Raw genomic sequence first — 144,179 nt, 5'->3', positions numbered from 1 at the left:
AAAAATCCACAAATGACAAATGCTGGAGAGGCTGTGGAGAAAAGGGAACCGTCCTTCACTGCTGGGGGCAATGCAGTTTGGTGCAGCCACTGTGGAAAACAGGATGGAGATTCCTCAATAAGCCTTGGAATAGACTTACCATATGACCGAGGAATCCCGCTCCTGGCCATAAATCATGAAGGAACTCTACTTTAGGATGACACCTGCACCGCAATATTCATAGCCAGCACTATTTACAATAGCCAAGACATGGAAACAGCCTAAATGGCCATCAAAAGTTAACTGGATAAAGAAGAGGTCATATATTTTTACAATGGAGTACTGGTCAGCCATATAAACCAACAACATAATGCCATTTTCAGCAACATGGATGCTCCTGGAGAAAATAAGTCTAAGAGAAGTAAGCCAGAAAGAGGAAGAAAAATACCATAAGAGATTGCTCATATATTGAATCCAAAACAAAACAAAACAAAACAAGAAAACTCAAATAGAAAACAGAAATAGACTCACAGACATAGAATACAAAGTTTTGGTGGCCTAGTTGGCAGGGGGTGGGAATAGATAGACTGGGAGTTATTTGTTGTAGAATAGATAAACAGGATTGAATTATATAGCACAGGGAAATATATAAAAGATCTTACGGCCACCCACAGAGGAAAAAATGGGACAACAAATGTATATATGTTCATTGCAACTGCAAAATTGTGCTGTACGCTGGAATTGGAGACAACTTTGTAAAATGACTGTAAATCAATAAAAAAACTTAAAAACAGAAAAAAACATGATCCTAAATATTACAGGTGTAAATATAAAATAGAGAGAAAAATAAAACTATGCATAAGAGCAGTAAAATCAAAGATTTTTTATTTTTTTAAGATAAGCAAAATCAAAAAATCTCTAGCCAGGTGCATCATGAAGAAAAGAGAGATGATCCAAAGAAATAAAGGAAGATAAAAAAGAAAAGAAATAACAACTATTCCCACAGATATACAAAAAGAAGGATCATTTGTCAACAACATGCCAATAAACTGGACAACTTAGAAGAAATAGACAAGTGTCTAGAAAGAGACAGAGATAAGGAGAATCAAGTAATTTGAACAAACTATTTACTAGAAGAAAGATAGAATCTGCATTTTAAAAAATCTTTAAATAGAAGTGCAGATTTAAACAACTCCCATGGAGAACTGTACAAAAATACAAAGCAGAACTTATACTCTTCAAACTATTCAAAAATACTGAAGATGTGGGAAACTACAAAATTCTATGTAACTTTCATCACCCTGATAGCAAAGTCAGCAAACAAAGTAGAGGCAAAGGGAACTTCAAGCCAGTAAATTTGATAGATTTAGAAGCAAAAATTCTACAAAATATTATTAGCAAACTATATTCAGCAATACCTAAAATGAATCATACACCATGGTCAACTTGGATTCATTGCAGGGTCACAAGAGATTTTCAACATACACAAATCAATCTGTTTGATACACCACATTAACAAAAGGAAAAGAGAAAATGATGTGGTCATCTCAATAAATCCATAAAAAGTATTTCACAAAATTCAACATTTGTTCATTAAAACAGTAACAACAGCAACAACAACAAAAACAACAACAACAGAAACAAAAACAGAAACTTTTCACATGAGTAGGATTCAGGAAATATATCTCAACATAACTACAGTCATTAATTACAATCCCACAGACAACATAATATGCAAGAATGAAAAACTGAAAGCCAAATTGAGGAATAAGACAAGGATGCCCAATCTCACCAGTTCTATTAAACACAGTATGGGAAGTCCTAGCAACAGCAGTCGGACAAGAAAAAAATTTATTCAAGTTGAAATGAATGAAGTAAAACTGTTATTATTTTAGATGACATGATAATATATATAGAGATCCCTAAAGATTCTCCAAACCAAAACAACTAAATCTAATAAAGAGATTTAGCAAAGTAGCATGATTCATGATTAATATACAAAAACTGTCATATTTCTTTACACTAACAATGAAATATTCCAATTTTAAAAAATCCATATGAAATCAGATCATAAAATGAAAACTCTATGGAAAATCCAAGATAATAAAATCTATAGGGCACTGATAAAAAATTTGAAGATGATTCAAAGAAATGGAAAGAAATCTCAAAGTCTTAGATTAGAGGAAATAATAATGTTAACATATACATACTACAATATGTCTACAGATATAATGTGATTCAGATCGAACTATATGATATTTTCCACAGAAGTATAAACAGTCCTATGGTTTGTATGGAACTGCAAAAGAACCAGAACTGCAAAAGAAAGAATGAGGAAAAAGAACAAATTTGGAGGCATAACCCATAACCCTCCAAGATCTCTGACTATATTACAAAAATACAGTAATCAAAACAGCACAATATTGGATAACAAACAAACATCTACATCAATGGAACAGAACACAGAGGCAGAAATATAACATCACACCTATGGTCAACTAAACTATGACAAAGGAAACAAAAATAAACAATGCCTTAAAGACAGTCTTCAGCAAGTGATGTTGAGAAAGCTAGACAGCTACATGTAAATCAATGAAATTAGAACACTCCCTCACACTGTATAAAGATAAACTCAAAATGTTTTAAATATCTGAATCTAATACATGACAGAATAAAACTCCTGGAAACTAACATAGGCAAAACAAGACAAAAATTGTAGCAAAATTTTCTCATCTCACAATCCCAAGCTGAAAACAATAAAGGCAAACTAAACAAATAGGTCCTAATTAAACTTAAAAGCTTCTACACAGCAAAATAAATAGAATGAAAGTTGAAGTTCCAAATGGAAGAAAACATTAGGAAACAATGCAATCAAAAATTGGCTAATTTTTAAAATATTCAAACCGTTCATTCAACTCCATTTCAAAAATCTACAAACATCTCAGCCAGAAAATGAGCAGAAGACAATTCTCTAAAAGACACAAAGATGAAAAACAGGAACATAAAAATATGCACACATTGCTTATCATTATACAAAGGGAAGACAAAAATAAAATAATGTTATACGTCACACTAGTGAGAAGGGCTGTCATTCAAATATCTACAAATAATAAATACTGGGGAGTTTGTGGAGAAAAAGGTACTCTCCAACGCTGCTGGTGGGAATGAAAATTTGTGCAACCACTTTGGAAACAGTATGGAAGTTCCTATAAATAATAAAAATAGACCTATCTTATGACCCAGCAATCCCCCTCCTGGACATATAAAATATAAATCTGAAAACAAAGAATCCTAGGGTAAAACGTTAGAAGTACACTCTGACATTGGACTTAATTTGATTCTACATATGTCTCCTCTGGCAAGGGAAGTAGAAGCAAAACTAACAAAATATGATTGTATCACTCTAAACAGATTTACACTGCAGAAGAAATGATCAATAAAATGAAAAGTCAACCAACACAATGGGAGAATATATTTTCAAGTGATATTTTCCAATCAAGTTTTAATATCCAAAATATATGGCAAACTCTTACCCCAAACAAAAACAAACAGACCTAAGAATCCAAATAAAAAAAAAGTCCCTAAGGAACTGAATAGATAGATCTGAATCAATTAGCTGTAGAAAACATACAGTTGGCTAAATGACACATGAAAATATGTTCAGAGTTATAAATTATTAGGAAAGTCATAAACCAAAAATGAGACAAGACCTCACAATTGTCAGAAAGCTCTCAACAAAAAGATAATATATATATGTTGGTGAAATTGTGGAGAAAAAGGAACACCATGCACACTGTTGATAGGAATGCAAAATATTGATACCATTGCATATATACATCAAATTTGCATCAGCCATTTTTCTGTCAAGGGATGTCGAATTTGTAGGCCCCTGTCTGAAGGCTGTAGAGAATAAGCCCATGGGCTGAACTGATAAACAATCTTTGAGGAATTCACATATCTAAGCTGGATAAGAAATGGCCTACACAATATATCCAGTATGGATGACTGGATAGCCAATGCTGGGTAAGATCCTCAGAGGAGGACAACCTGACAAGCAAAGCCGGCTGGATAAGAGTTGGCCTACTTAATGAAGTTCCATGATGAACTTTAAAACAATCCTTGATCATTTACCATCCTGCGCTTACTGCAGGAGCATGGGGACATAAATAGCTTAAGATTATTATCATTGTTATAACTTAGATGATATGTGAGTCATTGTGCAAGTCCTATATAAACCCTTCTTCTAAGAATCAATAAACAGAGAAATGCTTCACTTCTCTCCACACAGTGTTTGTGTGTAAATGATATCGTGCCAGTGACAAGGTTAATTTAATTTGTTAGGAGTACCGTAAAAGGATGTTGCATTGTATACAATACTCTTTCTGCATCTTTTGAGACAATTGTGAGTTTTATTTCTCATTCTATTAGTGTGGCATGTCACCTTTATTGATTTGAATATTTTGAAGTATTGTTAAACCAAGGGATAAACCCCTTTACTTATGTATGTGTATGATACATTAAATGTGTTGTTGAATTCATTTTGCTTGTTTTTTGTTGAGAATTTTGGCACATATGTTCATCAGGGATAATATTGTATATATTACATCTAATGTCCTTTGTAGCATTTTAGTGCAAATAAAGCTCGCATCATAAAACATGTTTGGAATCTTTCACACCCTTCAAATTCTGGGAAGATTTGGGGAAGAATTGGTGAAAATTTGATTTCAAATATATGACAGAATTCACCAGTAAATTAGTCTTGTAAATTTTTTCTGGTTTGGGAAGTTTGGATTATTGATTTACTCAAACACACTTTTGCTCTATTTTACTATCTAATTTCTTCTTGATTCAGGATTGGAAGACATATGTTTCTGGGAATTTGTCTTTTGTTCTATGTCATTCAAATCGTTGACTAGTGGTAATTCTTATGATGCTTTGCATCTCTACAACATCAGTGGTAATAACTTCTCTTTAATTTCTAATTTTATTTGAGTCTTTATTTTCTTAACCAACTTAAAATTTGTCCAGTTTATGTTGAAAAGAATCAGACTTAGGTATTTTCTTTTTCATCTTTTCAGTTGTTTCTGTTGTTATTTGCCTTACTCCCATTCATTCAATTCTCTTCTTTATCCTTTCTGATGTTTTCTAGATTCTTGTGTTGTAAAGTTAAGTATTGTGTAGATTTGTATTTCATTTATTATTATATATTTTTTATTTAGTTATTATTTATTTATTTATTTATTTACATATTTTTTCATTTATTTATCATTGAATTACTGCCATTTACAATGTGTCAATCTGTGGTGTATCACACAGTGTCCCGTACACGCATATTATTGAGTGCCTATTAAACTTTACCTCACGATATTTAACTTATTGCCCTGTGTCTTACAAGAGAAAATTGGAAAAATCTATTTTTATATATAGTGGATAACATTTATAAATCTACAGCTCCCAAATATATCCTCTCACAGCCCCTTTACACAGTAATCAAAAAATTGTTTAGTAGATCTGCAAGTGTGTTTCAGTTTTGTAGATGAAATCATAGTGTTCTCATCCAAATAGTTTCTAAGATTCCACATATGTCATGTCTTGTATTATTTTTCTTTCTCTTTCTGTCTAACTTCAATTAGAATGACACTTTTTGGGAATATCCATTTTGCTGCAAATGTCATTGTTTTATCATTTTTCATGGCAGAATATTATTCCATTGTATAAATATGACATAATTTCTGAATACTGTCATTTGTTTTTGGGAATTATGTTGTTTCCATGCCGTGGCTGTTGTTTATAGCACTGTGAAGAACATTGCGGTGCAGGTATCTTTTTGAATTAGGGTTCCCTTTGATATATACCCAGAAGTGGAATTGCTAGATCATATATTAAGTCTATTTTCATTCTTTTGAGGAATCCCCATCCTGGTTTCCACAATGACTGCACCAAACTACATTCCTTCCAAAAGTGTAGGAGGGTTCACTTTCTCCACAGCTACCCCAGCATTTAATGTTTGTGGACTTTTGAATGATGGCCATTGTGACTATTGTGAGGTGATACTTCATTATAGTTTTGAATAACCCTTCTCTGATAATGATAGTGAGCAATTTTCTTTTTCATATTTGTATGTGGCATTTGTGTGTCTCTATTGGAGAATGGCTTTTTTAGGGCTTCTGCCCATTTTCAGATTGGGTTTCTTTTTTTTTTTTATTACTATTAGGATGTATGAAGTCTTTATATTTTAGAAATTAAGACTTTGTCAGTTGCATCACTTCTAAATATTTTCTTTAATCCTGTTGTTTGTCATTTTGCATTGTTTATGGTTCCCTTTGCTGTGCAAAAGCTTATAAGTTTAATTAGGTCCCATTTATTAATTTTGCTCTTACATCCATTACATAGGTAGATTCTTCAAGGAGATCATTGCTGAGATTTATCTCAGAGTGTTTTGCCTATGTTTTCTTCCAGGAGATTAACTGTGTCTTGCCTTTCATTTAAGTCTTCAAGCCATTTTCAGTTTATTCTTGTGTATGGAGTGGTGGAGTGTTCTAACTCCATTGCTCTGCATGCTGCTATCCAGTTTTCCCAACGCCAGTTGGTGGAGGGATCGTCTTTCTTTGTCATATTCCTTTCTACTCTGTCAAAGATTAATTGAACATAAGCCTGTAGATTTATTCCTAGGCCCTCGATTCTGTTCCATTGGTCCATATGCCTATTTCTGTACCAATATCATGTCATTTTGATTATTGTAAATCTGCAATACTCTATGGAGAACTGGTGGTTTATTCTTCCAGCCTCTTTCTTTTTCTTTAATATTGCTTTGGAAATTATGGATCATTTATGACTCTATGTAAATCTTAGCATCATTTGTTTCAGTCCTTAAAAGAAATATTTTGCATAATTTGATAGGAAATCAAATTAAGTCTGTGGATTGCCTTGGGCATTGTGACCATTTTAACCATACTGTTTATTCCATTACAAGACCATTGGGTATCTTTTCAATTCTTCAAATGTTTTTTGATTTCCTCAATCAATGTTTTCTAGTTCTCCATGTATAACTCATTCACCTCTCTGGTCATATTTATTCTTAACATTTTATTATTTTCATTGCAGTTATTAAAGCGGTTGTTTCTACAGTTTGTTTTCCTGTTGATTCAATGATAGTGTAAAGAAATGCAATTGGTATTTGTACCTTACTCTGGGTACATTGCCCAGTTCATTTTTTAGCCTAAGTAATTTTTTGTGAAGCTTTTATATTTTTCTATATATAGTGTCATGTGTGCATATTGTGAAAATTTACCTCTTCTTTTCCAGTCTGAACATTTAATTTCTTTTTCTTGCCTGATTGTTGTGGCTAGGAATTCCAAGACAATATTGAATTGAAATTGTGAGAATGGGCAACCTTGTCTTGTCTAAGGATTTTGTGGGAAGGTTTCAGTTTTTCACAATTGAGTATTTTGCTGGCTATATATTTGTCATAATTAGATTTTATTATGTTGAGATATGGTCCCTCTATTCCCACTGTGATAAGAACTTTTATTGCAAATAGGTGTTAAATTTTATCAAATGCTTTCTCTGCATCTACTGAGATGATCATGTGGTTTTTTGTCCTCTCTGTTGTGGATAAGGTCTATCACAATTGATTGATTGATTAACGTATGATAAACCATCCTTTTGTTCCTGGGATGAACCTAACATGACTATGGTGTATAATCTTTTTTTACATGCTGTTGGATTCTGTTTGTAATAATTTCTTAAGGACATTTACATTTATGTTTATCAATGCTATTTGCCTATAGATTTCCCTTGGAGTAATGTCTTTGTCTGGTTTTGGTATCAGATAGAAGTTGGCCTTACAGTGTGAGTTTGGGTGTACTATCTCTATATCAATCTTTTGGAAGAGTTTGAGGAGGACTGATATGTATTATTCTTTGTATGTTTCATCAAATTCTGAAGTGAAGCTATTTGGGCCTGAATTTGTATGCAGAGATTTTTATTTTATTGATAATTCTAATCAATTTCCGGTGATCGGTCTGTTCAAATGGTTAATTCTTGATGCAATATAGTTGGGCTGAATATTTCCAAAAACTTCTCCATTATTACCTGGTTATCCAGTTTGTTTCCATACATTTGCTCATGGTATTCACTTATGATATTATGCAAATTTGTTGTACACGTTTAAGTTTCTCCATTTACATTACTTATGTTAATTGTGTTCCCTCTCTTTTCTTGTTGGTGAGTCTGTTCAGAGTTTTGTCAAATTTGTTTGCTATGTTAACAAACAGTTTGATTGATTTTTTCTATTTTTTAATCTGTATTTCAATTCTTTCTTCCTTGATCTTTCTTAGTCCCCACTTTCTGCTGACTTTTGGCTTTTTTACTAATCTTTACATGATTAGTTTACATAGAACGTAAGATTATTTATTTGTAATTGCTTTTCTAAATTGAAGAGGGCCGTGTCATTTTGAAATTCCCTATTAAGCCGGATTTAACTGTATTCCATAGACTTTGTGTAGTGCTTTGTCATATTTGTAAACATATTTTATAATTTCTTCTTTTACTTCATCACCATCCCCCCTTGGTATAGAATCACATTTTCTAATCTACATGCTTTCATATTTTCTCACTGTTATTCGGTGATTAAATTCAAGTTTCATGGTATTATACTCAGAAAAGTTGCTTAAAATAATTTTTAATTTCTTAAATTAGTAGAGGCTTCCTCATTGCCTGAGTAGATAATCATTCTTAGAAAATGTTCCATGTGCACAGGAAAAGAATGTATATTCTCTTTTGGAGAGAAGTACTGCTACATACATAACCTGGGCTGGGATTATGGTTTGGTTTCAGGCACAGGTTGCGCAACAGCTTTGTGGTTGCCTTCGTGCACATGGGCAACAAGGATGAGAGGACAAGGAATAGTGGTCCAAGTCCACAGCATGAGAACAGGAAGCATTTCCTTCAGCACTATCTCCCAAAAGCAGATGCTACATTTTGGATGGCACCGGCAAGGTACGCCACCGAGGACACCAAGGTTGGTCTGCAGGATCATTCCAGCAGGCCCTGATGTATGATATCCATAGATATGTTTCCACTGGTGTTTCTGTAGACAGAGAAGCTCTTAGAAGAACTGGATCCATTGGGACATACCCATGGCACAAGAAAGCACAAACGCACTCGTAGTTTGCAGTTTTGGAAACACTCCAAAATGAAATAGAGCCGAATGCAGACCTGAGAACCTTTAGAAGCTTCATTTCCACCAGAGTAAGTGTCCTGTGCACTTTCAGAATTGGGAGATAAGTGTAATCAAAATGAGGTTATGCTAATCGAAATAGTAAGGGGTGTTCATCACAACAAAGGCAACACCAGCAAGTGGAGATAGACCAGACAACACACAAAGGAAAAGGACATGGCATCAATGTCTAGGAGAAATTGTCCTCACAGAAATCCCATAGAATTTTGTAGAGACAAGAGTCTAAAGTTTTCACATAACAAAGCCAAAGAATTCTACATTAGATACCTGATATTACCTGACCAGTAGAGGTGAAGAAGTATAGTAAAAGAAACAGGAAGTACCATTTTCAGTTCCAAAGAGATTGAAGGCCCAAAAGATAAGCTTTCAAACAACAAAACTTCAAAACGCTACCCAGAGCAAGTATTGAAAACAGATGTGAGGGAAACACTGAAGAACAACAGTGTCTCACAATCACAAAAGGCAGAATACCAACAAAAGGGGAAGAGAAAGCCTAAAGATGAGCCAAATAATATCACAAAACTAAATGGACGAGATATTATCATAGCAAAAATACAGTAAAAAGCAGACTAGATAATGCAGAGGGACACGTGAATTTCTGTGAATACAGGGGAACAGAAATCTCTCGGGCAGAAGCAGACATAGGAAAGCAAGTGCAAACCTATGAAAACATTGCTGTTGAATCCTCGGTTAAGACAGGGCATAAAAGTCTAGAATTCATAAGAGTCCCAGATGGAAAAGCAAGAGAAAAAGAAACAAAAAAGTCTGAAATGTTATCTGTAGAACAATCAGACTGAAACTTGCTGAAAGCCAAGAGAGAATCATCTATGCAAATTCAGGAAGTGCACAGCGTTCAAAGGAGGTGGAATCCCAATAGACTTACCAGGAGCTGTATGATTCAATACAAGAAAGTTCATAAGCATCACAGTGATTTAAAATGCGCCTCAAGGAAAGCAATATAGTCAAAAGAGAACCACCAGAGTGGTTTCAGCTGATATCTCCACAGCAATATTGCAGGACAGGGAGGAGTGCCAGGACAAAGACCATATCCTGAATGGCAAAATGCTGCCATCTAGGGTAGACTATGACTCATGACTACTATTTCTAATAACGGCAGAGCTAGAGAATTTCACACACCTGCAAATCTTAAAAGAAATCAGCAGTTCAAAACTTATTTTAAATAAAGTTTGAGAATTCTCTACTGAATAGAAAAGCAGCAAGATGAAATTGAAAGAAGAAAACCATTATTGGAAATGCAAGAAGAGCATGAGTGGAAAAGAAGAAACAAGAAGAAGGCAAGGAGGACATCAAAAGCCTAAAGAAGGGAGAGGGAAGCAGGAAATCATAGGTGATTTTAAGCACTATCGCAAGTGAGTCAGCTGATATGACTATCTGTTTGAAGCGAACGGATAGATGCATGGCCTGAAGTGTTTGCAAAACAAACGAGAAGCAGACCAACAAAGATTCAAACCAACAAACAAGCACAAAAAGGGTACGGTTGGCAGACATATACCAAGGGAACCATGATTATTCACAAGAAAATACAAAAGGTGATGTCAAGGATCATTCAGCACGCATCGACCCAGTATCGCGGCTTGCATGTATCAGCACACTTGTATTCGGAAATCAGAGGCGTGCATTTATATTCGTAAATATAGATTCATAAGAGCATATCGTGACCTAAAATAAATGCCGCTTTGGAATCCAATGGATTACAAGTCCGTGATAAACACTTGCATGTCTTCCAACAGGATGAATAAATGCCATATTTTACCCGACGTAGAGAAGAAATGGCATAAGCCAATAACAAATATAGGAAGCTCTGCAAAAGTGTACTAACAGCAAAAGAGACAGACAGTAAAGTGCACATTGGGGATTGTATCATTCCTAGGAATTTCAGCCCCCTTGAAACAAAGGGATAGATGTCCCGTGAATGCGGGTGTTTCAGCAGAAATCAACCGACGGCTATGTATTGCGGGTGTGCCCATATTACAGGAACAATAGTTTCCCTTAGTGGGTCTCTGTGTACTGTGAACTGTTAGAAAGTTTAAAGACGTGTGAAACATTCAACTGAAAATGGACACACTTCCCTCCGTTGCTACAGTGCATACAGATCTGAACAAAAGGAAAGAGGGAAGAACAAAGGCCCATGGGACGCTAGTGGGTAGAATCACATTTACCTTAGGAACCTCTCGTCGGATGCAGCCCCTCCCCCAACACTGACAAGATGCAGTAGCCACTGGGGATGGCAGTTAGCGGTTGGATTCCAGGTGGAATGTTGGTGTGTACCGCGAGGCTTGTTGTGGCTGGTGGATCCTAGGTAACCGGGCAGAGTTCTGTGGGTGGATCAGTGCGATGGAGGGGCTGCCGCCCTCTGTGGAGCTTGGCTTAGGTCTTTGGTCCGGGAAGCTGTGTCAGTTGGAGATACTGCTGCTGCCCAAAGACCTGAGTTCACGGGTCAGTTTCCAGAACCTGAAAGGGCAGACAGTGGAAGATCTGCCTGTCTTCAGCTTACTGGAGAGGCTCCGAGGTCCTTTCAGACTTGCCCAGTCCTGTTGAAGTCGACTTTATGGGAGACACGAAGAGAAGCTGGCCGAAAATATGGCTGCACGGATTGAGGAGAGATGCGAACACATTGATGAGAGATGTTCTGCTACAAAAGAGAATACTGGCCTGGAGACAGCTGTAGAGGATAGCAGGCTCGAAAGGCATTCATGAGACATATTGAACCTCGCTGATACTAGCAGAAACCTACGGAGGGCCACCGTGGACTGGAGGAAGTTCCTCAATTCTCTGCTCCAAGAACGGGTCCAAGATACCTGACGTCTAAAAAGAAGAGATGGCAGAGATGATAAAAACGCTCATGTTCTTGAAAGAGGTCAGATAATCCACACGACCCAAGGGGCAATTCCAAGCCATTCAGATCAAAGTGCACCAAGCCCAGGTAAGCCTTTTCCCAGGTTTGGGCCTAGCTATCAAGCACTTGCTCTTCCCTCCCCTCCACTCAGGCATCCATTTTGAGGGATCAGTCCCTGAGCTGCAATGAAGCCAGTAAGAGAAGAGCAAGCCCCTCCTAGAATCAGAGTTCCTCTAGCTTCATCCTCTGTGAACAACAGGGAACCCCATAAAGGTCAAATACTCTCGTATGAAATAGATAGGTATTCAATACTTAGCTCCCACAAAGAAACGATGGCCTTCCACTAGATTCAGCAAATGCTGGGTTTATGTCTTCTCTGGGGTGAAGGGAGTGTGGTAAGTGAGGGGAATCCTTGACTGAACTTGAATATGTATTAGGCCTCCGTTTTTCAAGACAGTCTAGGTAAATATTAGAAGTCAGATAGTGAACTGAACTGTAAAAGTCGCCAATGACATGAAAGACACAGCTTATGTGGACCGTCTTTCAATTGAGTCAAGCCCCCGGGGGCAATCTATCATGGGGGTGCAGACTTGGTTGCATTCAAGTGCTTTACCCAACATGATCGGATGATTAAGCGTTCTCATCACTGATAGAAGAACACCTGGTTCTCAGTAGCCTAGCAGAGCTGCAGCAGAGTTTTCATAGCTATAATGCCTCTAGGTTCTTTGGATTCAAAGCGAAATGTATATATTTAGTTCGTTTTCTCTTGTATTTTCCTTGAGAGGGATGTTACACCTTGAAATGCCAACATTGACCAGTAGGTGTCATCGGGAGTAAAGGGCACCACATGCACAAGTGAATCCAAGCTTGGGGGTTATTTCATGTTTCCATTAGTTATTTCAAGGGTCCTGTTGGTTTCGGAGGCTTCCACAGTAAAGAGTTGACATGACCCCTTTAACAGTTCGGACTGCTAGTTTGCATTCTATCTGTCTATGTTTTCCTTAGAGCTGACAAAATGTTACCGAAATTGACAAGTCTGGCTTCTAGGTCGATTTAGCATGTTTCAGAAACTAAGATCATTTTCGTATAACTCCCAAAACATTTATATAAATTCTATTAAATTTTTAAAGACTGCAAATGAGAGATCAACACAATGTCAAAACTGGAGTCTTCGGACAATCCCTCCCACCACGGCTGTATAGAAACAAAGAGATAAAAAAAAATCACATTTCTGTGAAATGTATCTGGAAAGTGTTGATTCATCGATGCCCAGTTGACAGAGAATCAGTGCAACCTGCGCTCACTCGCTCCCATGAACACAGCAATGGAAACATCCACTCACCCAGCCCTTGGCACAGGACACTTGCCGAAGAGAGGTCTGTTACTTCCAAAGACAGGATGAGGCCTCAGAACACCTGGAAGCAGGAGAAGGAAAAGCAGGGATTGGATACCAGTGCATGGTCTGAGCCCTGTTGATGGAGCAGTAAAGGTGAAACTCTCTTTAACTTGGACGCACACTCTCAAGCGGACAGGAGACATGGGATTGAAGGTGATGCGCTGAGTGTTAGAAGAGTGCACAGCAGATGCTTGGCTGACAGAACTCAAAGAATCCAGTGCAAAATATCCCCACAGTTGATTCTGAGACCGAGATCCGAGCTGCCAAATTTGAGGTAGCAGAGGCAGCGTTCAGGGAGGGATAGGGCTCCGGATGATGGCACACGCTGAGTCTCAGGGATCTGGAGTGCGTTGTGGGATGTGGTGGGTCCTATCAAGAGAGCAAACCGACCTGGGACCCCAATGAGCAAGCAACCACCCTGGCGCGCGCAGTTGAAATTATCGATATGTCCCATGGCCACACCCAGTGCATCTGCAGGACCAGAGACCAATTTGGCATTTTGCCAATAGAGCATGTGTGGGGCTGAATGAGAGATATTGTGCATCGGGTCTGAGGGATCCAGGGGGCCTTGGGTTTGAATTCAGAATGAAAAGCCTTAGGATCTGCTACATTCATAACCTGGGCTGTGATTATGGTTTGGTTTGAGGCACAGGATGTGCAACAGCTCTGTGGTTGCCTTCGTGCACCCGTGCCACAAGGATGAGAGGACAAGGAAGTGTGGTCCAAGACCACAGCGTGAGAAGAGGAAGGATTTCCTTCAGTTTATCTCTCAAAAGTGGATGCTACATTTTGGATGGCACCGGCACGGTTCGGCAGCGAGGACACCAAGTTCGGGCTGCGGGATCATTCCAGCAGGCCCTGATGTGTGACATCCATAGATATGCTTCCACTGGTGTTTCTGTAGACAGAGAAGCTCTTGGAAGAACTGGTTTCAGTGGGACATTCCCGTGGCACTACAAAGCACAAGCGCACTCACACTCTGCTCTTCTGGAAACACTCCAAAATAACATAGAGTAGAATGCAGAGCTGAGAACCTTTAGAAGCTCCATTTCCACCAGAGGAAGTGTCCTGTGCTCTTTCAGATTTGTGAGATAAGCGTAATCAAAATGAGGTTATCCTGATCGAAATAGTATGGGGTGTTCATCACAACAAGGCAACACCAGCAATTGGAGATAGACCAGACAACACACACAGGAACAGGACATGGCATCAATGTCTAGGAAAATTTGTCCTCACAGAAATCCCATGCAATTGTGTAGAGCCAAGAGTCTAAAGTTTTCACTTAACCAAGCCCTAGAAGTCTACATTAGATACCTGAAATTACCTGACCAGTAGAGATGAAGAAATACAGTAAAAGGAAAAGGAAGTACCATTTTCAGTTCCCAAGAGATTGAAGGCCCTAAAGATAAGCTTTCAGACAACTAGACTGCAAAACGCTCTCCAGAGCAAGTATTGAAAATGGAGGTGAGGGAAACACTGAAGAACAACAGTGTCTCAGAATCACAAAAGGCAGAATACCAGAAAAGGGGAAGAGAAAGCCTAAAGACGAGCCAAATAATATCGGAAAACTCAGTGGATGAGAAAATATCAGGGCTAACATTCCGTCCTAAGCAGACTAGATATTGCAGAGGGATGCGTGAATGACTTTGAAGACAGGGGAACACAAATCCCTCGTTCAGAAGCACACATAGGAAAGCAAGTGCAAACCAATGAAAACATTGCTGTTGAATCCTGGTTGAAGACAAGGCATGAAAGACTATAATTCGCATGAGTCCTTGATGGAAAATCAAGAGATAAAGAAACAAACAATGTTTGAAAAGTTATGTGTAGAAAAATCAGACTGAAACTTGCTGAAAGCCAAGATAGAATCATCTAGGCGAATTCAGGAAGTACACAGCGTCCAAAAGAGGTGGAATCCCAATAGACTTAGCAGCAGCTGTATGATCCAAATCAACAAAGTTCATGAGCATCCCAGTGATTTAAAATGCACCTGGAGGAAAGCAACAGAGTCACAAGGGAACCTCCAGAGGGGTTTCAGCTGCTATCTCAGCAGCAATATTGCAGGACAGGGAGGAGTGCCAGGACATAGACCATAGCTTGAATGGCAAAATGCTGCCATCTAGGGTAGCCTAAGCCACATGACCACCATTTCTAATAACAGCAGAGCTAGAGAATGCCACAGACCTGCAAATCTTAAACGAATTCAGCAGTTCGAAACTTATCCTAAAAGAAAGGTTGAGAATTCTCCCCTGAAGGGATAAGCAGCAAGATGAAATGGAAAGAAGAAAACCCTTATTGGAAATGCAAGAAGAGCATGAGTGGAAAAGAAGAAACAAGAAGAAGGCAAGGAGGACATCAAAACCCTAAAGATGGGAGAGGGAAGCAGGAAATCATAGGGGATTGGAAGCACTATCTTAAGGGAGTCAGCTTATATGACTCTCTGTTGGAAGCAAACGGAGAGATGCATGGCCTGACGTGTTTGCGAAACAAACGAGAAGCAGACCAAGAAAGAATCAAACAAACAAACAACACAAAAAGGGTAGGGTAACATGAATATTCAAAAGAAATTACTCAAGGTGATGTCAAGGATCATTCAGTACGCATCGACCCAGTATCGCGGCTTGAATGTACTCAGCACACCTGTATTCGGAAATCAGAGGCGTGCATTTATATTCGTAAATATTGATTCATAGGAGCATATCGTGACCTAACCCAAATGCCGATTTGGAATACAATGGATTCCTAGTCCGTGATATAGACTTGCAAGTCTTCCAACAGAATGAATGAATGCCATATTCTACACTACGTCGAGAAGAAATGGCACAAGCCTATAACAAGGAAAAGTAGCTCCGCAAAAGTGTACTAAGATCAAAAGAGACAGGCAGTAAAGTGCACATTGGGGATTGTATCATTCCTAGGAATTTCAGCCCCCTTGAAACAAAGGGATAGATGTCCCGTGAATGCGGGTGTTTCAGCAGAAATCAACCGACGGCTATGTATTGCGGGTGTGCCCATATTACAGGAACAATAGTTTCCCTTAGTGGGTCTCTGTGTACTGTGAACTGTTAGAAAGTTTAAAGACGTGTGAAACATTCAACTGAAAATGGACACACTTCCCTCCGTTGCTACAGTGCATACAGATCTGAACAAAAGGAAAGAGGGAAGAACAAAGGCCCATGGGACGCTAGTGGGTAGAATCACATTTACCTTAGGAACCTCTCGTCGGATGCAGCCCCTCCCCCAACACTGACAAGATGCAGCAGCCACTGGGGATGGCAGTTAGCGGTTGGATTCCAGGTGGAATGTTGGTGTGTACCGCGAGGCTTGTTGTGGCTGGTGGATCCTAGGTAACCGGGCAGAGTTCTGTGGGTGGATCAGTGCGATGGAGGGGCTGCCGCCCTCTGTGGAGCTTGGCTTAGTTCTTTGGTCCGGGAAGCTGTGTCAGTTCGAGATACTGCTGCTGCCCAAAGACCTGAGTTCACGGGTCAGTTTCCAGAACCTGAAAGGGCAGACAGTGGAAGATCTGCCTGTCTTCAGCTTACTGGAGAGGCTCCGAGGTCCTTTCAGACTTGCCCAGTCCTGTTGAAGTCGACTTTATGGGAGACACGAAGAAAGCTGGCCAAAAATATGGCTGCACGGATTGAGGAGAGATGCGAACACATTGATGAGAGATGTTCTGCTACAATAGAGAATACTGGCCTGGAGACAGCTGTAGAGGATAGCAGGCTCGAAAGGCATTCATGAGACATATTGAACCTCGCTGATACTAGCAGAAACCTACGGAGGGCCACCGTGGACTGGAGGAAGTTCCTCAATTCTCTGCTCCAAGAACGGGTCCAAGATCCCTGACGTCTAAAGAGAAGAGATGGCAGAGATGATAAAAACGCTCATGTTCTTGAAAGAGGTCAGATAATCCACACGACCCAAGGGGCAATTCCAAGCCATTCAGATCAAAGTGCACCAAGCCCAGGTAAGCCTTTTCCCAGGTTTGGGCCTAGCTATCAAGCACTTGCTCTTCCCTCCCCTCCACTCAGGCATCCATTTTGAGGGATCAGTACCTGAGCTGCAATGAAGCCAGTAAGAGAAAAGCAAGCCCCTCCTAGAATCAGAGTTCCTCTAGCTTCATCCTCTGTGAACAACAGGGAACCCCATAAAGGTCAAATACTCTCGTATGAAATAGATAGGAATTGAATACTTAGCTCCCACAAAGAAACGATGGCCTTCCGCTAGATTCAGCAAATGCTGGGTTTATGTCTTCTCTGGGGTGAAGGGAGTGTGGTAAGTGAGGGGAATCCTTGACTGAACTTGAATATGTATTAGGCCTCCGTTTTTCAAGACAGTCTAGGTAAATATTAGAAGTCAGATAGTGAACTGAACTGTAAAAGTCGCCAATGACATGAAAGACACAGCTTATGTGGACCGTCTTTCAATTGAGTCAAGCCCCCGGGGGCAATCTATCACGGGGGTGCAGACTTGGTTGCATTCAAATGCTTTACCCAACATGATCGGATGTTTAAGCGTTCTCATCACTGATAGAAGAACACCTGGTTCTCAGTAGCCTAGCAGAGCTGCAGCAGGGTTCTCATAGCTATAATGCCTCTAGGTTCTTTGGATTCAAAGTGAAATGTATATATTTACTTCGTTTCCTCTTGTATTTTCCTTGAGAGGGATGTTACACCTTGAAATAACAACATTGACCAGTAGGTGTCATTGGGAGTAAAGGGCACCACATGCACAAGTGAATCCAAGCTTGGGGGTTATTTCATGTTTCCATTAGTTATTTCAAGGGTCCTGTTGGTTTCGGAGGCTTCCACAGTAAAGAGTTGACATGACCCCTTTAACAGTTCGGACTGCTAGTTTGCATTCTATCTGTCTATGTTTTCCTTAGAGCTGACAAAATGTTACCGAAATTGACAAGTCTGGCTTCTAGGTCGATTTAGCATGTTTCAGAAACTAAGATCATTTTCGTATAACTCCCAAAACATTTATATAAATTCTATTAAATTTTTAAAGACTGCAAATGAGAGATCAACACAATGTCAAAACTGGAGTCTTCGGACAATCCCTCCCACCACGGCTGTATAGAAACAAAGAGATAAAAAAAAATCACATTTCTGTGAAATGTATCTGGAAAGTGTTGATTCATCGATGCCCAGTTGACAGAGAATCAGTGCAACCTGCGCTCACTCGCTCCCATGAACACAGCAATGGAAACATCCACTCACCCAGCCCTTGGCACAGGACACTTGCCGAAGAGAGGTCTGTTACTTCCAAAGACAGGATGAGGCCTCAGAACACCTGGAAGCAGGAGAAGGAAAAGCAGGGATTGGATACCAGTGCATGGTCTGAGCCCTGTTGATGGAGCAGTAAAGGTGAAACTCTCTTTAACTTGGACGCACACTCTCAAGCGGACAGGAGACATGGGATTGAAGGTGATGCGCTGAGTGTTAGAAGAGTGCACAGCAGATGCTTGGCTGACAGAACTCAAAGAATCCAGTGCAAAATATCCCCACAGTTGATTCTGAGACCGAGATCCGAGCTGCCAAATTTGAGGTAGCAGAGGCAGCGTTCAGGGAGGGATAGGGCTCCGGATGATGGCACACGCTGAGTCTCAGGGATCTGGAGTGCGTTGTGGGATGTGGTGGGTCCTATCAAGAGAGCAAACCGACCTGGGACCCCAATGAGCAAGCAACCACCCTGGCGCGCGCAGTTGAAATTATCGATATGTCCCATGGCCACACCCAGTGCATCTGCAGGACCAGAGACCAATTTGGCATTTTGCCAATAGAGCATGTGTGGGGCTGAATCAGAGATATTGTGCATCGGGTCTGAGGGATCCAGGGGGCCTTGGGTTTGAATTCAGAATGAAAAGCCTTAGGATCTGCTACATTCATAACCTGGGCTGTGATTATGGTTTGGTTTGAGGCACAGGATGTGCAACAGCTCTGTGGTTGCCTTCGTGCACCCGTGCCACAAGGATGAGAGGACAAGGAAGTGTGGTCCAAGACCACAGCGTGAGAAGAGGAAGGATTTCCTTCAGTTTATCTCTCAAAAGTGGATGCTACATTTTGGATGGCACCGGCACGGTTCGGCAGCGAGGACACCAAGTTCGGGCTGCGGGATCATTCCAGCAGGCCCTGATGTGTGACATCCATAGATATGCTTCCACTGGTGTTTCTGTAGACAGAGAAGCTCTTGGAAGAACTGGTTTCAGTGGGACATTCCCGTGGCACTACAAAGCACAAGCGCACTCACACTCTGCTCTTCTGGAAACACTCCAAAATAACATAGAGTAGAATGCAGAGCTGAGAACCTTTAGAAGCTCCATTTCCACCAGAGGAAGTGTCCTGTGCTCTTTCAGATTTGTGAGATAAGCGTAATCAAAATGAGGTTATCCTGATCGAAATAGTATGGGGTGTTCATCACAACAAGGCAACACCAGCAATTGGAGATAGACCAGACAACACACACAGGAACAGGACATGGCATCAATGTCTAGGAAAATTTGTCCTCACAGAAATCCCATGCAATTGTGTAGAGCCAAGAGTCTAAAGTTTTCACTTAACCAAGCCCTAGAAGTCTACATTAGATACCTGAAATTACCTGACCAGTAGAGATGAAGAAATACAGTAAAAGGAAAAGGAAGTACCATTTTCAGTTCCCAAGAGATTGAAGGCCCTAAAGATAAGCTTTCAGACAACTAGACTGCAAAACGCTCTCCAGAGCAAGTATTGAAAATGGAGGTGAGGGAAACACTGAAGAACAACAGTGTCTCAGAATCACAAAAGGCAGAATACCAGAAAAGGGGAAGAGAAAGCCTAAAGACGAGCCAAATAATATCGGAAAACTCAGTGGATGAGAAAATATCAGGGCTAACATTCCGTCCTAAGCAGACTAGATATTGCAGAGGGATGCGTGAATGACTTTGAAGACAGGGGAACACAAATCCCTCGTTCAGAAGCACACATAGGAAAGCAAGTGCAAACCAATGAAAACATTGCTGTTGAATCCTGGTTGAAGACAAGGCATGAAAGACTATAATTCGCATGAGTCCTTGATGGAAAATCAAGAGATAAAGAAACAAACAATGTTTGAAAAGTTATGTGTAGAAAAATCAGACTGAAACTTGCTGAAAGCCAAGATAGAATCATCTAGGCGAATTCAGGAAGTACACAGCGTCCAAAAGAGGTGGAATCCCAATAGACTTAGCAGCAGCTGTATGATCCAAATCAACAAAGTTCATGAGCATCCCAGTGATTTAAAATGCACCTGGAGGAAAGCAACAGAGTCACAAGGGAACCTCCAGAGGGGTTTCAGCTGCTATCTCAGCAGCAATATTGCAGGACAGGGAGGAGTGCCAGGACATAGACCATAGCTTGAATGGCAAAATGCTGCCATCTAGGGTAGCCTAAGCCACATGACCACCATTTCTAATAACAGCAGAGCTAGAGAATGCCACAGACCTGCAAATCTTAAACGAATTCAGCAGTTCGAAACTTATCCTAAAAGAAAGGTTGAGAATTCTCCCCTGAAGGGATAAGCAGCAAGATGAAATGGAAAGAAGAAAACCCTTATTGGAAATGCAAGAAGAGCATGAGTGGAAAAGAAGAAACAAGAAGAAGGCAAGGAGGACATCAAAACCCTAAAGATGGGAGAGGGAAGCAGGAAATCATAGGGGATTGGAAGCACTATCTTAAGGGAGTCAGCTTATATGACTCTCTGTTGGAAGCAAACGGAGAGATGCATGGCCTGACGTGTTTGCGAAACAAACGAGAAGCAGACCAAGAAAGAATCAAACAAACAAACAACACAAAAAGGGTAGGGTAACATGAATATTCAAAAGAAATTACTCAAGGTGATGTCAAGGATCATTCAGTACGCATCGACCCAGTATCGCGGCTTGAATGTACTCAGCACACCTGTATTCGGAAATCAGAGGCGTGCATTTATATTCGTAAATATTGATTCATAGGAGCATATCGTGACCTAACCCAAATGCCGATTTGGAATACAATGGATTCCTAGTCCGTGATATAGACTTGCAAGTCTTCCAACAGAATGAATGAATGCCATATTCTACACTACGTCGAGAAGAAATGGCACAAGCCTATAACAAGGAAAAGTAGCTCCGCAAAAGTGTACTAAGATCAAAAGAGACAGGCAGTAAAGTGCACATTGGGGATTGTATCATTCCTAGGAATTTCAGCCCCCTTGAAACAAAGGGATAGATGTCCCGTGAATGCGGGTGTTTCAGCAGAAATCAACCGACGGCTATGTATTGCGGGTGTGCCCATATTACAGGAACAATAGTTTCCCTTAGTGGGTCTCTGTGTACTGTGAACTGTTAGAAAGTTTAAAGACGTGTGAAACATTCAACTGAAAATGGACACACTTCCCTCCGTTGCTACAGTGCATACAGATCTGAACAAAAGGAAAGAGGGAAGAACAAAGGCCCATGGGACGCTAGTGGGTAGAATCACATTTACCTTAGGAACCTCTCGTCGGATGCAGCCCCTCCCCCAACACTGACAAGATGCAGCAGCCACTGGGGATGGCAGTTAGCGGTTGGATTCCAGGTGGAATGTTGGTGTGTACCGCGAGGCTTGTTGTGGCTGGTGGATCCTAGGTAACCGGGCAGAGTTCTGTGGGTGGATCAGTGCGATGGAGGGGCTGCCGCCCTCTGTGGAGCTTGGCTTAGTTCTTTGGTCCGGGAAGCTGTGTCAGTTCGAGATACTGCTGCTGCCCAAAGACCTGAGTTCACGGGTCAGTTTCCAGAACCTGAAAGGGCAGACAGTGGAAGATCTGCCTGTCTTCAGCTTACTGGAGAGGCTCCGAGGTCCTTTCAGACTTGCCCAGTCCTGTTGAAGTCGACTTTATGGGAGACACGAAGAAAGCTGGCCAAAAATATGGCTGCACGGATTGAGGAGAGATGCGAACACATTGATGAGAGATGTTCTGCTACAATAGAGAATACTGGCCTGGAGACAGCTGTAGAGGATAGCAGGCTCGAAAGGCATTCATGAGACATATTGAACCTCGCTGATACTAGCAGAAACCTACGGAGGGCCACCGTGGACTGGAGGAAGTTCCTCAATTCTCTGCTCCAAGAACGGGTCCAAGATCCCTGACGTCTAAAGAGAAGAGATGGCAGAGATGATAAAAACGCTCATGTTCTTGAAAGAGGTCAGATAATCCACACGACCCAAGGGGCAATTCCAAGCCATTCAGATCAAAGTGCACCAAGCCCAGGTAAGCCTTTTCCCAGGTTTGGGCCTAGCTATCAAGCACTTGCTCTTCCCTCCCCTCCACTCAGGCATCCATTTTGAGGGATCAGTACCTGAGCTGCAATGAAGCCAGTAAGAGAAAAGCAAGCCCCTCCTAGAATCAGAGTTCCTCTAGCTTCATCCTCTGTGAACAACAGGGAACCCCATAAAGGTCAAATACTCTCGTATGAAATAGATAGGAATTGAATACTTAGCTCCCACAAAGAAACGATGGCCTTCCGCTAGATTCAGCAAATGCTGGGTTTATGTCTTCTCTGGGGTGAAGGGAGTGTGGTAAGTGAGGGGAATCCTTGACTGAACTTGAATATGTATTAGGCCTCCGTTTTTCAAGACAGTCTAGGTAAATATTAGAAGTCAGATAGTGAACTGAACTGTAAAAGTCGCCAATGACATGAAAGACACAGCTTATGTGGACCGTCTTTCAATTGAGTCAAGCCCCCGGGGGCAATCTATCACGGGGGTGCAGACTTGGTTGCATTCAAATGCTTTACCCAACATGATCGGATGTTTAAGCGTTCTCATCACTGATAGAAGAACACCTGGTTCTCAGTAGCCTAGCAGAGCTGCAGCAGGGTTCTCATAGCTATAATGCCTCTAGGTTCTTTGGATTCAAAGTGAAATGTATATATTTACTTCGTTTCCTCTTGTATTTTCCTTGAGAGGGATGTTACACCTTGAAATAACAACATTGACCAGTAGGTGTCATTGGGAGTAAAGGGCACCACATGCACAAGTGAATCCAAGCTTGGGGGTTATTTCATGTTTCCATTAGTTATTTCAAGGGTCCTGTTGGTTTCGGAGGCTTCCACAGTAAAGAGTTGACATGACCCCTTTAACAGTTCGGACTGCTAGTTTGCATTCTATCTGTCTATGTTTTCCTTAGAGCTGACAAAATGTTACCGAAATTGACAAGTCTGGCTTCTAGGTCGATTTAGCATGTTTCAGAAACTAAGATCATTTTCGTATAACTCCCAAAACATTTATATAAATTCTATTAAATTTTTAAAGACTGCAAATGAGAGATCAACACAATGTCAAAACTGGAGTCTTCGGACAATCCCTCCCACCACGGCTGTATAGAAACAAAGAGATAAAAAAAAATCACATTTCTGTGAAATGTATCTGGAAAGTGTTGATTCATCGATGCCCAGTTGACAGAGAATCAGTGCAACCTGCGCTCACTCGCTCCCATGAACACAGCAATGGAAACATCCACTCACCCAGCCCTTGGCACAGGACACTTGCCGAAGAGAGGTCTGTTACTTCCAAAGACAGGATGAGGCCTCAGAACACCTGGAAGCAGGAGAAGGAAAAGCAGGGATTGGATACCAGTGCATGGTCTGAGCCCTGTTGATGGAGCAGTAAAGGTGAAACTCTCTTTAACTTGGACGCACACTCTCAAGCGGACAGGAGACATGGGATTGAAGGTGATGCGCTGAGTGTTAGAAGAGTGCACAGCAGATGCTTGGCTGACAGAACTCAAAGAATCCAGTGCAAAATATCCCCACAGTTGATTCTGAGACCGAGATCCGAGCTGCCAAATTTGAGGTAGCAGAGGCAGCGTTCAGGGAGGGATAGGGCTCCGGATGATGGCACACGCTGAGTCTCAGGGATCTGGAGTGCGTTGTGGGATGTGGTGGGTCCTATCAAGAGAGCAAACCGACCTGGGACCCCAATGAGCAAGCAACCACCCTGGCGCGTGCAGTTGAAATTATCGATATGTCCCATGGCCACACCCAGTGCATCTGCAGGACCAGAGACCAATTTGGCATTTTGCCAATAGAGCATGTGTGGGGCTGAATCAGAGATATTGTGCATCGGGTCTGAGGGATCCAGGGGGCCTTGGGTTTGAATTCAGAATGAAAAGCCTTAGGATCTGCTACATTCATAACCTGGGCTGTGATTATGGTTTGGTTTGAGGCACAGGATGTGCAACAGCTCTGTGGTTGCCTTCGTGCACCCGTGCCACAAGGATGAGAGGACAAGGAAGTGTGGTCCAAGACCACAGCGTGAGAAGAGGAAGGATTTCCTTCAGTTTATCTCTCAAAAGTGGATGCTACATTTTGGATGGCACCGGCACGGTTCGGCAGCGAGGACACCAAGTTCGGGCTGCGGGATCATTCCAGCAGGCCCTGATGTGTGACATCCATAGATATGCTTCCACTGGTGTTTCTGTAGACAGAGAAGCTCTTGGAAGAACTGGTTTCAGTGGGACATTCCCGTGGCACTACAAAGCACAAGCGCACTCACACTCTGCTCTTCTGGAAACACTCCAAAATAACATAGAGTAGAATGCAGAGCTGAGAACCTTTAGAAGCTCCATTTCCACCAGAGGAAGTGTCCTGTGCTCTTTCAGATTTGTGAGATAAGCGTAATCAAAATGAGGTTATCCTGATCGAAATAGTATGGGGTGTTCATCACAACAAGGCAACACCAGCAATTGGAGATAGACCAGACAACACACACAGGAACAGGACATGGCATCAATGTCTAGGAAAATTTGTCCTCACAGAAATCCCATGCAATTGTGTAGAGCCAAGAGTCTAAAGTTTTCACTTAACCAAGCCCTAGAAGTCTACATTAGATACCTGAAATTACCTGACCAGTAGAGATGAAGAAATACAGTAAAAGGAAAAGGAAGTACCATTTTCAGTTCCCAAGAGATTGAAGGCCCTAAAGATAAGCTTTCAGACAACTAGACTGCAAAACGCTCTCCAGAGCAAGTATTGAAAATGGAGGTGAGGGAAACACTGAAGAACAACAGTGTCTCAGAATCACAAAAGGCAGAATACCAGAAAAGGGGAAGAGAAAGCCTAAAGACGAGCCAAATAATATCGGAAAACTCAGTGGATGAGAAAATATCAGGGCTAACATTCCGTCCTAAGCAGACTAGATATTGCAGAGGGATGCGTGAATGACTTTGAAGACAGGGGAACACAAATCCCTCGTTCAGAAGCACACATAGGAAAGCAAGTGCAAACCAATGAAAACATTGCTGTTGAATCCTGGTTGAAGACAAGGCATGAAAGACTATAATTCGCATGAGTCCTTGATGGAAAATCAAGAGATAAAGAAACAAACAATGTTTGAAAAGTTATGTGTAGAAAAATCAGACTGAAACTTGCTGAAAGCCAAGATAGAATCATCTAGGCGAATTCAGGAAGTACACAGCGTCCAAAAGAGGTGGAATCCCAATAGACTTAGCAGCAGCTGTATGATCCAAATCAACAAAGTTCATGAGCATCCCAGTGATTTAAAATGCACCTGGAGGAAAGCAACAGAGTCACAAGGGAACCTCCAGAGGGGTTTCAGCTGCTATCTCAGCAGCAATATTGCAGGACAGGGAGGAGTGCCAGGACATAGACCATAGCTTGAATGGCAAAATGCTGCCATCTAGGGTAGCCTAAGCCACATGACCACCATTTCTAATAACAGCAGAGCTAGAGAATGCCACAGACCTGCAAATCTTAAACGAATTCAGCAGTTCGAAACTTATCCTAAAAGAAAGGTTGAGAATTCTCCCCTGAAGGGATAAGCAGCAAGATGAAATGGAAAGAAGAAAACCCTTATTGGAAATGCAAGAAGAGCATGAGTGGAAAAGAAGAAACAAGAAGAAGGCAAGGAGGACATCAAAACCCTAAAGATGGGAGAGGGAAGCAGGAAATCATAGGGGATTGGAAGCACTATCTTAAGGGAGTCAGCTTATATGACTCTCTGTTGGAAGCAAACGGAGAGATGCATGGCCTGACGTGTTTGCGAAACAAACGAGAAGCAGACCAAGAAAGAATCAAACAAACAAACAACACAAAAAGGGTAGGGTAACATGAATATTCAAAAGAAATTACTCAAGGTGATGTCAAGGATCATTCAGTACGCATCGACCCAGTATCGCGGCTTGAATGTACTCAGCACACCTGTATTCGGAAATCAGAGGCGTGCATTTATATTCGTAAATATTGATTCATAGGAGCATATCGTGACCTAACCCAAATGCCGATTTGGAATACAATGGATTCCTAGTCCGTGATATAGACTTGCAAGTCTTCCAACAGAATGAATGAATGCCATATTCTACACTACGTCGAGAAGAAATGGCACAAGCCTATAACAAGGAAAAGTAGCTCCGCAAAAGTGTACTAAGATCAAAAGAGACAGGCAGTAAAGTGCACATTGGGGATTGTATCATTCCTAGGAATTTCAGCCCCCTTGAAACAAAGGGATAGATGTCCCGTGAATGCGGGTGTTTCAGCAGAAATCAACCGACGGCTATGTATTGCGGGTGTGCCCATATTACAGGAACAATAGTTTCCCTTAGTGGGTCTCTGTGTACTGTGAACTGTTAGAAAGTTTAAAGACGTGTGAAACATTCAACTGAAAATGGACACACTTCCCTCCGTTGCTACAGTGCATACAGATCTGAACAAAAGGAAAGAGGGAAGAACAAAGGCCCATGGGACGCTAGTGGGTAGAATCACATTTACCTTAGGAACCTCTCGTCGGATGCAGCCCCTCCCCCAACACTGACAAGATGCAGCAGCCACTGGGGATGGCAGTTAGCGGTTGGATTCCAGGTGGAATGTTGGTGTGTACCGCGAGGCTTGTTGTGGCTGGTGGATCCTAGGTAACCGGGCAGAGTTCTGTGGGTGGATCAGTGCGATGGAGGGGCTGCCGCCCTCTGTGGAGCTTGGCTTAGTTCTTTGGTCCGGGAAGCTGTGTCAGTTCGAGATACTGCTGCTGCCCAAAGACCTGAGTTCACGGGTCAGTTTCCAGAACCTGAAAGGGCAGACAGTGGAAGATCTGCCTGTCTTCAGCTTACTGGAGAGGCTCCGAGGTCCTTTCAGACTTGCCCAGTCCTGTTGAAGTCGACTTTATGGGAGACACGAAGAAAGCTGGCCAAAAATATGGCTGCACGGATTGAGGAGAGATGCGAACACATTGATGAGAGATGTTCTGCTACAATAGAGAATACTGGCCTGGAGACAGCTGTAGAGGATAGCAGGCTCGAAAGGCATTCATGAGACATATTGAACCTCGCTGATACTAGCAGAAACCTACGGAGGGCCACCGTGGACTGGAGGAAGTTCCTCAATTCTCTGCTCCAAGAACGGGTCCAAGATCCCTGACGTCTAAAGAGAAGAGATGGCAGAGATGATAAAAACGCTCATGTTCTTGAAAGAGGTCAGATAATCCACACGACCCAAGGGGCAATTCCAAGCCATTCAGATCAAAGTGCACCAAGCCCAGGTAAGCCTTTTCCCAGGTTTGGGCCTAGCTATCAAGCACTTGCTCTTCCCTCCCCTCCACTCAGGCATCCATTTTGAGGGATCAGTACCTGAGCTGCAATGAAGCCAGTAAGAGAAAAGCAAGCCCCTCCTAGAATCAGAGTTCCTCTAGCTTCATCCTCTGTGAACAACAGGGAACCCCATAAAGGTCAAATACTCTCGTATGAAATAGATAGGAATTGAATACTTAGCTCCCACAAAGAAACGATGGCCTTCCGCTAGATTCAGCAAATGCTGGGTTTATGTCTTCTCTGGGGTGAAGGGAGTGTGGTAAGTGAGGGGAATCCTTGACTGAACTTGAATATGTATTAGGCCTCCGTTTTTCAAGACAGTCTAGGTAAATATTAGAAGTCAGATAGTGAACTGAACTGTAAAAGTCGCCAATGACATGAAAGACACAGCTTATGTGGACCGTCTTTCAATTGAGTCAAGCCCCCGGGGGCAATCTATCACGGGGGTGCAGACTTGGTTGCATTCAAATGCTTTACCCAACATGATCGGATGTTTAAGCGTTCTCATCACTGATAGAAGAACACCTGGTTCTCAGTAGCCTAGCAGAGCTGCAGCAGGGTTCTCATAGCTATAATGCCTCTAGGTTCTTTGGATTCAAAGTGAAATGTATATATTTACTTCGTTTCCTCTTGTATTTTCCTTGAGAGGGATGTTACACCTTGAAATAACAACATTGACCAGTAGGTGTCATTGGGAGTAAAGGGCACCACATGCACAAGTGAATCCAAGCTTGGGGGTTATTTCATGTTTCCATTAGTTATTTCAAGGGTCCTGTTGGTTTCGGAGGCTTCCACAGTAAAGAGTTGACATGACCCCTTTAACAGTTCGGACTGCTAGTTTGCATTCTATCTGTCTATGTTTTCCTTAGAGCTGACAAAATGTTACCGAAATTGACAAGTCTGGCTTCTAGGTCGATTTAGCATGTTTCAGAAACTAAGATCATTTTCGTATAACTCCCAAAACATTTATATAAATTCTATTAAATTTTTAAAGACTGCAAATGAGAGATCAACACAATGTCAAAACTGGAGTCTTCGGACAATCCCTCCCACCACGGCTGTATAGAAACAAAGAGATAAAAAAAAATCACATTTCTGTGAAATGTATCTGGAAAGTGTTGATTCATCGATGCCCAGTTGACAGAGAATCAGTGCAACCTGCGCTCACTCGCTCCCATGAACACAGCAATGGAAACATCCACTCACCCAGCCCTTGGCACAGGACACTTGCCGAAGAGAGGTCTGTTACTTCCAAAGACAGGATGAGGCCTCAGAACACCTGGAAGCAGGAGAAGGAAAAGCAGGGATTGGATACCAGTGCATGGTCTGAGCCCTGTTGATGGAGCAGTAAAGGTGAAACTCTCTTTAACTTGGACGCACACTCTCAAGCGGACAGGAGACATGGGATTGAAGGTGATGCGCTGAGTGTTAGAAGAGTGCACAGCAGATGCTTGGCTGACAGAACTCAAAGAATCCAGTGCAAAATATCCCCACAGTTGATTCTGAGACCGAGATCCGAGCTGCCAAATTTGAGGTAGCAGAGGCAGCGTTCAGGGAGGGATAGGGCTCCGGATGATGGCACACGCTGAGTCTCAGGGATCTGGAGTGCGTTGTGGGATGTGGTGGGTCCTATCAAGAGAGCAAACCGACCTGGGACCCCAATGAGCAAGCAACCACCCTGGCGCGCGCAGTTGAAATTATCGATATGTCCCATGGCCACACCCAGTGCATCTGCAGGACCAGAGACCAATTTGGCATTTTGCCAATAGAGCATGTGTGGGGCTGAATCAGAGATATTGTGCATCGGGTCTGAGGGATCCAGGGGGCCTTGGGTTTGAATTCAGAATGAAAAGCCTTAGGATCTGCTACATTCATAACCTGGGCTGTGATTATGGTTTGGTTTGAGGCACAGGATGTGCAACAGCTCTGTGGTTGCCTTCGTGCACCCGTGCCACAAGGATGAGAGGACAAGGAAGTGTGGTCCAAGACCACAGCGTGAGAAGAGGAAGGATTTCCTTCAGTTTATCTCTCAAAAGTGGATGCTACATTTTGGATGGCACCGGCACGGTTCGGCAGCGAGGACACCAAGTTCGGGCTGCGGGATCATTCCAGCAGGCCCTGATGTGTGACATCCATAGATATGCTTCCACTGGTGTTTCTGTAGACAGAGAAGCTCTTGGAAGAACTGGTTTCAGTGGGACATTCCCGTGGCACTACAAAGCACAAGCGCACTCACACTCTGCTCTTCTGGAAACACTCCAAAATAACATAGAGTAGAATGCAGAGCTGAGAACCTTTAGAAGCTCCATTTCCACCAGAGGAAGTGTCCTGTGCTCTTTCAGATTTGTGAGATAAGCGTAATCAAAATGAGGTTATCCTGATCGAAATAGTATGGGGTGTTCATCACAACAAGGCAACACCAGCAATTGGAGATAGACCAGACAACACACACAGGAACAGGACATGGCATCAATGTCTAGGAAAATTTGTCCTCACAGAAATCCCATGCAATTGTGTAGAGCCAAGAGTCTAAAGTTTTCACTTAACCAAGCCCTAGAAGTCTACATTAGATACCTGAAATTACCTGACCAGTAGAGATGAAGAAATACAGTAAAAGGAAAAGGAAGTACCATTTTCAGTTCCCAAGAGATTGAAGGCCCTAAAGATAAGCTTTCAGACAACTAGACTGCAAAACGCTCTCCAGAGCAAGTATTGAAAATGGAGGTGAGGGAAACACTGAAGAACAACAGTGTCTCAGAATCACAAAAGGCAGAATACCAGAAAAGGGGAAGAGAAAGCCTAAAGACGAGCCAAATAATATCGGAAAACTCAGTGGATGAGAAAATATCAGGGCTAACATTCCGTCCTAAGCAGACTAGATATTGCAGAGGGATGCGTGAATGACTTTGAAGACAGGGGAACACAAATCCCTCGTTCAGAAGCACACATAGGAAAGCAAGTGCAAACCAATGAAAACATTGCTGTTGAATCCTGGTTGAAGACAAGGCATGAAAGACTATAATTCGCATGAGTCCTTGATGGAAAATCAAGAGATAAAGAAACAAACAATGTTTGAAAAGTTATGTGTAGAAAAATCAGACTGAAACTTGCTGAAAGCCAAGATAGAATCATCTAGGCGAATTCAGGAAGTACACAGCGTCCAAAAGAGGTGGAACCCCAATAGACTTAGCAGCAGCTGTATGATCCAAATCAACAAAGTTCATGAGCATCCCAGTGATTTAAAATGCACCTGGAGGAAAGCAACAGAGTCACAAGGGAACCTCCAGAGGGGTTTCAGCTGCTATCTCAGCAGCAATATTGCAGGACAGGGAGGAGTGCCAGGACATAGACCATAGCTTGAATGGCAAAATGCTGCCATCTAGGGTAGCCTAAGCCACATGACCACCATTTCTAATAACAGCAGAGCTAGAGAATGCCACAGACCTGCAAATCTTAAACGAATTCAGCAGTTCGAAACTTATCCTAAAAGAAAGGTTGAGAATTCTCCCCTGAAGGGATAAGCAGCAAGATGAAATGGAAAGAAGAAAACCCTTATTGGAAATGCAAGAAGAGCATGAGTGGAAAAGAAGAAACACGAAGAAGGCAAGGAGGACATCAAAACCCTAAAGATGGGAGAGGGAAGCAGGAAATCATAGGGGATTGGAAGCACTATCTTAAGGGAGTCAGCTTATATGACTCTCTGTTGGAAGCAAACGGAGAGATGCATGGCCTGACGTGTTTGCGAAACAAACGAGAAGCAGACCAAGAAAGAATCAAACAAACAAACAACACAAAAAGGGTAGGGTAACATGAATATTCAAAAGAAATTACTCAAGGTGATGTCAAGGATCATTCAGTATGCATCGACCCAGTATCGTGGCTTGAATGTACCTGTATTCGGTAATTAGAGGCGTGCATCTATATTCGTAAATATTGATTCATATGAGCATATCGTGACCTAACCCAAATGCCGCTTTGGAATCCAATGGACTCCTTGTCCGTGATATAGACTTGCAAGTCTTCCAACAGGATGAATGAATGCCATCTTCTACACTACGTCGAGAAGAAATGGCACAAGCCTATAACAAGGAAAAGTAGCTCCGCAAAAGTGTACTAAGATCAAAAGAGACAGGCAGTAAAGTGCACATTGGGGATTGTATCATTCCTAGGAATTCCAGCCCCCTTGAAACAAAGGGATAGATGTCCCGTGAATGCGGGTGTTTCAGCAGAAATCAACCGACGGCTATGTATTGCGGGTGTGCCCATATTACAGGAACAATAGTTTCCCTTAGTGGGTCTCTGTGTACTGTGAACTGTTAGAAAGTTTAAAGACGTGTGAAACATTCAACTGAAAATGGACACACTTCCCTCCGTTGCTACAGTGCATACAGATCTGAACAAAAGGAAAGAGGGAAGAACAAAGGCCCATGGGACGCTAGTGGGTAGAATCACATTTACCTTAGGAACCTCTCGTCGGATGCAGCCCCTCCCCCAACACTGACAAGATGCAGCAGCCACTGGGGATGGCAGTTAGCGGTTGGATTCCAGGTGGAATGTTGGTGTGTACCGCGAGGCTTGTTGTGGCTGGTGGATCCTAGGTAACCGGGCAGAGTTCTGTGGGTGGATCAGTGCGATGGAGGGGCTGCCGCCCTCTGTGGAGCTTGGCTTAGGTCTTTGGTCCGGGAAGCTGTGTCAGTTGGAGATACTGCTGCTGCCCAAAGACCTGAGTTCACGGGTCAGTTTCCAGAACCTGAAAGGGCAGACAGTGGAAGATCTGCCTGTCTTCAGCTTACTGGAGAGGCTCCGAGGTCCTTTCAGACTTGCCCAGTCCTGTTGAAGTCGACTTTATGGGAGACACGAAGAGAAGCTGGCCGAAAATATGGCTGCACGGATTGAGGAGAGATGCGAACACATTGATGAGAGATGTTCTGCTACAATAGAGAATACTGGCCTGGAGACAGCTGTAGAGGATAGCAGGCTCGAAAGGCATTCATGAGACATATTGAACCTCGCTGATACTAGCAGAAACATACGGAGGGCCACCGTGGACTGGAGGAAGTTCCTCAATTCTCTGCTCCAAGAACGGGTCCAAGATCCCTGACGTCTAAAGAGAAGAGATGGCAGAGATGATAAAAACGCTCATGTTCTTGAAAGAGGTCAGATAATCCACACGACCCAAGGGGCAATTCCAAGCCATTCAGATCAAAGTGCACCAAGCCCAGGTAAGCCTTTTCCCAGGTTTGGGCCTAGCTATCAAGCACTTGCTCTTCCCTCCCCTCCACTCAGGCATCCATTTTGAGGGATCAGTACCTGAGCTGCAATGAAGCCAGTAAGAGAAGAGCAAGCCCCTCCTAGGATCAGAGTTCCTCTAGCTTCATCCTCTGTGAACAACAGGGAACCCCATAAAGGTCAAATACTCTCGTATGAAATAGATAGGAATTGAATACTTAGCTCCCACAAAGAAACGATGGCCTTCCGCTAGATTCAGCAAATGCTGGGTTTATGTCTTCTCTGGGGTGAAGGGAGTGTGGTAAGTGAGGGGAATCCTTGACTGAACTTGAATATGTATTAGGCCTCCGTTTTTCAAGACAGTCTAGGTAAATATTAGAAGTCAGATAGTGAACTGAACTGTAAAAGTCGCCAATGACATGAAAGACACAGCTTATGTGGACCGTCTTTCAATTGAGTCAAGCCCCCGGGGGCAATCTATCACGGGGGTGCAGACTTGGTTGCATTCAAATGCTTTACCCAACATGATCGGATGTTTAAGCGTTCTCATCACTGATAGAAGAACACCTGGTTCTCAGTAGCCTAGCAGAGCTGCAGCAGGGTTCTCATAGCTATAATGCCTCTAGGTTCTTTGGATTCAAAGAGAAATGTATATATTTAGTTCGTTTCCTCTTGTATTTTCCTTGAGAGGGATGTTACACCTTGAAATAACAACATTGACCAGTAGGTGTCATTGGGAGTAAAGGGCACCACATGCACAAGTGAATCCAAGCTTGGGGGTTATTTCATGTTTCCATTAGTTATTTCAAGGGTCCTGTTGGTTTCGGAGGCTTCCACAGTAAAGAGTTGACATGACCCCTTTAACAGTTCGGACTGCTAGTTTGCATTCTATCTGTCTATGTTTTCCTTAGAGCTGACAAAATGTTACCGAAATTGACAAGTCTGGCTTCTAGGTCGATTTAGCATGTTTCAGAAACTAAGATCATTTTCGTATAACTCCCAAAACATTTATATAAATTCTATTAAATTTTTAAAGACTGCAAATGAGAGATCAACACAATGTCAAAACTGGAGTCTTCGGACAATCCCTCCCACCACGGCTGTATAGAAACAAAGAGATAAAAAAAAATCACATTTCTGTGAAATGTATCTGGAAAGTGTTGATTCATCGATGCCCAGTTGACAGAGAATCAGTGCAACCTGCGCTCACTCGCTCCCATGAACACAGCAATGGAAACATCCACTCACCCAGCCCTTGGCACAGGACACTTGCCGAAGAGAGGTCTGTTACTTCCAAAGACAGGATGAGGCCTCAGAACACCTGGAAGCAGGAGAAGGAAAAGCAGGGATTGGATACCAGTGCATGGTCTGAGCCCTGTTGATGGAGCAGTAAAGGTGAAACTCTCTTTAACTTGGACGCACACTCTCAAGCGGACAGGAGACATGGGATTGAAGGTGATGCGCTGAGTGTTAGAAGAGTGCACAGCAGATGCTTGGCTGACAGAACTCAAAGAATCCAGTGCAAAATATCCCCACAGTTGATTCTGAGACCGAGATCCGAGCTGCCAAATTTGAGGTAGCAGAGGCAGCGTTCAGGGAGGGATAGGGCTCCGGATGATGGCACACGCTGAGTCTCAGGGATCTGGAGTGCGTTGTGGGATGTGGTGGGTCCTATCAAGAGAGCAAACCGACCTGGGACCCCAATGAGCAAGCAACCACCCTGGCGCGCGCAGTTGAAATTATCGATATGTCCCATGGCCACACCCAGTGCATCTGCAGGACCAGAGACCAATTTGGCATTTTGCCAATAGAGCATGTGTGGGGCTGAATCAGAGATATTGTGCATCGGGTCTGAGGGATCCAGGGGGCCTTGGGTTTGAATTCAGAATGAAAAGCCTTAGGATCTGCTACATTCATAACCTGGGCTGTGATTATGGTTTGGTTTGAGGCACAGGATGTGCAACAGCTCTGTGGTTGCCTTCGTGCACCCGTGCCACAAGGATGAGAGGACAAGGAAGTGTGGTCCAAGACCACAGCGTGAGAAGAGGAAGGATTTCCTTCAGTTTATCTCTCAAAAGTGGATGCTACATTTTGGATGGCACCGGCACGGTTCGGCAGCGAGGACACCAAGTTCGGGCTGCGGGATCATTCCAGCAGGCCCTGATGTGTGACATCCATAGATATGCTTCCACTGGTGTTTCTGTAGACAGAGAAGCTCTTGGAAGAACTGGTTTCAGTGGGACATTCCCGTGGCACTACAAAGCACAAGCGCACTCACACTCTGCTCTTCTGGAAACACTCCAAAATAACATAGAGTAGAATGCAGAGCTGAGAACCTTTAGAAGCTCCATTTCCACCAGAGGAAGTGTCCTGTGCTCTTTCAGATTTGTGAGATAAGCGTAATCAAAATGAGGTTATCCTGATCGAAATAGTATGGGGTGTTCATCACAACAAGGCAACACCAGCAATTGGAGATAGACCAGACAACACACACAGGAACAGGACATGGCATCAATGTCTAGGAAAATTTGTCCTCACAGAAATCCCATGCAATTGTGTAGAGCCAAGAGTCTAAAGTTTTCACTTAACCAAGCCCTAGAAGTCTACATTAGATACCTGAAATTACCTGACCAGTAGAGAAGAAGAAATACAGTAAAAGGAAAAGGAAGTACCATTTTCAGTTCCCAAGAGATTGAAGGCCCTAAAGATAAGCTTTCAGACAACTAGACTGCAAAACGCTCTCCAGAGCAAGTATTGAAAATGGAGGTGAGGGAAACACTGAAGAACAACAGTGTCTCAGAATCACAAAAGGCAGAATACCAGAAAAGGGGAAGAGAAAGCCTAAAGACGAGCCAAATAATATCGGAAAACTCAGTGGATGAGAAAATATCAGGGCTAACATTCCGTCCTAAGCAGACTAGATATTGCAGAGGGATGCGTGAATGACTTTGAAGACAGGGGAACACAAATCCCTCGTTCAGAAGCACACATAGGAAAGCAAGTGCAAACCAATGAAAACATTGCTGTTGAATCCTGGTTGAAGACAAGGCATGAAAGACTATAATTCGCATGAGTCCTTGATGGAAAATCAAGAGATAAAGAAACAAACATTGTTTGAAAAGTTATGTGTAGAAAAATCAGACTGAAACTTGCTGAAAGCCAAGATAGAATCATCTAGGCGAATTCAGGAAGTACACAGCGTCCAAAAGAGGTGGAATCCCAATAGACTTAGCAGCAGCTGTATGATCCAAATCAACAAAGTTCATGAGCATCCCAGTGATTTAAAATGCACCTGGAGGAAAGCAACAGAGTCACAAGGGAACCTCCAGAGGGGTTTCAGCTGCTATCTCAGCAGCAATATTGCAGGACAGGGAAGAGTGCCAGGACATAGACCATAGCTTGAATGGCAAAATGCTGCCATCTAGGGTAGCCTAAGCCACATGACCACCATTTCTAATAACAGCAGAGCTAGAGAATGCCACAGACCTGCAAATCTTAAACGAATTCAGCAGTTCGAAACTTATCCTAAAAGAAAGGTTGAGAATTCTCCCCTGAAGGGATAAGCAGCAAGATGAAATGGAAAGAAGAAAACCCTTATTGGAAATGCAAGAAGAGCATGAGTGGAAAAGAAGAAACACGAAGAAGGCAAGGAGGACATCAAAACCCTAAAGATGGGAGAGGGAAGCAGGAAATCATAGGGGATTGGAAGCACTATCTTAAGGGAGTCAGCTTATATGACTCTCTGTTGGAAGCAAACGGAGAGATGCATGGCCTGACGTGTTTGCGAAACAAACGAGAAGCAGACCAAGAAAGAATCAAACAAACAAACAACACAAAAAGGGTAGGGTAACATGAATATTCAAAAGAAATTACTCAAGGTGATGTCAAGGATCATTCAGTACGCATCGACCCAGTATCGCGGCTTGAATGTACTCAGCACACCTGTATTCGGAAATCAGAGGCGTGCATTTATATTCGTAAATATTGATTCATAGGAGCATATCGTGACCTAACCCAAATGCCGATTTGGAATCCAATGGATTCCTAGTCCGTGATATAGACTTGCAAGTCTTCCAACAGGATGAATGAATGCCATATTCTACACTACGTCGAGAAGAAATGGCACAAGCCTATAACAAGGAAAAGTAGCTCCGCAAAAGTGTACTAAGATCAAAAGAGACAGGCAGTAAAGTGCACATTGGGGATTGTATCATTCCTAGGAATTTCAGCCCCCTTGAAACAAAGGGATAGATGTCCCGTGAATGCGGGTGTTTCAGCAGAAATCAACCGACGGCTATGTATTGTGGGTGTGCCCATATTACAGGAACAATAGTTTCCCTTAGTGGGTCTCTGTGTACTGTGAACTGTTAGAAAGTTTAAAGACGTGTGAAACATTCAACTGAAAATGGACACACTTCCCTCCGTTGCTACAGTGCATACAGATCTGAACAAAAGGAAAGAGGGAAGAACAAAGGCCCATGGGACGCTAGTGGGTAGAATCACATTTACCTTAGGAACCTCTCGTCGGATGCAGCCCCTCCCCCAACACTGACAAGATGCAGCAGCCACTGGGGATGGCAGTTAGCGGTTGGATTCCAGGTGGAATGTTGGTGTGTACCGCGAGGCTTGTTGTGGCTGGTGGATCCTAGGTAACCGGGCAGAGTTCTGTGGGTGGATCAGTGCGATGGAGGGGCTGCCGCCCTCTGTGGAGCTTGGCTTAGGTCTTTGGTCCGGGAAGCTGTGTCAGTTGGAGATACTGCTGCTGCCCAAAGACCTGAGTTCACGGGTCAGTTTCCAGAACCTGAAAGGGCAGACAGTGGAAGATCTGCCTGTCTTCAGCTTACTGGAGAGGCTCCGAGGTCCTTTCAGACTTGCCCAGTCCTGTTGAAGTCGACTTTATGGGAGACACGAATAGAAGCTGGCCGAAAATATGGCTGCACGGATTGAGGAGAGATGCGAACACATTGATGAGAGATGTTCTGCTACAATAGAGAATACTGGCCTGGAGACAGCTGTAGAGGATAGCAGGCTCGAAAGGCATTCATGAGACATATTGAACCTCGCTGATACTAGCAGAAACATACGGAGGGCCACCGTGGACTGGAGGAAGTTCCTCAATTCTCTGCTCCAAGAACGGGTCCAAGATCCCTGACGTCTAAAGAGAAGAGATGGCAGAGATGATAAAAACGCTCATGTTCTTGAAAGAGGTCAGATAATCCACACGACCCAAGGGGCAATTCCAAGCCATTCAGATCAAAGTGCACCAAGCCCAGGTAAGCCTTTTCCCAGGTTTGGGCCTAGCTATCAAGCACTTGCTCTTCCCTCCCCTCCACTCAGGCATCCATTTTGAGGGATCAGTACCTGAGCTGCAATGAAGCCAGTAAGAGAAGAGCAAGCCCCTCCTAGAATCAGAGTTCCTCTAGCTTCATCCTCTGTGAACAACAGGGAACCCCATAAAGGTCAAATACTCTCGTATGAAATAGATAGGAATTGAATACTTAGCTCCCACAAAGAAACGATGGCCTTCCGCTAGATTCAGCAAATGCTGGGTTTATGTCTTCTCTGGGGTGAAGGGAGTGTGGTAAGTGAGGGGAATCCTTGACTGAACTTGAATATGTATTAGGCCTCCGTTTTTCAAGACAGTCTAGGTAAATATTAGAAGTCAGATAGTGAACTGAACTGTAAAAGTCGCCAATGACATGAAAGACACAGCTTATGTGGACCGTCTTTCAATTGAGTCAAGCCCCCGGGGGCAATCTATCACGGGGGTGCAGACTTGGTTGCATTCAAATGCTTTACCCAACATGATCGGATGTTTAAGCGTTCTCATCACTGATAGAAGAACACCTGGTTCTCAGTAGCCTAGCAGAGCTGCAGCAGGGTTCTCATAGCTATAATGCCTCTAGGTTCTTTGGATTCAAAGCGAAATGTATATATTTACTTCGTTTCCTCTTGTATTTTCCTTGAGAGGGATGTTACACCTTGAAATAACAACATTGACCAGTAGGTGTCATTGGGAGTAAAGGGCACCACATGCACAAGTGAATCCAAGCTTGGGGGTTATTTCATGTTTCCATTAGTTATTTCAAGGGTCCTGTTGGTTTTGGAGGCTTCCACAGTAAAGAGTTGACATGACCCCTTTAACAGTTCGGACTGCTAGTTTGCATTCTATCTGTCTATGTATTCCTTAGAGCTGACAAAATGTTACCGAAATTGACAAGTCTGGCTTCTAGGTCGATTTAGCATGTTTCAGAAACTAAGATCATTTTCGTATAACTCCCAAAACATTTATATAAATTCTATTAAATTTTTAAAGACTGCAAATGAGAGATCAACACAATGTCAAAACTGGAGTCTTCGGACAATCCCTCCCACCACGGCTGTATAGAAACAAAGAGATAAAAAAAAATCACATTTCTGTGAAATGTATCTGGAAAGTGTTGATTCATCGATGCCCAGTTGACAGAGAATCAGTGCAACCTGCGCTCACTCGCTCCCATGAACACAGCAATGGAAACATCCACTCACCCAGCCCTTGGCACAGGACACTTGCCGAAGAGAGGTCTGTTACTTCCAAAGACAGGATGAGGCCTCAGAACACCTGGAAGCAGGAGAAGGAAAAGCAGGGAATGGATACCAGTGCATGGTCTGAGCCCTGTTGATGGAGCAGTAAAGGTGAAACTCTCTTTAACTTGGACGCACACTCTCAAGCGGACAGGAGACATGGGATTGAAGGTGATGCGCTGAGTGTTAGAAGAGTGCACAGCAGATGCTTGGCTGACAGAACTCAAAGAATCCAGTGCAAAATATCCCCACAGTTGATTCTGAGACCGAGATCCGAGCTGCCAAATTTGAGGTAGCAGAGGCAGCGTTCAGGGAGGGATAGGGCTCCGGATGATGGCACACGCTGAGTCTCAGGGATCTGGAGTGCGTTGTGGGATGTGGTGGGTCCTATCAAGAGAGCAAACAGACCTGTGACCCCACTGAGCAAGCAACCACCCTGGCGCGCGCAGTTGAAATTATCGATATGTCCCATGGCCACACCCAGTGCATCTGCAGGACCAGAGACCAATTTGGCATTTTGCCAATAGAGCATGTGTGGGGCTGAATCAGAGATATTGTGCATCGGGTCTGAGGGATCCAGGGGGCCTTGGGTTTGAATTCAGAATGAAAAGCCTTAGGATCTGCTACATTCATAACCTGGGCTGTGATTATGGTTTGGTTTGAGGCACAGGATGTGCAACAGCTCTGTGGTTGCCTTCGTGCACCCGTGCCACAAGGATGAGAGGACAAGGAAGTGTGGTCCAAGACCACAGCGTGAGAAGAGGAAGGATTTCCTTCAGTTTATCTCTCAAAAGTGGATGCTACATTTTGGATGGCACCGGCACGGTTCGGCAGCGAGGACACCAAGTTCGGGCTGCGGGATCATTCCAGCAGGCCCTGATGTGTGACATCCATAGATATGCTTCCACTGGTGTTTCTGTAGACAGAGAAGCTCTTGGAAGAACTGGTTTCAGTGGGACATTCCCGTGGCACTACAAAGCACAAGCGCACTCACACTCTGCTCTTCTGGAAACACTCCAAAATAACATAGAGTAGAATGCAGAGCTGAGAACCTTTAGAAGCTCCATTTCCACCAGAGGAAGTGTCCTGTGCTCTTTCAGATTTGTGAGATAAGCGTAATCAAAATGAGGTTATCCTGATCGAAATAGTATGGGGTGTTCATCACAACAAGGCAACACCAGCAATTGGAGATAGACCAGACAACACACACAGGAACAGGACATGGCATCAATGTCTAGGAAAATTTGTCCTCACAGAAATCCCATGCAATTGTGTAGAGCCAAGAGTCTAAAGTTTTCACTTAACCAAGCCCTAGAAGTCTACATTAGATACCTGAAATTACCTGACCAGTAGAGATGAAGAAATACAGTAAAAGGAAAAGGAAGTACCATTTTCAGTTCCCAAGAGATTGAAGGCCCTAAAGATAAGCTTTCAGACAACTAGACTGCAAAACGCTCTCCAGAGCAAGTATTGAAAATGGAGGTGAGGGAAACACTGAAGAACAACAGTGTCTCAGAATCACAAAAGGCAGAATACCAGAAAAGGGGAAGAGAAAGCCTAAAGACGAGCCAAATAATATCGGAAAACTCAGTGGATGAGAAAATATCAGGGCTAACATTCCGTCCTAAGCAGACTAGATATTGCAGAGGGATGCGTGAATGACTTTGAAGACAGGGGAACACAAATCCCTCGTTCAGAAGCACACATAGGAAAGCAAGTGCAAACCAATGAAAACATTGCTGTTGAATCCTGGTTGAAGACAAGGCATGAAAGACTAAAATTCGCATGAGTCCTTGATGGAAAAGCAAGAGATAAAGAAACAAACAATGTTTGAAAAATTATGTGTAGAAAAATCAGACTGAAACTTGCTGAAAGCCAAGATAGAATCATCTAGGCGAATTCAGGAAGTACACAGCGTCCAAAAGAGGTGGAATCCCAATAGACTTAGCAGCAGCTGTATGATCCAAATCAACAAAGTTCATGAGCATCCCAGTGATTTAAAATGCACCTGGAGGAAAGCAACAGAGTCACAAGGGAACCTCCAGAGGGGTTTCAGCTGCTATCTCAGCAGCAATATTGCAGGACAGGGAGGAGTGCCAGGACATAGACCATAGCTTGAATGGCAAAATGCTGCCATCTAGGGTAGCCTAAGCCACATGACCACCATTTCTAATAACAGCAGAGCTAGAGAATGCCACAGACCTGCAAATCTTAAACGAATTCAGCAGTTCGAAACTTATCCTAAAAGAAAGGTTGAGAATTCTCCCCTGAAGGGATAAGCAGCAAGATGAAATGGAAAGAAGAAAACCCTTATTGGAAATGCAAGAAGAGCATGAGTGGAAAAGAAGAAACAAGAAGAAGGCAAGGAGGACATCAAAACCCTAAAGATGGGAGAGGGAAGCAGGAAATCATAGGGGATTGGAAGCACTATCTTAAGGGAGTCAGCATATGTGACTCTCTGTTGGAAGCAAACGGAGAGATGCATGGCCTGATGTGTCTGCGAAACAAACGAGAAGCAGACCAAGAAAGAATCAAACAAACAAACAACACAAATAGAGTAGGGTAACATGAATATTCAAAAGAAATTACTCAAGGTGATGTCAAGGATCATTCAGTACGCATCGACCCAGTATCGCGGCTTGAATGTACTCAGCACACCTGTATTCGGAAATCAGAGGCGTGCATTTATATTCGTAAATATTGATTCATAGGAGCATATCGTGACCTAACCCAAATGCCGATTTGGAATACAATGGATTCCTAGTCCGTGATATAGACTTGCAAGTCTTCCAACAGGATGAATGAATGCCATATTCTACACTATGTCGAGAAGAAATGGCACAAGCCTATAACAAGGAAAAGTAGCTCCGCAAAAGTGTACTAAGATCAAAAGAGACAGGCAGTAAAGTGCACATTGGGGATTGTATCATTCCTAGGAATTCCAGCCCCCTTGAAACAAAGGGATAGATGTCCCGTGAATGCGGGTGTTTCAGCAGAAATCAACCGACGGCTATGTATTGCGGGTGTGCCCATATTACAGGAACAATAGTTTCCCTTAGTGGGTCTCTGTGTACTGTGAACTGTTAGAAAGTTTAAAGACGTGTGAAACATTCAACTGAAAATGGACACACTTCCCTCCGTTGCTACAGTGCATACAGATCTGAACAAAAGGAAAGAGGGAAGAACAAAGGCCCATGGGAAGCTAGTGGGTAGAATCACATTTACCTTAGGAACCTCTCGTCGGATGCAGCCCCTCCCCCAACACTGACAAGATGCAGCAGCCACTGGGGATGGCAGTTAGCGGTTGGATTCCAGGTGGAATGATGTTGTGTACCGCGAGGCTTGTTGTGGCTGGTGGATCCTAGGTAACCGGGCAGAGTTCTGTGGGTGGATCAGTGCGATGGAGGGGCTGCCGCCCTCTGTGGAGCTTGGCTTAGGTCTTTGGTCCGGGAAGCTGTGTCAGTTCGAGATACTGCTGCTGCCCAAAGACCTGAGTTCACGGGTCAGTTTCCAGAACCTGAAAGGGCAGACAGTGGAAGATCTGCCTGTCTTCAGCTTACTGGAGAGGCTCCGAGGTCCTTTCAGACTTACCCAGTCCTGTTGAAGTCGACTTTATGGGAGACACGAAGAGAAGCTGGCCGAAAATGTGGCTGCACGGATTGAGGAGAGATGCGAACACATTGATGAGAGATGTTCTGCTACAATAGAGAATACTGGCCTGGAGACAGCTGTAGAGGATAGCAGGCTCGAAAGGCATTCATGAGACATATTGAACCTCGCTGATACTAGCAGAAACATACGGAGGGCCACCGTGGTCTGGAGGAAGTTCCTCAATTCTCTGCTCCAAGAACGGGTCCAAGATCCCTGACGTCTAAAGAGAAGAGATGGCAGAGATGATAAAAACGCTCATGTTCTTGAAAGAGGTCAGATAATCCACACGACCCAAGGGGCAATTCCAAGCCATTCAGATCAAAGTGCACCAAGCCCAGGTAAGCCTTTTCCCAGGTTTGGGCCTAGCTATCAAGCACTTGCTCTTCCCTCCCCTCCACTCAGGCATCCATTTTGAGGGATCAGTACCTGAGCTGCAATGAAGCCAGTAAGAGAAGAGCAAGCCCCTCCTAGAATCAGAGTTCCTCTAGCTTCATCCTCTGTGAACAACAGGGAACCCCATAAAGGTCAAATACTCTCGTATGAAATAGATAGGAATTGAATACTTAGCTCCCACAAAGAAACGATGGCCTTCCGCTAGATTCAGCAAATGCTGGGTTTATGTCTTCTCTGGGGTGAAGGGAGTGTGGTAAGTGAGGGGAATCCTTGACTGAACTTGAATATGTATTAGGCCTCCGTTTTTCAAGACAGTCAAGGTAAATATTAGAAGTCAGATAGTGAACTGAACTGTAAAAGTCGCCAATGACATGAAAGACACAGCTTATGTGGACCGTCTTTCAATTGAGTCAAGCCCCCGGGGGCAATCTATCATGGGGGTGCAGACTTGGTTGCATTCAAGTGCTTTACCCAACATGATCGGATGATTAAGCGTTCTCATCACTGATAGAAGAACACCTGGTTCTCAGTAGCCTAGCAGAGCTGCAGCAGGGTTCTCATAGCTATAATGCCTCTAGGTTCTTTGGATTCAAAGCTAAATGTATATATTTAGTTCGTTTTCTCTTGTATTTTCCTTGAGAGGGATGTTACACCTTGAAATGCCAACATTGACCAGTAGGTGTCATCGGGAGTAAAGGGCACCACATGCACAAGTGAATCCAAGCTTGGGGGTTATTTCATGTTTCCATTAGTTATTTCAAGGGTCCTGTTGGTTTCGGAGGCTTCCACAGTAAAGAGTTGACATGACCCCTTTAACAGTTCGGACTGCTAGTTTGCATTCTATCTGTCTATGTTTTCCTTAGAGCTGACAAAATGTTACCGAAATTGACAAGTCTGGCTTCTAGGTCGATTTAGTATGTTTCAGAAACTAACTTCATTTCGTATAACTCCCAAAACATTTATATAAATTCTATTAAATTTTTAAAGACTGCAAATGAGAGATCAACACAATGTCAAAACTGGAGTCTTTTGACAATCCCTCCCACCACGGCTGTATAGAAACAAAGAGATAAAAAAAATCACATTTCTGTGAAATGTATCTGGAAAGTGTTGATTCATCAATGCCCAGTTGACAGAGAAGCAGTGCAACCTGCGCTCACTCGCTCCCATGAACACAGCAATGGAAACATCCACTCACCCAGCCCTTGGCACAGGACACTTGCCGAAGAGAGGTCTGTTACTTCCAAAGACAGGATGAGGCCTCAGAACACCTGGAAGCAGGAGAAGGAAAAGCAGGGAATGGATACCAGTGCATGGTCTGAGCCCTGTTGATGGAGCAGTAAAGGTGAAACTCTCTTTAACTTGGACGCACACTCTCAAGCGGACAGGAGACATGGGATTGAAGGTGATGCGCTGAGTGTTAGAAGAGTGCACAGCAGATGCTTGGCTGACAGAACTCAAAGAATCCAGTGCAAAATATCCCCACAGTTGATTCTGAGACCGAGATCCGAGCTGCCAAATTTGAGGTAGTAGAGGCAGCGTTCAGGGAGGGATAGGGCTACGGATGATGGCACATGCTGAGTCTCAGGGATCTGGAGTGCGTTGTTGGATGTGGTGGGTCCTATCAAGAGAGCAAACCGAACTGTGACCCCAATGAGCAAGCAACCACTCTGGCGCGCGCAGTTGAAATTATCGATATGTCCCATGGCCACACCCAGTGCATCGGCAGGACCAGAGACCAATTTGGCATTTTGCGAATAGAGCATGTGTGGGGCTGAATCAGAGATATTGTGCATCGGGTCTGAGTGATCCAGGGGGCCTTGGGTTTGAATTCAGAATGAAAAGCCTTAGGATCTGCTACATTCATAACCTGGGCTGTGATTATGGTTTGGTTTGAGGCACAGGATGTGCAACAGCTCTGTGGTTGCCTTCGTGCACCCGTGCCACAAGGATGAGAGGACAAGGAAGTGTGGTCCAAGACCACAGCGTGAGAAGAGGAAGGATTTCCTTCAGTTTATCTCTCAAAAGCGGATGCTACATTTTGGATGGCACCGGCACGGTTCGGCAGCGAGGACACCAAGTTCGGGCTGCGGGATCATTCCAGCAGGCCCTGATGTGTGACATCCATAGATATGCTTCCACTGGTGTTTCTGTAGACAGAGAAGCTCTTGGAAGAACTGGTTTCAGTGGGACATTCCCGTGGCACTACAAAGCACAAACGCACTCACACTCTGCTCTTCTGGAAACACTCCAAAATAACATAGAGTAGAATGCAGAGCTGAGAAGCTTTAGAAGCTCCACTTCCACAAGAGGAAGGGTCCTGTGCTCTTTCAGATTTGTGAGATAAGCGTAATCAAAATGAGGTTATCCTAATCGAAATAGTATGGGGTGTTCATGACAACAAAGGCAACACCAGCAATTGGAGATAGACCAGACAACACACACAGGAACAGGACATGGCATCAATGTCTAGGAAAATTTGTCCTCACAGAAATCCCATGCAATTGTGTAGAGCCAAGAGTCTAAAGTTTTCACTTAACCAAGCCCTAGAAGTCTACATTAGATACCTGAAATTACCTGACCAGTAGAGATGAAGAAATACAGTAAAAGGAAAAGGAAGTACCATTTTCAGTTCCCAAGAGATTGAAGGCCCTAAAGATAAGCTTTCAGACAACTAGACTGCAAAACGCTCTCCAGAGCAAGTATTGAAAATGGAGGTGAGGGAAACACTGAAGAACAACAGTGTCTCAGAATCACAAAAGGCAGAATACCAGAAAAGGGGAAGAGAAAGCCTAAAGACGAGCCAAATAATATCGGAAATCCCAGTGGATGAGAAAATATCAGGGCTAACATTCCGTCCTAAGCAGACGAGATATTGCAGAGGGACGCGTGAATGACTTTGGAGTCAGGGGAACACAAATCCCTCGGTCAGAAGCACACATAGGAAAGCAAGTGCAAACCAATGAAAACATTGCTGTTGAATCCTGGTTGAAGACAAGGCATGAAAGACTAAAATTCGCAAGAGTCCTTGATGGAAAAGCAAGAGATAAAGAAACAAACAATGTTTGAAAAGTTATGTGTAGAAAAATCAGACTGAAACTTGCTGAAAGCCAAGATAGAATCATCTAGGCGAATTCAGGAAGTACACAGCGTCCAAAAGAGGTGGAATCCCAATAGACTTAGCAGCAGCTGTATGATCCAAATCAACAAAGTTCATGAGCATCCCAGTGATTTAAAATGCGCCTGGAGGAAAGCAACATAGTCACAAGAGAACCTCCAGAGGGGTTTCAGCTGCTATCTCAGCAGCAATATTGCAGGACAGGGAGGAGTGCCAGGACATAGACCATAGCTTGAATGGCAAAATGCTGCCATCTAGTGTAGCCTAAGCCACATAACCACCATTTCTAATAACAGCAGAGCTAGAGAATGCCACAGACCTGCAAATCTTAAACGAATTCAGCCGTTCGAAAATTATCCTAAAAGAAAGGTTGAGAATTCTCCTATGAAGGGATAAGCAGCAAGATGAAATGGAAAGAAGAAAACCCTTATTGGAAATGCAAGAAGAGCATGAGTGGAAAAGAAGAAACAAGAAGAAAGCAAGGAGGACATCAAAACCCTAAAGATGGGAGAGGGAAGCAGGAAATCATAGGGGATTGGAAGCACTATCTTAAGGGAGTCAGCTTATATGACTCTCTGTTGGAAGCAAACGGAGAGATGCATGGCCTGACGTGTTTGTGAAACAAACGAGAAGCAGACCAAGAAAGAATCAAACAAACAAACAACACAAAAAGGGTAGGGTAACATGAATATTCAAAAGGAATTACTCAAGGTGATGTCAAGGATCATTCAGTACGCATCGACCCAGTATCGTGGCTTGAATGTACCTTTATTCGGAAATCAGGGGCATGCATTTATATTCGTAGATATTGATTCATATGAGCATATCGTGACCTAACCCAAATGCCGCTTTGGAATCCAATGGATTCCTAGCCCGTGATATAGACTTGCAAGTCTTCCAACAGGATGAATGAATGCCATCTTCAACACTACGTCGAGAAGAAATGGCACAAGCCTATAACAAGGAAAAGTAGCTCCGCAAAAGTGTACTAAGTTCAAAAGAGACAGGCAGTAAAGTGCACATTGGGGATTGTATCATTCCTAGGAATTCCAGCCCCCTTGAAACAAATGGATAGATGTCTCGTGAATGCGGGTGTTTCAGCAGAAATCAACCGACGGCTATGTATTGCGGGTGTGCCCATATTACAGGAACAATAGTTTCCCTTAGTGGGTCTCTGTGTACTGTGAACTGTTAGAAAGTTTAAAGACGTGTGAAACATTCAACTGAAAATGGACACACTTCCCTCCGTTGCTACAGTGCATACAGATCTGAACAAAAGGAAAGAGGGAAGAACAAAGGCCCATGGGACGCTAGTGGGTAGAATCACATTTACCTTAGGAACCTCTCGTCTGATGCAGCCCCTCCCCCAACACTGACAAGATGCAGTAGCCATTGGGGATGGCAGTTAGCGGTTGGATTCCAGGTGGAATGTTGGTGTGTACCGCGAGGCTTGTTGTGGTTGGTGGATCCTAGGTAACCGGGCAGAGTTCTGTGGGTGGATCAGTGCGATGGAGGGGCTGCCGCCCTCTGTGGAGCTTGGCTTAGGTCTTTGGTCCGGGAAGCTGTGTCAGTTCGAGATACTGCTGCTGCCCAAAGACCTGAGTTCACGGGTCAGTTTCCAGAACCTGAAAGGGCAGACAGTGGAAGATCTGCCTGTCTTCAGCTTACTGGAGAGGCTCCGAGGTCCTTTCAGACTTGCCCAGTCCTGTTGAAGTCAACTTTATGGGAGACACGAAGAGAAGCTGGCCGAAAATATGGCTGCACGGATTGAGGAGAGATGCGAACACATTGATGAGAGATGTTCTGCTACAATAGAGAATACTGGCCTGGAGACAGCTGTAGAGGATAGCAGGCTCGAAAGGCATTCATGAGACATATTGAACCTCACTGATACTAGCAGAAACATACGGAGGGCCACCGTGGACTGGAGGAAGTTCCTCAATTCTCGGCTCTAAGAACGGGTCCAAGATCCCTGACGTCTAAAGAGAAGAGATGGCAGAGATGATAAAAACTCTCATGTTCTTGAAAGAGGTCAGATAATCCACACGACCCAAGGGGCAATTCCAAGCCATTCAGATCAAAGTGCACCAAGCCCAGGTAAGCCTTTTCCCAGGTTTGGGCCTAGCAATCAAGCACTTGCTCTTCCCTCCCCTCCACTCAGGCATCCATTTTGAGGGATCAGCACCTGAGCTGCAATGAAGCCAGTAAGAGGAGAGCAAGCCCCTCCTAGAATCAGAGTTCCTCTAGCTTCATCCTCTGTGAACAACAGGGAACCCCATAAAGGTCAAATACTCTCATATGAAATAGATAGGAATTGAATACTTAGCTCCCACAAAGAAACGATGGCCTTCCGCTAGATTCAGCAAATGCTGGGTTTATGTCTCCTCTGGGGTGAAGGGAGTGTGGTAAGTGAGGGGAATCCTTGACTGAACTTGAATATGTATTTGGCCTCCGTTTATCAAGACAGTCTAGGTAAATATTAGAAGTCAGATAGTGAACGGAACTGTAAAAGTCGCCAATGACATGAAAGACACAGCTTATGTGGACCGTCTTTCAATTGAGTCAAGCCCCCGGGGGCAATCGATCATGGGGGTGCAGACTTGGTTGCATTCAAGTGCTTTACCCAACATGATCGGATGATTAAGCGTTCTCATCACTGATAGAAGAACACCTGGTTCTCAGTAGCCTAGCATAGCTGCAGCAGGGTTCTCATAGCTATAATGCATCTAGGTTCTTTGGATTCAAAGCTAAATGTATATATTTAGTTCGTTTTCTCTTGTATTTTCCTTGAGAGGGATGTTACACCTTGAAATGCCAACATTGACCAGTAGGTGTCATCGGGAGTAAAGAGCACCACATGCACAAGTGAATCCAAGCTTGGGGATTATTTCATGTTTCCATTAGTTATTTCATGGTTCCTGTTGGTTTCGGAGGCTTCCACAGTAAAGAGTTGACATGACCCCTTTAACAGTTCGGACTGCTAGTTTGCATTCTATCTGTCTATGTTTTCCTTAGAGCTGACAAAATGTTACCGAAATTGACAAGTCTGGCTTCTAGGTCGATTTAGTATGTTTCAGAAACTAACTTCATTTTCGTATAACTCCCAAAACATTTATATAAATTCTATTAAATTTTTAAAGACTGCAAATGAGAGATCAACACAATGTCACAACTGGAGTCTTCGGACAATCCCTCCCACCACGGCTGTATAGAAACCAAGAGATAAAAAAAAATCACAATTCTGTGAAATGTATCTGGAAAGTGTTGATTCATCGATGCCCAGTTGACAGAGAAGCAGTGCAACCTGCGCTCACTCGCTCCCATGAACACAGCAATGGAAACATCCACTCACCCAGCCCTTGGCACAGGACACTTGCCGAAGAGAGGTCTGTTACTTCCAAAGACAGGATGAGGCCTCAGAACACCTGGAAGCAGGAGAAGGAAAAGCAGGGATTGGATACCAGTGCATGGTCTGAGCCCTGTTGATGGAGCAGTAAAGGTGAAACTCTCTTTAACTTGGACGCACACTCTCAAGCGGACAGGAGACATGGGATTGAAGGTGATGCGCTGAGTGTTAGAAGAGTGCACAGCAGATGCTTGGCTGACAGAACTCAAAGAATCCAGTGCAAAATATCCCCACAGTTGATTCTGAGACCGAGATCCGAGCTGCCAAATTTGAGGTAGCAGAGGCAGCGTTCAGGGAGGGATAGGGCTCCGGATGATGGCACACGCTGAGTCTCAGGGATCTGGAGTGCGTTGTGGGATGTGGTGGGTCCTATCAAGAGAGCAAACCGACCTGGGACCCCAATGAGCAAGCAACCACCCTGGCGCGCGCAGTTGAAATTATCGATATGTCCCATGGCCACACCCAGTGCATCTGCAGGACCAGAGACCAATTTGGCATTTTGCCAATAGAGCATGTGTGGGGCTGAATGAGAGATATTGTGCATCGGGTCTGAGGGATCCAGGGGGCCTTGGGTTTGAATTCAGAATGAAAAGCCTTAGGATCTGCTACATTCATAACCTGGGCTGTGATTATGGTTTGGTTTGAGGCACAGGATGTGCAACAGCTCTGTGGTTGCCTTCGTGCACCCGTGCCACAAGGATGAGAGGACAAGGAAGTGTGGTCCAAGACCACAGCGTGAGAAGAGGAAGGATTTCCTTCAGTTTATCTCTCAAAAGTGGATGCTACATTTTGGATGGCACCGGCACGGTTCGGCAGCGAGGACACCAAGTTCGGGCTGCGGGATCATTCCAGCAGGCCCTGATGTGTGACATCCATAGATATGCTTCCACTGGTGTTTCTGTAGACAGAGAAGCTCTTGGAAGAACTGGTTTCAGTGGGACATTCCCGTGGCAGTACAAAGCACAAGCGCACTCACACTCTGCTCTTCTGGAAACACTCCAAAATAACATAGAGTAGAATGCAGAGCTGAGAAGTTTAGAAGCTGCATTTCCACCAGAGGAAGTGTCCTGTGCTCTTTCAGATTTGTGAGATAAGCGTAATCAAAATGAGGTTATCCTAATCGAAATAGTATGGGGGGTTTATCACAACAAAGGCAACACCAGCAATTGGAGATAGACCAGACAACACACACAGGAACAGGACATGGCATCAATGTCTAGGAAAATTAGTCCTCACAGAAATCCCATGCAATTGTGTAGAGCCAATAGTCTAAAGTTTTCACTTAACCAAGCCCTAGAAGTCTACATTAGATACCTGAAATTACCTGACCAGTAGAGATGAAGAAATACAGTAAAAGGAAAAGGAAGTACCATTTTCAGTTCCCAAGAGATTGAAGGCCCTAAAGATAAGCTTTCAGACAACTAGACTGCAAAACGCTCTCCAGAGCAAGTATTGAAAATGGAGGTGAGGGAAACACTGAAGAACAACAGTGTCTCAGAATCACAAAAGGCAGAATACCAGAAAAGGGGAAGAGAAAGCCTAAAGACGAGCCAAATAATATCGGAAAACCCAGTGGATGAGAAAATATCAGGGCTAACATTCCGTCCTAAGCAGACGAGATATTGCAGAGGGATGCGTGAATGACTTTGAAGACAGGGGAACACAAATCCCTCGGTCAGAAGCACACATAGGAAAGCAAGTGCAAACCAATGAAAACATTGCTGTTGAATCCTGGTTGAAGACAAGGCATGAAAGACTAAAATTTGCAAGAGTCCCAGATGGAAAAGCAAGAGATAAAGAAACAAACAATGTTTGAAAAGTGATGTGTAGAAAAATCAGACTGAAACTTGCTGAAAGCCAAGATAGAATCATCTAGGCGAATTCAGGAAGTACACAGCGTCCAAAAGAGGTGGAATCCCAATAGACTTAGCAGCAGCTGTATGATCCAAATCAACAAAGTTCATGAGCATCCCAGTGATTTAAAATGCGCCTGGAGGAAAGCAACATAGTCACAAGAGAACCTCCAGAGGGGTTTCAGCTGCTATCTCAGCAGCAATAATGCAGGACAGGGAGGAGTGCCAGGACATAGACCATAGCTTGAATGGCAAAATGCTGCCATCTAGGGTAGCCTATGCCACATGACCACAATTTCTAATAACAGCAGAGCTAGAGAATGCCACAGACCTGCAAATCTTAAAAGAATTCAGCAGTTCGAAACTTATCCTAAAAGAAAGGTTGAGAATTCTCCCCTGAAGGGATAAGCAGCAAGATGAAATGGAAAGAAGAAAACCCTTATTGGAAATGCAAGAAGAGCATGAGTGGAAAAGAAGAAACACGAAGAAGGCAAGGAGGACATCAAAACCCTAAAGATGGGAGAGGGAAGCAGGAAGTCATAGGGGATTGGAAGCACTATCTTAAGGGAGTCAGCTTATATGACTCTCTGTTGGAAGCAAACGGAGAGATGCATGGCCTGACGTGTTTGCGAAGCAAACGAGAAGCAGACCAAGAAAGAATCAAACAAACAAACAACACAAAAAGGGTAGGGTAACATGAATATTCAAAAGAAATTACTCAAGGTGATGTCAAGGATCATTCAGTACGCATCGACCCAGTATCGTGGCTTTAATGTACCTTTATTCGGAAATCAGGGGCGTGCATTTATATTCGTAGATATTGATTCATATGAGCATATCGTGACCTAACCCAAATGCCGCTTTGGAATCCAATGGATTCCTAGCCCGTGATATAGACTTGCAAGACTTCCAACAGGATGAATGAATGCCATCTTCTACACTACGTCGAGAAGAAATGGCACAAGCCTATAACAAGGCAAAGTAGCTCCGCAAAAGTGTACTAAGTTCAAAAGAGACAGGCATTAAAGTGCACATTGGGGATTGTATCATTCCTAGGGATTCCAGCCCCCTTGAAACAAATGGATAGATGTCTCGTGAATGCGGGAGTTTCAGCAGAAATAAACCGACGGCTATGTATTGCGGGTGTGCCCATATTACAGGAACAATAGTTTCCCTTAGTGGGTCTCTGTGTACTGTGAACTGTTAGAAAGTTTAAAGACGTGTGAAACATTCAACTGAAAATGGACACACTTCCCTCCGTTGCTACAGTGCATACAGATCTGAACAAAAGGAAAGAGGGAAGAAGAAAGGCCCATGGGACGCTAGTGGGTAGAATCACATTTACCTTAGGAACCTCTCGTCGGATGCAGCCCCTCCCCCAACACTGACAAGATGCAGTAGCCATTGGGGATGGCAGTTAGCGGTTGGATTCCAGGTGGAATGTTGGTGTGTACCGCGAGGCTTGTTGTGGTTGGTGGATCCTAGGTAACCGGGCAGAGTTCTGTGGGTGGATCAGTGCGATGGAGGGGCTGCCGCCCTCTGTGGAGCTTGGCTTAGGTCTTTGGTCCGGGAAGCTGTGTCAGTTCGAGATACTGCTGCTGCCCAAAGACCTGAGTTCACGGGTCAGTTTCCAGAACCTGAAAGGGCAGACAGTGGAAGATCTGCCTGTCTTCAGCTTACTGGAGAGGCTCCGAGGTCCTTTCAGACTTGCCCAGTCCTGTTGAAGTCAACTTTATGGGAGACACGAAGAGAAGCTGGCCGAAAATATGGCTGCACGGATTGAGGAGAGATGCGAACACATTGATGAGAGATGTTCTGCTACAATAGAGAATACTGGCCTGGAGACAGCTGTAGAGGATAGCAGGCTCGAAAGGCATTCATGAGACATATTGAACCTCGCTGATACTAGCAGAAACATACGGAGGGCCACCGTGGACTGGAGGAAGTTCCTCAATTCTCTGCTCCAAGAACGGGTCCAAGATCCCTGACGTCTAAAGAGAAGAGATGGCAGAGATGATAAAAACGCTCATGTTCTTGAAAGAGGTCAGATAATCCACACGACCCAAGGGGCAATTCCAAGCCATTCAGATCAAAGTGCACCAAGCCCAGGTAAGCCTTTTCCCAGGTTTGGACCTAGCTATCAAGCACTTGCTCTTCCCTCCCCTCCACTCAGGCATCCATTTTGAGGGATCAGTACCTGAGCTGCAATGAAGCCAGTAAGAGAAGAGCAAGCCCCTCCTAGAATCAGAGTTCCTCTAGCTTCATCCTCTGTGAACAACAGGGAACCCCATAAAGGTCAAATACTCTCGTATGAAATAGATAGGAATTGAATACTTAGCTCCCACAAAGAAACGATGGCCTTCCGCTAGATTCAGCAAATGCTGGGTTTATGTGTTCTCTGGGGTGAAGGGGTGTGGTAAGTGAGGGGAATCTTTGACTGAACTTGAATCTGTATTAGGCCTCCGTTTTTCAAGACAGTCTAGGTAAATATTAGAAGTCAGATAGTGAATGGAACTGTAAAAGTCGCCAATGACATGAAAGACACAGCTTATGTGGACCGTCTTTCAATTGAGTCAAGCCCCCGGGGGCAATCTATCATGGGGGTGCAGACTTGGTTGCATTCAAGTGCTTTACCCAACATGATCGGATGATTAAGCGTTCTCATCACTGATAGAAGAACACCTGGTTCTCAGTAGCCTAGCATAGCTGCAGCAGGGTTCTCATAGCTATAATGCCTCTAGGTTCTTTGGATTCAAAGCTAAATGTATATATTTAGTTCGTTTTCTCTTGTATTTTCCTTGAGAGGGATGTTACACCTTGAAATGCCAACATTGACCAGTAGGTGTCATCGGGAGTAAAGGGCACCACATGCACAAGTGAATCCAAGCTTGGGGGTTATTTCATGTTTCCATTAGTTATTTCATGGTTCCTGTTGGTTTCGGAGGCTTCCACAGTAAAGAGTTGACATGACCCCTTTAACAGTTCGGACTGCTAGTTTGCATTCTATCTGTCTATGTTTTCCTTAGAGCTGACAAAATGTTACCGAAATTGACAAGTCTGGCTTCTAGGTCGATTTAGTATGTTTCAGAAACTAACTTCATTTTCGTATAACTCCCAAAACATTTATATAAATTCTATTAAATTTTTAAAGACTGCAAATGAGAGATCAACACAATGTCACAACTGGAGTCTTCGGACAATCCCTCCCACCACGGCTGTATAGAAACCAAGAGATAAAAAAAAATCACAATTCTGTGAAATGTATCTGGAAAGTGTTGATTCATCGATGCCCAGTTGACAGAGAAGCAGTGCAACCTGCGCTCACTCGCTCCCATGAACACAGCAATGGAAACATCCACTCACCCAGCCCTTGGCACAGGACACTTGCCGAAGAGAGGTCTGTTACTTCCAAAGACAGGATGAGGCCTCAGAACACCTGGAAGCAGGAGAAGGAAAAGCAGGGATTGGATACCAGTGCATGGTCTGAGCCCTGTTGATGGAGCAGTAAAGGTGAAACTCTCTTTAACTTGGACGCACACTCTCAAGCGGACAGGAGACATGGGATTGAAGGTGATGCGCTGAGTGTTAGAAGAGTGCACAGCAGATGCTTGGCTGACAGAACTCAAAGAATCCAGTGCAAAATATCCCCACAGTTGATTCTGAGACAGAGATCCGAGCTGCCAAATTTGAGGTAGCAGAGGCAGCGTTCAGGGAGGGATAGGGCTACGGATGATGGCACACGCTGAGTCTCAGGGATCTGGAGTGCGTTGTGGGATGTGGTGGGTCCTATCAAGAGATCAAACCGACCTGTGACCCCAATGAGCAAGCAACCACCCTGGCGCGCGCAGTTGAAATTATCGATATGTCCCATGGCCACACCCAGTGCATCTGCAGGACCAGAGACCAATTTGGCATTTTGCCAATAGAGCATGTGTGGGGCTGAATCAGAGATATTGTGCATCTGGTCTGAGGGATCCAGGGGGCCTTGGGTTTGAATTCAGAATGAAAAGCCTTAGGATCTGCTACATTCATAACCTGGGCTGTGATTATGGTTTGGTTTGAGGCACAGGATGTGCAACAGCTCTGTGGTTGCCTTCGTGCACCCGTGCCACAAGGATGAGAGGACAAGGAAGTGTGGTCCAAGACCACAGCGTGAGAAGAGGAAGGATTTCCTTCAGTTTATCTCTCAAAAGCGGATGCTACATTTTGGATGGCACCGGCACGGTTCGGCAGCGAGGACACCAAGTTCGGGCTGCGGGATCATTCCAGCAGGCCCTGATGTGTGACATCCATAGATATGCTTCCACTGGTGTTTCTGTAGACAGAGAAGCTCTTGGAAGAACTGGTTTCAGTGGGACATTCCCGTGGCACTACAAAGCACAAGCGCACTCACACTCTGCTCTTCTGGAAACACTCCAAAATAACATAGAGTAGAATGCAGAGCTGAGAAGTTTAGAAGCTCCATTTCCACCAGAGGAAGTGTCCTGTGCTCTTTCAGATTTGTGAGATAAGCGTAATCAAAATGAGGTTATCCTAAACGAAATAGTATGGGGGGTTTATCACAACAAAGGCAACACCAGCAATTGGAGATAGACCAGACAACACACACAGGAACAGGATATGGCATCAATGTCTAGGAAAATTAGTCCTCACAGAAATCCCATGCAATTGTGTAGAGCCAAGAGTCTAAAGTTTTCACTTAACCAAGCCCTAGAAGTCTACATTAGATACCTGAAATTACCTGACCAGTAGAGATGAAGAAATACAGTAAAAGGAAAAGGAAGTACCATTTTCAGTTCCCAAGAGATTGAAGGCCCTAAAGATAAGCTTTCAGACAACTAGACTGCAAAACGCTCTCCAGAGCAAGTATTGAAAATGGAGGTGAGGGAAACACTGAAGAACAACAGTGTCTCAGAATCACAAAAGGCAGAATACCAGAAAAGGGGAAGAGAAAGCCTAAAGACGAGCCAAATAATATCGGAAAACCCAGTGGATGAGAAAATATCAGGGCTAACATTCCGTCCTAAGCAGACGAGATATTACAGAGGGACGCGTGAATGACTTTGAAGACAGGGGAACACAAATCCCTCGGTCAGAAGCACACATAGGAAAGCAAGTGCAAACCAATGAAAACATTGCTGTTGAATCCTGGTTGAAGACAAGGCATGAAAGACTAAAATTTGCAAGAGTCCCAGATGGAAAAGCAAGAGATAAAGAAACAAACAATGTTTGAAAAGTGATGTGTAGAAAAATCAGACTGAAACTTGCTGAAAGCCAAGATAGAATCATCTAGGCGAATTCAGGAAGTACACAGCGTCCAAAAGAGGTGGAATCCCAATAGACTTAGCAGCAGCTGTATGATCCAAATCAACAAAGTTCATGAGCATCCCAGTGATTTAAAATGCGCCTGGAGGAAAGCAACATAGTCACAAGAGAACCTCCAGAGGGGTTTCAGCTGCTATCTCAGCAGCAATATTGCAGGACAGGGAGGATTGCCAGGACATAGACCATAGCTTGAATGGCAAAATGCTGCCATCTAGGGTAGCCTATGCCACATGACCACCATTTCTAATAACAGCAGAGCTAGAGAATGCCACAGACCTGCAAATCTTAAAAGAATTCAGCAGTTCGAAACTTATCCTAAAAGAAAGGTTGAGAATTCTCCCCTGAAGGGATAAGCAGCAAGATGAAATGGAAAGAAGAAAACCCTTATTGGAAATGCAAGAAGAGCATGAGTGGAAAAGAAGAAACACGAAGAAGGCAAGGAGGACATCAAAACCCTAAAGATGGGAGAGGGAAGCAGGAAGTCATAGGGGATTGGAAGCACTATCTTAAGGGAGTCAGCTTATATGACTCTCTGTTGGAAGCAAACGGAGAGATGCATGGCCTGACGTGTTTGCGAAACAAACGAGAAGCAGACCAAGAAAGAATCAAACAAACAAACAACACAAAAAGGGTAGGGTAACATGAATATTCAAAAGAAATTACTCAAGGTGATGTCAAGGATCATTCAGTACGCATCGACCCAGTATCGTGGCTTGAATGTACCTTTATTCGGAAATCAGGGGCGTGCATTTATATTCGTAGATATTGATTCATATGAGCATATCGTGACCTAACCCAAATGCCGCTTTGGAATCCAATGGATTCCTAGCCCGTGATATAGACTTGCAAGTCTTCCAACAGGATGAATGAATGCCATCTTCTACACTACGTCGAGAAGAAATGGCACAAGCCTATAACAAGGAAAAGTAGCTCCGCAAAAGTGTACTAAGTTCAAAAGAGACAGGCATTAAAGTGCACAATGGGGATTGTATCATTCCTAGGGATTCCAGCCCCCTTGAAACAAATGGATAGATGTCTCGTGAATGCGGGAGTTTCAGCAGAAATAAACCGACGGCTATGTATTGCGGGTGTGCCCATATTACAGGAACAATAGTTTCCCTTAGTGGGTCTCTGTGTACTGTGAACTGTTAGAAAGTTTAAAGACGTGTGAAACATTCAACTGAAAATGGACACACTTCCCTCCGTTGCTACAGTTCATACAGATCTGAACAAAAGGAAAGAGGGAAGAAGAAAGGCCCATGGGATGCTAGTGGGTAGAATCACATTTACCTTAGGAACCTCTCGTCGGATGCAGCCCCTCCCCCAACACTGACAAGATGCAGTAGCCATTGGGGATGGCAGTTAGCGGTTGGATTCCAGGTGGAATGTTGGTGTGTACCGCGAGGCTTGTTGTGGTTGGTGGATCCAAGGTAACCGGGCAGAGTTCTGTGGGTGGATCAGTGCGATGGAGGGGCTGCCGCCCTCTGTGGAGCTTGGCTTAGGTCTTTGGTCCGGGAAGCTGTGTCAGTTCGAGATACTGCTGCTGCCCAAAGACCTGAGTTCACGGGTCAGTTTCCAGAACCTGAAAGGGCAGACAGTGGAAGATCTGCCTGTCTTCAGCTTACTGGAGAGGCTCCGAGGTCCTTTCAGACTTGCCCAGTCCTGTTGAAGTCAACTTTATGGGAGACACGAAGAGAAGCTGGCCGAAAATATGGCTGCACGGATTGAGGAGAGATGCGAACACATTGATGAGAGATGTTCTGCTACAATAGAGAATACTGGCCTGGAGACAGCTGTAGAGGATAGCAGGCTCGAAAGGCATTCATGAGACATATTGAACCTCGCTGATACTAGCAGAAACCTACGGAGGGCCACCATGGACTTGAGGAAGTTCCTCAATTCTCTGCTCCAAGAACGGGTCCAAGATCCCTGACGTCTAAAGAGAAGAGATGGCAGAGATGATAAAAACGCTCATGTTCTTGAAAGAGGTCAGATAATCCACACGACCCAAGGGGCAATTCCAAGCCATTCAGATCAAAGTGCACCAAGCCCAGGTAAGCCTTTTCCCAGGTTTGGGCCTAGCTATCAAGCACTTGCTCTTCCCTCCCCTCCACTCAGGCATCCATTTTGAGGGATCAGTACCTGAGCTGCAATGAAGCCAGTAAGAGAAGAGCAAGCCCCTCCTAGAATCAGAGTTCCTCTAGCTTCATCCTCTGTGAACAACAGGGAACCCCATAAAGGTCAAATACTCTCGTATGAAATAGATAGGAATTGAATACTTAGCTCCCACAAAGAAACGATGGCCTTCCGCTAGATTCAGCAAATGCTGGGTTTATGTGTTCTCTGGGGTGAAGGAGTGTGGTAAGTGAGGGGAATCTTTGACTGAACTTGAATCTGTATTAGGCCTCCGTTTTTCAAGACAGTCTAGGTAAATATTAGAAGTCAGATAGTGAACGGAACTGTAAAAGTCGCCAATGACATGAAAGACACAGCTTATGTGGACCGTCTTTCAATTGAGTCAAGCCCCCGGGGGCAATCTATCATGGGGGTGCAGACTTGGTTGCATTCAAGTGCTTTACCCAACATGATCGGATGATTAAGCGTTCTCATCACTGATAGAAGAACACCTGGTTCTCAGTAGCCTAGCATAGCTGCAGCAGGGTTCTCATAGCTATAATGCCTCTAGGTTCTTTGGATTCAAAGCTAAATGTATATATTTAGTTCGTTTTCTCTTGTATTTTCCTTGAGAGGGATGTTACACCTTGAAATGCCAACATTGACCAGTAGGTGTCATCGGGAGTAAAGGGCACCACATGCACAAGTGAATCCAAGCTTGGGGGTTATTTCATGTTTCCATTAGTTATTTCATGGTTCCTGTTGGTTTCGGAGGCTTCCACAGTAAAGAGTTGACATGACCCCTTTAACAGTTCGGACTGCTAGTTTGCATTCTATCTGTCTATGTTTTCCTTAGAGCTGACAAAATGTTACCGAAATTGACAAGTCTGGCTTCTAGGTCGATTTAGTATGTTTCAGAAACTAACTTCATTTTCGTATAACTCCCAAAACATTTATATAAATTCTATTAAATTTTTAAAGACTGCAAATGAGAGATCAACACAATGTCACAACTGGAGTCTTCGGACAATCCCTCCCACCACGGCTGTATAGAAACCAAGAGATAAAAAAAAATCACAATTCTGTGAAATGTATCTGGAAAGTGTTGATTCATCGATGCCCAGTTGACAGAGAAGCAGTGCAACCTGCGCTCACTCGCTCCCATGAACACAGCAATGGAAACATCCACTCACCCAGCCCTTGGCACAGGACACTTGCCGAAGAGAGGTCTGTTACTTCCAAAGATAGGATGAGGCCTCAGAACACCTGGAAGCAGGAGAAGGAAAAGCAGGGATTGGATACCAGTGCATGGTCTGAGCCCTGTTGATGGAGCAGTAAAGGTGAAACTCTCTTTAACTTGGACGCACACTCTCAAGCGGACAGGAGACATGGGATTGAAGGTGATGCGCTGAGTGTTAGAAGAGTGCACAGCAGATGCTTGGCTGACAGAACTCAAAGAATCCAGTGCAAAATATCCCCACAGTTGATTCTGAGACCGAGATCCGAGCTGCCAAATTTGAGGTAGCAGAGGCAGCGTTCAGGGAGGGATAGGGCTACGGATGATGGCACACGCTGAGTCTCAGGGATCTGGAGTGCGTTGTGGGATATGGTGGGTCCTATCAAGGGAGCAAACCGACCTGTGACCCCAATAAGCAAGCAACCACCCAATCGCACGCAGTTGAAATTATCGATATGTCCCATGGCCACACCCAGTGCATCTGCAGGACCAGAGACCAATTTGGCATTTTGCCAATAGAGCATGTGTGGGGCTGAATGAGTGATATTGTGCATCGGGTCTGAGGGATCCAGGGGGCCTTGGGTTTGAATTCAGAATGAAAAGCCTTAGGATCTGCTACATTCATAACCTGGGCTGTGATTATGGTTTGGTTTGAGGCACAGGATGTGCAACAGCTCTGTGGTTGCCTTCGTGCACCCGTGCCACAAGGATGAGAGGACAAGGAAGTGTGGTCCATGACCACAGCGTGAGAAGAGGAAGAATTTCCTTCAGTTTATCTCTCAAAAGCGGATGCTACATTTTGGATGGCACCGGCACGGTTCGGCAGCGAGGACACCAAGTTCGGGCTGCGGGATCATTCCAGCAGGCCCTGATGTGTGACATCCATAGATATGCTTCCACTGGTGTTTCTGTAGACAGAGAAGCTCTTGGAAGAACTGGTTTCAGTGGGATATTCCCGTGGCACTACAAAGCACAAGCGCACTCACACTCTGCTCTTCTGGAAACACTCCAAAATAACATAGAGTAGAATGCAGAGCTGAGAAGTTTAGAAGCTGCATTTCCACCAGAGGAAGTGTCCTGTGCTCTTTCAGATTTGTGAGATAAGCGTAATCAAAATGAGGTTATCCTAATCCAAATAGTATGGGGGGTTTATCACAACAAAGGCAACACCAGCAATTGGAGATAGACCAGACAACACACACAGGAACAGGACATGGCATCAATGTCTAGGAAAATTTGTCCTCACAGAAATCCCATGCAATTGTGTAGAGCCAAGAGTCTAAAGTTTTCACTTAACCAAGCCCTAGAAGTCTACAATAGATACCTGAAATTACCTGACCAGAAGAGATGAAGAAATACAGTAAAAGGAAAAGGAAGTACCATTTTCAGTTCCCAAGAGATTGAAGGCCCTAAAGATAAGCTTTCAGACAACTAGACTGCAAAACGCTCTCCAGAGCAAGTATTGAAAATGGAGGTGAGGGAAACACTGAAGAACAACAGTGTCTCAGAATCACAAAAGGCAGAATACCAGAAAAGGGGAAGAGAAAGCCTAAAAACGAGCCAAATAATATCGGAAAACCCAGTGGATGAGAAAATATCAGGGCTAACATTTCGTCCTAAGCAGACGAGATATTGCAGAGGGACACGTGAATGACTTTGAAGACAGGGGAACACAAATCCCTCGGTCAGAAGCACACATAGGAAAGCAAGTGCAAACCAATGAAAACATTGCTGTTGAATCCTGGTTGAAGACAAGGCATGAAAGACTAAAATTTGCAAGAGTCCCAGATGGAAAAGCAAGAGATAAAGAAACAAACAATGTTTGAAAAGTGATGTGTAGAAAAATCAGACTGAAACTTGCTGAAAGCCAAGATAGAATCATCTAGGCGAATTCAGGAAGTACACAGCGTCCAAAAGAGGTGGAATCCCAATAGACTTAGCAGCAGCTGTATGATCCAAATCAACAAAGTTCATGAGCATCCCAGTGATTTAAAATGCGCCTGGAGGAAAGCAACATAGTCACAAGAGAACCTCCAGAGGGGTTTCAGCTGCTATCTCAGCAGCAATATTGCAGGACAGGGAGGAGTGCCAGGACATAGACCATAGCTTGAATGGCAAAATGCTGCCATCTAGGGTAGCCTATGCCACATGACCACCATTTCTAATAACAGCAGAGCTAGAGAATGCCACAGACCTGCAAATCTTAAAAGAATTCAGCAGTTCGAAACTTATCCTAAAAGAAAGGTTGAGAATTCTCCCCTGAAGGGATAAGCAGCAAGATGAAATGGAAAGAAGAAAACCCTTATTGGAAATGCAAGAAGAGCATGAGTGGAAAAGAAGAAACAAGAAGAAGGCAAGGAGGACATCAAAACCCTAAAGATGGGAGAGGGAAGCAGGAAATCATAGGGGATTGGAAGCACTCTCTTAAGGGAGTCAGCTTATATGACTCTCTGTTGGAAGCAAACGGAGAGATGCATGGCCTGACGTGTTTGCGAAACAAACGAGAAGCAGACCAAGAAAGAATCAAACAAACAAACAACACAAAAAGGGTAGGGTAACATGAATATTCAAAAGAAATTACTCAAGGTGATGTCAAGGATCACTCAGTACGCATCGACCCAGTATCGCGGCTTGAAAGTACCTGTATTCGGAAATCAGAGGCGTGCATTTATATTCGTAAATATTGATTCATATGAGCATATCGTGACCTAACCCAAATGCCGCTTTGGAATCCAATGGATTCCTAGTCCGTGATATAGACTTGCAAGTCTTCCAACAGGATGAATGAATGCCATATCCTACACTACGTCGAGAAGAAATTGCACAAGCCTATAACAAGGAAAAGTAGCTCCGCAAAAGTGTACTAAGATCAAAAGAGACAGGCAGTAAAGTGCACATTGGGGATTGTATCATTCCTAGGAATTTCAGCCCCCTTGAAACAAATGGATAGATGTCCCGTGAATGCGGGTGTTTCAGCAGAAATCAACCGACGGCTATGTATTGCGGGTGTGCCCATATTACAGGAACAATAGTTTCCCTTAGTGGGTCTCTGTGTACTGTGAACTGTTAGAAAGTTTAAAGACGTGTGAAACATTCAACTGAAAATGGACACACTTCCCTCCGTTGCTACAGTGCATACAGATCTGAACAAAAGGAAAGAGGGAAGAAGAAAGGCCCATGGGACGCTAGTGGGTAGAATCACGTTTACCTTAGGAACCTCTCGTCGGATGCAGCCCCTCCCGCAACACTGACAAGATGCAGCAGCCATTGGGGATGGCAGTTAGCGGTTGGATTCCAGGTGGAATGTTGGTGTGTACCGCGAGGCTTGTTGTGGCTGGTGGATCCTAGGTAACCGGGAAGAGTACTGTGGGTGGATCAGTGCGATGGAGGGGCTGCCGCCCTCTGTGGAGCTTGGCTTAGGTCTTTGTTCCGGGAAGCTGTGTCAGTTGGAGAAACTGCTGCTGCCCAAAGACCTGAGTTCACGGGTCAGTTACCGGAACCTGAAAGGGCAGACAGTGGAAGATCTGCCTCTCTTCAGCTTACTGGAGAGGCTCCGAGGTCCTTTCAGACTTGCCCAGTCCTGTTGAAGTCGACTTTATGGGAGACACGAAGAGAAGCTGTCCGAAAATGTGGCTGCACGGATTGAGGAGAGATGCGAACACATTGATGAGAGATGTTCTGCTACAATAGAGAATACTGGCCTGGAGACAGCTGTAGAGGATAGCAAGCTCAAAAGGCATTCATGAGACATATTGAACCTCGCTGATACTAGCAGAAACTTACGGAGGGCCACCGTGGACTGGAGGAAGTTCCTCAATTCTCTGCTCCAAGAACGGGTCCAAGATCCCTGACGTCTAAAGAGAAGAGATGGCAGAGATGATAAAAACGCTCATGTTCTTGAAAGAGGTCAGATAATCCACACGACCCAAGGGGCAATTCCAAGCCATTCAGATCAAAGTGCACCAAGCCCAGGTAAGCCTTTTCCCAGGTTTGGGCCTAGCTATCAAGCACTTGCTCTTCCCTCCCCTCCACTCAGGCATCCATTTTGAGGGATCAGTACCTGAGCTGCAATGAAGCCAGTAAGAGAAGAGCAAGCCCCTCCTAGAATCAGAGTTCCTCTAGCTTCATCCTCTGTGAACAACAGGGAACCCCATAAAGGTCAAATACTCTCGTATGAAATAGATAGGAATTGAATACTTAGCTCCCACAAAGAAACGATGGCCTTCCGCTAGATTCAGCAAATGCTGGGTTTATGTCTTCTCTGGGGTGAAGGGAGTGTGGTAAGTGAGGGGGATCTTTGACTGAACTTGAATCTGTATTAGGCCTCCGTTTTTCAAGACAGTCTAGGTAAATATTAGAAGTCAGATAGTGAACGGAACTGTAAAAGTCGCCAATGACATGAAAGACACAGCTTATGTGGACCGTCTTTCAATTGAGTCAAGCCCCCGGGGGCAATCTATCATGGGGGTGCAGACTTGGTTGCATTCAAGTGCTTTACCCAACATGATCGGATGATTAAGCGTTCTCATCACTGATAGAAGAACACCTGGTTCTCAGAAGCCTAGCAGAGCTGCAGCAGGGTTCTCATAGCTATAATGCCTCTAGGTTCTTTGGATTCAAAGCTAAATGTATATATTTAGTTCGTTTTCTCTTGTATTTTCCTTGAGAGGGATGTTACACCTTGAAATGCCAACATTGACCAGTAGGTGTCATCGGGAGTAAAGGGCACCACATGCACAAGTGAATCCAAGCTTGGGGGTTATTTCATGTTTCCATTAGTTATTTCATGGTTCCTGTTGGTTTCGGAGGCTTCCACAGTAAAGAGTTGACATGACCCCTTTAACAGTTCGGACTGCTAGTTTGCATTCTATCTGTCTATGTTTTCCTTAGAGCTGACAAAATGTTACCGAAATTGACAAGTCTGGCTTCTAGGTCGATTTAGTATGTTTCAGAAGCTAACTTCATTTTCGTATAACTCCCAAAACATTTATATAAATTCTATTAAATTTTTAAAGACTGCAAATGAGAGATCAACACAATGTCACAACTGGAGTCTTCGGACAATCCCTCCCACCACGGCTGTATAGAAACCAAGAGATAAAAAAAAATCACAATTCTGTGAAATGTATCTGGAAAGTGTTGATTCATCGATGCCCAGTTGACAGAGAAGCAGTGCAACCTGCGCTCACTCGCTCCCATGAACACAGCAATGGAAACATCCACTCACCCAGCCCTTGGCACAGGACACTTGCCGAAGAGAGGTCTGTTACTTCCAAAGACAGGATGAGGCCTCAGAACACCTGGAAGCAGGAGAAGGAAAAGCAGGGAATGGATACCAGTGCATGGTCTGAGCCCTGTTGATGGAGCAGTAAAGGTGAAACTCTCTTTAACTTGGACGCACACTCTCAAGCGGACAGGAGACATGGGATTGAAGGTGATGCGCTGAGTGTTAGAAGAGTGCACAGCAGATGCTTGGCTGACAGAACTCAAAGAATCCAGTGCAAAATATCCCCACAGTTGATTCTGAGACCGAGATCCGAGCTGCCAAATTTGAGGTAGCAGAGGCAGCGTTCAGGGAGGGATAGGGCTCCGGATGATGGCACACGCTGAGTCTCAGGGATCTGGAGTGCGTTGTTGGATGTGGTGGGTCCTATCAAGAGAGCAAACCGACCTGTGACCCCAATGAGCAAGCAACCACCCTGGCGCGCGCAGTTGAAATTATCGATATGTCCCATGGCCACACCCAGTGCATCTGCAGGACCAGAGACCAATTTGGCATTTTGCCAATAGAGCATGTGTGGGGCTGAATGAGAGATATTGTGCATCGGGTCTGAGGGATCCAGGGGGCCTTGGGTTTGAATTCAGAATGAAAAGCCTTAGGATCTGCTACATTCATAACCTGGGCTGTGATTATGGTTTGGTTTGAGGCACAGGATGTGCAACAGCTCTGTGGTTGCCTTCGTGCACCCGTGCCACAAGGATGAGAGGACAAGGAAGTGTGGTCCAAGACCACAGCGTGAGAAGAGGAAGGATTTCCTTCAGTTTATCTCTCAAAAGCGGATGCTACATTTTGGATGGCACCGGCACGGTTCGGCAGTGAGGACACCAAGTTCGGGCTGTGGGATCATTCCAGCAGGCCCTGATGTGTGACATCCATAGATATGCTTCCACTGGTGTTTCTGTAGACAGAGAAGCTCTTGGAAGAACTGGTTTCAGTGGGACATTCCCGTGGCACTACAAAGCACAAGCGCACTCACACTCTGCTCTTCTGGAAACACTCCAAAATAACATAGAGTAGAATGCAGAGCTGAGAAGTTTAGAATCTCCATTTCCACCAGAGGAAGTGCCCTGTGCTCTTTCAGATTTGTGAGATAAGCGTAATCAAAATGAGGTTATCCTAATCGAAATAGTATGGGGGGTTTATCGCAACAAAGGCAACACCAGCAATTGGAGATAGACCAGACAACACACACAGGAACAGGACATGGCATCAATGTCTAGGAAAATTTGTCCTCACAGAAATCCCATGCAATTGTGTACAGCCAAGAGTCTAAAGTTTTCACTTAACCAAGCCCTAGAAGTCTACATTAGATACCTGAAATTACCTGACCAGTAGAGATGAAGAAATACAGTAAAAGGAAAAGGAAGTACCATTTTCAGTTCCCAAGAGATTGAAGGCCCTAAAGATAAGCTTTCAGACAACTAGACTGCAAAACGCTCTCCAGAGCAAGTATTGAAAATGGAGGTGAGGGAAACACTGAAGAACAACAGTGTCTCAGAATCACAAAAGGCAGAATACCAGAAAAGGGGAAGAGAAAGCCTAAAGACGAGCCAAATAATATCGGAAAACCCAGTGGATGAGAAAATATCAGGGCTAACATTCCGTCCTAAGCAGACGAGATATTGCAGAGGGACGCGTGAATGATTTTGAAGACAGGGGAACACAAATCCCTCGGTCAGAAGCACACATAGGAAAGCAAGTGCAAACCAATGAAAACATTGCTGTTGAATCCTGGTTGAAGACAAGGCATGAAAGACTAAAATTTGCAAGAGTCCCAGATGGAAAAGCAAGAGATAAAGAAACAAACAATGTTTGAAAAGTGATGTGTAGAAAAATCAGACTGAAACTTGCTGAAAGCCAAGATAGAATCATCTAGGCGAATTCAGGAAGTACACAGCATCCAAAAGAGGTGGAATCCCAATAGACTTAGCAGCAGCTGTATGATCCAAATCAACAAAGTTCATGAGCATCCCAGTGATTTAAAATGCGCCTGGAGGAAAGCAACATAGTCACAAGAGAACCTCCAGAGGGGTTTCAGCTGCTATCTCAGCAGCAATATTGCAGGACAGGGAGGAGTGCCAGGACATAGACCATAGCTTGAATGGCAAAATGCTGCCATCTAGGGTAGCCTATGCCACATGACCACCATTTCTAATAACAGCAGAGCTAGAGAATGCCACAGACCTGCAAATCTTAAAAGAATTCAGCAGTTCGAAACTTATCCTAAAAGAAAGGTTGAGAATTCTCCCCTGAAGGGATAAGCAGCAAGATGAAATGGAAAGAAGAAAACCCTTATTGGAAATGCAAGAAGAGCATGAGTGGAAAAGAAGAAACAAGAAGAAGGCAAGGAGGACATCAAAACCCTAAAGATGGGAGAGGGAAGCAGGAAATCATAGGGGATTGGAAGCACTATCTTAAGGGAGTCAGCTTATATGACTCTCTGTTGGAAGCAAACGGAGAGATGCATGGCCTGACGTGTTTGCGAAACAAACGAGAAGCAGACCAAGAAAGAATCAAACAAACAAACAACACAAAAAGGGTAGGGTAACATGAATATTCAAAAGAAATTACTCAAGGTGATGTCAAGGATCATTCAGTACGCATCGACCCAGTATCGCGGCTTGAATGTACCTGTATTCGGAAATCAGAGGCGTGCATTTATATTCGTAAATATTGATTCATATGAGCATATCGTGACCTAACCCAAATGCCGCTTAGGAATCCAATGGATTCCTAGTCCGTGATATAGACTTGCAAGTCTTCCAACAGGATGAATGAATGCCATCTTCTACACTACGTCGAGAAGAAATGGCACAAGCCTATAACAAGGAAAAGTAGCTCCGCAAAAGTGTACTAAGATCAAAAGAGACAGGCAGTAAAGTGCACATTGGGGATTGTATCATTCCTAGGAATTCCAGCCCCCTTGAAACAAATGGATAGATGTCCCGTGAATGCGGGTGTTTCAGCAGAAATCAACCGACGGCTATGTATAGCGGGTGTGCCCATATTACAGGAACAATAGTTTCCCTTACTGGGTCTCTGTGTACTGTGAACTGTTAGAAAGTTTAAAGACGTGTGAAACATTCAACTGAAAATGGACACACTTCCCTCCGTTGCTACAGTGCATACAGATCTGAACAAAAGGAAAGAGGGAAGAAGAAAGGCCCATGGGACGCTAGTGGGTAGAATCACGTTTACCTTAGGAACCTCTCGTCGAATTCAGCCCCTCCCCCAACACTGACAAGATGCAGTAGCCATTGGGGATGGCAGTTAGCGGTTGGATTCCAGGTGGAATGTTGGTGTGTACCGCGAGGCTTGTTGTGGCTGGTGGATCCTAGGTAACCGGGCAGAGTTCTGTGGGTGGATCAGTGCGATGGAGGGGCTGCCACCCTCTGTGGAGCTTGGCTTAGGTCTTTGTTCCGGGAAGCTGTGTCAGTTGGAGATACTGCTGCTGCCCAAAGACCTGAGTTCACGGGTCAGTTTCCAGAACCTGAAAGGGCAGACAGTGGAAGATCTGCCTCTCTTCAGCTTACTGGAGAGGCTCCGAGGTCCTTTCAGACTTGCCCAGTCCTGTTGAAGTCGACTTTATGGGAGACACGAAGAGAAGCTGGCCGAAAATGTGGCTGCACGGATTGAGGAGAGATGCGAACACATTGATGAGAGATGTTCTGCTACAATAGAGAATACTGGCCTGGAGACAGCTGTAGAGGATAGCAGGCTCGAAAGGCATTCATGAGACATATTGAACCTCGCTGATACTAGCAGAAACTTACGGAGGGCCACCGTGGACTGGAGGAAGTTCCTCAATTCTCTGCTCCAAGAACGGGTCCAAGATCCCTGACGTCTAAAGAGAAGAGATGGCAGAGATGATAAAAACGCTCATGTTCTTGAAAGAGGTCAGATAATCCACACGACCCAAGGGGCAATTCCAAGCCATTCAGATCAAAGTGCACCAAGCCCAGGTAAGCCTTTTCCCAGGTTTGGGCCTAGCTATCAAGCACTTGCTCTTCCCTCCCCTCCACTCAGGCATCCATTTTGAGGGATCAGTACCTGAGCTGCAATGAAGCCAGTAAGAGAAGAGCAAGCCCCTCCTAGAATCAGAGTTCCTCTAGCTTCATCCTCTGTGAACAACAGGGAACCCCATAAAGGTCAAATACTCTCGTATGAAATAGATAGGAATTGAATACTTAGCTCCCACAAAGAAACGATGGCCTTCCGCTAGATTCAGCAAATGCTGGGTTTATGTCTTCTCTGGGGTGAAGGGAGTGTGGTAAGTGAGGGGAATCCTTGACTGAACTTGAATATGTATTAGGCCTTCGTTTTTCAAGACAGTCAAGGTAAATATTAGAAGTCAGATAGTGAACGGAACTGTAAAAGTCGCCAATGACATGAAAGACACAGCTTATGTGGACCGTCTTTCAATTGAGTCAAGCCCCCGGGGGCAATCGATCATGGGGGTGCAGACTTGGTTGCATTCAAGTGCTTTACCCAACATGATCGGATGATTAAGCGTTCTCATCACTGATAGAAGAACACCTGGTTCTCAGTAGCCTAGCATAGCTGCAGCAGGGTTCTCATACCTATAATGCCTCTAGGTTCTTTGGATTCAAAGCTAAATGTATATATTTAGTTCGTTTTCTCTTGTATTTTCCTTGAGAGGGATGTTACACCTTGAAATGCCAACATTGACCAGTAGGTGTCATCGGGAGTAAAGGGCACCACATGCACAAGTGAATCCAAGCTTGGGGGTTATTTCATGTTTCCATTAGTTATTTCATGGTTCCTGTTGGTTTCGGAGGCTTCCACAGTAAAGAGTTGACATGACCCCTTTAACAGTTCGGACTGCTAGTTTGCATTCTATCTGTCTATGTTTTCCTTAGAGCTGACAAAATGTTACCGAAATTGACAAGTCTGGCTTCTAGGTCGATTTAGTATGTTTCAGAAACTAACTTCATTTTCGTATAACTCCCAAAACATTTATATAAATTCTATTAAATTTTTAAAGACTGCAAATGAGAGATCAACACAATGTCACAACTGGAGTCTTCGGACAATCCCTCCCACCACGGCTGTATAGAAACCAAGAGATAAAAAAAAATCACAATTCTGTGAAATGTATCTGGAAAGTGTTGATTCATCGATGCCCAGTTGACAGAGAAGCAGTGCAACCTGCGCTCACTCGCTCCCATGAACACAGCAATGGAAACATCCACTCACCCAGCCCTTGGCACAGGACACTTGCCGAAGAGAGGTCTGTTACTTCCAAAGACAGGATGAGGCCTCAGAACACCTGGAAGCAGGAGAAGGAAAAGCAGGGATTGGATACCAGTGCATGGTCTGAGCCCTGTTGATGGAGCAGTAAAGGTGAAACTCTCTTTAACTTGGACGCACACTCTCAAGCGGACAGGAGACATGGGATTGAAGGTGATGCGCTGAGTGTTAGAAGAGTGCACAGCAGATGCTTGGCTGACAGAACTCAAAGAATCCAGTGCAAAATATCCCCACAGTTGATTCTGAGACCGAGATCCGAGCTGCCAAATTTGAGGTAGCAGAGGCAGCGTTCAGGGAGGGATAGGGCTCCGGATGATGGCACACGCTGAGTCTCAGGGATCTGGAGTGCGTTGTGGGATGTGGTGGGTCCTATCAAGAGAGCAAACCGACCTGTGACCCCAATGAGCAAGCAACCACCCTGGCGCGCGCAGTTGAAATTATCGATATGTCCCATGGCCACACCCAGTGCATCTGCAGGACCAGAGACCAATTTGGCATTTTGCCAATAGAGCATGTGTGGGGCTGAATGAGAGATATTGTGCATCGGGTCTGAGGGATCCAGGGGGCCTTGGGTTTGAATTCAGAATGAAAAGCCTTAGGATCTGCTACATTCATAACCTGGGCTGTGATTATGGTTTGGTTTGAGGCACAGGATGTGCAACAGCTCTGTGGTTGCCTTCGTGCACCCGTGCCACAAGGATGAGAGGACAAGGAAGTGTGGTCCAAGACCACAGCGTGAGAAGAGGAAGGATTTCCTTCAGTTTATCTCTCAAAAGCGGCTGCTACATTTTGGATGGCACCGGCACGGTTCGGCAGCGAGGACACCAAGTTCGGGCTGCGGGATCATTCCAGCAGGCCCTGATGTGTGACATCCATAGATATGCTTCCACTGGTGTTTCTGTAGACAGAGAAGCTCTTGGAAGAACTGGTTTCAGTGGGACATTACCGTGGCAGTACAAAGCACAAGCGCACTCACACTCTGCTCTTCTGGAAACACTCCAAAATAACATAGAGTAGAATGCAGAGCTGAGAAGTTTAGAAGCTCCATTTCCACCAGAGGAAGTGTCCTGTGCTCTTTCAGATTTGTGAGATAAGCGTAATCAAAATGAGGTTATCCTAATCGAAATAGTATGGGGGGTTTATCACAACAAAGGCAACACCAGCAATTGGAGATAGACCAGACAACACACACAGGAACTGGACATGGCATCAATGTCTAGGAAAATTTGTCCTCACAGAAATCCCATGCAATTGTGTAGAGCCAAGAGTCTAAAGTTTTCACTTAACCAAGCCCTAGAAGTCTACATTAGATACCTGAAATTACCTGACCAGTAGAGATGAAGAAATACAGTAAAAGGAAAAGGAAGTACCATTTTCAGTTCCCAAGAGATTGAAGGCCCTAAAGATAAGCTTTCAGACAACTAGACTGCAAAACGCTCTCCAGAGCAAGTATTGAAAATGGAGGTGAGGGAAACACTGAAGAACAACAGTGTCTCAGAATCACAAAAGGCAGAATACCAGAAAAGGGGAAGAGAAAGCCTAAAGACGAGCCAAATAATATCGGAAAACCCAGTGGATGAGAAAATATCAGGGCTAACATTCCGTCCTAAGCAGACGAGATATTGCAGAGGGACACGTGAATGACTTTGAAGACAGGGGAACACAAATCCCTCGGTCAGAAGCACACATAGGAAAGCAAGTGCAAACCAATGAAAACATTGCTGTTGAATCCTGGTTGAAGACAAGGCATGAAAGACTAAAATTTGCAAGAGTCCCAGATGGAAAAGCAAGAGATAAAGAAACAAACAATGTTTGAAAAGTGATGTGTAGAAAAATCAGACTGAAACTTGCTGAAAGCCAAGATAGAATCATCTAGGCGAATTCAGGAAGTACACAGCGTCCAAAAGAGGTGGAATCCCAATAGACTTAGCAGCAGCTGTATGATCCAAATCAACAAAGTTCATGAGCATCCCAGTGATTTAAAATGCGCCTGGAGGAAAGCAACATAGTCACAAGAGAACCTCCAGAGGGGTTTCAGCTGCTATCTCAGCAGCAATATTGCAGGACAGGGAGGAGTGCCAGGACATAGACCATAGCTTGAATGGCAAAATGCTGCCATCTAGGGTAGCCTATGCCACATGACCACCATTTCTAATAACAGCAGAGCTAGAGAATGCCACAGACCTGCAAATCTTAAAAGAATTCAGCAGTTCGAAACTTATCCTAAAAGAAAGGTTGAGAATTCTCCCCTGAAGGGATAAGCAGCAAGATGAAATGGAAAGAAGAAAACCCTTATTGGAAATGCAAGAAGAGCATGAGTGGAAAAGAAGAAACAAGAAGAAGGCAAGGAGGACATCAAAACCCTAAAGATGGGAGAGGGAAGCAGGAAATCATAGGGGATTGGAAGCACTATCTTAAGGGAGTCAGCTTATATGACTCTCTGTTGGAAGCAAACGGAGAGATGCATGGCCTGACGTGTTTGTGAAACAAACGAGAAGCAGACCAAGAAAGAATCAAACAAACAAACAACACAAAAAGGGTAGGGTAACATGAATATTCAAAAGAAATTACTCAAGGTGATGTCAAGGATCACTCAGTACGCATCGACCCAGTATCGCGGCTTGAAAGTACCTGTATTTGGAAATCAGAGGCGTGCATTTATATTCGTAAATATTGATTCATATGAGCATATCGTGACCTAACCCAAATGCCGCTTAGGAATCCAATGGATTCCTAGTCCGTGATATAGACTTGCAAGTCTTCCAACAGGATGAATGAATGCCATCTTCTACACTACGTCGAGAAGAAATGGCACAAGCCTATAACAAGGAAAAGTAGCTCCGCAAAAGTGTACTAAGATCAAAAGAGACAGGCAGTAAAGTGCACATTGGGGATTGTATCATTCCTAGGAATTCCAGCCCCCTTGAAACAAATGGATAGATGTCCCGTGAATGCGGGTGTTTCAGCAGAAATCAACGGACGGCTATGTATAGCGGGTGTGCCCATATTACAGGAACAATAGTTTCCCTTACTGGGTCTCTGTGTACTGTGAACTGTTAGAAAGTTTAAAGACGTGTGAAACATTCAACTGAAAATGGACACACTTCCCTCCGTTGCTACAGTGCATACAGATCTGAACAAAAGGAAAGAGGGAAGAACAAAGGCCCATGGGACGCTAGTGGGTAGAATCACGTTTACCTTAGGAACCTCTCGTCGGATGCAGCCCCTCCCCCAACACTGACAAGATGCAGCAGCCATTGGGGATGGCAGTTAGCGGTTGGATTCCAGGTGGAATGTTGGTGTGTACCGCGAGGCTTGTTGTGGCTGGTGGATCCTAGGTAACCGGGCAGAGTTCTGTGGGTGGATCAGTGCGATGGAGGGGCTGCCGCCCTCTGTGGAGCTTGGCTTAGGTCTTTGTTCCGGGAAGCTGTGTCAGTTGGAGATACTGCTGCTGCCCAAAGACCTGAGTTCACGGGTCAGTTTCCAGAACCTGAAAGGGCAGACAGTGGAAGATCTGCCTCTCTTCAGCTTACTGGAGAGGCTCCGAGGTCCTTTCAGACTTGCCCAGTCCTGTTGAAGTCGACTTTATGGGAGACACGAAGAGAAGCTGGCCGAAAATGTGGCTGCACGGATTGAGGAGAGATGCGAACACATTGATGAGAGATGTTCTGCTACAATAGAGAATACTGGCCTGGAGACAGCTGTAGAGGATAGCAGGCTCGAAAGGCATTCATGAGACATATTGAACCTCGCTGATACTAGCAGAAACTTACGGAGGGCCACCGAGGACTGGAGGAAGTTCCTCAATTCTCTGCTCCAAGAACGGGTCCAAGATCCCTGACGTCTAAAGAGAAGAGATGGCAGAGATGATAAAAACGCTCATGTTCTTGAAAGAGGTCAGATAATCCACACGACCCAAGGGGCAATTCCAAGCCATTCAGATCAAAGTGCACCAAGCCCAGGTAAGCCTTTTCCCAGGTTTGGGCCTAGCTATCAAGCACTTGCCCTTCCCTCCCCTCCACTCAGGCATCCATTTTGAGGGATCAGTACCTGAGCTGCAATGAAGCCAGTAAGAGAAGAGCAAGCCCCTCCTAGAATCAGAGTTCCTCTAGCTTCATCCTCTGTGAACAACAGGGAACCCCATAAAGGTCAAATACTCTCGTATGAAATAGATAGGAATTGAATACTTAGCTCCAACAAAGAAACGATGGCCTTCCGCTAGATTCAGCAAATGCTGGGTTTATGTCTTCTCTGGGGTGAAGGGAGTGTGGTAAGTGAGGGGAATCCTTGACTGAACTTGAATATGTATTAGGCCTCCGTTTTTCAAGACAGTCAAGGTAAATATTAGAAGTCAGATAGTGAACTGAACTGTAAAAGTCGCCAATGACATGAAAGACACAGCTTATGTGGACCGTCTTTCAAATGAGTCAAGCCCCCGGGGGCAATCTATCATGGGGGTGCAGACTTGGTTGCATTCAAGTGCTTTACCCAACATGATCGGATGATTAAGCGTTCTCATCACTGATAGAAGAACACCTGGTTCTCAGTAGCCTAGCATAGCTGCAGCAGGTTTCTCATAGCTATAATGCCTCTAGGTTCTTTGGATTCAAAGCTAAATGTATATATTTAGTTCGTTTTCTCTTGTATTTTCCTTGAGAGGGATGTTACACCTTGAAATGCCAACATTGACCAGTAGGTGTCATCGGGAGTAAAGGGCACCACATGCACAAGTGAATCCAAGCTTGGGGGTTATTTCATGTTTCCATTAGTTATTTCATGGTTCCTGTTGGTTTCGGAGGCTTCCACAGTAAAGAGTTGTCATGACCCCTTTAACAGTTCGGACTGCTAGTTTGCATTCTATCTGTCTATGTTTTCCTTAGAGCTGACAAAATGTTACCGAAATTGACAAGTCTGGCTTCTAGGTCGATTTAGTATGTTTCAGAAACTAACTTCATTTTCGTATAACTCCCAAAACATTTATATAAATTCTATTAAATTTTTAAAGACTGCAAATGAGAGATCAACACAATGTCACAACTGGAGTCTTCGGACAATCCCTCCCACCACGGCTGTATAGAAACCAAGAGATAAAAAAAAATCACAATTCTGTGAAATGTATCTGGAAAGTGTTGATTCATCGATGCCCAGTTGACAGAGAAGCAGTGCAACCTGCGCTCACTCGCTCCCATGAACACAGCAATGGAAACATCCACTCACCCAGCCCTTGGCACAGGACACTTGCCGAAGAGAGGTCTGTTACTTCCAAAGACAGGATGAGGCCTCAGAACACCTGGAAGCAGGAGAAGGAAAAGCAGGGAATGGATACCAGTGCATGGTCTGAGCCCTGTTGATGGAGCAGTAAAGGTGAAACTCTCTTTAACTTGGACGCACACTCTCAAGCGGACAGGAGACATGGGATTGAAGGTGATGCGCTGAGTGTTAGAAGAGTGCACAGCAGATGCTTGGCTGACAGAACTCAAAGAATCCAGTGCAAAATATCCCCACAGTTGATTCTGAGACCGAGATCCGAGCTGCCAAATTTGAGGTAGCAGAGGCAGCGTTCAGGGAGGGATAGGGCTCCGGATGATGGCACACGCTGAGTCTCAGGGATCTGGAGTGCGTTGTGGGATGTGGTGGGTCCTATCAAGAGAGCAAACCGACCTGTGACCCCAATGAGCAAGCAACCACCCTGGCGCGCGCAGTTGAAATTATCGATATGTCCCATGGCCACACCCAGTGCATCTGCAGGACCAGAGACCAATTTGGCATTTTGCCAATAGAGCATGTGTGGGGCTGAATGAGAGATATTGTGCATCGGGTCTGAGGGATCCAGGGGGCCTTGGGTTTGAATTCAGAATGAAAAGCCTTAGGATCTGCTACATTCATAACCTGGGCTGTGATTATGGTTTGGTTTGAGGCACAGGATGTGCAACAGCTCTGTGGTTGCCTTCGTGCACCCGTGCCACAAGGATGAGAGGACAAGGAAGTGTGGTCCAAGACCACAGCGTGAGAAGAGGAAGGATTTCCTTCAGTTTATCTCTCAAAAGCGGCTGCTACATTTTGGATGGCACCGGCACGGTTCGGCAGCGAGGACACCAAGTTCGGGCTGCGGGATCATTCCAGCAGGCCCTGATGTGTGACATCCATAGATATGCTTCCACTGGTGTTTCTGTAGACAGAGAAGCTCTTGGAAGAACTGGTTTCAGTGGGACATTACCGTGGCAGTACAAAGCACAAGCGCACTCACACTCTGCTCTTCTGGAAACACTCCAAAATAACATAGAGTAGAATGCAGAGCTGAGAAGTTTAGAAGCTCCATTTCCACCAGAGGAAGTGTCCTGTGCTCTTTCAGATTTGTGAGATAAGCGTAATCAAAATGAGGTTATCCTAATCGAAATAGTATGGGGGGTTTATCACAACAAAGGCAACACCAGCAATTGGAGATAGACCAGACAACACACACAGGAACTGGACATGGCATCAATGTCTAGGAAAATTTGTCCTCACAGAAATCCCATGCAATTGTGTAGAGCCAAGAGTCTAAAGTTTTCACTTAACCAAGCCCTAGAAGTCTACATTAGATACCTGAAATTACCTGACCAGTAGAGATGAAGAAATACAGTAAAAGGAAAAGGAAGTACCATTTTCAGTTCCCAAGAGATTGAAGGCCCTAAAGATAAGCTTTCAGACAACTAGACTGCAAAACGCTCTCCAGAGCAAGTATTGAAAATGGAGGTGAGGGAAACACTGAAGAACAACAGTGTCTCAGAATCACAAAAGGCAGAATACCAGAAAAGGGGAAGAGAAAGCCTAAAGACGAGCCAAATAATATCGGAAAACCCAGTGGATGAGAAAATATCAGGGCTAACATTCCGTCCTAAGCAGACGAGATATTGCAGAGGGACACGTGAATGACTTTGAAGACAGGGGAACACAAATCCCTCGGTCAGAAGCACACATAGGAAAGCAAGTGCAAACCAATGAAAACATTGCTGTTGAATCCTGGTTGAAGACAAGGCATGAAAGACTAAAATTTGCAAGAGTCCCAGATGGAAAAGCAAGAGATAAAGAAACAAACAATGTTTGAAAAGTGATGTGTAGAAAAATCAGACTGAAACTTGCTGAAAGCCAAGATAGAATCATCTAGGCGAATTCAGGAAGTACACAGCGTCCAAAAGAGGTGGAATCCCAATAGACTTAGCAGCAGCTGTATGATCCAAATCAACAAAGTTCATGAGCATCCCAGTGATTTAAAATGCGCCTGGAGGAAAGCAACATAGTCACAAGAGAACCTCCAGAGGGGTTTCAGCTGCTATCTCAGCAGCAATATTGCAGGACAGGGAGGAGTGCCAGGACATAGACCATAGCTTGAATGGCAAAATGCTGCCATCTAGGGTAGCCTATGCCACATGACCACCATTTCTAATAACAGCAGAGCTAGAGAATGCCACAGACCTGCAAATCTTAAAAGAATTCAGCAGTTCGAAACTTATCCTAAAAGAAAGGTTGAGAATTCTCCCCTGAAGGGATAAGCAGCAAGATGAAATGGAAAGAAGAAAACCCTTATTGGAAATGCAAGAAGAGCATGAGTGGAAAAGAAGAAACAAGAAGAAGGCAAGGAGGACATCAAAACCCTAAAGATGGGAGAGGGAAGCAGGAAATCATAGGGGATTGGAAGCACTATCTTAAGGGAGTCAGCTTATATGACTCTCTGTTGGAAGCAAACGGAGAGATGCATGGCCTGACGTGTTTGCGAAACAAACGAGAAGCAGACCAAGAAAGAATCAAACAAACAAACAACACAAAAAGGGTAGGGTAACATGAATATTCAAAAGAAATTACTCAAGGTGATGTCAAGGATCACTCAGTACGCATCGACCCAGTATCGCGGCTTGAAAGTACCTGTATTTGGAAATCAGAGGCGTGCATTTATATTCGTAAATATTGATTCATATGAGCATATCGTGACCTAACCCAAATGCCGCTTAGGAATCCAATGGATTCCTAGTCCGTGATATAGACTTGCAAGTCTTCTAACAGGATGAATGAATGCCATCTTCTACACTACGTCGAGAAGAAATGGCACAAGCCTATAACAAGGAAAAGTAGCTCCGCAAAAGTGTACTAAGATCAAAAGAGACAGGCAGTAAAGTGCACATTGGGGATTGTATCATTCCTAGGAATTCCAGCCCCCTTGAAACAAATGGATAGATGTCCCGTGAATGCGGGTGTTTCAGCAGAAATCAACCGACGGCTATGTATAGCGGGTGTGCCCATATTACAGGAACAATAGTTTCCCTTACTGGGTCTCTGTGTACTGTGAACTGTTAGAAAGTTTAAAGACGTGTGAAACATTCAACTGAAAATGGACACACTTCCCTCCGTTGCTACAGTGCATACAGATCTGAACAAAAGGAAAGAGGGAAGAACAAAGGCCCATGGGACGCTAGTGGGTAGAATCACGTTTACCTTAGGAACCTCTCGTCGGATGCAGCCCCTCCCCCAACACTGACAAGATGCAGCAGCCATTGGGGATGGCAGTTAGCGGTTGGATTCCAGGTGGAATGTTGGTGTGTACCGCGAGGCTTGTTGTGGCTGGTGGATCCTAGGTAACCGGGCAGAGTTCTGTGGGTGGATCAGTGCGATGGAGGGGCTGCCGCCCTCTGTGGAGCTTGGCTTAGGTCTTTGTTCCGGGAAGCTGTGTCAGTTGGAGATACTGCTGCTGCCCAAAGACCTGAGTTCACGGGTCAGTTTCCAGAACCTGAAAGGGCAGACAGTGGAAGATCTGCCTGTCTTCAGCTTACTGGAGAGGCTCCGAGGTCCTTTCAGACTTGCCCAGTCCTGTTGAAGTCGACTTTATGGGAGACACGAAGAGAAGCTGGCCGAAAATGTGGCTGCACGGATTGAGGAGAGATGCGAACACATTGATGAGAGATGTTCTGCTACAATAGAGAATACTGGCCTGGAGACAGCTGTAGAGGATAGCAGGCTCGAAAGGCATTCATGAGACATATTGAACCTCGCTGATACTAGCAGAAACTTACGGAGGGCCACCGTGGACTGGAGGAAGTTCCTCAATTCTCTGCTCCAAGAACGGGTCCAAGATCCCTGACGTCTAAAGAGAAGAGATGGCAGAGATGATAAAAACGCTCATGTTCTTGAAAGAGGTCAGATAATCCACACGACCCAAGGGGCAATTCCAAGCCATTCAGATCAAAGTGCACCAAGCCCAGGTAAGCCTTTTCCCAGGTTTGGGCCTAGCTATCAAGCACTTGCTCTTCCCTCCCCTCCACTCAGGCATCCATTTTGAGGGATCAGTACCTGAGCTGCAATGAAGCCAGTAAGAGAAGAGCAAGCCCCTCCTAGAATCAGAGTTCCTCTAGCTTCATCCTCTGTGAACAACAGGGAACCCCATAAAGGTCAAATACTCTCGTATGAAATAGATAGGAATTGAATACTTAGCTCCCACAAAGAAACGATGGCCTTCCGCTAGATTCAGCAAATGCTGGGTTTATGTCTTCTCTGGGGTGAAGGGAGTGTGGTAAGTGAGGGGGATCTTTGACTGAACTTGAATCTGTATTAGGCCTCCGTTTTTCAAGACAGTCTAGGTAAATATTAGAAGTCAGATAGTGAACGGAACTGTAAAAGTCGCCAATGACATGAAAGACACAGCTTATGTGGACCGTCTTTCAATTGAGTCAAGCCCCCGGGGGCAATCTATCATGGGGGTGCAGACTTGGTTGCATTCAAGTGCTTTACCCAACATGATCGGATGATTAAGCGTTCTCATCACTGATAGAAGAACACCTGGTTCTCAGAAGCCTAGCAGAGCTGCAGCAGGGTTCTCATAGCTATAATGCCTCTAGGTTCTTTGGATTCAAAGCTAAATGTATATATTTAGTTCGTTTTCTCTTGTATTTTCCTTGAGAGGGATGTTACACCTTGAAATGCCAACATTGACCAGTAGGTGTCCTCGGGAGTAAAGGGCACCACATGCACAAGTGAATCCAAGCTTGGGGGTTATTTCATGTTTCCATTAGTTATTTCATGGTTCCTGTTGGTTTCGGAGGCTTCCACAGTAAAGAGTTGACATGACCCCTTTAACAGTTCGGACTGCTAGTTTGCATTCTATCTGTCTATGTTTTCCTTAGAGCTGACAAAATGTTACCGAAATTGACAAGTCTGGCTTCTAGGTCGATTTAGTATGTTTCAGAAACTAAATTCATTTTCGTATAACTCCCAAAACATTTATATAAATTCTATTAAATTTTTAAAGACTGCAAATGAGAGATCAACACAATGTCACAACTGGAGTCTTCGGACAATCCCTCCCACCACGGCTGTATAGAAACAAAGAGATAAAAAAAAATCACAATTCTGTGAAATGTATCTGGAAAGTGTTGATTCATCGATGCCCAGTTGACAGAGAAGCAGTGCAACCTGCGCTCACTCGCTCCCATGAACACAGCAATGGAAACATCCACTCACCCAGCCCTTGGCACAGGACACTTGCCGAAGAGAGGTCTGTTACTTCCAAAGACAGGATGAGGCCTCAGAACACCTGGAAGCAGGAGAAGGAAAAGCAGGGAATGGATACCAGTGCATGGTCTGAGCCCTGTTGATGGAGCAGTAAAGGTGAAACTCTCTTTAACTTGGACGCACACTCTCAAGCGGACAGGAGACATGGGATTGAAGGTGATGCGCTGAGTGTTAGAAGAGTGCACAGCAGATGCTTGGCTGACAGAACTCAAAGAATCCAGTGCAAAATATCCCCACAGTTGATTCTGAGACCGAGATCCGAGCTGCCAAATTTGAGGTAGCAGAGGCAGCGTTCAGGGAGGGATAGGGCTCCGGATGATGGCACACGCTGAGTCTCAGGGATCTGGAGTGCGTTGTTGGATGTGGTGGGTCCTATCAAGAGAGCAAACCGACCTGTGACCCCAATGAGCAAGCAACCACCCTGGCGCGCGCAGTTGAAATTATCGATATGTCCCATGGCCACACCCAGTGCATCTGCAGGACCAGAGACCAATTTGGCATTTTGCCAATAGAGCATGTGTGGGGCTGAATGAGAGATATTGTGCATCGGGTCTGAGGGATCCAGGGGGCCTTGGGTTTGAATTCAGAATGAAAAGCCTTAGGATCTGCTACATTCATAACCTGGGCTGTGATAATGGTTTGGTTTGAGGCACAGGATGTGCAACAGCTCTGTGGTTGCCTTCGTGCACCCGTGCCACAAGGATGAGAGGACAAGGAAGTGTGGTCCAAGACCACAGCGTGAGAAGAGGAAGGATTTCCTTCAGTTTATCTCTCAAAAGCGGATGCTACATTTTGGATGGCACCGGCATGGTTCGGCAGCGAGGACACCAAGTTCGGGCTGCGGGATCATTCCAGCAGGCCCTGATGTGTGACATCCATAGATATGCTTCCACTGGTGTTTCTGTAGACAGAGAAGCTCTTGGAAGAACTGGTTTCAGTGGGACATTACCGTGGCAGTACAAAGCACAAGCGCACTCACACTCTGCTCTTCTGGAAACACTCCAAAATAACATAGAGTAGAATGCAGAGCTGAGAAGTTTAGAATCTCCATTTCCACCAGAGGAAGTGTCCTGTGCTCTTTCAGATTTGTGAGATAAGCGTAATCAAAATGAGGTTATCCTAATCGAAATAGTATGGGGGGTTTATCACAACAAAGGCAACACCAGCAATTGGAGATAGACCAGACAACACACACAGGAACTGGACATGGCATCAATGTCTAGGAAAATTTGTCCTCACAGAAATCCCATGCAATTGTGTAGAGCCAAGAGTCTAAAGTTTTCACTTAACCAAGCCCTAGAAGTCTACATTAGATACCTGAAATTACCTGACCAGTAGAGATGAAGAAATACAGTAAAAGGAAAAGGAAGTACCATTTTCAGTTCCCAAGAGATTGAAGGCCCTAAAGATAAGCTTTCAGACAACTAGACTGCAAAACGCTCTCCAGAGCAAGTATTGAAAATGGAGGTGAGGGAAACACTGAAGAACAACAGTGTCTCAGAATCACAAAAGGCAGAATACCAGAAAAGGGGAAGAGAAAGCCTAAAGACGAGCCAAATAATATCGGAAAACCCAGTGGATGAGAAAATATCAGGGCTAACATTCCGTCCTAAGCAGACGAGATATTGCAGAGGGACACGTGAATGACTTTGAAGACAGGGGAACACAAATCCCTCGGTCAGAAGCACACATAGGAAAGCAAGTGCAAACCAATGAAAACATTGCTGTTGAATCCTGGTTGAAGACAAGGCATGAAAGACTAAAATTTGCAAGAGTCCCAGATGGAAAAGCAAGAGATAAAGAAACAAACAATGTTTGAAAAGTGATGTGTAGAAAAATCAGACTGAAACTTGCTGAAAGCCAAGATAGAATCATCTAGGCGAATTCAGGAAGTACACAGCGTCCAAAAGAGGTGGAATCCCAATAGACTTAGCAGCAGCTGTATGATCCAAATCAACAAAGTTCATGAGCATCCCAGTGATTTAAAATGCGCCTGGAGGAAAGCAACATAGTCACAAGAGAACCTCCAGAGGGGTTTCAGCTGCTATCTCAGCAGCAATATTGCAGGACAGGGAGGAGTGCCAGGACATAGACCATAGCTTGAATGGCAAAATGCTGCCATCTAGGGTAGCCTATGCCACATGACCACCATTTCTAATAACAGCAGAGCTAGAGAATGCCACAGACCTGCAAATCTTAAAAGAATTCAGCAGTTCGAAACTTATCCTAAAAGAAAGGTTGAGAATTCTCCCCTGAAGGGATAAGCAGCAAGATGAAATGGAAAGAAGAAAACCCTTATTGGAAATGCAAGAAGAGCATGAGTGGAAAAGAAGAAACAAGAAGAAGGCAAGGAGGACATCAAAACCCTAAAGATGGGAGAGGGAAGCAGGAAATCATAGGGGATTGGAAGCACTCTCTTAAGGGAGTCAGCTTATATGACTCTCTGTTGGAAGCAAACGGAGAGATGCATGGCCTGACGTGTTTGCGAAACAAACGAGAAGCAGACCAAGAAAGAATCAAACAAACAAACAACACAAAAAGGGTAGGGTAACATGAATATTCAAAAGAAATTACTCAAGGTGATGTCAAGGATCACTCAGTACGCATCGACCCAGTATCGCGGCTTGAAAGTACCTGTATTTGGAAATCAGAGGCGTGCATTTATATTCGTAAATATTGATTCATATGAGCATATCGTGACCTAACCCAAATGCCGCTTAGGAATCCAATGGATTCCTAGAACGTGATATAGACTTGCAAGTCTTCCAACAGGATGAATGAATGCCATCTTCTACACTACGTCGAGAAGAAATGGCACAAGCCTATAACAAGGAAAAGTAGCTCCGCAAAAGTGTACTAAGATCAAAAGAGACAGGCAGTAAAGTGCACATTGGGGATTGTATCATTCCTAGGAATTCCAGCCCCCTTGAAACAAATGGATAGATGTCCCGTGAATGCGGGTGTTTCAGCAGAAATCAACCGACGGCTATGTATAGCGGGTGTGCCCATATTACAGGAACAATAGTTTCCCTTACTGGGTCTCTGTGTACTGTGAACTGTTAGAAAGTTTAAAGACGTGTGAAACATTCAACTGAAAATGGACACACTTCCCTCCGTTGCTACAGTGCATACAGATCTGAACAAAAGGAAAGAGGGAAGAACAAAGGCCCATGGGACGCTAGTGGGTAGAATCACGTTTACCTTAGGAACCTCTCGTCGGATGCAGCCCCTCCCCCAACACTGACAAGATGCAGCAGCCATTGGGGATGGCAGTTAGCGGTTGGATTCCAGGTGGAATGTTGGTGTGTACCGCGAGGCTTGTTGTGGCTGGTGGATCCTAGGTAACCGGGCAGAGTTCTGTGGGTGGATCAGTGCGATGGAGGGGCTGCCGCCCTCTGTGGAGCTTGGCTTAGGTCTTTGGTCCGGGAAGCTGTGTCAGTTCGAGATACTGCTGCTGCCCAAAGACCTGAGTTCACGGGTCAGTTTCCAGAACCTGAAAGGGCAGACAGTGGAAGATCTGCCTGTCTTCAGCTTACTGGAGAGGCTCCGAGGTCCTTTCAGACTTGCCCAGTCCTGTTGAAGTCGACTTTATGGGAGACACGAAGAGAAGCTGGCCGAAAATGTGGCTGCACGGATTGAGGAGAGATGCGAACACATTGATGAGAGATGTTCTGCTACAATAGAGAATACTGGCCTGGAGACAGCTGTAGAGGATAGCAGGCTCGAAAGGCATTCATGAGACATATTGAACCTCGCTGATACTAGCAGAAACTTACGGAGGGCCACCGTGGACTGGAGGAAGTTCCTCAATTCTCTGCTCCAAGAACGGGTCCAAGATCCCTGACGTCTAAAGAGAAGAGATGGCAGAGATGATAAAAACGCTCATGTTCTTGAAAGAGGTCAGATAATCCACACGACCCAAGGGGCAATTCCAAGCCATTCAGATCAAAGTGCACCAAGCCCAGGTAAGCCTTTTCCCAGGTTTGGGCCTAGCTATCAAGCACTTGCTCTTCCCTCCCCTCCACTCAGGCATCCATTTTGAGGGATCAGTACCTGAGCTGCAATGAAGCCAGTAAGAGAAGAGCAAGCCCCTCCTAGAATCAGAGTTCCTCTAGCTTCATCCTCTGTGAACAACAGGGAACCCCATAAAGGTCAAATACTCTCGTATGAAATAGATAGGAATTGAATACTTAGCTCCCACAAAGAAACGATGGCCTTCCGCTAGATTCAGCAAATGCTGGGTTTATGTCTTCTCTGGGGTGAAGGTAGTGTGGTAAGTGAGGGGGATCTTTGACTGAACTTGAATCTGTATTAGGCCTCCGTTTTTCAAGACAGTCTAGGTAAATATTAGAAGTCAGATAGTGAACGGAACTGTAAAAGTCGCCAATGACATGAAAGACACAGCTTATGTGGACCGTCTTTCAATTGAGTCAAGCCCCCGGGGGCAATCTATCATGGGGGTGCAGACTTGGTTGCATTCAAGTGCTTTACCCAACATGATCGGATGATTAAGCGTTCTCATCACTGATAGAAGAACACCTGGTTCTCAGAAGCCTAGCAGAGCTGCAGCAGGGTTCTCATAGCTATAATGCCTCTAGGTTCTTTGGATTCAAAGCTAAATGTATATATTTAGTTCGTTTTCTCTTGTATTTTCCTTGAGAGGGATGTTACACCTTGAAATGCCAACATTGACCAGTAGGTGTCCTCGGGAGTAAAGGGCACCACATGCACAAGTGAATCCAAGCTTGGGGGTTATTTCATGTTTCCATTAGTTATTTCATGGTTCCTGTTGGTTTCGGAGGCTTCCACAGTAAAGAGTTGACATGACCCCTTTAACAGTTCGGACTGCTAGTTTGCATTCTATCTGTCTATGTTTTCCTTAGAGCTGACAAAATGTTACCGAAATTGACAAGTCTGGCTTCTAGGTCGATTTAGTATGTTTCAGAAACTAAATTCATTTTCGTATAACTCCCAAAACATTTATATAAATTCTATTAAATTTTTAAAGACTGCAAATGAGAGATCAACACAATGTCACAACTGGAGTCTTCGGACAATCCCTCCCACCATGGCTGTATAGAAACCAAGAGATAAAAAAAAATCACAATTCTGTGAAATGTATCTGGAAAGTGTTGATTCATCGATGCCCAGTTGACAGAGAAGCAGTGCAACCTGCGCTCACTCGCTCCCATGAACACAGCAATGGAAACATCCACTCACCCAGCCCTTGGCACAGGACACTTGCCGAAGAGAGGTCTGTTACTTCCAAAGACAGGATGAGGCCTCAGAACACCTGGAAGCAGGAGAAGGAAAAGCAGGGAATGGATACCAGTGCATGGTCTGAGCCCTGTTGATGGAGCAGTAAAGGTGAAACTCTCTTTAACTTGGACGCACACTCTCAAGCGGACAGGAGACATGGGATTGAAGGTGATGCGCTGAGTGTTAGAAGAGTGCACAGCAGATGCTTGGCTGACAGAACTCAAAGAATCCAGTGCAAAATATCCCCACAGTTGATTCTGAGACCGAGATCCGAGCTGCCAAATTTGAGGTAGCAGAGGCAGCGTTCAGGGAGGGATAGGGCTCCGGATGATGGCACACGCTGAGTCTCAGGGATCTGGAGTGCGTTGTTGGATGTGGTGGGTCCTATCAAGAGAGCAAACCGACCTGTGACCCCAATGAGCAAGCAACCACCCTGGCGCGCGCAGTTGAAATTATCGATATGTCCCATGGCCACACCCAGTGCATCTGCAGGACCAGAGACCAATTTGGCATTTTGCCAATAGAGCATGTGTGGGGCTGAATGAGAGATATTGTGCATCGGGTCTGAGGGATCCAGGGGGCCTTGGGTTTGAATTCAGAATGAAAAGCCTTAGGATCTGCTACATTCATAACCTGGGCTGTGATTATGGTTTGGTTTGAGGCACAGGATGTGCAACAGCTCTGTGGTTGCCTTCGTGCACCCGTGCCACAAGGATGAGAGGACAAGGAAGTGTGGTCCAAGACCACAGCGTGAGAAGAGGAAGGATTTCCTTCAGTTTATCTCTCAAAAGCGGATGCTACATTTTGGATGGCACCGGCACGGTTCGGCAGCGAGGACACCAAGTTCGGGCTGCGGGATCATTCCAGCAGGCCCTGATGTGTGACATCCATAGATATGCTTCCACTGGTGTTTCTGTAGACAGAGAAGCTCTTGGAAGAACTGGTTTCAGTGGGACATTACCGTGGCAGTACAAAGCACAAGCGCACTCACACTCTGCTCTTCTGGAAACACTCCAAAATAACATAGAGTAGAATGCAGAGCTGAGAAGTTTAGAATCTCCATTTCCACCAGAGGAAGTGTCCTGTGCTCTTTCAGATTTGTGAGATAAGCGTAATCAAAATGAGGTTATCCTAATCGAAATAGTATGGGGGGTTTATCACAACAAAGGCAACACCAGCAATTGGAGATAGACCAGACAACACACACAGGAACTGGACATGGCATCAATGTCTAGGAAAATTTGTCCTCACAGAAATCCCATGCAATTGTGTAGAGCCAAGAGTCTAAAGTTTTCACTTAACCAAGCCCTAGAAGTCTACATTAGATACCTGAAATTACCTGACCAGTAGAGATGAAGAAATACAGTAAAAGGAAAAGGAAGTACCATTTTCAGTTCCCAAGAGATTGAAGGCCCTAAAGATAAGCTTTCAGACAACTAGACTGCAAAACGCTCTCCAGAGCAAGTATTGAAAATGGAGGTGAGGGAAACACTGAAGAACAACAGTGTCTCAGAATCACAAAAGGCAGAATACCAGAAAAGGGGAAGAGAAAGCCTAAAGACGAGCCAAATAATATCGGAAAACCCAGTGGATGAGAAAATATCAGGGCTAACATTCCGTCCTAAGCAGACGAGATATTGCAGAGGGACACGTGAATGACTTTGAAGACAGGGGAACAGAAATCCCTCGGTCAGAAGCACACATAGGAAAGCAAGTGCAAACCAATGAAAACATTGCTGTTGAATCCTGGTTGAAGACAAGGCATGAAAGACTAAAATTTGCAAGAGTCCCAGATGGAAAAGCAAGAGATAAAGAAACAAACAATGTTTGAAAAGTGATGTGTAGAAAAATCAGACTGAAACTTGCTGAAAGCCAAGATAGAATCATCTAGGCGAATTCAGGAAGTACACAGCGTCCAAAAGAGGTGGAATCCCAATAGACTTAGCAGCAGCTGTATGATCCAAATCAACAAAGTTCATGAGCATCCCAGTGATTTAAAATGCGCCTGGAGGAAAGCAACATAGTCACAAGAGAACCTCCAGAGGGGTTTCAGCTGCTATCTCAGCAGCAATATTGCAGGACAGGGAGGAGTGCCAGGACATAGACCATAGCTTGAATGGCAAAATGCTGCCATCTAGGGTAGCCTATGCCACATGACCACCATTTCTAATAACAGCAGAGCTAGAGAATGCCACAGACCTGCAAATCTTAAAAGAATTCAGCAGTTCGAAACTTATCCTAAAAGAAAGGTTGAGAATTCTCCCCTGAAGGGATAAGCAGCAAGATGAAATGGAAAGAAGAAAACCCTTATTGGAAATGCAAGAAGAGCATGAGTGGAAAAGAAGAAACAAGAAGAAGGCAAGGAGGACATCAAAACCCTAAAGATGGGAGAGGGAAGCAGGAAATCATAGGGGATTGGAAGCACTATCTTAAGGGAGTCAGCTTATATGACTCTCTGTTGGAAGCAAACGGAGAGATGCATGGCCTGACGTGTTTGCGAAACAAACGAGAAGCAGACCAAGAAAGAATCAAACAAACAAACAACACAAAAAGGGTAGGGTAACATGAATATTCAAAAGAAATTACTCAAGGTGATGTCAAGGATCACTCAGTACGCATCGACCCAGTATCGCGGCTTGAAAGTACCTGTATTTGGAAATCAGAGGCGTGCATTTATATTCGTAAATATTGATTCATATGAGCATATCGTGACCTAACCCAAATGCCGCTTAGGAATCCAATGGATTCCTAGTCCGTGATATAGACTTGCAAGTCTTCCAACAGGATGAATGAATGCCATCTTCTACACTACGTCGAGAAGAAATGGCACAAGCCTATAACAAGGAAAAGTAGCTCCGCAAAAGTGTACTAAGATCAAAAGAGACAGGCAGTAAAGTGCACATTGGGGATTGTATCATTCCTAGGAATTCCAGCCCCCTTGAAACAAATGGATAGATGTCCCGTGAATGCGGGTGTTTCAGCAGAAATCAACCGACGGCTATGTATTGCGGGTGTGCCCATATTACAGGAACAATAGTTTCCCTTACTGGGTCTCTGTGTACTGTGAACTGTTAGAAAGTTTAAAGACGTGTGAAACATTCAACTGAAAATGGACACACTTCCCTCCGTTGCTACAGTGCATACAGATCTGAACAAAAGGAAAGAGGGAAGAACAAAGGCCCATGGGACGCTAGTGGGTAGAATCACGTTTACCTTAGGAACCTCTCGTCGGATGCAGCCCCTCCCCCAACACTGACAAGATGCAGCAGCCATTGGGGATGGCAGTTAGCGGTTGGATTCCAGGTGGAATGTTGGTGTGTACCGCGAGGCTTGTTGTGGCTGGTGGATCCTAGGTAACCGGGCAGAGTTCTGTGGGTGGATCAGTGCGATGGAGGGGCTGCCGCCCTCTGTGGAGCTTGGCTTAGGTCTTTGTTCCGGGAAGCTGTGTCAGTTGGAGATACTGCTGCTGCCCAAAGACCTGAGTTCACGGGTCAGTTTCCAGAACCTGAAAGGGCAGACAGTGGAAGATCTGCCTCTCTTCAGCTTACTGGAGAGGCTCCGAGGTCCTTTCAGACTTGCCCAGTCCTGTTGAAGTCGACTTTATGGGAGACACGAAGAGAAGCTGGCCGAAAATGTGGCTGCACGGATTGAGGAGAGATGCGAACACATTGATGAGAGATGTTCTGCTACAATAGAGAATACTGGCCTGGAGACAGCTGTAGAGGATAGCAGGCTCGAAAGGCATTCATGAGACATATTGAACCTCGCTGATACTAGCAGAAACTTAGGGAGGGCCACCGTGGACTGGAGGAAGTTCCTCAATTCTCTGCTCCAAGAACGGGTCCAAGATCCCTGACGTCTAAAGAGAAGTGATGGCAGAGATGATAAAAACGCTCATGTTCTTGAAAGAGGTCAGATAATCCACACGACCCAAGGGGCAATTCCAAGCCATTCAGATCAAAGTGCACCAAGCCCAGGTAAGCCTTTTCCCAGGTTTGGGCCTAGCTATCAAGCACTTGCTCTTCCCTCCCCTCCACTCAGGCATCCATTTTGAGGGATCAGTACCTGAGCTGCAATGAAGCCAGTAAGAGAAGAGCAAGCCCCTCCTAGAATCAGAGTTCCTCTAGCTTCATCCTCTGTGAACAACAGGGAACCCCATAAAGGTCAAATACTCTCGTATGAAATAGATAGGAATTGAATACTTAGCTCCCACAAAGAAACGATGGCCTTCCGCTAGATTCAGCAAATGCTGGGTTTATGTCTTCTCTGGGGTGAAGGGAGTGTGGTAAGTGAGGGGGATCTTTGACTGAACTTGAATCTGTATTAGGCCTCCGTTTTTCAAGACAGTCTAGGTAAATATTAGAAGTCAGATAGTGAACGGAACTGTAAAAGTCGCCAATGACATGAAAGACACAGCTTATGTGGACCGTCTTTCAATTGAGTCAAGCCCCCGGGGGCAATCTATCATGGGGGTGCAGACTTGGTTGCATTCAAGTGCTTTACCCAACATGATCGGATGATTAAGCGTTCTCATCACTGATAGAAGAACACCTGGTTCTCAGAAGCCTAGCAGAGCTGCAGCAGGGTTCTCATAGCTATAATGCCTCTAGGTTCTTTGGATTCAAAGCTAAATGTATATATTTAGTTCGTTTTCTCTTGTATTTTCCTTGAGAGGGATGTTACACCTTGAAATGCCAACATTGACCAGTAGGTGTCATTGGGAGTAAAGGGCACCACATGCACAAGTGAATCCAAGCTTGGGGGTTATTTCATGTTTCCATTAGTTATTTCATGGTTCCTGTTGGTTTCGGAGGCTTCCACAGTAAAGAGTTGACATGACCCCTTTAACAGTTCGGACTGCTAGTTTGCATTCTATCTGTCTATGTTTTCCTTAGAGCTGACAAAATGTTACCGAAATTGACAAGTCTGGCTTCTAGGTCGATTTAGTATGTTTCAGAAACTAAATTCATTTTCGTGTAACTCCCAAAACATTTATATAAATTCTATTAAATTTTTAAAGACTGCAAATGAGAGATCAACACAATGTCACAACTGGAGTCTTCGGACAATCCCTCCCACCACGGCTGTATAGAAACCAAGAGATAAAAAAAAATCACAATTCTGTGAAATGTATCTGGAAAGTGTTGATTCATCGATGCCCAGTTGACAGAGAAGCAGTGCAACCTGCGCTCACTCGCTCCCATGAACACAGCAATGGAAACATCCACTCACCCAGCCCTTGGCACAGGACACTTGCCGAAGAGAGGTCTGTTACTTCCAAAGACAGGATGAGGCCTCAGAACACCTGGAAGCAGGAGAAGGAAAAGCAGGGAATGGATACCAGTGCATGGTCTGAGCCCTGTTGATGGAGCAGTAAAGGTGAAACTCTCTTTAACTTGGACGCACACTCTCAAGCGGACAGGAGACATGGGATTGAAGGTGATGCGCTGAGTGTTAGAAGAGTGCACAGCAGATGCTTGGCTGACAGAACTCAAAGAATCCAGTGCAAAATATCCCCACAGTTGATTCTGAGACCGAGATCCGAGCTGCCAAATTTGAGGTAGCAGAGGCAGCGTTCAGGGAGGGATAGGGCTCCGGATGATGGCACACGCTGAGTCTCAGGGATCTGGAGTGCGTTGTGGGATGTGGTGGGTCCTATCAAGAGAGCAAACCGACCTGTGACCCCAATGAGCAAGCAACCACCCTGGCGCGCGCAGTTGAAATTATCGATATGTCCCATGGCCACACCCAGTGCATCTGCAGGACCAGAGACCAATTTGGCATTTTGCCAATAGAGCATGTGTGGGGCTGAATGAGAGATATTGTGCATCGGGTCTGAGGGATCCAGGGGGCCTTGGGTTTGAATTCAGAATGAAAAGCCTTAGGATCTGCTACATTCATAACCTGGGCTGTGATTATGGTTTGGTTTGAGGCACAGGATGTGCAACAGCTCTGTGGTTGCCTTCGTGCACCCGTGCCACAAGGATGAGAGGACAAGGAAGTGTGGTCCAAGACCACAGCATGAGAAGAGGAAGGATTTCCTTCAGTTTATCTCTCAAAAGCGGATGCTACATTTTGGATGGCACCGGCACGGTTCGGCAGCGAGGACACCAAGTTCGGGCTGCGGGATCATTCCAGCAGGCCCTGATGTGTGACATCCATAGATATGCTTCCACTGGTGTTTCTGTAGACAGAGAAGCTCTTGGAAGAACTGGTTTCAGTGGGACATTACCGTGGCAGTACAAAGCACAAGCGCACTCACACTCTGCTCTTCTGGAAACACTCCAAAATAACATAGAGTAGAATGCAGAGCTGAGAAGTTTAGAATCTCCATTTCCACCAGAGGAAGTGTCCTGTGCTCTTTCAGATTTGTGAGATAAGCGTAATCAAAATGAGGTTATCCTAATCGAAATAGTATGGGGGGTTTATCACAACAAAGGCAACACCAGCAATTGGAGATAGACCAGACAACACACACAGGAACTGGACATGGCATCAATGTCTAGGAAAATTTGTCCTCACAGAAATCCCATGCAATTGTGTAGAGCCAAGAGTCTAAAGTTTTCACTTAACCAAGCCCTAGAAGTCTACATTAGATACCTGAAATTACCTGACCAGTAGAGATGAAGAAATACAGTAAAAGGAAAAGGAAGTACCATTTTCAGTTCCCAAGAGATTGAAGGCCCTAAAGATAAGCTTTCAGACAACTAGACTGCAAAACGCTCTCCAGAGCAAGTATTGAAAATGGAGGTGAGGGAAACACTGAAGAACAACAGTGTCTCAGAATCACAAAAGGCAGAATACCAGAAAAGGGGAAGAGAAAGCCTAAAGACGAGCCAAATAATATCGGAAAACCCAGTGGATGAGAAAATATCAGGGCTAACATTCCGTCCTAAGCAGACGAGATATTGCAGAGGGACACGTGAATGACTTTGAAGACAGGGGAACACAAATCCCTCGGTCAGAAGCACACATAGGAAAGCAAGTGCAAACCAATGAAAACATTGCTGTTGAATCCTGGTTGAAGACAAGGCATGAAAGACTAAAATTTGCAAGAGTCCCAGATGGAAAAGCAAGAGATAAAGAAACAAACAATGTTTGAAAAGTGATGTGTAGAAAAATCAGACTGAAACTTGCTGAAAGCCAAGATAGAATCATCTAGGCGAATTCAGGAAGTACACAGCGTCCAAAAGAGGTGGAATCCCAATAGACTTAGCAGCAGCTGTATGATCCAAATCAACAAAGTTCATGAGCATCCCAGTGATTTAAAATGCGCCTGGAGGAAAGCAACATAGTCACAAGAGAACCTCCAGAGGGGTTTCAGCTGCTATCTCAGCAGCAATATTGCAGGACAGGGAGGAGTGCCAGGACATAGACCATAGCTTGAATGGCAAAATGCTGCCATCTAGGGTAGCCTATGCCACATGACCACCATTTCTAATAACAGCAGAGCTAGAGAATGCCACAGACCTGCAAATCTTAAAAGAATTCAGCAGTTCGAAACTTATCCTAAAAGAAAGGTTGAGAATTCTCCCCTGAAGGGATAAGCAGCAAGATGAAATGGAAAGAAGAAAACCCTTATTGGAAATGCAAGAAGAGCATGAGTGGAAAAGAAGAAACAAGAAGAAGGCAAGGAGGACATCAAAACCCTAAAGATGGGAGAGGGAAGCAGGAAATCATAGGGGATTGGAAGCACTATCTTAAGGGAGTCAGCTTATATGACTCTCTGTTGGAAGCAAACGGAGAGATGCATGGCCTGACGTGTTTGCGAAACAAACGAGAAGCAGACCAAGAAAGAATCAAACAAACAAACAACACAAAAAGGGTAGGGTAACATGAATATTCAAAAGAAATTACTCAAGGTGATGTCAAGGATCACTCAGTACGCATCGACCCAGTATCGCGGCTTGAAAGTACCTGTATTTGGAAATCAGAGGCGTGCATTTATATTCGTAAATATTGATTCATATGAGCATATCGTGACCTAACCCAAATGCCGCTTTGGAATCCAATGGATTCCTAGTCCGTGATATAGACTTGCAAGTCTTCCAACAGGATGAATGAATGCCATCTTCTACACTACGTCGAGAAGAAATGGCACAAGCCTATAACAAGGAAAATTAGCTCCGCAAAAGTGTACTAAGATCAAAAGAGACAGGCAGTAAAGTGCACATTGGGGATTGTATCATTCCTAGGAATTCCAGCCCCCTTGAAACAAATGGATAGATGTCCCGTGAATGCGGGTGTTTCAGCAGAAATCAACCGACGGCTATGTATTGCGGGTGTGCCCATATTACAGGAACAATAGTTTCCCTTACTGGGTCTCTGTGTACTGTGAACTGTTAGAAAGTTTAAAGACGTGTGAAACATTCAACTGAAAATGGACACACTTCCCTCCGTTGCTACAGTGCATACAGATCAGAACAAAAGGAAAGAGGGAAGAACAAAGGCCCATGGGACGCTAGTGGGTAGAATCACGTTTACCTTAGGAACCTCTCGTCGGATGCAGCCCCTCCCCCAACACTGACAAGATGCAGCAGCCATTGGGGATGGCAGTTAGCGGTTGGATTCCAGGTGGAATGTTGGTGTGTACCGCGAGGCTTGTTGTGGCTGGTGGATCCTAGGTAACCGGGCAGAGTTCTGTGGGTGGATCAGTGCGATGGAGGGGCTGCCGCCCTCTGTGGAGCTTGGCTTAGGTCTTTGTTCCGGGAAGCTGTGTCAGTTGGAGATACTGCTGCTGCCCAAAGACCTGAGTTCACGGGTCAGTTTCCAGAACCTGAAAGGGCAGACAGTGGAAGATCTGCCTCTCTTCAGCTTACTGGAGAGGCTCCGAGGTCCTTTCAGACTTGCCCAGTCCTGTTGAAGTCGACTTTATGGGAGACACGAAGAGAAGCTGGCCGAAAATGTGGCTGCACGGATTGAGGAGAGATGCGAACACATTGATGAGAGATGTTCTGCTACAATAGAGAATACTGGCCTGGAGACAGCTGTAGAGGATAGCAGGCTCGAAAGGCATTCATGAGACATATTGAACCTCGCTGATACTAGCAGAAACTTAGGGAGGGCCACCGTGGACTGGAGGAAGTTCCTCAATTCTCTGCTCCAAGAACGGGTCCAAGATCCCTGACGTCTAAAGAGAAGTGATGGCAGAGATGATAAAAACGCTCATGTTCTTGAAAGAGGTCAGATAATCCACACGACCCAAGGGGCAATTCCAAGCCATTCAGATCAAAGTGCACGAAGCCCAGGTAAGCCTTTTCCCAGGTTTGGGCCTAGCTATCAAGCACTTGCTCTTCCCTCCCCTCCACTCAGGCATCCATTTTGAGGGATCAGTACCTGAGCTGCAATGAAGCCAGTAAGAGAAGAGCAAGCCCCTCCTAGAATCAGAGTTCCTCTAGCTTCATCCTCTGTGAACAACAGGGAACCCCATAAAGGTCAAATACTCTCGTATGAAATAGATAGGAATTGAATACTTAGCTCCCACAAAGAAACGATGGCCTTCCGCTAGATTCAGCAAATGCTGGGTTTATGTCTTCTCTGGGGTGAAGGGAGTGTGGTAAGTGAGGGGGATCTTTGACTGAACTTGAATCTGTATTAGGCCTCCGTTTTTCAAGACAGTCTAGGTAAATATTAGAAGTCAGATAGTGAACGGAACTGTAAAAGTCGCCAATGACATGAAAGACACAGCTTATGTGGACCGTCTTTCAATTGAGTCAAGCCCCCGGGGGCAATCTATCATGGGGGTGCAGACTTGGTTGCATTCAAGTGCTTTACCCAACATGATCGGATGATTAAGCGTTCTCATCACTGATAGAAGAACACCTGGTTCTCAGAAGCCTAGCAGAGCTGCAGCAGGGTTCTCATAGCTATAATGCCTCTAGGTTCTTTGGATTCAAAGCTAAATGTATATATTTAGTTCGTTTTCTCTTGTATTTTCCTTGAGAGGGATGTTACACCTTGAAATGCCAACATTGACCAGTAGGTGTCATTGGGAGTAAAGGGCACCACATGCACAAGTGAATCCAAGCTTGGGGGTTATTTCATGTTTCCATTAGTTATTTCATGGTTCCTGTTGGTTTCGGAGGCTTCCACAGTAAAGAGTTGACATGACCCCTTTAACAGTTCGGACTGCTAGTTTGCATTCTATCTGTCTATGTTTTCCTTAGAGCTGACAAAATGTTACCGAAATTGACAAGTCTGGCTTCTAGGTCGATTTAGTATGTTTCAGAAACTAAATTCATTTTCGTATAACTCCCAAAACATTTATATAAATTCTATTAAATTTTTAAAGACTGCAAATGAGAGATCAACACAATGTCACAACTGGAGTCTTCGGACAATCCCTCCCACCACGGCTGTATAGAAACCAAGAGATAAAAAAAAATCACAATTCTGTGAAATGTATCTGGAAAGTGTTGATTCATCGATGCCCAGTTGACAGAGAAGCAGTGCAACCTGCGCTCACTCGCTCCCATGAACACAGCAATGGAAACATCCACTCACCCAGCCCTTGGCACAGGACACTTGCCGAAGAGAGGTCTGTTACTTCCAAAGACAGGATGAGGCCTCAGAACACCTGGAAGCAGGAGAAGGAAAAGCAGGGAATGGATACCAGTGCATGGTCTGAGCCCTGTTGATGGAGCAGTAAAGGTGAAACTCTCTTTAACTTGGACGCACACTCTCAAGCGGACAGGAGACATGGGATTGAAGGTGATGCGCTGAGTGTTAGAAGAGTGCACAGCAGATGCTTGGCTGACAGAACTCAAAGAATCCAGTGCAAAATATCCCCACAGTTGATTCTGAGACCGAGATCCGAGCTGCCAAATTTGAGGTAGCAGAGGCAGCGTTCAGGGAGGGATAGGGCTCCGGATGATGGCACACGCTGAGTCTCAGGGATCTGGAGTGCGTTGTGGGATGTGGTGGGTCCTATCAAGAGAGCAAACCGACCTGTGACCCCAATGAGCAAGCAACCACCCTGGCGCGCGCAGTTGAAATTATCGATATGTCCCATGGCCACACCCAGTGCATCTGCAGGACCAGAGACCAATTTGGCATTTTGCCAATAGAGCATGTGTGGGGCTGAATGAGAGATATTGTGCATCGGGTCTGAGGGATCCAGGGGGCCTTGGGTTTGAATTCAGAATGAAAAGCCTTAGGATCTGCTACATTCATAACCTGGGCTGTGATTATGGTTTGGTTTGAGGCACAGGATGTGCAACAGCTCTGTGGTTGCCTTCGTGCACCCGTGCCACAAGGATGAGAGGACAAGGAAGTGTGGTCCAAGACCACAGCATGAGAAGAGGAAGGATTTCCTTCAGTTTATCTCTCAAAAGCGGATGCTACATTTTGGATGGCACCGGCACGGTTCGGCAGCGAGGACACCAAGTTCGGGCTGCGGGATCATTCCAGCAGGCCCTGATGTGTGACATCCATAGATATGCTTCCACTGGTGTTTCTGTAGACAGAGAAGCTCTTGGAAGAACTGGTTTCAGTGGGACATTACCGTGGCAGTACAAAGCACAAGCGCACTCACACTCTGCTCTTCTGGAAACACTCCAAAATAACATAGAGTAGAATGCAGAGCTGAGAAGTTTAGAATCTCCATTTCCACCAGAGGAAGTGTCCTGTGCTCTTTCAGATTTGTGAGATAAGCGTAATCAAAATGAGGTTATCCTAATCGAAATAGTATGGGGGGTTTATCACAACAAAGGCAACACCAGCAATTGGAGATAGACCAGACAACACACACAGGAACTGGACATGGCATCAATGTCTAGGAAAATTTGTCCTCACAGAAATCCCATGCAATTGTGTAGAGCCAAGAGTCTAAAGTTTTCACTTAACCAAGCCCTAGAAGTCTACATTAGATACCTGAAATTACCTGACCAGTAGAGATGAAGAAATACAGTAAAAGGAAAAGGAAGTACCATTTTCAGTTCCCAAGAGATTGAAGGCCCTAAAGATAAGCTTTCAGACAACTAGACTGCAAAACGCTCTCCAGAGCAAGTATTGAAAATGGAGGTGAGGGAATCACAGAAGAACAACAGTGTCTCAGAATCACAAAAGGCAGAATACCAGAAAAGGGGAAGAGAAAGCCTAAAGACGAGCCAAATAATATCAGAAAACTCAGTGGATGAGAAAATATCAGGGCTAACATTCCGAACTAAGCAGACTCGATTTTGCAGAGGGACGCGTGAATGACTTTGAAGACAGGGGAACAGAAATCCCTCGGTCAGAAGCACACATAGGAAAGCAAGTGCAAACCAATGAAAGCATTGCTGTTGAATCCTGGTTGAAGACAAGGCAAGAAATACTAAAATTCGAAAGAGTCCCAGATGGAAAAGCAAGAGATAAAGAAACAAACAATGTTTGAAAAGTGATGTGTAGAAAAATCAGACTGAAACTTGCTGAAAGCCAAGATAGAATCATCTAGGCGAATTCAGGAAGTACACAGCGTCCAAAAGAGGTGGAATCCCAATAGACTTAGCAGCAGCTGTATGATCCAAATCAACAAAGTTCATGAGCATCCCAGTGATTTAAAATGCGCCTGGAGGAAAGCAACATAGTCACAAGAGAACCTCCAGAGGGGTTTCAGCTGCTATCTCAGCAGCAATATTGCAGGACAGGGAGGAGTGCCAGGACATAGACCATAGCTTGAATGGCAAAATGCTGCCATCTAGGGTAGCCTATGCCACATGACCACCATTTCTAATAACAGCAGAGCTAGAGAATGCCACAGACCTGCAAATCTTAAAAGAATTCAGCAGTTCGAAACTTATCCTAAAAGAAAGGTTGAGAATTCTCCCCTGAAGGGATAAGCAGCAAGATGAAATGGAAAGAAGAAAACCCTTATTGGAAATGCAAGAAGAGCATGAGTGGAAAAGAAGAAACAAGAAGAAGGCAAGGAGGACATCAAAACCCTAAAGATGGGAGAGGGAAGCAGGAAATCATAGGGGATTGGAAGCACTCTCTTAAGGGAGTCAGCTTATATGACTCTCTGTTGGAAGCAAACGGAGAGATGCATGGCCTGACGTGTTTGCAAAACAAACGAGAAGCAGACCAAGAAAGAATCAAACAAACAAACAACACAAAAAGGGTAGGGTAACATGAATATTCAAAAGAAATTACTCAAGGTGATGTCAAGGATCACTCAGTACGCATCGACCCAGTATCGCGGCTTGAAAGTACCTGTATTTGGAAATCAGAGGCGTGCATTTATATTCGTAAATATTGATTCATATGAGCATATCGTGACCTAACCCAAATGCCGCTTAGGAATCCAATGGATTCCTAGTCCGTGATATAGACTTGCAAGTCTTCCAACAGGATGAATGAATGCCATCTTCTACACTACGTCGAGAAGAAATGGCACAAGCCTATAACAAGGAAAAGTAGCTCCGCAAAAGTGTACTAAGATCAAAAGAGACAGGCAGTAAAGTGCACATTGGGGATTGTATCATTCCTAGGAATTCCAGCCCCCTTGAAACAAATGGATAGATGTCCCGTGAATGCGGGTGTTTCAGCAGAAATCAACCGACGGCTATGTATTGCGGGTGTGCCCATATTACAGGAACAATAGTTTCCCTTACTGGGTCTCTGTGTACTGTGAACTGTTAGAAAGTTTAAAGACGTGTGAAACATTCAACTGAAAATGGACACACTTCCCTCCGTTGCTACAGTGCATACAGATCTGAACAAAAGGAAAGAGGGAAGAACAAAGGCCCATGGGACGCTAGTGGGTAGAATCACGTTTACCTTAGGAACCTCTCGTCGGATGCAGCCCCTCCCCCAACACTGACAAGATGCAGCAGCCATTGGGGATGGCAGTTAGCGGTTGGATTCCAGGTGGAATGTTGGTGTGTACCGCGAGGCTTGTTGTGGCTGGTGGATCCTAGGTAACCGGGCAGAGTTCTGTGGGTGGATCAGTGCGATGGAGGGGCTGCCGCCCTCTGTGGAGCTTGGCTTAGGTCTTTGTTCCGGGAAGCTGTGTCAGTTGGAGATACTGCTGCTGCCCAAAGACCTGAGTTCACGGGTCAGTTTCCAGAACCTGAAAGGGCAGACAGTGGAAGATCTGCCTCTCTTCAGCTTACTGGAGAGGCTCCGAGGTCCTTTCAGACTTGCCCAGTCCTGTTGAAGTCGACTTTATGGGAGACACGAAGAGAAGCTGGCCGAAAATGTGGCTGCACGGATTGAGGAGAGATGCGAACACATTGATGAGAGATGTTCTGCTACAATAGAGAATACTGGCCTGGAGACAGCTGTAGAGGATAGCAGGCTCGAAAGGCATTCATGAGACATATTGAACCTCGCTGATACTAGCAGAAACTTAGGGAGGGCCACCGTGGACTGGAGGAAGTTCCTCAATTCTCTGCTCCAAGAACGGGTCCAAGATCCCTGACGTCTAAAGAGAAGTGATGGCAGAGATGATAAAAACGCTCATGTTCTTGAAAGAGGTCAGATAATCCACACGACCCAAGGGGCAATTCCAAGCCATTCAGATCAAAGTGCACGAAGCCCAGGTAAGCCTTTTCCCAGGTTTGGGCCTAGCTATCAAGCACTTGCTCTTCCCTCCCCTCCACTCAGGCATCCATTTTGAGGGATCAGTACCTGAGCTGCAATGAAGCCAGTAAGAGAAGAGCAAGCCCCTCCTAGAATCAGAGTTCCTCTAGCTTCATCCTCTGTGAACAACAGGGAACCCCATAAAGGTCAAATACTCTCGTATGAAATAGATAGGAATTGAATACTTAGCTCCCACAAAGAAACGATGGCCTTCCGCTAGATTCAGCAAATGCTGGGTTTATGTCTTCTCTGGGGTGAAGGGAGTGTGGTAAGTGAGGGGGATCTTTGACTGAACTTGAATCTGTATTAGGCCTCCGTTTTTCAAGACAGTCTAGGTAAATATTAGAAGTCAGATAGTGAACGGAACTGTAAAAGTCGCCAATGACATGAAAGACACAGCTTATGTGGACCGTCTTTCAATTGAGTCAAGCCCCCGGGGGCAATCTATCATGGGGGTGCAGACTTGGTTGCATTCAAGTGCTTTACCCAACATGATCGGATGATTAAGCGTTCTCATCACTGATAGAAGAACACCTGGTTCTCAGAAGCCTAGCAGAGCTGCAGCAGGGTTCTCATAGCTATAATGCCTCTAGGTTCTTTGGATTCAAAGCTAAATGTATATATTTAGTTCGTTTTCTCTTGTATTTTCCTTGAGAGGGATGTTACACCTTGAAATGCCAACATTGACCAGTAGGTGTCATTGGGAGTAAAGGGCACCACATGCACAAGTGAATCCAAGCTTGGGGGTTATTTCATGTTTCCATTAGTTATTTCATGGTTCCTGTTGGTTTCGGAGGCTTCCACAGTAAAGAGTTGACATGACCCCTTTAACAGTTCGGACTGCTAGTTTGCATTCTATCTGTCTATGTTTTCCTTAGAGCTGACAAAATGTTACCGAAATTGACAAGTCTGGCTTCTAGGTCGATTTAGTATGTTTCAGAAACTAAATTCATTTTCGTGTAACTCCCAAAACATTTATATAAATTCTATTAAATTTTTAAAGACTGCAAATGAGAGATCAACACAATGTCACAACTGGAGTCTTCGGACAATCCCTCCCACCACGGCTGTATAGAAACCAAGAGATAAAAAAAAATCACAATTCTGTGAAATGTATCTGGAAAGTGTTGATTCATCGATGCCCAGTTGACAGAGAAGCAGTGCAACCTGCGCTCACTCGCTCCCATGAACACAGCAATGGAAACATCCACTCACCCAGCCCTTGGCACAGGACACTTGCCGAAGAGAGGTCTGTTACTTCCAAAGACAGGATGAGGCCTCAGAACACCTGGAAGCAGGAGAAGGAAAAGCAGGGAATGGATACCAGTGCATGGTCTGAGCCCTGTTGATGGAGCAGTAAAGGTGAAACTCTCTTTAACTTGGACGCACACTCTCAAGCGGACAGGAGACATGGGATTGAAGGTGATGCGCTGAGTGTTAGAAGAGTGCACAGCAGATGCTTGGCTGACAGAACTCAAAGAATCCAGTGCAAAATATCCCCACAGTTGATTCTGAGACCGAGATCCGAGCTGCCAAATTTGAGGTAGCAGAGGCAGCGTTCAGGGAGGGATAGGGCTCCGGATGATGGCACACGCTGAGTCTCAGGGATCTGGAGTGCGTTGTGGGATGTGGTGGGTCCTATCAAGAGAGCAAACCGACCTGTGACCCCAATGAGCAAGCAACCACCCTGGCGCGCGCAGTTGAAATTATCGATATGTCCCATGGCCACACCCAGTGCATCTGCAGGACCAGAGACCAATTTGGCATTTTGCCAATAGAGCATGTGTGGGGCTGAATGAGAGATATTGTGCATCGGGTCTGAGGGATCCAGGGGGCCTTGGGTTTGAATTCAGAATGAAAAGCCTTAGGATCTGCTACATTCATAACCTGGGCTGTGATTATGGTTTGGTTTGAGGCACAGGATGTGCAACAGCTCTGTGGTTGCCTTCGTGCACCCGTGCCACAAGGATGAGAGGACAAGGAAGTGTGGTCCAAGACCACAGCATGAGAAGAGGAAGGATTTCCTTCAGTTTATCTCTCAAAAGCGGATGCTACATTTTGGATGGCACCGGCACGGTTCGGCAGCGAGGACACCAAGTTCGGGCTGCGGGATCATTCCAGCAGGCCCTGATGTGTGACATCCATAGATATGCTTCCACTGGTGTTTCTGTAGACAGAGAAGCTCTTGGAAGAACTGGTTTCAGTGGGACATTACCGTGGCAGTACAAAGCACAAGCGCACTCACACTCTGCTCTTCTGGAAACACTCCAAAATAACATAGAGTAGAATGCAGAGCTGAGAAGTTTAGAATCTCCATTTCCACCAGAGGAAGTGTCCTGTGCTCTTTCAGATTTGTGAGATAAGCGTAATCAAAATGAGGTTATCCTAATCGAAATAGTATGGGGGGTTTATCACAACAAAGGCAACACCAGCAATTGGAGATAGACCAGACAACACACACAGGAACTGGACATGGCATCAATGTCTAGGAAAATTTGTCCTCACAGAAATCCCATGCAATTGTGTAGAGCCAAGAGTCTAAAGTTTTCACTTAACCAAGCCCTAGAAGTCTACATTAGATACCTGAAATTACCTGACCAGTAGAGATGAAGAAATACAGTAAAAGGAAAAGGAAGTACCATTTTCAGTTCCCAAGAGATTGAAGGCCCTAAAGATAAGCTTTCAGACAACTAGACTGCAAAACGCTCTCCAGAGCAAGTATTGAAAATGGAGGTGAGGGAAACACTGAAGAACAACAGTGTCTCAGAATCACAAAAGGCAGAATACCAGAAAAGGGGAAGAGAAAGCCTAAAGACGAGCCAAATAATATCGGAAAACCCAGTGGATGAGAAAATATCAGGGCTAACATTCCGTCCTAAGCAGACGAGATATTGCAGAGGGACACGTGAATGACTTTGAAGACAGGGGAACACAAATCCCTCGGTCAGAAGCACACATAGGAAAGCAAGTGCAAACCAATGAAAACATTGCTGTTGAATCCTGGTTGAAGACAAGGCATGAAAGACTAAAATTTGCAAGAGTCCCAGATGGAAAAGCAAGAGATAAAGAAACAAACAATGTTTGAAAAGTGATGTGTAGAAAAATCAGACTGAAACTTGCTGAAAGCCAAGATAGAATCATCTAGGCGAATTCAGGAAGTACACAGCGTCCAAAAGAGGTGGAATCCCAATAGACTTAGCAGCAGCTGTATGATCCAAATCAACAAAGTTCATGAGCATCCCAGTGATTTAAAATGCGCCTGGAGGAAAGCAACATAGTCACAAGAGAACCTCCAGAGGGGTTTCAGCTGCTATCTCAGCAGCAATATTGCAGGACAGGGAGGAGTGCCAGGACATAGACCATAGCTTGAATGGCAAAATGCTGCCATCTAGGGTAGCCTATGCCACATGACCACCATTTCTAATAACAGCAGAGCTAGAGAATGCCACAGACCTGCAAATCTTAAAAGAATTCAGCAGTTCGAAACTTATCCTAAAAGAAAGGTTGAGAATTCTCCCCTGAAGGGATAAGCAGCAAGATGAAATGGAAAGAAGAAAACCCTTATTGGAAATGCAAGAAGAGCATGAGTGGAAAAGAAGAAACAAGAAGAAGGCAAGGAGGACATCAAAACCCTAAAGATGGGAGAGGGAAGCAGGAAATCATAGGGGATTGGAAGCACTATCTTAAGGGAGTCAGCTTATATGACTCTCTGTTGGAAGCAAACGGAGAGATGCATGGCCTGACGTGTTTGCGAAACAAACGAGAAGCAGACCAAGAAAGAATCAAACAAACAAACAACACAAAAAGGGTAGGGTAACATGAATATTCAAAAGAAATTACTCAAGGTGATGTCAAGGATCACTCAGTACGCATCGACCCAGTATCGCGGCTTGAAAGTACCTGTATTTGGAAATCAGAGGCGTGCATTTATATTCGTAAATATTGATTCATATGAGCATATCGTGACCTAACCCAAATGCCGCTTTGGAATCCAATGGATTCCTAGTCCGTGATATAGACTTGCAAGTCTTCCAACAGGATGAATGAATGCCATCTTCTACACTACGTCGAGAAGAAATGGCACAAGCCTATAACAAGGAAAAGTAGCTCCGCAAAAGTGTACTAAGATCAAAAGAGACAGGCAGTAAAGTGCACATTGGGGATTGTATCATTCCTAGGAATTCCAGCCCCCTTGAAACAAATGGATAGATGTCCCGTGAATGCGGGTGTTTCAGCAGAAATCAACCGACGGCTATGTATTGCGGGTGTGCCCATATTACAGGAACAATAGTTTCCCTTACTGGGTCTCTGTGTACTGTGAACTGTTAGAAAGTTTAAAGACGTGTGAAACATTCAACTGAAAATGGACACACTTCCCTCCGTTGCTACAGTGCATACAGATCTGAACAAAAGGAAAGAGGGAAGAACAAAGGCCCATGGGACGCTAGTGGGTAGAATCACGTTTACCTTAGGAACCTCTCGTCGGATGCAGCCCCTCCCCCAACACTGACAAGATGCAGCAGCCATTGGGGATGGCAGTTAGCGGTTGGATTCCAGGTGGAATGTTGGTGTGTACCGCGAGGCTTGTTGTGGCTGGTGGATCCTAGGTAACCGGGCAGAGTTCTGTGGGTGGATCAGTGCGATGGAGGGGCTGCCGCCCTCTGTGGAGCTTGGCTTAGGTCTTTGTTCCGGGAAGCTGTGTCAGTTGGAGATACTGCTGCTGCCCAAAGACCTGAGTTCACGGGTCAGTTTCCAGAACCTGAAAGGGCAGACAGTGGAAGATCTGCCTCTCTTCAGCTTACTGGAGAGGCTCCGAGGTCCTTTCAGACTTGCCCAGTCCTGTTGAAGTCGACTTTATGGGAGACACGAAGAGAAGCTGGCCGAAAATGTGGCTGCACGGATTGAGGAGAGATGCGAACACATTGATGAGAGATGTTCTGCTACAATAGAGAATACTGGCCTGGAGACAGCTGTAGAGGATAGCAGGCTCGAAAGGCATTCATGAGACATATTGAACCTCGCTGATACTAGCAGAAACTTAGGGAGGGCCACCGTGGACTGGAGGAAGTTCCTCAATTCTCTGCTCCAAGAACGGGTCCAAGATCCCTGACGTCTAAAGAGAAGTGATGGCAGAGATGATAAAAACGCTCATGTTCTTGAAAGAGGTCAGATAATCCACACGACCCAAGGGGCAATTCCAAGCCATTCAGATCAAAGTGCACGAAGCCCAGGTAAGCCTTTTCCCAGGTTTGGGCCTAGCTATCAAGCACTTGCTCTTCCCTCCCCTCCACTCAGGCATCCATTTTGAGGGATCAGTACCTGAGCTGCAATGAAGCCAGTAAGAGAAGAGCAAGCCCCTCCTAGAATCAGAGTTCCTCTAGCTTCATCCTCTGTGAACAACAGGGAACCCCATAAAGGTCAAATACTCTCGTATGAAATAGATAGGAATTGAATACTTAGCTCCCACAAAGAAACGATGGCCTTCCGCTAGATTCAGCAAATGCTGGGTTTATGTCTTCTCTGGGGTGAAGGGAGTGTGGTAAGTGAGGGGGATCTTTGACTGAACTTGAATCTGTATTAGGCCTCCGTTTTTCAAGACAGTCTAGGTAAATATTAGAAGTCAGATAGTGAACGGAACTGTAAAAGTCGCCAATGACATGAAAGACACAGCTTATGTGGACCGTCTTTCAATTGAGTCAAGCCCCCGGGGGCAATCTATCATGGGGCTGCAGACTTGGTTGCATTCAAGTGCTTTACCCAACATGATCGGATGATTAAGCGTTCTCATCACTGATAGAAGAACACCTGGTTCTCAGAAGCCTAGCAGAGCTGCAGCAGGGTTCTCATAGCTATAATGCCTCTAGGTTCTTTGGATTCAAAGCTAAATGTATATATTTAGTTCGTTTTCTCTTGTATTTTCCTTGAGAGGGATGTTACACCTTGAAATGCCAACATTGACCAGTAGGTGTCATTGGGAGTAAAGGGCACCACATGCACAAGTGAATCCAAGCTTGGGGGTTATTTCATGTTTCCATTAGTTATTTCATGGTTCCTGTTGGTTTCGGAGGCTTCCACAGTAAAGAGTTGACATGACCCCTTTAACAGTTCGGACTGCTAGTTTGCATTCTATCTGTCTATGTTTTCCTTAGAGCTGACAAAATGTTACCGAAATTGACAAGTCTGGCTTCTAGGTCGATTTAGTATGTTTCAGAAACTAAATTCATTTTCGTATAACTCCCAAAACATTTATATAAATTCTATTAAATTTTTAAAGACTGCAAATGAGAGATCAACACAATGTCACAACTGGAGTCTTCGGACAATCCCTCCCACCACGGCTGTATAGAAACCAAGAGATAAAAAAAAATCACAATTCTGTGAAATGTATCTGGAAAGTGTTGATTCATCGATGCCCAGTTGACAGAGAAGCAGTGCAACCTGCGCTCACTCGCTCCCATGAACACAGCAATGGAAACATCCACTCACCCAGCCCTTGGCACAGGACACTTGCCGAAGAGAGGTCTGTTACTTCCAAAGACAGGATGAGGCCTCAGAACACCTGGAAGCAGGAGAAGGAAAAGCAGGGAATGGATACCAGTGCATGGTCTGAGCCCTGTTGATGGAGCAGTAAAGGTGAAACTCTCTTTAACTTGGACGCACACTCTCAAGCGGACAGGAGACATGGGATTGAAGGTGATGCGCTGAGTGTTAGAAGAGTGCACAGCAGATGCTTGGCTGACAGAACTCAAAGAATCCAGTGCAAAATATCCCCACAGTTGATTCTGAGACCGAGATCCGAGCTGCCAAATTTGAGGTAGCAGAGGCAGCGTTCAGGGAGGGATAGGGCTCCGGATGATGGCACACGCTGAGTCTCAGGGATCTGGAGTGCGTTGTGGGATGTGGTGGGTCCTATCAAGAGAGCAAACCGACCTGTGACCCCAATGAGCAAGCAACCACCCTGGCGCGCGCAGTTGAAATTATCGATATGTCCCATGGCCACACCCAGTGCATCTGCAGGACCAGAGACCAATTTGGCATTTTGCCAATAGAGCATGTGTGGGGCTGAATCAGAGATATTGTGCATCGGGTCTGAGGGATCCAGGGGGCCTTGGGTTTGAATTCAGAATGAAAAGCCTTAGGATCTGCTACATTCATAACCTGGGCTGTGATTATGGTTTGGTTTGAGGCACAGGATGTGCAACAGCTCTGTGGTTGCCTTCGTGCACCCGTGCCACAAGGATGAGAGGACAAGGAAGTGTGGTCCAAGACCACAGCATGAGAAGAGGAAGGATTTCCTTCAGTTTATCTCTCAAAAGCGGATGCTACATTTTGGATGGCACCGGCACGGTTCGGCAGCGAGGACACCAAGTTCGGGCTGCGGGATCATTCCAGCAGGCCCTGATGTGTGACATCCATAGATATGCTTCCACTGGTGTTTCTGTAGACAGAGAAGCTCTTGGAAGAACTGGTTTCAGTGGGACATTACCGTGGCAGTACAAAGCACAAGCGCACTCACACTCTGCTCTTCTGGAAACACTCCAAAATAACATAGAGTAGAATGCAGAGCTGAGAAGTTTAGAATCTCCATTTCCACCAGAGGAAGTGTCCTGTGCTCTTTCAGATTTGTGAGATAAGCGTAATCAAAATGAGGTTATCCTAATCGAAATAGTATGGGGGGTTTATCACAACAAAGGCAACACCAGCAATTGGAGATAGACCAGACAACACACACAGGAACTGGACATGGCATCAATGTCTAGGAAAATTTGTCCTCACAGAAATCCCATGCAATTGTGTAGAGCCAAGAGTCTAAAGTTTTCACTTAACCAAGCCCTAGAAGTCTACATTAGATACCTGAAATTACCTGACCAGTAGAGATGAAGAAATACAGTAAAAGGAAAAGGAAGTACCATTTTCAGTTCCCAAGAGATTGAAGGCCCTAAAGATAAGCTTTCAGACAACTAGACTGCAAAACGCTCTCCAGAGCAAGTATTGAAAATGGAGGTGAGGGAATCACAGAAGAACAACAGTGTCTCAGAATCACAAAAGGCAGAATACCAGAAAAGGGGAAGAGAAAGCCTAAAGACGAGCCAAATAATATCAGAAAACTCAGTGGATGAGAAAATATCAGGGCTAACATTCCGAACTAAGCAGACTCGATTTTGCAGAGGGACGCGTGAATGACTTTGAAGACAGGGGAACAGAAATCCCTCGGTCAGAAGCACACATAGGAAAGCAAGTGCAAACCAATGAAAGCATTGCTGTTGAATCCTGGTTGAAGACAAGGCATGAAATACTAAAATTCGAAAGAGTCCCAGATGGAAAAGCAAGAGATAAAGAAACAAACAATGTTTGAAAAGTGATGTGTAGAAAAATCAGACTGAAACTTGCTGAAAGCCAAGATAGAATCATCTAGGCGAATTCAGGAAGTACACAGCGTCCAAAAGAGGTGGAATCCCAATAGACTTAGAAGCAGCTGTATGATCCAAATCAACAAAGTTCATGAGCATCCCAGTGATTTAAAATGCGCCTGGAGGAAAGCAACATATTCACAAGAGAACCTCCAGAGGGGTTTCAGCTGCTATCTCAGCAGCAATATTGCAGGACAGGGAGGAGTGCCAGGACATAGACCATAGCTTGAATGGCAAAATGCTGCCATCTAGGGTAGCCTATGCCACATGACCACCATTTCTAATAACAGCAGAGCTAGAGAATGCCACAGACCTGCAAATCTTAAAAGAATTCAGCAGTTCGAAACTTATCCTAAAAGAAAGGTTGAGAATTCTCCCCTGAAGGGATAAGTAGCAAGATGAAATGGAAAGAAGAAAACCCTTACTGGAAATGCAAGAAGAGCATGAGTGGAAAAGAAGAAACAAGAAGAAGGCAAGGAGGACATCAAAACCCTAAAGATGGGAGAGGGAAGCTGGAAATCATAGGGGATTGGAAGCACTATCTTAAGGGAGTCAGCTTATATGACCCTCTGTTGGAAGCAAATGGAGAGATGCATGGCCTGACGTGTTTGCAAAACAAACGAGAAGCAGACCAAGAAAGAATCAAACAAACAAACAACACAAAAAGGGTAGGGTAACATGAATATTCAAAAGAAATTACTCAAGGTGATGTCAAGGATCATTCAGTATGCATCGACCCAGTATCGTGGCTTGAATGTACCTGTATTCGGTAATTAGAGGCGTGCATCTATATTCGTAAATATTGATTCATATGAGCATATCGTGACCTAACCCAAATGCCGCTTTGGAATCCAATGGATTCCTAGTCCGTGATATAGACTTGCAAGTCTTCCAACAGGATGAATGAATGCCATCTTCTACACTACGTCGAGAAGAAATGGCACAAGCCTATAACAAGGAAAACTAGCTCCGCAAAAGTGTACTAAGATCAAAAGAGACAGGCAGTAAAGTGCACATTGGGGATTGTATCATTCCTAGGAATTTCAGCCCCCTTGAAACAAATGGATAGATGTCCCGTGAATGCGGGTGTTTCAGCAGAAATCAACCGACGGCTATGTATTGCGGGTGTGCCCATATTACAGGAACAATAGTTTCCCTTAGTGGGTCTCTGTGTACTGTGAACTGTTAGAAAGTTTAAAGACGTGTGAAACATTCAACTGAAAATGGACACACTTCCCTCCGTTGCTACAGTGCATACAGATCTGAACAAAAGGAAAGAGGGAAGAACAAAGGCCCATGGGATGCTAGTGGGTAGAATCACTTTGACCTTAGGAACCTCTCGTCGGATGCAGCCCCTCCCCCAACACTGACAAGATGCAGCAGCCACTGGGGATGGCAGTTAGCGGTTGGATTCCAGGTGGAATGTTGGTGTGTACCGCGAGGCTTGTTGTGGCTGGTGGATCTTAGGTAACCGGGCAGAGTTCTGTGGGTGGATCAGTGCGATGGAGGGGCTGCCGCCCTCTGTGGAGCTTGGCTTAGGTCTTTGGTCCGGGAAGCTGTGTCAGTTCGAGATACTGCTGCTGCCCAAAGACCTGAGTTCACGGGTCAGTTTCCAGAACCTGAAAGGGCAGACAGTGGAAGATCTGCCTGTCTTCAGCTTACTGGAGAGGCTCCGAGGTCCTTTCAGACTTGCCCAGTCCTGTTGAAGTCGACTTTATGGGAGACACGAAGAGAAGCTGGCCGAAATATGGCTGCACGGATTGAGGAGAGATGCGAACACATTGATGAGAGATGTTCTGCTACAATAGAGAATACTGGCCTGGAGACAGCTGTAGAGGATAGCAGGCTCGAAAGGCATTCATGAGACATATTGAACCTCGCTGATACTAGCAGAAACATACGGAGGGCCACCGTGGACTGGAGGAAGTTCCTCAATTCTCTGCTCCAAGAACGGGTCCAAGATCCCTGACGTCTAAAGAGAAGAGATGGCAGAGATGATAAAAACGCTCATGTTCTTGAAAGAGGTCAGATAATTCACACGACCCAAGGGGCAATTCCAAGCCATTCAGATCAAAGTGCACCAAGCCCAGGTAAGCCTTTTCCCAGGTTTGGGCCTAGCTATCAAGCACTTGCTCTTCCCTCCCCTCCACTCAGGCATCCATTTTGAGGGATCAGTACCTGAGCTGCAATGAAGCCAGTAAGAGAAGAGCAAGCCCCTCCTAGAATCAGAGTTCCTCTAGCTTCATCCTCTGTGAACAACAGGGAACCCCATAAAGGTCAAATACTCTCGTATGAAATAGATAGGAATTGAATACTTAGCTCCCACAAAGAAACGATGGCCTTCCGCTAGATTCAGCAAATGCTGGGTTTATGTCTTCTCTGGGGTGAAGGGAGTGTGGTAAGTGAGGGGAATCTTTGACTGAACTTGAATCTGTATTAGGCCTCCATTTTTCAAGACAGTCTAGGTAAATATTAGAAGTCAGATAGTGAACGGAACTGTGAAAGTCGCCAATGACATGAAAGACACAGCTTATGTGGACCGTCTTTCAATTGAGTCAAGCCCCCGGGGGCAATCGATCATGGGGGTGCAGACTTGGTTGCATTCAAGTGCTTTACCCAACATGATCGGATGATTAAGCGTTCTCATCACTGATAGAAGAACACCTGGTTCTCAGTAGCCTAGCATAGCTGCAGCAGGGTTCTCATACCTATAATGCCTCTAGGTTCTTTGGATTCAAAGCTAAATGTATATATTTAGTTCGTTTTCTCTTGTATTTTCCTTGAGAGGGATGTTACACCTTGAAATGCCAACATTGACCAGTAGGTGTCATCGGGAGTAAAGGTCACCTCATGCACAAGTGAATCCAAGCTTGGGGGTTATTTCATGTTTCCATTAGTTATTTCATGGTTCCTGTTGGTTTCGGAGGCTTCCACAGTAAAGAGTTGACATGACCCCTTTAACAGTTCGGACTGCTAGTTTGCATTCTATCTGTCTATGTTTTCCTTAGAGCTGACAAAATGTTACCGAAATTGACAAGTCTGGCTTCTAGGTCGATTTAGTATGTTTCAGAAACTAACTTCATTTTCGTATAACTCCCAAAACATTTATATAAATTCTATTAAATTTTTAAAGACTGCAAATGAGAGATCAACACAATGTCACAACTGGAGTCTTCGGACAATCCCTCCCACCACGGCTGTATAGAAACCAAGAGATAAAAAAAAATCACAATTCTGTGAAATGTATCTGGAAAGTGTTGATTCATCGATGCCCAGTTGACAGAGAAGCAGTGCAACCTGCGCTCACTCGCTCCCATGAACACAGCAATGGAAACATCCACTCACCCAGCCCTTGGCACAGGACACTTGCCGAAGAGAGGTCTGTTACTTCCAAAGACAGGATGAGGCCTCAGAACACCTGGAAGCAGGAGAAGGAAAAGCAGGGAATGGATACCAGTGCATGGTCTGAGCCCTGTTGATGGAGCAGTAAAGGTGAAACTCTCTTTAACTTGGACGCACACTCTCAAGCGGACAGGAGACATGGGATTGAAGGTGATGCGCTGAGTGTTAGAAGAGTGCACAGCAGATGCTTGGCTGACAGAACTCAAAGAATCCAGTGCAAAATATCCCCACAGTTGATTCTGAGACCGAGATCCGAGCTGCCAAATTTGAGGTAGCAGAGGCAGCGTTCAGGGAGGGATAGGGCTCCGGATGATGGCACACGCTGAGTCTCAGGGATCTGGAGTGCGTTGTTGGATGTGGTGGGTCCTATCAAGAGAGCAAACCGACCTGTGACCCCAATGAGCAAGCAACCACCCTGGCGCGCGCAGTTGAAATTATCGATATGTCCCATGGCCACACCCAGTGCATCTGCAGGACCAGAGACCAATTTGGCATTTTGCCAATAGAGCATGTGTGGGGCTGAATGAGAGATATTGTGCATCGGGTCTGAGGGATCCAGGGGGCCTTGGGTTTGAATTCAGAATGAAAAGCCTTAGGATCTGCTACATTCATAACCTGGGCTGTGATTATGGTTTGGTTTGAGGCACAGGATGTGCAACAGCTCTGTGGTTGCCTTCGTGCACCCGTGCCACAAGGATGAGAGGACAAGGAAGTGTGGTCCAAGACCACAGCGTGAGAAGAGGAAGGATTTCCTTCAGTTTATCTCTCAAAAGCGGATGCTACATTTTGGATGGCACCGGCACGGTTCGGCAGCGAGGACACCAAGTTCGGGCTGCGGGATCATTCCAGCAGGCCCTGATGTGTGACATCCATAGATATGCTTCCACTGGTGTTTCTGTAGACAGAGAAGCTCTTGGAAGAACTGGTTTCAGTGGGACATTACCGTGGCAGTACAAAGCACAAGCGCACTCACACTCTGCTCTTCTGGAAACACTCCAAAATAACATAGAGTAGAATGCAGAGCTGAGAAGTTTAGAATCTCCATTTCCACCAGAGGAAGTGTCCTGTGCTCTTTCAGATTTGTGAGATAAGCGTAATCAAAATGAGGTTATCCTAATCGAAATAGTATGGGGGGTTTATCACAACAAAGGCAACACCAGCAATTGGAGATAGACCAGACAACACACACAGGAACTGGACATGGCATCAATGTCTAGGAAAATTTGTCCTCACAGAAATCCCATGCAATTGTGTAGAGCCAAGAGTCTAAAGTTTTCACTTAACCAAGCCCTAGAAGTCTACATTAGATACCTGAAATTACCTGACCAGTAGAGATGAAGAAATACAGTAAAAGGAAAAGGAAGTACCATTTTCAGTTCCCAAGAGATTGAAGGCCCTAAAGATAAGCTTTCAGACAACTAGACTGCAAAACGCTCTCCAGAGCAAGTATTGAAAATGGAGGTGAGGGAAACACTGAAGAACAACAGTGTCTCAGAATCACAAAAGGCAGAATACCAGAAAAGGGGAAGAGAAAGCCTAAAGACGAGCCAAATAATATCGGAAAACCCAGTGGATGAGAAAATATCAGGGCTAACATTCCGTCCTAAGCAGACGAGATATTGCAGAGGGACACGTGAATGACTTTGAAGACAGGGGAACACAAATCCCTCGGTCAGAAGCACACATAGGAAAGCAAGTGCAAACCAATGAAAACATTGCTGTTGAATCCTGGTTGAAGACAAGGCATGAAAGACTAAAATTTGCAAGAGTCCCAGATGGAAAAGCAAGAGATAAAGAAACAAACAATGTTTGAAAAGTGATGTGTAGAAAAATCAGACTGAAACTTGCTGAAAGCCAAGATAGAATCATCTAGGCGAATTCAGGAAGTACACAGCGTCCAAAAGAGGTGGAATCCCAATAGACTTAGCAGCAGCTGTATGATCCAAATCAACAAAGTTCATGAGCATCCCAGTGATTTAAAATGCGCCTGGAGGAAAGCAACATAGTCACAAGAGAACCTCCAGAGGGGTTTCAGCTGCTATCTCAGCAGCAATATTGCAGGACAGGGAGGAGTGCCAGGACATAGACCATAGCTTGAATGGCAAAATGCTGCCATCTAGGGTAGCCTATGCCACATGACCACCATTTCTAATAACAGCAGAGCTAGAGAATGCCACAGACCTGCAAATCTTAAAAGAATTCAGCAGTTCGAAACTTATCCTAAAAGAAAGGTTGAGAATTCTCCCCTGAAGGGATAAGCAGCAAGATGAAATGGAAAGAAGAAAACCCTTATTGGAAATGCAAGAAGAGCATGAGTGGAAAAGAAGAAACAAGAAGAAGGCAAGGAGGACATCAAAACCCTAAAGATGGGAGAGGGAAGCAGGAAATCATAGGGGATTGGAAGCACTATCTTAAGGGAGTCAGCTTATATGACTCTCTGTTGGAAGCAAACGGAGAGATGCATGGCCTGACGTGTTTGCGAAACAAACGAGAAGCAGACCAAGAAAGAATCAAACAAACAAACAACACAAAAAGGGTAGGGTAACATGAATATTCAAAAGAAATTACTCAAGGTGATGTCAAGGATCACTCAGTACGCATCGACCCAGTATCGCGGCTTGAAAGTACCTGTATTTGGAAATCAGAGGCGTGCATTTATATTCGTAAATATTGATTCATATGAGCATATCGTGACCTAACCCAAATGCCGCTTAGGAATCCAATGGATTCCTAGTCCGTGATATAGACTTGCAAGTCTTCCAACAGGATGAATGAATGCCATCTTCTACACTACGTCGAGAAGAAATGGCACAAGCCTATAACAAGGAAAATAGCTCCGCAAAAGTGTACTAAGATCAAAAGAGACAGGCAGTAAAGTGCACATTGGGGATTGTATCATTCCTAGGAATTCCAGCCCCCTTGAAACAAATGGATAGATGTCCCGTGAATGCGGGTGTTTCAGCAGAAATCAACCGACGGCTATGTATTGCGGGTGTGCCCATATTACAGGAACAATAGTTTCCCTTACTGGGTCTCTGTGTACTGTGAACTGTTAGAAAGTTTAAAGACGTGTGAAACATTCAACTGAAAATGGACACACTTCCCTCCGTTGCTACAGTGCATACAGATCTGAACAAAAGGAAAGAGGGAAGAACAAAGGCCCATGGGACGCTAGTGGGTAGAATCACGTTTACCTTAGGAACCTCTCGTCGGATGCAGCCCCTCCCCCAACACTGACAAGATGCAGCAGCCATTGGGGATGGCAGTTAGCGGTTGGATTCCAGGTGGAATGTTGGTGTGTACCGCGAGGCTTGTTGTGGCTGGTGGATCCTAGGTAACCGGGCAGAGTTCTGTGGGTGGATCAGTGCGATGGAGGGGCTGCCGCCCTCTGTGGAGCTTGGCTTAGGTCTTTGTTCCGGGAAGCTGTGTCAGTTGGAGATACTGCTGCTGCCCAAAGACCTGAGTTCACGGGTCAGTTTCCAGAACCTGAAAGGGCAGACAGTGGAAGATCTGCCTCTCTTCAGCTTACTGGAGAGGCTCCGAGGTCCTTTCAGACTTGCCCAGTCCTGTTGAAGTCGACTTTATGGGAGACACGAAGAGAAGCTGGCCGAAAATGTGGCTGCACGGATTGAGGAGAGATGCGAACACATTGATGAGAGATGTTCTGCTACAATAGAGAATACTGGCCTGGAGACAGCTGTAGAGGATAGCAGGCTCGAAAGGCATTCATGAGACATATTGAACCTCGCTGATACTAGCAGAAACTTAGGGAGGGCCACCGTGGACTGGAGGAAGTTCCTCAATTCTCTGCTCCAAGAACGGGTCCAAGATCCCTGACGTCTAAAGAGAAGTGATGGCAGAGATGATAAAAACGCTCATGTTCTTGAAAGAGGTCAGATAATCCACACGACCCAAGGGGCAATTCCAAGCCATTCAGATCAAAGTGCACCAAGCCCAGGTAAGCCTTTTCCCAGGTTTGGGCCTAGCTATCAAGCACTTGCTCTTCCCTCCCCTCCACTCAGGCATCCATTTTGAGGGATCAGTACCTGAGCTGCAATGAAGCCAGTAAGAGAAGAGCAAGCCCCTCCTAGAATCAGAGTTCCTCTAGCTTCATCCTCTGTGAACAACAGGGAACCCCATAAAGGTCAAATACTCTCGTATGAAATAGATAGGAATTGAATACTTAGCTCCCACAAAGAAACGATGGCCTTCCGCTAGATTCAGCAAATGCTGGGTTTATGTCTTCTCTGGGGTGAAGGGAGTGTGGTAAGTGAGGGGGATCTTTGACTGAACTTGAATCTGTATTAGGCCTCCGTTTTTCAAGACAGTCTAGGTACATATTAGAAGTCAGATAGTGAACGGAACTGTAAAAGTCGCCAATGACATGAAAGACACAGCTTATGTGGACCGTCTTTCAGTTGAGTCAAGCCCCCGGGGGCAATCTATCATGGGGGTGCAGACTTGGTTGCATTCAAGTGCTTTACCCAACATGATCGGATGATTAAGCGTTCTCATCACTGATAGAAGAACACCTGGTTCTCAGAAGCCTAGCAGAGCTGCAGCAGGGTTCTCATAGCTATAATGCCTCTAGGTTCTTTGGATTCAAAGCTAAATGTATATATTTAGTTCGTTTTCTCTTGTATTTTCCTTGAGAGGGATGTTACACCTTGAAATGCCAACATTGACCAGTAGGTGTCATTGGGAGTAAAGGGCACCACATGCACAAGTGAATCCAAGCTTGGGGGTTATTTCATGTTTCCATTAGTTATTTCATGGTTCCTGTTGGTTTCGGAGGCTTCCACAGTAAAGAGTTGACATGACCCCTTTAACAGTTCGGACTGCTAGTTTGCATTCTATCTGTCTATGTTTTCCTTAGAGCTGACAAAATGTTACCGAAATTGACAAGTCTGGCTTCTAGGTCGATTTAGTATGTTTCAGAAACTAAATTCATTTTCGTATAACTCCCAAAACATTTATATAAATTCTATTAAATTTTTAAAGACTGCAAATGAGAGATCAACACAATGTCACAACTGGAGTCTTCGGACAATCCCTCCCACCACGGCTGTATAGAAACCAAGAGATAAAAAAAAATCACAATTCTGTGAAATGTATCTGGAAAGTGTTGATTCATCGATGCCCAGTTGACAGAGAAGCAGTGCAACCTGCGCTCACTCGCTCCCATGAACACAGCAATGGAAACATCCACTCACCCAGCCCTTGGCACAGGACACTTGCCGAAGAGAGGTCTGTTACTTCCAAAGACAGGATGAGGCCTCAGAACACCTGGAAGCAGGAGAAGGAAAAGCAGGGAATGGATACCAGTGCATGGTCTGAGCCCTGTTGATGGAGCAGTAAAGGTGAAACTCTCTTTAACTTGGACGCACACTCTCAAGCGGACAGGAGACATGGGATTGAAGGTGATGCGCTGAGTGTTAGAAGAGTGCACAGCAGATGCTTGGCTGACAGAACTCAAAGAATCCAGTGCAAAATATCCCCACAGTTGATTCTGAGACCGAGATCCGAGCTGCCAAATTTGAGGTAGCAGAGGCAGCGTTCAGGGAGGGATAGGGCTCCGGATGATGGCACACGCTGAGTCTCAGGGATCTGGAGTGCGTTGTTGGATGTGGTGGGTCCTATCAAGAGAGCAAACCGACCTGTGACCCCAATGAGCAAGCAACCACCCTGGCGCGCGCAGTTGAAATTATCGATATGTCCCATGGCCACACCCAGTGCATCTGCAGGACCAGAGACCAATTTGGCATTTTGCCAATAGAGCATGTGTGGGGCTGAATCAGAGATATTGTGCATCGGGTCTGAGGGATCCAGGGGGCCTTGGGTTTGAATTCAGAATGAAAAGCCTTAGGATCTGCTACATTCATAACCTGGGCTGTGATTATGGTTTGGTTTGAGGCACAGGATGTGCAACAGCTCTGTGGTTGCCTTTGTGCACCCGTGCCACAAGGATGAGAGGACAAGGAAGTGTGGTCCAAGACCACAGCGTGAGAAGAGGAAGGATTTCCTTCAGTTTATCTCTCAAAAGCGGATGCTACATTTTGGATGGCACCGGCACGGTTCGGCAGCGAGGACACCAAGTTCGGGCTGCGGGATCATTCCAGCAGGCCCTGATGTGTGACATCCATAGATATGCTTCCACTGGTGTTTCTGTAGACAGAGAAGCTCTTGGAAGAACTGGTTTCAGTGGGACATTACCGTGGCACTACAAAGCACAAGCGCACTCACACTCTGCTCTTCTGGAAACACTCCAAAATAACATAGAGTAGAATGCAGAGCTGAGAACCTTTAGAAGCTCCATTTCCACCAGAGGAAGTGTCCTGTGCTCTTTCAGATTTGTGAGATAAGCGTAATCAAAATGAGGTTATCCTAATCGAAATAGTATGGGGGGTTCATCACAACAAAGGCAACACCAGCAATTGGAGATAGACCAGACAACACACACAGGAACAGGACATGGCATCAATGTCTAGGAAAATTTGTCCTCACAGAAATCCCATGCAACTGTGTAGAGCAAAGAGTCTAAAGTTTTCACTTAACCAAGCCCTAGAAGTCTACATTAGATACCTGAAATTACCTGACCAGTAGAGATGAAGAAATACAGTAAAAGGAAAAGGAAGTACCATTTTCAGTTCCCAAGAGATTGAAGGCCCTAAAGATAAGCTTTCAGACAACTAGACTGCAAAACGCTCTCCAGAGCAAGTATTGAAAATGGAGGTGAGGGAAACACTGAAGAACAACAGTGTCTCAGAATCACAAAAGGCAGAATACCAGAAAAGGGGAAGAGAAAGCCTAAAGACGAGCCAAATAATATCGGAAAACCCAGTGGATGAGAAAATATCAGGGCTAACATTCCGTCCTAAGCAGACGAGATATTGCAGAGGGACACGTGAATGACTTTGAAGACAGGGGAACACAAATCCCTCGGTCAGAAGCACACATAGGAAAGCAAGTGCAAACCAATGAAAACATTGCTGTTGAATCCTGGTTGAAGACAAGGCATGAAAGACTAAAATTTGCAAGAGTCCCAGATGGAAAAGCAAGAGATAAAGAAACAAACAATGTTTGAAAAGTGATGTGTAGAAAAATCAGACTGAAACTTGCTGAAAGCCAAGATAGAATCATCTAGGCGAATTCAGGAAGTACACAGCGTCCAAAAGAGGTGGAATCCCAATAGACTTAGCAGCAGCTGTATGATCCAAATCAACAAAGTTCATGAGCATCCCAGTGATTTAAAATGCGCCTGGAGGAAAGCAACATAGTCACAAGAGAACCTCCAGAGGGGTTTCAGCTGCTATCTCAGCAGCAATATTGCAGGACAGGGAGGAGTGCCAGGACATAGACCATAGCTTGAATGGCAAAATGCTGCCATCTAGGGTAGCCTATGCCACATGACCACCATTTCTAATAACAGCAGAGCTAGAGAATGCCACAGACCTGCAAATCTTAAAAGAATTCAGCAGTTCGAAACTTATCCTAAAAGAAAGGTTGAGAATTCTCCCCTGAAGGGATAAGCAGCAAGATGAAATGGAAAGAAGAAAACCCTTATTGGAAATGCAAGAAGAGCATGAGTGGAAAAGAAGAAACAAGAAGAAGGCAAGGAGGACATCAAAACCCTAAAGATGGGAGAGGGAAGCAGGAAATCATAGGGGATTGGAAGCACTATCTTAAGGGAGTCAGCTTATATGACTCTCTGTTGGAAGCAAACGGAGAGATGCATGGCCTGACGTGTTTGCGAAACAAACGAGAAGCAGACCAAGAAAGAATCAAACAAACAAACAACACAATAAGGGTAGGGTAACATGAATATTCAAAAGAAATTACTCAAGGTGATGTCAAGGATCACTCAGTACGCATCGACCCAGTATCGCGGCTTGAAAGTACCTGTATTTGGAAATCAGAGGCGTGCATTTATATTCGTAAATATTGATTCATATGAGCATATCGTGACCTAACCCAAATGCCGCTTAGGAATCCAATGGATTCCTAGTCCGTGATATAGACTTGCAAGTCTTCCAACAGGATGAATGAATGCCATCTTCTACACTACGTCGAGAAGAAATGGCACAAGCCTATAACAAGGAAAATAGCTCCGCAAAAGTGTACTAAGATCAAAAGAGACAGGCAGTAAAGTGCACATTGGGGATTGTATCATTCCTAGGAATTCCAGCCCCCTTGAAACAAATGGATAGATGTCCCGTGAATGCGGGTGTTTCAGCAGAAATCAACCGACGGCTATGTATTGCGGGTGTGCCCATATTACAGGAACAATAGTTTCCCTTACTGGGTCTCTGTGTACTGTGAACTGTTAGAAAGTTTAAAGACGTGTGAAACATTCAACTGAAAATGGACACACTTCCCTCCGTTGCTACAGTGCATACAGATCTGAACAAAAGGAAAGAGGGAAGAACAAAGGCCCATGGGACGCTAGTGGGTAGAATCACGTTTACCTTAGGAACCTCTCGTCGGATGCAGCCCCTCCCCCAACACTGACAAGATGCAGCAGCCATTGGGGATGGCAGTTAGCGGTTGGATTCCAGGTGGAATGTTGGTGTGTACCGCGAGGCTTGTTGTGGCTGGTGGATCCTAGGTAACCGGGCAGAGTTCTGTGGGTGGATCAGTGCGATGGAGGGGCTGCCGCCCTCTGTGGAGCTTGGCTTAGGTCTTTGTTCCGGGAAGCTGTGTCAGTTGGAGATACTGCTGCTGCCCAAAGACCTGAGTTCACGGGTCAGTTTCCAGAACCTGAAAGGGCAGACAGTGGAAGATCTGCCTCTCTTCAGCTTACTGGAGAGGCTCCGAGGTCCTTTCAGACTTGCCCAGTCCTGTTGAAGTCGACTTTATGGGAGACACGAAGAGAAGCTGGCCGAAAATGTGGCTGCACGGATTGAGGAGAGATGCGAACACATTGATGAGAGATGTTCTGCTACAATAGAGAATACTGGCCTGGAGACAGCTGTAGAGGATAGCAGGCTCGAAAGGCATTCATGAGACATATTGAACCTCGCTGATACTAGCAGAAACTTAGGGAGGGCCACCGTGGACTGGAGGAAGTTCCTCAATTCTCTGCTCCAAGAACGGGTCCAAGATCCCTGACGTCTAAAGAGAAGTGATGGCAGAGATGATAAAAACGCTCATGTTCTTGAAAGAGGTCAGATAATCCACACGACCCAAGGGGCAATTCCAAGCCATTCAGATCAAAGTGCACCAAGCCCAGGTAAGCCTTTTCCCAGGTTTGGGCCTAGCTATCAAGCACTTGCTCTTCCCTCCCCTCCACTCAGGCATCCATTTTGAGGGATCAGTACCTGAGCTGCAATGAAGCCAGTAAGAGAAGAGCAAGCCCCTCCTAGAATCAGAGTTCCTCTAGCTTCATCCTCTGTGAACAACAGGGAACCCCATAAAGGTCAAATACTCTCGTATGAAATAGATAGGAATTGAATACTTAGCTCCCACAAAGAAACGATGGCCTTCCGCTAGATTCAGCAAATGCTGGGTTTATGTCTTCTCTGGGGTGAAGGGAGTGTGGTAAGTGAGGGGGATCTTTGACTGAACTTGAATCTGTATTAGGCCTCCGTTTTTCAAGACAGTCTAGGTACATATTAGAAGTCAGATAGTGAACGGAACTGTAAAAGTCGCCAATGACATGAAAGACACAGCTTATGTGGACCGTCTTTCAGTTGAGTCAAGCCCCCGGGGGCAATCTATCATGGGGGTGCAGACTTGGTTGCATTCAAGTGCTTTACCCAACATGATCGGATGATTAAGCGTTCTCATCACTGATAGAAGAACACCTGGTTCTCAGAAGCCTAGCAGAGCTGCAGCAGGGTTCTCATAGCTATAATGCCTCTAGGTTCTTTGGATTCAAAGCTAAATGTATATATTTAGTTCGTTTTCTCTTGTATTTTCCTTGAGAGGGATGTTACACCTTGAAATGCCAACATTGACCAGTAGGTGTCATTGGGAGTAAAGGGCACCACATGCACAAGTGAATCCAAGCTTGGGGGTTATTTCATGTTTCCATTAGTTATTTCATGGTTCCTGTTGGTTTCGGAGGCTTCCACAGTAAAGAGTTGACATGACCCCTTTAACAGTTCGGACTGCTAGTTTGCATTCTATCTGTCTATGTTTTCCTTAGAGCTGACAAAATGTTACCGAAATTGACAAGTCTGGCTTCTAGGTCGATTTAGTATGTTTCAGAAACTAAATTCATTTTCGTATAACTCCCAAAACATTTATATAAATTCTATTAAATTTTTAAAGACTGCAAATGAGAGATCAACACAATGTCACAACTGGAGTCTTCGGACAATCCCTCCCACCACGGCTGTATAGAAACCAAGAGATAAAAAAAAATCACAATTCTGTGAAATGTATCTGGAAAGTGTTGATTCATCGATGCCCAGTTGACAGAGAAGCAGTGCAACCTGCGCTCACTCGCTCCCATGAACACAGCAATGGAAACATCCACTCACCCAGCCCTTGGCACAGGACACTTGCCGAAGAGAGGTCTGTTACTTCCAAAGACAGGATGAGGCCTCAGAACACCTGGAAGCAGGAGAAGGAAAAGCAGGGAATGGATACCAGTGCATGGTCTGAGCCCTGTTGATGGAGCAGTAAAGGTGAAACTCTCTTTAACTTGGACGCACACTCTCAAGCGGACAGGAGACATGGGATTGAAGGTGATGCGCTGAGTGTTAGAAGAGTGCACAGCAGATGCTTGGCTGACAGAACTCAAAGAATCCAGTGCAAAATATCCCCACAGTTGATTCTGAGACCGAGATCCGAGCTGCCAAATTTGAGGTAGCAGAGGCAGCGTTCAGGGAGGGATAGGGCTCCGGATGATGGCACACGCTGAGTCTCAGGGATCTGGAGTGCGTTGTTGGATGTGGTGGGTCCTATCAAGAGAGCAAACCGACCTGTGACCCCAATGAGCAAGCAACCACCCTGGCGCGCGCAGTTGAAATTATCGATATGTCCCATGGCCACACCCAGTGCATCTGCAGGACCAGAGACCAATTTGGCATTTTGCCAATAGAGCATGTGTGGGGCTGAATCAGAGATATTGTGCATCGGGTCTGAGGGATCCAGGGGGCCTTGGGTTTGAATTCAGAATGAAAAGCCTTAGGATCTGCTACATTCATAACCTGGGCTGTGATTATGGTTTGGTTTGAGGCACAGGATGTGCAACAGCTCTGTGGTTGCCTTTGTGCACCCGTGCCACAAGGATGAGAGGACAAGGAAGTGTGGTCCAAGACCACAGCGTGAGAAGAGGAAGGATTTCCTTCAGTTTATCTCTCAAAAGCGGATGCTACATTTTGGATGGCACCGGCACGGTTCGGCAGCGAGGACACCAAGTTCGGGCTGCGGGATCATTCCAGCAGGCCCTGATGTGTGACATCCATAGATATGCTTCCACTGGTGTTTCTGTAGACAGAGAAGCTCTTGGAAGAACTGGTTTCAGTGGGACATTACCGTGGCACTACAAAGCACAAGCGCACTCACACTCTGCTCTTCTGGAAACACTCCAAAATAACATAGAGTAGAATGCAGAGCTGAGAACCTTTAGAAGCTCCATTTCCACCAGAGGAAGTGTCCTGTGCTCTTTCAGATTTGTGAGATAAGCGTAATCAAAATGAGGTTATCCTAATCGAAATAGTATGGGGGGTTCATCACAACAAAGGCAACACCAGCAATTGGAGATAGACCAGACAACACACACAGGAACAGGACATGGCATCAATGTCTAGGAAAATTTGTCCTCACAGAAATCCCATGCAACTGTGTAGAGCAAAGAGTCTAAAGTTTTCACTTAACCAAGCCCTAGAAGTCTACATTAGATACCTGAAATTACCTGACCAGTAGAGATGAAGAAATACAGTAAAAGGAAAAGAAGTACCATTTTCAGATCCAAAGAAATTGAAGTCCCTAAAGATAAGCTTTCAGACAACTAGACTGCAAAACGCTCTCCAGAGCAAGTATTGAAAATGGAGGTGAGGGAATCACAGAAGAACAACAGTGTCTCAGAATCACAAAAGGCAGAATACCAGAAAAGGGGAAGAGAAAGCCTAAAGACGAGCCAAATAATATCAGAAAACTCAGTGGATGAGAAAATATCAGGGCTAACATTCCGAACTAAGCAGACTCGATTTTGCAGAGGGACGCGTGAATGACTTTGAAGACAGGGGAACAGAAATCCCTCGGTCAGAAGCACACATAGGAAAGCAAGTGCAAACCAATGAAAGCATTGCTGTTGAATCCTGGTTGAAGACAAGGCATGAAATACTAAAATTCGAAAGAGTCCCAGATGGAAAAGCAAGAGATAAAGAAACAAACAATGTTTGAAAAGTGATGTGTAGAAAAATCAGACTGAAACTTGCTGAAAGCCAAGATAGAATCATCTAGGCGAATTCAGGAAGTACACAGCGTCCAAAAGAGGTGGAATCCCAATAGACTTAGCAGCAGCTGTATGATCCAAATCAACAAAGTTCATGAGCATCCCAGTGATTTAAAATGCACCTGGAGGAAAGCAACAGAGTCACAAGGGAACCTCCAGAGGGGTTTCAGCTGCTATCTCAGCAGCAATATTGCAGGACAGGGAGGAGTGCCAGGACATAGACCATAGCTTGAATGGCAAAATGCTGCCATCTAGGGTAGCCTAAGCCACATGACCACCATTTCTAATAACAGCAGAGCTAGAGAATGCCACAGACCTGCAAATCTTAAACGAATTCAGCAGTTCGAAACTTATCCTAAAAGAAAGGTTGAGAATTCTCCCCTGAAGGGATAAGCAGCAAGATGAAATGGAAAGAAGAAAACCCTTATTGGAAATGCAAGAAGAGCATGAGTGGAAAAGAAGAAACAAGAAGAAGGCAAGGAGGACATCAAAACCCTAAAGATGGGAGAGGGAAGCAGGAAATCATAGGGGATTGGAAGCACTATCTTAAGGGAGTCAGCATATGTGACTCTCTGTTGGAAGCAAACGGAGAGATGCATGGCCTGATGTGTTTGCGAAACAAACGAGAAGCAGACCAAGAAAGAATCAAACAAACAAACAACACAAATAGAGTAGGGTAACATGAATATTCAAAAGAAATTACTCAAGGTGATGTCAAGGATCATTCAGTACGCATCGACCCAGTATCGCGGCTTGAATGTACTCAGCACACCTGTATTCGGAAATCAGAGGCGTGCATTTATATTCGTAAATATTGATTCATAGGAGCATATCGTGACCTAACCCAAATGCCGATTTGGAATACAATGGATTCCTAGTCCGTGATATAGACTTGCAAGTCTTCCAACAGGATGAATGAATGCCATATTCTACACTATGTCGAGAAGAAATGGCACAAGCCTATAACAAGGAAAAGTAGCTCCGCAAAAGTGTACTAAGATCAAAAGAGACAGGCAGTAAAGTGCACATTGGGGATTGTATCATTCCTAGGAATTCCAGCCCCCTTGAAACAAAGGGATAGATGTCCCGTGAATGCGGGTGTTTCAGCAGAAATCAACCGACGGCTATGTATTGCGGGTGTGCCCATATTACAGGAACAATAGTTTCCCTTAGTGGGTCTCTGTGTACTGTGAACTGTTAGAAAGTTTAAAGACGTGTGAAACATTCAACTGAAAATGGACACACTTCCCTCCGTTGCTACAGTGCATACAGATCTGAACAAAAGGAAAGAGGGAAGAACAAAGGCCCATGGGAAGCTAGTGGGTAGAATCACATTTACCTTAGGAACCTCTCGTCGGATGCAGCCCCTCCCCCAACACTGACAAGATGCAGCAGCCACTGGGGATGGCAGTTAGCGGTTGGATTCCAGGTGGAATGATGTTGTGTACCGCGAGGCTTGTTGTGGCTGGTGGATCCTAGGTAACCGGGCAGAGTTCTGTGGGTGGATCAGTGCGATGGAGGGGCTGCCGCCCTCTGTGGAGCTTGGCTTAGTTCTTTGGTCCGGGAAGCTGTGTCAGTTCGAGATACTGCTGCTGCCCAAAGACCTGAGTTCACGGGTCAGTTTCCAGAACCTGAAAGGGCAGACAGTGGAAGATCTGCCTGTCTTCAGCTTACTGGAGAGGCTCCGAGGTCCTTTCAGACTTACCCAGTCCTGTTGAAGTCGACTTTATGGGAGACACGAAGAGAAGCTGGCCGAAAATGTGGCTGCACGGATTGAGGAGAGATGCGAACACATTGATGAGAGATGTTCTGCTACAATAGAGAATACTGGCCTGGAGACAGCTGTAGAGGATAGCAGGCTCGAAAGGCATTCATGAGACATATTGAACCTCGCTGATACTAGCAGAAACATACGGAGGGCCACCGTGGTCTGGAGGAAGTTCCTCAATTCTCTACTCCAAGAACGGGTCCAAGATCCCTGACGTCTAAAGAGAAGAGATGGCAGAGATGATAAAAACGCTCATGTTCTTGAAAGAGGTCAGATAATCCACACGACCCAAGGGGCAATTCCAAGCCATTCAGATCAAAGTGCACCAAGCCCAGGTAAGCCTTTTCCCAGGTTTGGGCCTAGCTATCAAGCACTTGCTCTTCCCTCCCCTCCACTCAGGCATCCATTTTGAGGGATCAGTACCTGAGCTGCAATGAAGCCAGTAAGAGAAGAGCAAGCCCCTCCTAGAATCAGAGTTCCTCTAGCTTCATCCTCTGTGAACAACAGGGAACCCCATAAAGGTCAAATACTCTCGTATGAAATAGATAGGAATTGAATACTTAGCTCCCACAAAGAAACGATGGCCTTCCGCTAGATTCAGCAAATGCTGGGTTTATGTCTTCTCTGGGGTGAAGGGAGTGTGGTAAGTGAGGGGAATCCTTGACTGAACTTGAATATGTATTAGGCCTCCGTTTTTCAAGACAGTCAAGGTAAATATTAGAAGTCAGATAGTGAACTGAACTGTAAAAGTCGCCAATGACATGAAAGACACAGCTTATGTGGACCGTCTTTCAATTGAGTCAAGCCCCCGGGGGCAATCTATCATGGGGCTGCAGACTTGGTTGCATTCAAGTGCTTTACCCAACATGATCGGATGATTAAGCGTTCTCATCACTGATAGAAGAACACCTGGTTCTCAGTAGCCTAGCAGAGCTGCAGCAGGGTTCTCATAGCTATAATGCCTCTAGGTTCTTTGGATTCAAAGCTAAATGTATATATTTAGTTCGTTTTCTCTTGTATTTTCCTTGAGAGGGATGTTACACCTTGAAATGCCAACATTGACCAGTAGGTGTCATCGGGAGTAAAGGGCACCACATGCACAAGTGAATCCAAGCTTGGGGGTTATTTCATGTTTCCATTAGTTATTTCAAGGGTCCTGTTGGTTTCGGAGGCTTCCACAGTAAAGAGTTGACATGACCCCTTTAACAGTTCGGACTGCTAGTTTGCATTCTATCTGTCTATGTTTTCCTTAGAGCTGACAAAATGTTACCGAAATTGACAAGTCTGGCTTCTAGGTCGATTTAGTATGTTTCAGAAACTAACTTCATTTTCGTATAACTCCCAAAACATTTATATAAATTCTATTAAATTTTTAAAGACTGCAAATGAGAGATCAACACAATGTCAAAACTGGAGTCTTCGGACAATCCCTCCCACCACGGCTGTATAGAAACAAAGAGATAAAAAAAATCACATTTCTGTGAAATGTATCTGGAAAGTGTTGATTCATCAATGCCCAGTTGACAGAGAAGCAGTGCAACCTGCGCTCACTCGCTCCCATGAACACAGCAATGGAAACATCCACTCACCCAGCCCTTGGCACAGGACACTTGCCGAAGAGAGGTCTGTTACTTCCAAAGACAGGATGAGGCCTCAGAACACCTGGAAGCAGGAGAAGGAAAAGCAGGGAATGGATACCAGTGCATGGTCTGAGCCCTGTTGATGGAGCAGTAAAGGTGAAACTCTCTTTAACTTGGACGCACACTCTCAAGCGGACAGGAGACATGGGATTGAAGGTGATGCGCTGAGTGTTAGAAGAGTGCACAGCAGATGCTTGGCTGACAGAACTCAAAGAATCCAGTGCAAAATATCCCCACAGTTGATTCTGAGACCGAGATCCGAGCTGCCAAATTTGAGGTAGTAGAGGCAGCGTTCAGGGAGGGATAGGGCTACGGATGATGGCACATGCTGAGTCTCAGGGATCTGGAGTGCGTTGTTGGATGTGGTGGGTCCTATCAAGAGAGCAAACCGAACTGTGACCCCAATGAGCAAGCAACCACTCTGGCGCGCGCAGTTGAAATTATCGATATGTCCCATGGCCACACCCAGTGCATCGGCAGGACCAGAGACCAATTTGGCATTTTGCGAATAGAGCATGTGTGGGGCTGAATCAGAGATATTGTGCATCGGGTCTGAGTGATCCAGGGGGCCTTGGGTTTGAATTCAGAATGAAAAGCCTTAGGATCTGCTACATTCATAACCTGGGCTGTGATTATGGTTTGGTTTGAGGCACAGGATGTGCAACAGCTCTGTGGTTGCCTTCGTGCACCCGTGCCACAAGGATGAGAGGACAAGGAAGTGTGGTCCAAGACCACAGCGTGAGAAGAGGAAGGATTTCCTTCAGTTTATCTCTCAAAAGCGGATGCTACATTTTGGATGGCACCGGCACGGTTCGGCAGCGAGGACACCAAGTTCGGGCTGCGGGATCATTCCAGCAGGCCCTGATGTGTGACATCCATAGATATGCTTCCACTGGTGTTTCTGTAGACAGAGAAGCTCTTGGAAGAACTGGTTTCAGTGGGACATTCCCGTGGCACTACAAAGCACAAACGCACTCACACTCTGCTCTTCTGGAAACACTCCAAAATAACATAGAGTAGAATGCAGAGCTGAGAAGCTTTAGAAGCTCCACTTCCACAAGAGGAAGGGTCCTGTGCTCTTTCAGATTTGTGAGATAAGCGTAATCAAAATGAGGTTATCCTAATCGAAATAGTATGGGGTGTTCATGACAACAAAGGCAACACCAGCAATTGGAGATAGACCAGACAACACACACAGGAACAGGACATGGCATCAATGTCTAGGAAAATTTGTCCTCACAGAAATCCCATGCAATTGTGTAGAGCCAAGAGTCTAAAGTTTTCACTTAACCAAGCCCTAGAAGTCTACATTAGATACCTGAAATTACCTGACCAGTAGAGATGAAGAAATACAGTAAAAGGAAAAGGAAGTACCATTTTCAGTTCCCAAGAGATTGAAGGCCCTAAAGATAAGCTTTCAGACAACTAGACTGCAAAACGCTCTCCAGAGCAAGTATTGAAAATGGAGGTGAGGGAAACACTGAAGAACAACAGTGTCTCAGAATCACAAAAGGCAGAATACCAGAAAAGGGGAAGAGAAAGCCTAAAGACGAGCCAAATAATATCGGAAATCCCAGTGGATGAGAAAATATCAGGGCTAACATTCCGTCCTAAGCAGACGAGATATTGCAGAGGGACGCGTGAATGACTTTGGAGTCAGGGGAACACAAATCCCTCGGTCAGAAGCACACATAGGAAAGCAAGTGCAAACCAATGAAAACATTGCTGTTGAATCCTGGTTGAAGACAAGGCATGAAAGACTAAAATTCGCAAGAGTCCTTGATGGAAAAGCAAGAGATAAAGAAACAAACAATGTTTGAAAAGTTATGTGTAGAAAAATCAGACTGAAACTTGCTGAAAGCCAAGATAGAATCATCTAGGCGAATTCAGGAAGTACACAGCGTCCAAAAGAGGTGGAATCCCAATAGACTTAGCAGCAGCTGTATGATCCAAATCAACAAAGTTCATGAGCATCCCAGTGATTTAAAATGCGCCTGGAGGAAAGCAACATAGTCACAAGAGAACCTCCAGAGGGGTTTCAGCTGCTATCTCAGCAGCAATATTGCAGGACAGGGAGGAGTGCCAGGACATAGACCATAGCTTGAATGGCAAAATGCTGCCATCTAGTGTAGCCTAAGCCACATAACCACCATTTCTAATAACAGCAGAGCTAGAGAATGCCACAGACCTGCAAATCTTAAACGAATTCAGCCGTTCGAAAATTATCCTAAAAGAAAGGTTGAGAATTCTCCTATGAAGGGATAAGCAGCAAGATGAAATGGAAAGAAGAAAACCCTTATTGGAAATGCAAGAAGAGCATGAGTGGAAAAGAAGAAACAAGAAGAAAGCAAGGAGGACATCAAAACCCTAAAGATGGGAGAGGGAAGCAGGAAATCATAGGGGATTGGAAGCACTATCTTAAGGGAGTCAGCTTATATGACTCTCTGTTGGAAGCAAACGGAGAGATGCATGGCCTGACGTGTTTGTGAAACAAACGAGAAGCAGACCAAGAAAGAATCAAACAAACAAACAACACAAAAAGGGTAGGGTAACATGAATATTCAAAAGGAATTACTCAAGGTGATGTCAAGGATCATTCAGTACGCATCGACCCAGTATCGTGGCTTGAATGTACCTTTATTCGGAAATCAGGGGCATGCATTTATATTCATAGATATTGATTCATATGAGCATATCGTGACCTAACCCAAATGCCGCTTTGGAATCCAATGGATTCCTAGCCCGTGATATAGACTTGCAAGTCTTCCAACAGGATGAATGAATGCCATCTTCAACACTACGTCGAGAAGAAATGGCACAAGCCTATAACAAGGAAAAGTAGCTCCGCAAAAGTGTACTAAGATCAAAAGAGACAGGCAGTAAAGTGCACATTGGGGATTGTATCATTCCTAGGAATTCCAGCCCCCTTGAAACAAATGGATAGATGTCTCGTGAATGCGGGTGTTTCAGCAGAAATCAACCGACGGCTATGTATTGCGGGTGTGCCCATATTACAGGAACAATAGTTTCCCTTAGTGGGTCTCTGTGTACTGTGAACTGTTAGAAAGTTTAAAGACGTGTGAAACATTCAACTGAAAATGGACACACTTCCCTCCGTTGCTACAGTGCATACAGATCTGAACAAAAGGAAAGAGGGAAGAACAAAGGCCCATGGGACGCTAGTGGGTAGAATCACATTTACCTTAGGAACCTCTCGTCTGATGCAGCCCCTCCCCCAACACTGACAAGATGCAGTAGCCATTGGGGATGGCAGTTAGCGGTTGGATTCCAGGTGGAATGTTGGTGTGTACCGCGAGGCTTGTTGTGGTTGGTGGATCCTAGGTAACCGGGCAGAGTTCTGTGGGTGGATCAGTGCGATGGAGGGGCTGCCGCCCTCTGTGGAGCTTGGCTTAGGTCTTTGGTCCGGGAAGCTGTGTCAGTTCGAGATACTGCTGCTGCCCAAAGACCTGAGTTCACAGGTCAGTTTCCAGAACCTGAAAGGGCAGACAGTGGAAGATCTGCCTGTCTTCAGCTTACTGGAGAGGCTCCGAGGTCCTTTCAGACTTGCCCAGTCCTGTTGAAGTCAACTTTATGGGAGACACGAAGAGAAGCTGGCCGAAAATATGGCTGCACGGATTGAGGAGAGATGCGAACACATTGATGAGAGATGTTCTGCTACAATAGAGAATACTGGCCTGGAGACAGCTGTAGAGGATAGCAGGCTCGAAAGGCATTCATGAGACATATTGAACCTCGCTGATACTAGCAGAAACATACGGAGGGCCACCGTGGACTGGAGGAAGTTCCTCAATTCTCGGCTCTAAGAACGGGTCCAAGATCCCTGACGTCTAAAGAGAAGAGATGGCAGAGATGATAAAAACTCTCATGTTCTTGAAAGAGGTCAGATAATCCACACGACCCAAGGGGCAATTCCAAGCCATTCAGATCAAAGTGCACCAAGCCCAGGTAAGCCTTTTCCCAGGTTTGGGCCTAGCAATCAAGCACTTGCTCTTCCCTCCCCTCCACTCAGGCATCCATTTTGAGGGATCAGCACCTGAGCTGCAATGAAGCCAGTAAGAGGAGAGCAAGCCCCTCCTAGAATCAGAGTTCCTCTAGCTTCATCCTCTGTGAACAACAGGGAACCCCATAAAGGTCAAATACTCTCGTATGAAATAGATAGGAATTGAATACTTAGCTCCCACAAAGAAACGATGGCCTTCCGCTAGATTCAGCAAATGCTGGGTTTATGTCTCCTCTGGGGTGAAGGGAGTGTGGTAAGTGAGGGGAATCCTTGACTGAACTTGAATATGTATTTGGCCTCCGTTTTTCAAGACAGTCTAGGTAAATATTAGAAGTCAGATAGTGAACGGAACTGTAAAAGTCGCCAATGACATGAAAGACACAGCTTATGTGGACCGTCTTTCAATTGAGTCAAGCCCCCGGGGGCAATCGATCATGGGGGTGCAGACTTGGTTGCATTCAAGTGCTTTACCCAACATGATCGGATGATTAAGCGTTCTCATCACTGATAGAAGAACACCTGGTTCTCAGTAGCCTAGCATAGCTGCAGCAGGGTTCTCATAGCTATAATGCATCTAGGTTCTTTGGATTCAAAGCTAAATGTATATATTTAGTTCGTTTTCTCTTGTATTTTCCTTGAGAGGGATGTTACACCTTGAAATGCCAACATTGACCAGTAGGTGTCATCGGGAGTAAAGAGCACCACATGCACAAGTGAATCCAAGCTTGGGGATTATTTCATGTTTCCATTAGTTATTTCATGGTTCCTGTTGGTTTCGGAGGCTTCCACAGTAAAGAGTTGACATGACCCCTTTAACAGTTCGGACTGCTAGTTTGCATTCTATCTGTCTATGTTTTCCTTAGAGCTGACAAAATGTTACCGAAATTGACAAGTCTGGCTTCTAGGTCGATTTAGTATGTTTCAGAAACTAACTTCATTTTCGTATAACTCCCAAAACATTTATATAAATTCTATTAAATTTTTAAAGACTGCAAATGAGAGATCAACACAATGTCACAACTGGAGTCTTCGGACAATCCCTCCCACCACGGCTGTATAGAAACCAAGAGATAAAAAAAAATCACAATTCTGTGAAATGTATCTGGAAAGTGTTGATTCATCGATGCCCAGTTGACAGAGAAGCAGTGCAACCTGCGCTCACTCGCTCCCATGAACACAGCAATGGAAACATCCACTCACCCAGCCCTTGGCACAGGACACTTGCCGAAGAGAGGTCTGTTACTTCCAAAGACAGGATGAGGCCTCAGAACACCTGGAAGCAGGAGAAGGAAAAGCAGGGATTGGATACCAGTGCATGGTCTGAGCCCTGTTGATGGAGCAGTAAAGGTGAAACTCTCTTTAACTTGGACGCACACTCTCAAGCGGACAGGAGACATGGGATTGAAGGTGATGCGCTGAGTGTTAGAAGAGTGCACAGCAGATGCTTGGCTGACAGAACTCAAAGAATCCAGTGCAAAATATCCCCACAGTTGATTCTGAGACCGAGATCCGAGCTGCCAAATTTGAGGTAGCAGAGGCAGCGTTCAGGGAGGGATAGGGCTCCGGATGATGGCACACGCTGAGTCTCAGGGATCTGGAGTGCGTTGTGGGATGTGGTGGGTCCTATCAAGAGAGCAAACCGACCTGGGACCCCAATGAGCAAGCAACCACCCTGGCGCGCGCAGTTGAAATTATCGATATGTCCCATGGCCACACCCAGTGCATCTGCAGGACCAGAGACCAATTTGGCATTTTGCCAATAGAGCATGTGTGGGGCTGAATGAGAGATATTGTGCATCGGGTCTGAGGGATCCAGGGGGCCTTGGGTTTGAATTCAGAATGAAAAGCCTTAGGATCTGCTACATTCATAACCTGGGCTGTGATTATGGTTTGGTTTGAGGCACAGGATGTGCAACAGCTCTGTGGTTGCCTTCGTGCACCCGTGCCACAAGGATGAGAGGACAAGGAAGTGTGGTCCAAGACCACAGCGTGAGAAGAGGAAGGATTTCCTTCAGTTTATCTCTCAAAAGTGGATGCTACATTTTGGATGGCACCGGCACGGTTCGGCAGCGAGGACACCAAGTTCGGGCTGCGGGATCATTCCAGCAGGCCCTGATGTGTGACATCCATAGATATGCATCCACTGGTGTTTCTGTAGACAGAGAAGCTCTTGGAAGAACTGGTTTCAGTGGGACATTCCCGTGGCAGTACAAAGCACAAGCGCACTGACACTCTGCTCTTCTGGAAACACTCCAAAATAACATAGAGTAGAATGCAGAGCTGAGAAGTTTAGAAGCTGCATTTCCACCAGAGGAAGTGTCCTGTGCTCTTTCAGATTTGTGAGATAAGCGTAATCAAAATGAGGTTATCCTAATCGAAATAGTATGGGGGGTTTATCACAACAAAGGCAACACCAGCAATTGGAGATAGACCAGACAACACACACAGGAACAGGACATGGCATCAATGTCTAGGAAAATTAGTCCTCACAGAAATCCCATGCAATTGTGTAGAGCCAATAGTCTAAAGTTTTCACTTAACCAAGCCCTAGAAGTCTACATTAGATACCTGAAATTACCTGACCAGTAGAGATGAAGAAATACAGTAAAAGGAAAAGGAAGTACCATTTTCAGTTCCCAAGAGATTGAAGGCCCTAAAGATAAGCTTTCAGACAACTAGACTGCAAAACGCTCTCCAGAGCAAGTATTGAAAATGGAGGTGAGGGAAACACTGAAGAACAACAGTGTCTCAGAATCACAAAAGGCAGAATACCAGAAAAGGGGAAGAGAAAGCCTAAAGACGAGCCAAATAATATCGGAAAACCCAGTGGATGAGAAAATATCAGGGCTAACATTCCGTCCTAAGCAGACGAGATATTGCAGAGGGATGCGTGAATGACTTTGAAGACAGGGGAACACAAATCCCTCGGTCAGAAGCACACATAGGAAAGCAAGTGCAAACCAATGAAAACATTGCTGTTGAATCCTGGTTGAAGACAAGGCATGAAAGACTAAAATTTGCAAGAGTCCCAGATGGAAAAGCAAGAGATAAAGAAACAAACAATGTTTGAAAAGTGATGTGTAGAAAAATCAGACTGAAACTTGCTGAAAGCCAAGATAGAATCATCTAGGCGAATTCAGGAAGTACACAGCGTCCAAAAGAGGTGGAATCCCAATAGACTTAGCAGCAGCTGTATGATCCAAATCAACAAAGTTCATGAGCATCCCAGTGATTTAAAATGCGCCTGGAGGAAAGCAACATAGTCACAAGAGAACCTCCAGAGGGGTTTCAGCTGCTATCTCAGCAGCAATATTGCAGGACAGGGAGGAGTGCCAGGACATAGACCATAGCTTGAATGGCAAAATGCTGCCATCTAGGGTAGCCTATGCCACATGACCACAATTTCTAATAACAGCAGAGCTAGAGAATGCCACAGACCTGCAAATCTTAAAAGAATTCAGCAGTTCGAAACTTATCCTAAAAGAAAGGTTGAGAATTCTCCCCTGAAGGGATAAGCAGCAAGATGAAATGGAAAGAAGAAAACCCTTATTGGAAATGCAAGAAGAGCATGAGTGGAAAAGAAGAAACACGAAGAAGGCAAGGAGGACATCAAAACCCTAAAGATGGGAGAGGGAAGCAGGAAGTCATAGGGGATTGGAAGCACTATCTTAAGGGAGTCAGCTTATATGACTCTCTGTTGGAAGCAAACGGAGAGATGCATGGCCTGACGTGTTTGCGAAGCAAACGAGAAGCAGACCAAGAAAGAATCAAACAAACAAACAACACAAAAAGGGTAGGGTAACATGAATATTCAAAAGAAATTACTCAAGGTGATGTCAAGGATCATTCAGTACGCATTGACCCAGTATCGTGGCTTTAATGTACCTTTATTCGGAAATCAGGGGCGTGCATTTATATTCGTAGATATTGATTCATATGAGCATATCGTGACCTAACCCAAATGCCGCTTTGGAATCCAATGGATTCCTAGCCCGTGATATAGACTTGCAAGACTTCCAACAGGATGAATGAATGCCATCTTCTACACTACGTCGAGAAGAAATGGCACAAGCCTATAACAAGGCAAAGTAGCTCCGCAAAAGTGTACTAAGTTCAAAAGAGACAGGCATTAAAGTGCACATTGGGGATTGTATCATTCCTAGGGATTCCAGCCCCCTTGAAACAAATGGATAGATGTCTCGTGAATGCGGGAGTTTCAGCAGAAATAAACCGACGGCTATGTATTGCGGGTGTGCCCATATTACAGGAACAATAGTTTCCCTTAGTGGGTCTCTGTGTACTGTGAACTGTTAGAAAGTTTAAAGACGTGTGAAACATTCAACTGAAAATGGACACACTTCCCTCCGTTGCTACAGTGCATACAGATCTGAACAAAAGGAAAGAGGGAAGAAGAAAGGCCCATGGGACGCTAGTGGGTAGAATCACATTTACCTTAGGAACCTCTCGTCGGATGCAGCCCCTCCCCCAACACTGACAAGATGCAGTAGCCATTGGGGATGGCAGTTAGCGGTTGGATTCCAGGTGGAATGTTGGTGTGTACCGCGAGGCTTGTTGTGGTTGGTGGATCCTAGGTAACCGGGCAGAGTTCTGTGGGTGGATCAGTGCGATGGAGGGGCTGCCGCCCTCTGTGGAGCTTGGCTTAGGTCTTTGGTCCGGGAAGCTGTGTCAGTTCGAGATACTGCTGCTGCCCAAAGACCTGAGTTCACGGGTCAGTTTCCAGAACCTGAAAGGGCAGACAGTGGAAGATCTGCCTGTCTTCAGCTTACTGGAGAGGCTCCGAGGTCCTTTCAGACTTGCCCAGTCCTGTTGAAGTCAACTTTATGGGAGACACGAAGAGAAGCTGGCCGAAAATATGGCTGCACGGATTGAGGAGAGATGCGAACACATTGATGAGAGATGTTCTGCTACAATAGAGAATACTGGCCTGGAGACAGCTGTAGAGGATAGCAGGCTCGAAAGGCATTCATGAGACATATTGAACCTCGCTGATACTAGCAGAAACATACGGAGGGCCACCGTGGACTGGAGGAAGTTCCTCAATTCTCTGCTCCAAGAACGGGTCCAAGATCCCTGACGTCTAAAGAGAAGAGATGGCAGAGATGATAAAAACGCTCATGTTCTTGAAAGAGGTCAGATAATCCACACGACCCAAGGGGCAATTCCAAGCCATTCAGATCAAAGTGCACCAAGCCCAGGTAAGCCTTTTCCCAGGTTTGGACCTAGCTATCAAGCACTTGCTCTTCCCTCCCCTCCACTCAGGCATCCATTTTGAGGGATCAGTACCTGAGCTGCAATGAAGCCAGTAAGAGAAGAGCAAGCCCCTCCTAGAATCAGAGTTCCTCTAGCTTCATCCTCTGTGAACAACAGGGAACCCCATAAAGGTCAAATACTCTCGTATGAAATAGATAGGAATTGAATACTTAGCTCCCACAAAGAAACGATGGCCTTCCGCTAGATTCAGCAAATGCTGGGTTTATGTGTTCTCTGGGGTGAAGGAGTGTGGTAAGTGAGGGGAATCTTTGACTGAACTTGAATCTGTATTAGGCCTCCGTTTTTCAAGACAGTCTAGGTAAATATTAGAAGTCAGATAGTGAACGGAACTGTAAAAGTCGCCAATGACATGAAAGACACAGCTTATGTGGACCGTCTTTCAATTGAGTCAAGCCCCCGGGGGCAATCTATCATGGGGGTGCAGACTTGGTTGCATTCAAGTGCTTTACCCAACATGATCGGATGATTAAGCGTTCTCATCACTGATAGAAGAACACCTGGTTCTCAGTAGCCTAGCATAGCTGCAGCAGGGTTCTCATAGCTATAATGCCTCTAGGTTCTTTGGATTCAAAGCTAAATGTATATATTTAGTTCGTTTTCTCTTGTATTTTCCTTGAGAGGGATGTTACACCTTGAAATGCCAACATTGACCAGTAGGTGTCATCGGGAGTAAAGGGCACCACATGCACAAGTGAATCCAAGCTTGGGGGTTATTTCATGTTTCCATTAGTTATTTCATGGTTCCTGTTGGTTTCGGAGGCTTCCACAGTAAAGAGTTGACATGACCCCTTTAACAGTTCGGACTGCTAGTTTGCATTCTATCTGTCTATGTTTTCCTTAGAGCTGACAAAATGTTACCGAAATTGACAAGTCTGGCTTCTAGGTCGATTTAGTATGTTTCAGAAACTAACTTCATTTTCGTATAACTCCCAAAACATTTATATAAATTCTATTAAATTTTTAAAGACTGCAAATGAGAGATCAACACAATGTCACAACTGGAGTCTTCGGACAATCCCTCCCACCACGGCTGTATAGAAACCAAGAGATAAAAAAAAATCACAATTCTGTGAAATGTATCTGGAAAGTGTTGATTCATCGATGCCCAGTTGACAGAGAAGCAGTGCAACCTGCGCTCACTCGCTCCCATGAACACAGCAATGGAAACATCCACTCACCCAGCCCTTGGCACAGGACACTTGCCGAAGAGAGGTCTGTTACTTCCAAAGACAGGATGAGGCCTCAGAACACCTGGAAGCAGGAGAAGGAAAAGCAGGGATTGGATACCAGTGCATGGTCTGAGCCCTGTTGATGGAGCAGTAAAGGTGAAACTCTCTTTAACTTGGACGCACACTCTCAAGCGGACAGGAGACATGGGATTGAAGGTGATGCGCTGAGTGTTAGAAGAGTGCACAGCAGATGCTTGGCTGACAGAACTCAAAGAATCCAGTGCAAAATATCCCCACAGTTGATTCTGAGACAGAGATCCGAGCTGCCAAATTTGAGGTAGCAGAGGCAGCGTTCAGGGAGGGATAGGGCTACGGATGATGGCACACGCTGAGTCTCAGGGATCTGGAGTGCGTTGTGGGATGTGGTGGGTCCTATCAAGAGATCAAACCGACCTGTGACCCCAATGAGCAAGCAACCACCCTGGCGCGCGCAGTTGAAATTATCGATATGTCCCATGGCCACACCCAGTGCATCTGCAGGACCAGAGACCAATTTGGCATTTTGCCAATAGAGCATGTGTGGGGCTGAATCAGAGATATTGTGCACCTGGTCTGAGGGATCCAGGGGGCCTTGGGTTTGAATTCAGAATGAAAAGCCTTAGGATCTGCTACATTCATAACCTGGGCTGTGATTATGGTTTGGTTTGAGGCACAGGATGTGCAACAGCTCTGTGGTTGCCTTCGTGCACCCGTGCCACAAGGATGAGAGGACAAGGAAGTGTGGTCCAAGACCACAGCGTGAGAAGAGGAAGGATTTCCTTCAGTTTATCTCTCAAAAGCGGATGCTACATTTTGGATGGCACCGGCACGGTTCGGCAGCGAGGACACCAAGTTCGGGCTGCGGGATCATTCCAGCAGGCCCTGATGTGTGACATCCATAGATATGCTTCCACTGGTGTTTCTGTAGACAGAGAAGCTCTTGGAAGAACTGGTTTCAGTGGGACATTCCCGTGGCACTACAAAGCACAAGCGCACTCACACTCTGCTCTTCTGGAAACACTCCAAAATAACATAGAGTAGAATGCAGAGCTGAGAAGTTTAGAAGCTCCATTTCCACCAGAGGAAGTGTCCTGTGCTCTTTCAGATTTGTGAGATAAGCGTAATCAAAATGAGGTTATCCTAAACGAAATAGTATGGGGGGTTTATCACAACAAAGGCAACACCAGCAATTGGAGATAGACCAGACAACACACACAGGAACAGGATATGGCATCAATGTCTAGGAAAATTAGTCCTCACAGAAATCCCATGCAATTGTGTAGAGCCAAGAGTCTAAAGTTTTCACTTAACCAAGCCCTAGAAGTCTACATTAGATACCTGAAATTACCTGACCAGTAGAGATGAAGAAATACAGTAAAAGGAAAAGGAAGTACCATTTTCAGTTCCCAAGAGATTGAAGGCCCTAAAGATAAGCTTTCAGACAACTAGACTGCAAAACGCTCTCCAGAGCAAGTATTGAAAATGGAGGTGAGGGAAACACTGAAGAACAACAGTGTCTCAGAATCACAAAAGGCAGAATACCAGAAAAGGGGAAGAGAAAGCCTAAAGACGAGCCAAATAATATCGGAAAACCCAGTGGATGAGAAAATATCAGGGCTAACATTCCGTCCTAAGCAGACGAGATATTACAGAGGGACGCGTGAATGACTTTGAAGACAGGGGAACACAAATCCCTCGGTCAGAAGCACACATAGGAAAGCAAGTGCAAACCAATGAAAACATTGCTGTTGAATCCTGGTTGAAGACAAGGCATGAAAGACTAAAATTTGCAAGAGTCCCAGATGGAAAAGCAAGAGATAAAGAAACAAACAATGTTTGAAAAGTGATGTGTAGAAAAATCAGACTGAAACTTGCTGAAAGCCAAGATAGAATCATCTAGGCGAATTCAGGAAGTACACAGCGTCCAAAAGAGGTGGAATCCCAATAGACTTAGCAGCAGCTGTATGATCCAAATCAACAAAGTTCATGAGCATCCCAGTGATTTAAAATGCGCCTGGAGGAAAGCAACATAGTCACAAGAGAACCTCCAGAGGGGTTTCAGCTGCTATCTCAGCAGCAATATTGCAGGACAGGGAGGAGTGCCAGGACATAGACCATAGCTTGAATGGCAAAATGCTGCCATCTAGGGTAGCCTATGCCACATGACCACCATTTCTAATAACAGCAGAGCTAGAGAATGCCACAGACCTGCAAATCTTAAAAGAATTCAGCAGTTCGAAACTTATCCTAAAAGAAAGGTTGAGAATTCTCCCCTGAAGGGATAAGCAGCAAGATGAAATGGAAAGAAGAAAACCCTTATTGGAAATGCAAGAAGAGCATGAGTGGAAAAGAAGAAACACGAAGAAGGCAAGGAGGACATCAAAACCCTAAAGATGGGAGAGGGAAGCAGGAAGTCATAGGGGATTGGAAGCACTATCTTAAGGGAGTCAGCTTATATGACTCTCTGTTGGAAGCAAACGGAGAGATGCATGGCCTGACGTGTTTGCGAAACAAACGAGAAGCAGACCAAGAAAGAATCAAACAAACAAACAACACAAAAAGGGTAGGGTAACATGAATATTCAAAAGAAATTACTCAAGGTGATGTCAAGGATCATTCAGTACGCATCGACCCAGTATCGTGGCTTGAATGTACCTTTATTCGGAAATCAGGGGCGTGCATTTATATTCGTAGATATTGATTCATATGAGCATATCGTGACCTAACCCAAATGCCGCTTTGGAATCCAATGGATTCCTAGCCCGTGATATAGACTTGCAAGTCTTCCAACAGGATGAATGAATGCCATCTTCTACACTACGTCGAGAAGAAATGGCACAAGCCTATAACAAGGAAAAGTAGCTCCGCAAAAGTGTACTAAGTTCAAAAGAGACAGGCATTAAAGTGCACATTGGGGATTGTATCATTCCTAGGGATTCCAGCCCCCTTGAAACAAATGGATAGATGTCTCGTGAATGCGGGAGTTTCAGCAGAAATAAACCGACGGCTATGTATTGCGGGTGTGCCCATATTACAGGAACAATAGTTTCCCTTAGTGGGTCTCTGTGTACTGTGAACTGTTAGAAAGTTTAAAGACGTGTGAAACATTCAACTGAAAATGGACACACTTCCCTCCGTTGCTACAGTTCATACAGATCTGAACAAAAGGAAAGAGGGAAGAAGAAAGGCCCATGGGATGCTAGTGGGTAGAATCACATTTACCTTAGGAACCTCTCGTCGGATGCAGCCCCTCCCCCAACACTGACAAGATGCAGTAGCCATTGGGGATGGCAGTTAGCGGTTGGATTCCAGGTGGAATGTTGGTGTGTACCGCGAGGCTTGTTGTGGTTGGTGGATCCTAGGTAACCGGGCAGAGTTCTGTGGGTGGATCAGTGCGATGGAGGGGCTGCCGCCCTCTGTGGAGCTTGGCTTAGGTCTTTGGTCCGGGAAGCTGTGTCAGTTCGAGATACTGCTGCTGCCCAAAGACCTGAGTTCACGGGTCAGTTTCCAGAACCTGAAAGGGCAGACAGTGGAAGATCTGCCTGTCTTCAGCTTACTGGAGAGGCTCCGAGGTCCTTTCAGACTTGCCCAGTCCTGTTGAAGTCAACTTTATGGGAGACACGAAGAGAAGCTGGCCGAAAATATGGCTGCACGGATTGAGGAGAGATGCGAACACATTGATGAGAGATGTTCTGCTACAATAGAGAATACTGGCCTGGAGACAGCTGTAGAGGATAGCAGGCTCGAAAGGCATTCATGAGACATATTGAACCTCGCTGATACTAGCAGAAACATACGGAGGGCCACCGTGGACTGGAGGAAGTTCCTCAATTCTCTGCTCCAAGAACGGGTCCAAGATCCCTGACGTCTAAAGAGAAGAGATGGCAGAGATGATAAAAACGCTCATGTTCTTGAAAGAGGTCAGATAATCCACACGACCCAAGGGGCAATTCCAAGCCATTCAGATCAAAGTGCACCAAGCCCAGGTAAGCCTTTTCCCAGGTTTGGACCTAGCTATCAAGCACTTGCTCTTCCCTCCCCTCCACTCAGGCATCCATTTTGAGGGATCAGTACCTGAGCTGCAATGAAGCCAGTAAGAGAAGAGCAAGCCCCTCCTAGAATCAGAGTTCCTCTAGCTTCATCCTCTGTGAACAACAGGGAACCCCATAAAGGTCAAATAC

At 44.9% G+C, this 144,179-nt stretch overlaps 1 long non-coding RNA gene across 1 annotated transcript; it reads right to left on the bottom strand.

Annotated features, from left to right (window-relative positions):
* Positions 1-69,880: 69,880 nt before the first annotated feature.
* Positions 69,881-132,788, bottom strand: LOC140692600 (uncharacterized). Its single transcript, XR_012068160.1, has 3 exons — positions 132,680-132,788; positions 71,440-71,512; positions 69,881-70,066 (listed from the first exon to the last, which is right to left on the bottom strand). It is a non-coding gene; the product is annotated as an uncharacterized lncRNA (long non-coding RNA).
* Between the last annotated feature and the right edge of the window lie 11,391 nt (positions 132,789-144,179).

This window comes from Vicugna pacos, unplaced genomic scaffold (genome assembly GCF_048564905.1).
Source record: "Vicugna pacos unplaced genomic scaffold, VicPac4 scaffold_14, whole genome shotgun sequence".
Lineage (NCBI taxonomy): Eukaryota > Metazoa > Chordata > Mammalia > Artiodactyla > Camelidae > Vicugna > Vicugna pacos.
This window is presented reverse-complemented; position numbering and strand designations above follow the sequence as displayed.